This window comes from Onychomys torridus, chromosome 5 (genome assembly GCF_903995425.1).
Source record: "Onychomys torridus chromosome 5, mOncTor1.1, whole genome shotgun sequence".
In the NCBI taxonomy this organism is placed as follows: domain Eukaryota; kingdom Metazoa; phylum Chordata; class Mammalia; order Rodentia; family Cricetidae; genus Onychomys; species Onychomys torridus.
The window spans coordinates 50,219,411-50,360,493 of record NC_050447.1 but is presented as its reverse complement, the minus strand read 5'-3'; the positions used below and the strand labels follow the sequence as shown (position 1 = coordinate 50,360,493).

General features: G+C 54.3%; 2 protein-coding genes across 4 annotated transcripts; both read right to left on the bottom strand.

The window, feature by feature from the left end:
• Positions 1-20,662: 20,662 nt before the first annotated feature.
• Positions 20,663-80,584, bottom strand: Zfpm1 (zinc finger protein, FOG family member 1). Of its 3 annotated transcripts, none has more exons than XM_036188955.1 (10): positions 79,970-80,390; positions 57,236-57,358; positions 53,882-54,031; positions 35,880-36,013; positions 26,586-26,685; positions 24,707-24,913; positions 23,864-24,094; positions 23,470-23,565; positions 23,237-23,383; positions 20,663-23,069 (listed from the first exon to the last, which is right to left on the bottom strand). In XM_036188955.1, the coding sequence occupies exons 1-10, from the start codon at positions 80,094-80,096 to the stop codon at positions 21,310-21,312; spliced, it is 3,075 nt and encodes a 1,024-aa protein (XP_036044848.1). In that variant the 5' UTR covers positions 80,097-80,390; the 3' UTR covers positions 20,663-21,309. The 3 variants fall into 3 exon arrangements, with proteins under 3 accessions (XP_036044848.1, XP_036044850.1, XP_036044849.1); XM_036188957.1 differs by lacking the exon at positions 79,970-80,390 and adding an exon at positions 80,535-80,584 and having other exon boundaries at positions 20,699-23,069; XM_036188956.1 differs by having other exon boundaries at positions 20,699-23,069; positions 23,864-24,091.
• A 10,099-nt stretch (positions 80,585-90,683) lies between these two features.
• On the bottom strand, positions 90,684-103,260 carry Znf469 (zinc finger protein 469). Its single transcript, XM_036186892.1, has one exon. The coding sequence runs from the start codon at positions 103,258-103,260 to the stop codon at positions 91,879-91,881; it is 11,382 nt and encodes a 3,793-aa protein (XP_036042785.1). The 3' UTR covers positions 90,684-91,878.
• Between the last annotated feature and the right edge of the window lie 37,823 nt (positions 103,261-141,083).

The window sequence follows — 141,083 nt, the reverse complement described above, 5'->3', positions numbered from 1 at the left end:
TTTTTAACTCCTTCTTGTCCACTCTTGTCTAGCTAACCATTAATGTCACTGTGATTATGTATTTAATGTCACTGTGCATGGGGAAGGAACAGAGTTCTGATCATCTCCAAGTATGGCCAGAGCCACTGGCCATCAGTCTGTTGATACCAGAAGAGGAGGTGCCTGTTCAGCGGGACAGCCACAGAAAGAAGCTGTCTACAGATCTTGAGCTCTGCATGTTAGCAGTAAGAGCTGCTCACGGTGTACAGGACAGTAGCCACTGGGGAACCAGGTCAGTGGCCTGTGTCAGATGTGGAACTGAAGATCACATCATGACAGACACTTGATGCCACACACCTGGCAGTACTCCCTTTCCTGAGTGAACTTGGGTCTTGTAGGGCCAGCTCAGACTGTGGCTAGGCAGAGCTCTCGAGGTCAGCTCTGTGCCATCCTCCAAGACCACTGTACTTCAACTCTGCCTGGCTGTTGCCTTCCATAGCTTCTCTTTTGTAGAGCATGGCGTCAGTGACCACTCCCTCTCTTGGCTTGGAATGCTGTTTGGTAAAGTTGCTGGTTGGTTGGTGAGTGTTGCCTAGACATATGGTGTCCTATTATACTGGCTTTTCTCTGTTGAGTGGCGACCTTATTGCTCTGGTATGGGGTGAAGCAGGTCAGCAGCCCCAGGATCGCATGGGTCTTGGAAATGGCCACTGTGGACTCTGGAGAACAAAAACCATGGAGCAGACCTCAAGGGTCCCTCTGGCCCTGAATCAGGGTCTGTTTACACTTGCGGCAAGAGCTCTGTCCTGAGGAGGCAGCTGAGAACCCATGAATGGAAAGGTTGCAGAGACAGACATGGAAGACACGAACCTTCTTCAAGACTGCCTAATGACACACAGACTTTTGTAAATGCATACATTTGCTTATGGATAACATAAAGTCTTCTACATACATGCAAGCTGTGCTTGGAACAGGCTTGGGCAGACTGTCTTATGCATGCTTTCCCTAGAGGCCAGGTGATCATGGATGCCTGCTTCCAAGCTTGGGCTCTGGAACTTTCTCAGGTCACAGCATACTACAGACACCTTGTCTCTCTCTCCCATGAGACCCAGGAAGCCCCAGGTCCTCCACAGTCAGGTACAGCTACTCAGTCAGCAGTCACTCAGGGTAAACCCTGAAAGATGCTGGCCTACTCTATGACATGATGGCCTCCTCCCCTGAGGAGGCTAGGTGCTTGCTCAGGGTTTCCCACAGACAAGCAGATGCACATTGCTGTGAGGAGTGTGGTCTAGTGGCACAGTAATTAGCCTCTAAGCACAGGGCTTGGCAGCCCCATTTGTCACCCGCAGTTCATCTTAAAACCACCTAGGGAATTAGAAGGCCATCAGTGTGGGTATTATGGGATTTGTCAGTCCTTCTCACTCCCCGCAGCTGCTGGGAGCTGCAGATACTAGAAGACAAAGTACCTACCAATCTTTCTTTGAGTGTCCTAGGCCCTGTAAGGGCAAATAGGAGTCAGAAATGAAAAATAAGGAAACAGGTTAATTCTTGTTGGTAAGAGAGGGGAAGGGTTTCCATATTCATAGTTATTTTACTCTAGACAACATAATGTGTTAGTTGCTTCCTGTGCTTGGTTTGTTTTGTCTTGTCTTTTTTAAAAAGCAATTTATTTATTTTTATTTCATTTGCATTGGTGTTTTGCCTCCATGTATGTCTGTGTGAGGGTGTCAGATCTTGGAGTTACAGACAGTTGTTAGCTGCCATGTGAGTGCTGGGAATTGAACCTGGGTCCTCCAGAAGAGCAGCCAGTGCTCTTAACTGCTGAGCCATCTCTCTAGCCTCCTGTCTTTTATATTTTCAAGATATTACGCATCTATGAGGCAAGGTTTGTGTTCATGACTGCAGTGCCTGCAGAGACCAGAAGAGGGCATTGTATCTCCTGGAGCTGCAGTTAACAATGGTTGTGAGCCACCCAGTGTGGGTGCTGGGAACTGAACTCAGGTCCCCTGCAAAAGTAGCAAGTGCTCTTAACTGCTGAGCCATTTCTCCAGCCCTCTGGGTCTGTTTTGTGATGTTTTTAAAAGGCAGGGTCTTGCTATGGTAACCCAGGTTGACCTTGAACCCCAGATCCTCCTATCTACAGCTTATGAACTGAGGAGCTGCTCTTCTGAACCATGATCAAAAGCAGGGGGTTCTTTCTCACAGTGTCTGGCAAGGGGAACTCGTGAATGGAACAGGGAGGGCAGATGTTGAGGAATGGAGTCAAGCACAGGAAATACACAATAAAGCAGGGCACCCAGCCAGGTGGGCATCTGTGATCCAGTGTGCTCTCTCATGGAGGGGAACAGGAAGCCCAATGCAGCTTATGGTATAATGCTGGGACAGTTCAGGAAGGTGACAGTTAAAGGCGGCCAAGGAAGGATGCCCCAGGATGAAGCCCCTGGTACAGGCCTCACAGAGGAGAACGCAGCAGCCCTGCACCAGCCACTGAGAACAAAAGCAAGCAGTGTCATCTGGTTTGGCTCCCCTAAGACCAACTGGAACGGAAGACAGAAACAGCTGCTGTTCTGGGGAGGGGGTGATTTGATTTGGGAGGAGGCAAGGAAGGAAGAGAAGTGAATAAAATGTACAATACGGAGCCAGTCACACCTGACTTGGTCCCACTGGGGACCTTATGTACAGCTGTGGGGTTTGTCCTCCACATCCATCCTCCCAAGGACAGATGGCATTTGCCATGACCCCCATCCTCATTGGTTGATGGCTTCCCTGGGTATCAAACCTCTATTCTTGTGACCTCCATCCTGGGGCAGAGAAGAACCATGTAACTTAAATGCTGGGCACCCACACATAGCACTGAGTTGGAGTGGGGCCGAGGTAGGTGGTAGGGCACACAGAGAATCCACTATAGACATGGCATCATTGAGGCTCTCAGAGCACACTGTCCTTGATCTTGAGTGCAAGAGATAAGGAACTATGTGGACAAGACACTATGTTCAGAACAGCAACTGTGCCAGGTGGTGCCACTGTGACTGAGGATAGCTGCTCAGGGAGTGAGGCACGTAATAGGTGTCCCCTAAGTAGCTCGTGGGTGACACAGATGCATGAGAAATAGAGGCTCAGCTCCCCTAAACAGACTACAGAAAGCTGGGCTCACACAGATGAGGCCCTCCAGAGGGGACCCACTGCACCACAGATGGGCAGACCAAAGCTCCTATTTCTCTGCTGGGAAACCCAGGCCCTAGGAAGAGAGGGAACTTGCCTGTCTGTCTTAGTAATGCTGTCCTGGTTCCCATGCTTGATGCTTGTAAGAATGACAATCTATTATAGTCCAGGAAGCACAGAGGCTTCTCTTCTGGTCAAGTTAGAATTGCATGTACTGTGGCAGGTTTTGTAACTCCTAAAAAATGATCAGGGTTCCTGATATCTCTAGGTGATTAAGGGAAACATTCCATATGCTGTCCTGGCCCTGAAGGTGCCCTTGACCCAGGATGCAAAGGTCAAGGCAGGAGGAGCCAGGTTCAGCCACAGGATGCCAGCATTGCATTTCTAGTTCAAATGAAGAAAACCAGAAGTCAGACTGAGTCCGAGTTGTTTGTGCTGTCCTGCTGACTAGATTCAACACTGAAGAAGCCACCTGGCGAAAGGCACTGACCAGGGGACCCATTTCAAGATAATAAGGAGGGGATGGAAGGAGGTGGGAGGGAGGCAGATGGCCCAGGGATCTTCTAATAGGTCAGGAAGTCGGGAGAGGCAGAAGTGGCTGAGGGAGATGGAGCCCTCAGGGGTCTCTTTCAAAACCACCAGGGCTTTGGTGCTGAAAAGGCACAGGCCTGGCATGCCAGGGTCCTCAGTCCTCACTTGTGTTCAGACCAACTGCTCAAGGCACCAGCTGGCACCTCTAGACACACTGGTTTCTGTCTTTTTTCTCAAGGCCTCACCAAAGATCCCACACGGCCCAGATAAAGGACAAAAGAAAGCACTTCCCACTTCCCACTGGGTGTTTGGTCCCCACCTGCATCCAGCTCAGGCTGGAGCTTGCAGACTCCATTCTACAGACCCCCACTGACTGCCGCCTACCCTCCCCCTAAGCTAAGCTGGACAGTTTCTCTGCTCCTCGAAGCATTCCATTCCACATGCACATAAATTATCTTTTAATTGAAAGTTTATAAGCTCTTTAATCTTGCTTATTATAGCTGAGATGATATGTGTTTGTACAGTTTTATTGAATAATGAATGTCCTTGCCTCCCAAATGCCCATTTAGTTTGCTTTTCATGGCTGTGTGGGAGGTAGAGTAGGGGGTAAAAGCCCTGCCTCTGCAATGCTTAAAACTTGTGGCTTTAGGGGATAGGGGGATGGCTTAGTCGGTAAGGTGCCTACCACACAATCGTAAGGAGCTGAGTTCAGATCCTCAGCACCCGTGAAAAAGCTGGGCATGTTGGTGCATACCTGTAATCCCAGTGTTGCGGAGGGAGAGGCAGGAAGATTCCTGAAAACTCACTGGCCAGCCAGCCTAGCTGAATCTGGGAAATCCAGATCTCAGTGAGACACTTGGTCACACACACAAAAATAAGTTGGGTGGGGCTGGAGAGCTAGCCCAGAAGTTTGCTGTTCTGCAGGGGATCTGGATTCAGTTCTCAGCACTCACACAGAGGCTTGCCACCACCTGTAACTCCAGTTCCAGAGAGTCTGATGCCATCTTCTGACCTATGTGGGCATTGCACACGTGTAATGCACAGAAAAACATGTAGACAAGACATTCATACACATAAAACAAAAATAAATAAATCTGTTTTGTTTGTTTTTCAAGACAGGGTTTCTCTGTGTGGTCTGGCTATCCTGAAACTCACTTTATAGACCAGGCTGGCCTCAAACTCAGGATCCACCTGCCTCTGCTTCCCGAGTGTTAGGATTAAAGGTGTGGGCTGCCACCACCACCCAGCAAAAATAAAAACTGATCTGACACATATTCATTGGCTAGTAAGTAGCTAAACAACTGTGGTAACTCCAAGCTGTGGAATGCCATTCAGACTGGGAAAGAATAAGGCATCAGGCTGGAGAAATGGCTTAGAGGTTAAGAGCACTGACTGCTCTTCCAGAGGTCCTGAGTTCAATTCCCAGCAACCACATGGTGGCTCACAACCATCTGTAATAGGTCTGGTGCCCTCTTCTGGTCATACCTGCTGTATCCAAAATAAATAAATAAATAAATAAATAAATCTTTTTAGAGGAAGAAGGAGAAGAAGAAGGAGAAGAAGAAGGAGAAGAAGAAGGAGAAGAAGAAGAAGAAGAAGAAGAAGAAGAAGAAGAAGAAGAAGAAGAAGAAGAAGAAGAAGAAGAAGAAGAAGAAGAAGAAGGCGGCATCAAGAAGATCCCAGAGGACACACTGCTGAGAAGGAAAGCCAGAGGCTACAGGATATGAAACACCCATGACAGAAGCCTCCAGAACAGGGAGAGGTCTCCAGGTACTTAAGGGATGGAGGAAGGGATAGAGATGTGCCTGCTCATGGGCTCAGAGACCTTATGTGATGGTGGGGAGGCTCTGGAGCAAGTTAGAGGTGAAGGCTGTACAACTTTGTGAACCACTAAATATTACTCACTTGTGCATGCTAAAGAGCAGAGAGAGGTATTCTGTGAATTTTATTTCAATTAAAAACAAGGTGGACCAAGAGACGACAGCTGAGGGATGTGGGCTGTGTGATTCCCCCGTGACCTTGGCTTACCATGCAGTTCTGGGACCCAACCCTCTCTGGGATAGGCGCAGGGCTGAGGCCTGTTGTGTTTGGTGACCCTTGTTGGCACTTTGCCTCACTGAGACAAAACAGAGACATTGTGGCCAGGATTGTAGGATAGTGGGTTGAAACACTGGCAGTACAGCCAACACTTGAGTTGGTTTGTTTTATGGTACTGGGGACCCAACCCTGGGCCTTCCTAGTGCTGCTGGGCAAGCGCTCTAGCACTGAATCATATAACCCAGCCACCAACAAACTTTCCAGAGGAAACCTCAGCTCCTGAGTTTTGGACGCAGCAGGCAGGCAGTCCTCCAAAGGCCACTGCCTCGTTTAAGCTGCTCTCACTGTTGATTCCAGGTGTGGCCCAGAGTGGTCACTTGGCTGGAAGCCAGCCTCGGAGAAGTCCGGGCTTAGTATGCCAGCGCTGCTGCTCGGCTGTTCTCTTGGCTGAATTTGGTGTCACGTGACTCTGGGCTGTAAGCGAGCTAAACAAGAGAGGAGATGAATCCCAGGACCATGTCTGAAGGCTATACTGGCTCTGAGAGGCCCAGCTCAGCTTTTTGCTAAGGATCATTGTGCTCTCTTACCTTGTCCCAGGAAGGAGCCTGAGGCCCTGTCTTCTGCCTTTCAGGTAGGGTCAGAGTCCCTGGCCCTGGGCCAACCTGAGCAGCCCTAAGGCATCTTTGTCTGTGGATGTCAAGTGTGGGAGGCCAGAGGGCTCTGAGAGGCAGAGGGGAAGAAGCTGTCCACATCTGTGTCTAAGGTATATAGACACTGGGCAAGGCTGTGTCTTAAGACACAGCTGTGGTTCAGATAAGCTTGGAGTGGGGAAGGGGTCTGGCCTCCAAGGAGCCGCAGGTGAGATCCTGGCGGTCAGGTGCACTTGCTTTCCTGGTATTCTGAGATTTTGGAGAGACACATAGGGTTTTAGTAGGTATGAGCGGTCTTTGTCTTCTAAGAGTGGGGCAGGGACTAGGGATCCAGGAGCAACACCACACATTTGAGTGCACCCAGACCCTCCTTGCAGGTATATATAAGATGTAGTGGGTGAGCCTGGCCTCACCCCAGGTCCCCACTGAAGACTATCTTTGTGTCTAAAGGTGAGAGCCCTTAGCACCTTCAATATTCCTAGCTGGTGAAGGTTTCAAAGTCTTGCTATTTATTTTATTTATTTATATTTTTATTTCTCTCTCTCTCTCTCTCTCTCTCTCTCTCTCTCTCTCTCTGTGTGTGTGTGTGTGTGTGTGTGTGTGTGTGTGAGAGAGAGAGAGAGAGAGAGAGAGAGAGAGAGAGAACACACACACACACACACACACACACACACACACACACACACATATGAGCACACTCATACCCTAAGGCTAAGGACCCTCCTGTCTCTGCTTCTGTCATAGCCCATGCTGGCCTGGAACTCTTCATCCTCTGCTCTTCACCTTCCAAGTTCTGGATTACGGGTGTGGACCACCATGTATAGCTAGTGTTGTTATTTAAGTAAGTGCCCCCCCCCCCAGACTAAGTCACTGACACACATAGTAGTGACTTGCTTATTTTTCCTTGACTAAGCACTTAAGGAATCTCAGCAAAAAAGTTCAGATACTAGCTAGGTGGTGGCACACGCCTTTAATCCCAGCACTTGGGAGGCAGAGGCACGTGGAGCTCTGAGTTTGAGGCTAGTCTGATCTACAGAGTGAGTTCCAGGACAGCCAGGGCTACACAGAGAAACCTAGTTTCAAAAAAAACAAACAAAAAGTTCAGACACTGAAGTTTAAAAAAAGACAGCATGATGGTTCCTTTGCAAAATGAATGCTGAATTGGTGCCATTTTTAGACTAAGAAACACTTGGTTCTGCTTTGGTATTTCTGCTTATTTTGACACCCAGAAGTGGCCTCTCTTTGCCATGGAGGTTGTGCAGGGATTCTGGCCAAAGCAGCCCTACACTGGCCTGCAGCCCCATGGGGAGAGTTACAGCCAGAGAGAGTCCTGTCCACACACCTAACCACTGGGACCGTCTGTTTCCCTTTCTGTAACACACCACCAGTGCAGCCATACCTGTTATCATGCAGTAAAAAGTAAATAGTAAGAGTGAAGCAGATGTCATAAAAGTGCAGTTATGTCCAAGTTCATCTGTGTGTGTGTGAGAGGGGGGGGGCGCACCTGTGTGTATGTGCATCTGGTGTGCACATATATCCAAATGCAGGTGTGCATCTGTGTGCAGGTGCACAGGGAGGCCAGAGGTTGACGACAGTTGTCTTCCTCAGTCAACCTTTGCTTGTCATTGTCATCATTATTGTGTGTGTGTGTGTGTGTGTGTGGTGTGTGTAGGTGCACACAGGCCACAGCGGTAGTGTGAAGGACAGCAAACCACTGTGTGGAGTCAGTTTTATGTGTCCACTTTTATGTGGGTCCCGGGGATTGACCTCAGGTTGGCAGGCTTCATAGTGAGTGCCTTTATCACTAAGCCAGCTGGCTCATCCATTTATTTATTGAGACAGGGTCTTACGATGTAGCTCTGGCTGACCTCAGTTCACAGAAATCTGGGGACCTGCCCCCTGCCTGAGTGCTGGGATTAAAGGTGTGTGCTACCATGCTCAGACTTATTTTTCTATATATAATACTTTAAATTTTACTTAGAGAAATTCATACCTGTATACAGTACATTTTGATCATATCCATCCCTCATTTTTTATTTTGTTTTGTTTTTTCGAGACAAGGTTTTGCTGTTTGGCCCTGGCTATCCTGGAATTCCCTCTTTAGACCAGGCTGGCCTTGAACTCACAGAGATCCTCCTGCCTCTGCCTCCTGAGTGCTGGGGTCAAAGGCATGCTCCAACACCGCTTGGCCCCACCCCATTCCTTACAACAGCCTTTCACTGAGCGTGCAGATCAGAGTCCGATAGACCTGCTGACCAGCAAACCCTTTGGGCCCTGTCTCCAGCTTCTGCTCTGGGGTTATACAGTGTGTTCCTTGGGATCTGAACTCAGAGCCTCACACTGCAAGGCAAGCACTTTAGTGACTAAGTCATCTTCCCAGTCCCCAAAGACTCCTGTCTAGGGGTGGGGGTGGGCTCAACAGTTCTGTGTCTGGATGGATGGCCAGTTCTGTACAGAGAGCTGCATCCAGGCACCACTCTCCTGGAGACCAGAGATGTCTATACTGCATTTGACCAGTGAAGCTTGAGAGTCCTGGAAGTGAACTGCCCCATCTTGGGGCTTACAGAATAGATGGGGTCAAGCACACTCCTATAACTTCCAAATTTCATGACCTTTGGCTGATGTCACAAAGGCTGGTAATTCATATAAAGATAGTGAATGTCCCTCTTCATCCAAGGAAAACACAGGCCACATCACATCTGTGGGGAGGGCTGCCAGGAAAGGGCAGGTAACACAAACTGGTAAGGCTGTGGCAAGTTGGAGTCCTCACACAGCCCCACAAGAAAGGTCTCATGAGGATTCAGAGACACCACAGAATCAGAAAGTCCAATCAGGTGTACCCAAGAAAGCCGACAACACGGGACCACCCAGACACTCACAGAAAGATTCCAGAGCAGAATGCTGTTCAGTCATGAAGAGGAAGCACTGAGACCTGCCACAGCACACATGGCCCAAGCTTCTGGAGCTCAGTCACAGAACCCAGACCCAAGAGACCACTGTGTGTGTGCAGTAAGTGTCTGAACCCCCAAATTCGCAGAGCTAGAAGGCTGACTAGCAGATGTTTAGAAAGGTGTGGGGAGATAGTCAATAGCAATGTTTCTTTTGGGGGTGATGACATTGTTCTACAGTTGAACATGGGGACCCATGCACTACTGTGAGTCCACTAGTAGCCAATGAACCGTGTGCTGGCTGGATGACTGCATGTGTGAGATATGCGTACAGCTTCCTGGGATCTGAGGAGGCTGAGGCTCTGGGAAGGTTTGGGGTGCAGCCAGGTGTTTAGGGTGCAGCTTTGCTGTTCTACACATCATTGCAGAGTGAGGGACCTGTGGCCCCTGCCCTTCCCCAGGGTGCTACACCCTCCTCTACCGCACTGTGATCTGCAGGGGAGAAGGGACCCCATTTTCCTTCTCAGAGGCAGCCATCCAGCCTGCCCGCCTCCCTTCCTCCCTCCCTCCTCCTACTGAGCACAGGGGTGGCTGGCAGATAGACACAAGCTTGATTAGGTACAAGTGGAAGAAGCAGGCAGTCAGGTGACCTGTTTGCCCTGTGTAGGCAGGGGCTCTCTTTCCTCTGGGGACAGAGCTAAAAATAGTGCTCCAGGGAGCAGCTGTAATTATGTTGTGTGCACCTCTCCCTTCTCTCTCCCTGCCCCCTTCTCCACCCTCCTCTACTTTCTTCACCCCCATAGCTCCTTTCCCGTTCTTCCCCCAACTTCTTCACAGATCCTTTTTTGGAACCCTTTTCTATTTTTTTCCCTTCCAAACCTGGGAAATAGGGACTAAACAAGTCAAGGTTAATTCTAACAGAGGGTTCTGCCTGCTAGCTCTCTCCACAGTCTTGTGAGGAGGATGGGCCCACACTGTGAGGCTCATAGGGATGTGGTGTTCAGACCCTCACAGGGACAAGCCTGGATTCACTACGTAGTGACCCCTTTACCCTGTTGAGGCCAAGGACACAGGCCACAAAAAACCACCTTCTTGTCACCCCATCTCTGCACCAGTAGCCCAACAGGTCTGGCCTAGCCATTCCTTGAGTAGTTGGGGAGCACAGGTCCTGCTGAGACCTGCAGATGCCCACTATCATGGGGAGTTGACATAGTGAGGCTAATCTTGTTATTGTGGGACGGTCCCCTGAGCGGCCCCTCCCATCCCTATCCCACAGTCCATTGCACCTCCAGGGACCCTGAGCCCTCAGGGCATAGTTGAAAACCTGGTGTGATGGAAACAGTGCTCCTCCTGAGTTCTTACCACTGTTGTGGGGCTCTGTCCCATGAGGGCTCTCTGTGATAGGAGAGGAATTAGCGTCTGTGTCCCTGTTTGGGATCTTGGGCATGGAGTGGAGAATGTTCAATCCTAGCAGGTCTTGTGAGCATCCAGATCTTGGCCTGGCCATGCTGTGGGCTGGGCTGACTTGGCCCAGTGTCCATTTGCAAAGGACATGTAGTCCTGCCATGCAGAAAGTCTTGGTGCAAAGAAGGCCTTTCTTTCCCAAAGCCTGGAAAGCTGGGCAGTGTGCCCCAGGAACTGTGTTCATCATCTACATCCCTAGGCTATTGCTTTATTGACAATCAGGGCTTAGCCTGTAACTAGAGAGCAGAGGCAGAGCGAAGAGGATAGGTCCTACATCCTGAGGCTGTCAGGAGGTACCAGAGAGAGACTAGGGGGGTGGAGGCAGAATGCCAGGATGAGTTCACAGACGTGGGGCCCCAGGAGCTGGGGGTGGGGGCAGGGACAGAGTCTGTCTCAGGAATGTAGTCTCTGCAGAAGTCCTAAGGTTATGGGCAGTGCAAGGGTGAACCTACTTCAGTTGCTCATGTCCCTATAAAGAGGAGATTTGGAAATGGAAAGACGACCATGTGTGAAGGAGCCAGAGACAGCAGTGGTGTGGCCACAGACCAAAGAGACTGGGTCCTCTGGGAGCTGGGAGAGCCAGGATGGAGGCCCCACCCCCAGGGGGCACTCAGGGGCACAGCCCTGTCAACTTAGAATTTTCATTTCTGGGCTGCAGAGAAGCACCCCAGTTTTCAGTTATCGGTTATAGGTATCTCAGGAAACTCAGTGAGGGGCTGAGCCTAGAGGGACTGGTCCATGACTCCCAGCCTGTCTCATCTCCCTCAGTGTCTCTGTTGCTAACGGAGTCCCCAGCTTGTGCTCTACTCCAGCAAGCAACTTCTGTCCCAGGGGAGCAGAGTCCCTGCTGTGAGTGTCAAGGGATAACCTTTCTCCACCCAGACCCTCTGGCTTCTTGAGCGCACTACAAGTTTCCTGAATGCCAGCGACCCCTTTTGCGTTCTTCCTGGCCAGTGATTTGCTGCATGTTCACACGGAGTCCCTGGCTTGGTGGGAGAGCAAGAACGGGACACTTCAGCTAGACCCCTTCCTAGGATGACGGTTATGCCTGCCAACTTGACCGGATCCAGAGTCACGGAGGAGACAAGCCTCTCAGCATGTGTGAGTTTTGTCTGTATTAACCGAGGTGAGGACACACATCCTAACTGGGCACCATACGTAGCTGGGGTCCCAGGCTGAGCACAATGAAGAAAGGGAGCCGAGCGTCGGCGTTCATCTCTCTCTGCTTCCTAATGGTGGCTGCAACTGTGACCAGCCACCTCACACTCCCTCTTCTTCCCTGTTCCGATGGACTGAATCCCTTCTCAATTCATGACCTAACAGCTGGGCAGGATGGCTGTCCTGGTCAGCTTTGTCAACTTGCAAACAACCTAGAATTGCATGAGAGGAAAACCTCAGTTAAGGAATTGGTGGATCAGCTTGTCCTGTGGGCATGTCTGTGGGGGATTGTTTTGATTATTCATCAATGCCAGAGGGCCCGGCCCACCGTGGGGGGCACCGTTCCTAGGCAGGTGGTCTTGAACTGTTTAAGAAAGCTAGCTAAATGAGCCAGGAAGTGAGCTAGCAAGCGGTGTTCCTCCACGGTTCTGGCCTCCACATACCTGCTTTGAGTTTCTGGCCCTCATTTTCCCCACGGCTAGAAGTGTAAGCTGAATAAACCCTTTCCCCACTAAGTGGCCTTTGTTCGTGGTGTTTTTCACAGCAACTGAAAGGAAACTAGAATAATGTCACCGCCACGTGTCTGTAATCCCAGAATTTGGGAGATACAGGCAGAAGGTTTAAGAGTTCAAGGCCAGCCTTGATTACACCGTAAGTTTGAGGCTAACCTGGGCTACACAAGACCCTTCAATGCCCAACCAAAACCAAAGCTAAAACCCACCATGAGCCAAAATAAGCACTTTGTCCCTCAAGTTGCTTCCCATCAAGTATGTGGTCATAAAAATGACCAAAGTCCAAAGATCCGGGAGCTTCAGAGAGTTGTCAGCATGTGAGAGCAGACTCAGTGTTTTTAAACACATGGAGCTATGGATTTTACCGTTAGAATTATCAGTGGGAAGAGGGTGTGGGGCTGTGGCAGTAGCCACTTCTCAAAGTGCCTGCTGTGTCATGATGCTGCCCGAGAGCAAATCTTGGGTACCGGAGCCAAACTGAGTCCTTTGTACAATACTGGACTGATGTTCTCTGCTCTCTGTGAAGCTTTAGATGCTGGCTAATTTCCGGAAAATGCTAAAACTAGTATTTGAACACAACCATTGTTAGGACTTTGGAATGGTGTGTGTGTGGCAGAACTCTATCTAACAGGGAGACTAAGGCTCCCAGGACCCTGTGCAGATGGGAGACCGGTGCTCTCAGGACCCTGCGCAGATGGAAGGATGGTGCTCCTAGGCTCCATTGTAGCTGGGAGAATGGGGCTCCTAGGACCCTGAGTATCTCAGAGAATGGGGATTCCTCTGGAAGCTGCACAGTGCAACTGGAGAGTGGTGGGGGCAGATGAGGTGTGGCAGGGCTAGAGAAGCAGGAGCTGGGTGTTCATCTCCACTTGCATTGCAGTGAGGTGAGCCCCAGTCCTGAAAGAGGAGTTAGGAAGTGTGACAGGATCTCCTCCAGGAAGTATGGGTGGAACCCTGGTGATGGTGAGGGCAGGACTCTCCATGTCAATGGGGGCTCTGCTAGGAAAGAGGATTCTCAGGGCAGTCTTTCAGAGCTGGAGTGGGCGTCTGTGGTAGGCAGTGGGCGTGGCAGTGCTGGGAACCAGCTCCTGCACTATGGTACATGCCAGCTCTGACTCAGGAACAAGAGGAAGAGAAGACAGATCTGTCTCCGTAGGGTCAGGCTCTTTGCCTCCCTTTCTCACCTACCACCCATACGCATATCAGAGGCCTGTTTACCCCAGTGGGTACCCACAATGCACCCCAACAAAGAACAGAGACACAGCAGCAAACATGAGGCCCAGCCCTTACCTCAAGGGGCCATGTGCATCCACCACCCAGGCCCTGGAGCTTCAGGAAGAGGTCTGACCTTAGACACCCAGTAACTTCCTCTAGGAAGTAGGGGTCTCACGGGAGCCCCCAGCTGGCTTCTAAGTCTTAGGATTCAGTGATGACTATACTTGATTAGACCCATAGAAAAATGCAGCTGACCCCTGGGCTGTCCTCAGTGAGTGACTCTGAATACTGAGCTGCTGTTTAATGTGAGCTTCCGCCTTGCTGCCAGCACTGCCTGGATGTGCTTGGATTCTCTGTCCCCAGCTCTACTCAGGGAAGAGGGGTGCACCAGAAACACAATACAGTCCTCCACACCCTCCCTGTCCAGTGAGTATTCTTAGAGGGCAGAAGAGAGCTACAAATCTCTGTGACAGGGCAGGCTAGGGACAGCAGAGATACTCAGCTAGGTACAAAGAGCTCCACTGGTGCTGTGTCCTGAGAGCTCGGATGGAAAGCCACCTTCCACAGTAAGCCAGCCACACCACTGTCCACTCCTCTGAGGGACTTTCTGGACGATTCTGACCTAATGCCGGGTAGGACAGGAGCTGTCAGCGCATACACAGTACACATCATGCTTACCCGTAGGCTGTATTGGACACACGGGAGGGGGCACAGGGCTTGTGGAAGGGCATGGGGACTCTGTATATGTTGATTGCAATGCCTTCCAGTGGAATGGGTGTACAGTCAGTCCCATAGACTGCCTGGGCTTCACAGGGTGCCTCAGCTCAGCTCTGCTGCCCCTGTGTAGCTGGGACTGTAGCCCTGTGACGTGGCTGGGCTGGGAGTTTGTTTGTTTTCTGGTTTCTAAGACGTGACCTTTACATTGCTCAGGGGCCTATGAGTCCAGTGACAGGAGTTTGGAAGCAAATTTCTAACGTAATGAGGAAGACTCTGAAGTCATTCTCCAGGTCCCCTGCAGCAGTCCGGCTCCTGCACCTGACGGGAATGCTATTTGTCATCCAGGTACGAGGCAAGGTGGTGGTAGGCTCAGCATGAAACACATCTGTGCTCCAGAGAACAGGAGGATCATGAGCCAGCGATGGGAACCTTAGCAACAACACTGTACAGGCCATGTGGGTGCCCAACGCCCACATTGCAGGGACCCAGACACAGCAGCAAATGTGTCCAAGAGAGAGGAAGGTGTGCATGGCAGAATGACCACAAAGATGTCTATAGCCAATCTGGAGTGAGAACCGGGTCGAAGTTCCTCCTTAGCCGACATGGGGATAACCGTTCTGGACTCTTGGGTGACTGAAGTGTGGCATGCTCTTATCAGTAGGAGAGGGAGGCAGGAGAGAGAGAGAGAGAGAGAGAGAGAGAGAGAGAGAGAGAGAGAGAGCAGAGTCTTGGCTGTAAAGGGGGAGAGGCCACTAGCTAAGGAATGCAGAAGCTTCTAGAGGCTGGAGAAGTCAAAGAGAGGATTGTGCTTGGAGTCTTTGGCAGGAACTGACCCTTTTTCTTCAGCTCACTGTGACAGCATTGGGCCCCGGTACACCATGACTATGACAGAATCCACATGTGCTGTTTAAGCCACTAGCTTGGGCTCTCTGCCAAAGCACCATAGGAACCTCCCACAGAATCCCCATGTGACACCGGACAGAGGGCCTCCCGCAGCCAGGTTACAGGCACACAGGTCTACAAGGGCCATCCTGCCATGTGGTCTTTTCTGCAGCCTTGTGAACGACAGCAGTAAAAAGACGGTAAGCATTCAGAACAGGCGGAGAAAATCCACATGGGTGCTTTGCTCCTCAGTCAACTGGAGAAAAGAACAGTTAGGAAGGGAAGATGGACGAGGTCAGGGAAGTAAAGACCAATGGCAGAGGGAAAGCGGAGATGATACAGGCTCATCCGTGCAAGGCTCCACATGACACTAAAACATCCAAGGACAGCATGGGTAGCAAAGCTGCAGTGACATCGTGAGGGAGCAGTTCTGCCTGCAGGGGACATGTTCCCTGTGATAGCAAGAGGACCTGAGAGCCACCATAGTCCCACAAATAGAAAGTGTCTTCCGAGTGGGAAATACACACCAGGACAAGGATGTGCAAAGACCACTGGGGCCCAGGCAGAGCCAGGCTGAGCCAGGCTGGGCCACTCGGAGGAGGTAGCTCCATGGAGACTGAGATGGTAAAAGAGTAATAAAACATCTAACTGCAAACCCATCCCTCGGGAAGCCGAGGCAGGAGGATTGCGAGTTCCAGACCAGCCTGAACTATGAAACAGGACTCTGCCTTGTCTCAAAACAACACTAAAGCCACCAGCAACAATGAAAAAACATGCAGCTTATCCAGCCAAACCAACCACAACACCACAGTGTCGCTCATTCTGGTGATGTCAGATTCCTGTGCCCAAGCGGGCCAGGTGTTTAGACTTTAGGATATAGTATCATGCAGCAAGAGTGTTAAAATAACCACAACAGTTAAAAAACAGGACACAAAAATCCTAAATAAAGCTGGCCATGGTGGCACATGCCTTTAGACCTACCAGTAAGGAGGCAGAGGCAGGCAGGTAGATCTCTATGAATTTAAGGCCAGCCTGGTCTACATAGCAAGTTCCAAGCTAGCCAGGGCTGCATAGTTATATCCTGCCCCAAGAAAACAAAAATCAGGAGCTGGGGAGACAACTCAGTGGTTAAGAGCATTTGCTGCTCTTGCAGAGGATGTAGGTTTAGTTCCCAGCATGCACATGGTGGCTCACAACTATCCATAACTACAGTTCCAGGGGATCGGTCACCCTCTTCTGACCTCCATTGGTACCAGGCATGCATGTGGTACACATATATACATGGAGGTAAAACACTCACACACATAAAATAAATCTAAACCAACCCAAAATTAAGTAAACATTTAAAATCTAAGGAAGAAGGCCGGGGAAAAGCCCTAATGAGTACCTAGGAAAGTAAAACAGAGGTATAAGTAAAACAGGGTTTAAAACAAGATGGTGGGAGCTGGGAGGTGGTGGCAAATGTCTTTAATCCCAGCATTCCGGATGCAGAGGCAGGTGAATCTCTGAATTCGTCTACGGAACGAGTTCCAGGACAGCCAGAGCTACTCAGAGAAACTGTCTTGAAAAGCCAACCAAACAACCAAATCAACCAAACAAACTCCTTAAAGTGTATCCATAGCTGACAAGCACCTAGTCCTAAAACGGACACTGGACTCACTGACGACAGGCAGATAGACGCTGGGCCCCAATGGCACCCAGGCCTCACTGCTCACACTTATGGGACCCAAGAGGCTCCAAGGCTAAAGGAGACTATGGAGTAGAAGTGAGGGTGCAGGGAGAGCACCCCGAAATACTTGGGAGCCCCACTATGTTTGGAGGGTCCTCATACATGGGTGGGAGAGGCAGGGCTTCCACCCCAGAATGGTTGCATGTGCCCTTGTGTAGGACACTTGACCTCTTGGGGAGCCAGTTCTGCTAGTGCAGCCCAGAGTTTCAGAATGAAGTTGGGGTGCAAGGCCTGCTCCAGCCCCTAACTGACTGCTTGGGGCTTGGAGTTCAACCTGGAGCAATTGGCATGCACAGGCCATTTCTAGGACATCCTAGATTGTGGATTCCTCCCTCCCCCTAATCCCTAGTCAACACACTCTGATCAGTTCCAGGACAAACCTTGTCCAGTTGTCCACTGGTGTGCCTCAGTGGACCTGCTGCCTGGCCGCTCTGTGCAGGGTATCCCGGGCTTGGCGAGGGCAGAGGCTTCTGGTACTCATGCCCAGGATGAGTGAGTGACAGGCCAGGCCAGAGTGCAGCTGCCATGTAAGGGGCTAGGTTCCCTTGGATGACGTTCGTGTCCAGCTCCACCTCTCTCCCAGAACAGCCCCTCCCCCAGGGGCTGAGGAAGGTCTGTTCAGCAGGTGGGCCCTATACCCACTCATGAGGCTTTCAAGGAAGGTGCTAACAGTGTACACCTAGCAGCTGTCAGGACATACGAACGAGGCCCCTGAGCAGGCCTGAATCAGCCCTGTGGCATGTGTGCACTCAGGTGATCTGAGGCAGGCGATGCAGAAGTGTGCTGAGGATCTGCCCACCTCTGCCCCTCCTTCCTCTTCCTGGGGGTTGTTGGGGGCACGGCATACACTTCAGGGTGGGCAGGCAGGACTAGCTAAGCATGGTGGCGGGCCAGCCAGGTGCTTGCATGAGCCATCGCTGCCCTCTACTGTCCCGAGCTTCCACTAGTGTTGGAACCAAGAGCAGGGCTGGGGTAGGGGTGTCTGCCGGGGGGAGGGAGAAGGATCTAGACATGACCTTTCCTGGGCAGCTGGCTGAGCTTCTACAGGCCTGAGCTCCACACAGGTAATGGCTGGGCCTGGGGAGATGGTGCTTGAGATCCTCAGTGCTAGGACAGGCCAGCCCACATGGCTAGAGCCCAGTTGTCCCAGAGGTGTGCTGGTAGGGACTCGGCACCACCGAACCTTGGTGTCCCTACCCCTGGAATAATCCCAGTGCATGGGGAAGATAGTAACCTGGCAGAGATGGGAGACTGGGAATAGTTCAGTTCCCTGTGTTGTCTCACGGATGCTCGTGTGCCAATCATCATGAGGCGGTGAAGCGGTGCAAGGGCACAGGGACTCCATCAAGCCTCGGTGACAGCACAGGCCTACAGCAGCGTGGAGTGTTGTGTAGGGAGGACAGAGGTGGAGGTGGAAGTCTGTCTTGCCTGCAAGGGCACTAAGAGGCAGATCATGGTGGGGGAGGAGTGTGACAGGCAGGGCTGAAGGAAGCCATCATGGCTCAGCAAACAGGCTCCTAGGCACTCAGTGGTGATCATAGCGGTGGCTAGCATTGGTGGCACATACGACCTTGTTTATGGTGGGTAGAGATGGTGGGCTGAGAACACATCTGATAAGAGGGTGGTATGGTGTCACATAAGGAGGTGAGGGGCAGGTAGACACAGGCAGACCAACTGGGAGGCCCGATGGTGACTGACCTTGGGGTCTGTGATTGGGAACCAACTCCCGGGTAAGGAAGAAGATGGCTAGTGAGCTTGTCCAGTAGCTATGAACTCATCTCAGAAACAGGCCAGACATCTAGGGCTAGGAGGGTTAGAAAAGAGCTGGTGATCTTGAGTGAACCTCATAGTGAGGTTAATCTAGTAGGAGGCCCACTGAGAGGTGCAAAGTTCATATGGAGGGGAGTCCCTTAGAGGCACTACAGAGACCTGTAGCTAAGGAATATGGTAGACTGAGCAGGGTTGGGCTTCTGCTGGTGGGACCAGAGAAAGCCCCTGTTCCTCCTGCAGTGAACCCCTACATGGTGAAGGCTGGGGAGGGGAGTCTGCTCTGCAGGGTGGAGAAGGGGTTTACCGGGAACTGAAGCCAGAGGCCAGGCCTTGGAAGGAGGGAGTAAGGGGGGGTCTGCTGGGGAGATGTGAATGGGGCCATTAAGAGGAGACCTGGAAGAATGTTCCAGACTGGGAGTATGGGATGTAGAATGGGCCAACATGGACAAAATCGAGTTACATCTACAAAAAGTGCAGCAGGTGGAGCTGGTGCCTTCATCACTATAGCGTGAGGGGCAGAGGTTCATATGTGGGAGTGGAATATGCCCTAGGGAAACCTTGGGGGTAATCCCTGGACAGGAAGTCAAGAGTCTAAGGGAAGAGGTATGGCCAGACCCATGGCAAACTCAGGGGCATCCCAGGGCCCTACTTTCATGTAGACTACAGCCCTCCAGGGAGCAGGGACCCAACACCCAGAGGAGGTATGTGAAATGTCAGTTGGCTGTCTGGCTATGGCAACTACACCATAGGGCAGAGGACACAGAGCAGGTGCTGGCAAACCTAGGGAGAGGAGAATGGGACATAAACTTGAGGGTACACATGGATTGTTGGCATCTGTGGAAGCATGCCAGGACTGAGTGAGTTCTAAGCACAGGTGTATATCAACTGAACACAGGCCCAGGGGTGAACTGTAGGGGTAGCTATCTGTGCTTTACCCCGGAAGTACCACCTCCAATAGGCAGCAGGTAACTGCTAGGTACCTGCACCCCCTGGGGCATGGCCAAGATGGGGACCCCTTAAGACCTGGGATGAGTATGCCTCGTTCTCTCTTGGCTACCTTGTGGTCTCAGATGCTGGTGCTGCGGATCAAGGCAGAGTTCTCCAGAGAACCGTGTTGGACCGCACCCCACCCCTCCTGGATTCTGCAACCAACTCCTTTATGCTTGTTGTGAATTAATCCCGAATAAATTTCTTTGATTATCAAATAGACTCTGTGGAATTTCCCCATTAGCTGGCACCCCATGTTGGGCGCCATGGCTGCTGGTTCCTGTTCCTGGCCATAAACTGTGGGAAACTGCAGGATCCAGTACCCCACTGCAGAGGTCATAGGAAGCTCACACTTCTGCTCAAGAGGCTCCTACCAGGCCATGGTAACACCCTCTTATAGCACAAGGTGGGAACAGTGGATGGCAGGAGGGACCTCCGGGTAACAGGGTATAGCCTGACCTGCAGCTCAGCCTGGGTGAGGGTCACAGGGTCCCTTCACTGAGTTCTCAGAAGGGATCTCAATCCTATTTTACAGGCATGGAAACTGAGGCAGGCCTGGATGATATGGTGAGCCTGTGGTTCAGGGCCTTGTCCGAAGCTGTGTATGAGATGGGGCTGAAGGGGGAGGCTGAGGTGACCTTCTGTCATTCAAACATCTATTACCCACCAGCCCATCTCCCTGACGTTCCCCATCACCTTTAAACAATTTCAGGTACACACTGTATTTAAGCTGCTAGAGAGCCGTGAGTGTAGACTTGGAGGCATTAGCCTTCTACCAGGCTTTGAATGGAGACCAGAATGTAGATTCACACTGGCTAGCTTTTGTGAAAAGAGGGCCCAAGACAGAGGCTGCCTGACTTCTCAGAACCCTTTGCTAGCCAAATCCTGGGCTCTGGTTGTCCTGATGGTGTATGGCCAACTCTTACTGAAAAGGTGTAGCTTTTATGTACCCCTGTGGTAAGTAGGGCAGGACCTGTGAATGACTCTCAGGAACATTTATTTTTGTGCAAACCCAGGCCTGTTAGCAGGTCACCTTAGAGGGCTGGGTGAGAGGCAAACCATGCTCCAGGTCTCCAGAGGTATTTCCAACCTCCACAGTGGGCCAGTTACGACTTATGGAGTTGGAAAACAGGCCTGTTTGCTTTCTCAGGGGGCCAAGTAATGAAAGAGGCCAAGGCAATGGCTAGACAGAGTTTAGATGGGCTCTGCCAGGCATGGTCTACAGCCAGTCAGCAACACACTACAGGTGGTACCCCCAGTGCCAACTCAGTAGTCATAGGGACCCACCCAGGTGGTGACGGGAGGGGCCCTTTGGGACTTGGCACCCTTCCTCTCTTACTCAGCAAGTACAAGGTTTCATTCTCCCTAGTGGTCTGCAATTGGACACACATGGTGGCAGGGCTGCGGGTGAGCTAGAAGCAGAGGAGGGGCTCTGCATCAGGTGGTTGAGCCTCTGGAGTGGGCTAGGTCCTGGAGGAAACGGTGGGGTGCCCGTTGCGGGTCTGCACAGGCTGGGGTATGGAACGAAGCCCACTGGATCTAAGACAACAGGCTGGCCCATCAGCAAGCTTGTCACACCCAACATCTTTATTAAATGCCAAGGGTCCAGGCGGTGCAGCCCCGCAGGCTTACTTCACGTGCTCAGCGGCATGAGAAGAGCAGTAATACTTCTTGTGTGCGATGAAGGTGGACAGGCTGCTGAACCTGATGTTGCACAGGCGGCAGTAACGGTGGCCACCACCACCACCTGACGAAGGAGCAGACGCTGGTGGGCCCTTGGAGGGCGTCCGCACGCCTGGATCTGCGGGGTCAGAAGGCGTGTTCTCAGGAACTGGGGATGGGGAGCGTGGCGCGCGGCCGTCGGGGCTGTCACGCAGAGCACGTTCGGCGGGCGTGCGAGGCTCTGCGCCTGGGCTGGCCGCCGGCTTGGCTACCTGCAGGCCATGCGCCAGGCGCAAGTGCTCCACCAGGTCGCCGCGCACGCGCCCGTTGGGCGGGCAGTAGGGGCAGAGGGCAGCGGTGCGCAAAGGCGCAGCGGGGCACGAGTATTTCTTGTGAGCCAGGTAAGCTTCCAGGCTGTGGAAGCTTACACGACATGCAGTACACTCATGGTAGTCGGCCAGTGCGGGCAAAGCGGCAGGTGCATCTGGAGTCTGGCGTCGGGGCCGCTTGCTCAGGTCTATGGGGCCGTCGGGTACCGGGCTTGGAGAGGGCGTGGGGGTGGGGCCGGCGCTTGCGCTCGCGGGTCTCGGAGAGGAGGGCAGCTCCGCCGTGGGGGCGGGGACAACAGGCACAGGGGCGGGGCCTACAGCAGGAGGCGGAGCACCGGCTCCAGGCAGCTCATACAGTTTGCGTCGCCGGCGCGTACGCACGGGCGGGGCTGTTAGCGCCGGAGCCGCGGGTCCCGGAGCCGGCGTGGGTGCGGGTGGCCGGCGCGGTGGCGGGTCGTGGCGTGAAGCGCAGTAGTAGCGCTTGTGCACAGTGTAGGTCTCGTGGCGGCTAAACCGGATGTTGCAGGCCTCGCACAGTGTGCGGCTGGGATCGTCCTCTGCGTCGTCCACCGAGCTGCCCGGGCTCTGGCTGCCCTCGCTGCCTCGGCCAGCGACCTCGGCCTCTGGAGTGGTCGCGCCACCCGCCTCTTCCTCTCGCGGCCCGGGCCCCGGCGACGAGCGCTGCTGGTCTGCCTCTGCAGCTGTGCCTGGGGTCGCGCGGGCCGGCCCCGGGGCCGTCTTGGGTCTGCGCACAGCGGGCGTGTCCTCGGGCGCGCGGCGGCCAGAGCAATAGAGGCGCTTGTGCACGTAGAAGTTGTTGATGTTGTTGAAGGTGATCTCGCACTCAAAGCACGTGGCGCCCTTAGTCCCCGGGAAGAGGCCGGCGGGCGTTCCCCCTGCTCCGGAGCTCCCCGCACCCTGTTGCAGCCGGCTGTGCACCAACTCGGACATCTTGGCCAGGATCTCTGAGGCCTGTGGCGCTGCAGGGCCAGTAGTCGCGTCCGGACCGAACACGTATTGTGGCAGGAAAAGCGTCCCCGCCATTGCTAGCTCTCCAGGCCCTGGGCTGGAGCCTGGCGTGGGGCTGGACAGTTCTGCTTTCACCCTGACTGGAGCGGGGCTGTGCGGTGAAGGTGTCCGAGATGGAGCCTGGGGACCTGGCTCTCCCGGACCAGAAGCACGGGCCGCTTCAGGCTCCTCTGCAGCTTCCACCTTGATGGTTCTGGGAGCTGCGGGGGACTCACTGCTGCCCCCATTTTGAGGGGGCACTCTGGTCTCTCCATTGGTGACTTCGGCCAAGGCCTTATTGTCCAGTCCTGAGGATGGGGTGGGTGCCTTGTCAGCGGGAGCCAGGGGGCCGTGCATCAGCGAGTGCTGCTGGAAGCCTGCCAGGCTGTCTACAAGAACACAGGACTGCATGTCAGGCCTGGGACAGGCCCTACATAGGATGGGGTAGGCAGAAGGGATTTAGGACAAAGGCTGACAGAGACCATGTGTTGCCTATGGATAAGCCCCCTCTTTCCACTTATCAGAGGGTCAGTGAGGCCCCAGTATGTCTGCTTACCTGGAGGAAGTTTGGCTGCTGGGTGTCCAGCCCCTGGAGAGTAGATCTCACCCTTGGAGCCTGGCTGGCACACCATATGGTTTGTCACCAGGTGGCTGTAGAGGATGTCCCTTGTGGTGGATATGAAGCCACAGTTGTGACAGACACCTGCAGGCCATGCTGTTGTGGTCAGGGTCCTGGAGCTGAGGTGCGGCCCCAGAGACCCCCAACCCGACCCCTTCCAGCCCACCTACCGCTGAGTGTGTCCGTGTGCACCTTGAGGTGGCGTTCACAGTTGGCCTTGGTGGTGAAGGCTGACAGGCAGATGAGGCACACGAAGGGGCGCTCTCCTGGAACATGGAGAGGAGAGGCTGCCTTGGATGCCAGTGACAAGGAAGGGACACGGGACCCAGGCCCTTTTTAGTTTCTTATCAGCCAGCCACATGCCTCCCAGGGTCCAGGCCTATACCTAGCCCTGTATTACGTGTGCAGGTAGACACAGGTAAGCCTTGTGCTAGGCTGTGGAGAGGGACAGAAGAGCTGTATGGGCACGGGGTAGCAGAGTAAACTTTCCTAAGCACCTGTCTGGTGTGTAGTGCCTGGTTATGCCGAGAGCAGTGAGGCCAGGAGCAGGCATGCGGTGCTTACCGCTGTGGCTCCGCATGTGGATCTCCAGTGAGCTAGCGCTGGGGCAGCTCTTTCGGCACTGGGGGAAGGGGCAGACGCGCTCATTGGGGTAGGTCTCCTTGGGCTTTTCCTCAGTCGCTGAGGCAGGGGAGCCTGCACGCTGGCGGCTGGCACAGTAGTAGAGTAGGTGGGCTTGCAGGTTCCGCTCGCTTCGGTACCAGATCCCGCAGTCTTTGCAGGGGAAGACATCTTCTGGTGGGGGTGAAAGTGGATGGGGTACAGACTGATGCGGGTACCTGAGAGTAGGGACTGGCCTGTGTGAAGCCTGATTTTGATGACTCCAAGCTGGCGTGCTGGCTTTTGGTAACCCAGCTCCCCTTTCAACGTGTCCCTGATGGCTCGGGTCTTACCAGGAATGGGATCTCTGAGTAATTCCCCCAGGTCACCCTTGCCCCACAACAGTGACCTATTCATGAGTCCTCTCTTCTCACTGTAGGACTCAGGCTCGGGGAATTCTCTTGTCCCTTCTTGTCCCTGAACCGGGGACTCAGCTTCTACTTGCCTTAGGGCAAACACACCCCCCCCCCCCCCCCCCCCCCGCTTTCCACTGCTTGTTTCTCATGGGACATGTACCCAGATCCTCCGGGGGTTGAGCCCTCTCCACCTCAGCAGGCCATGTGCAAACTTGTAGGACCCAGGTCACCCTGCATTAGCTGGTTACTGTCCCTTTTCAGTTCATTGTCTTACTGGGGGCATAATTCACACCTCCTGCATGTGAATACCCAGTACCTCTGAGTTATGCCCCAGCCTTGATCTTTAACTTGAGTGCCAACCGAAGTCTGACCCAGGGTGTACCATACTTACTGTTGATGACTGCAGTGGCGAGGATGGACGCCATGCCAGCCTGCTGGGGCAGCAGCTGGATGTCTGTGTGCACTGGAGCTGGGCCTCCGGGTTCTACTGGTTCCTGCACAGGATGTCTGGGAGTACCATGGGGCTCAGTCACAAGGGACACGTGTAGTAGTCCACCCGAAGGCACCACCTTGGTGACCCTGCACCAGAGGGCATCATCTGTAGGGTACAGGCATTGATGATGCTGGGTTCACAATGGAAGTCCTTCCCTTTATCCCTCACATTGGGGCTCACTGTACTGCCAGGGATAGGTGAGGCCAGGCAAATGGCAGGAAGTGGCTGTGTTGAGGTTCACAGTTGTGGCTGGCTGGATTTGAGGGGTGCTATCTTGTGTCTGGGCAAGGATTGGGGGCTATACCATTTCCAGGAAAAGGGGTATGGAACTGGCAGCAATAACTGAGGGGATCTTAGGTGGCCACTTGGCTGGGGTGGAGGGGTTTTCTGATGCAGGGGACCCTAGAACGAATCCTGTTGGGAATTGGCCAGCTGCTGTTCCCAGAGTGACCTCTAGAGGGCAGCCTCAATCAACAAAACCCAGGAGTGCCAGGCCAGCATGCCTTCTGGTCTGGAACCCTGGGGCTGTGTTTCCCTTTGAGCTGTGAGTAGGGTCACTGTTGGCCTCAGTCCCAAGCCAGGGGCCACTCCCATCAGAAAGTGGGACAAGAACGGAGTCAGTCTGTTCTAAGGCAGCAGTTGGAGCTGAGCTGCAGTGTAGAGCCTGGGTCAGTCCCATTGTGGGAGCGATGGTGATATAGGAAAAAATCACTCATCAAAGACCATAGGATTTCTGGGGTCATTATGAACCTGTCTGCTTGGCTTGGATTTTCCAAAGCACAGGCCCTACCCAGATCATGTCACCTTTATCATCATCAGCCCTATAAGCCCTTGTCTTTTGTGGACAGCACACTTAGGCAGGACTGATATAGAAATCTATGGGCTTAGTGGGGCAAGCACATGGCTTGCTGCTTGCCAGCATCCACTCTGGTGTTGGGGCATGTTTCTTCCTAGTGCAGGTTGCCTTCTGGCAGCTCTCTCTGGGGCCTTAGACCACCCTTTGATGGGATGGGGAACATGGTCTGAAGATAGGGAAACTGAAGTGTGCGTGCGCGTGTCACACACTCACACACACACAACACACACACACACACACACACACAGAGGATGAGGTGTTGGCACAGGTCCCACGTACTTGAACTCAAACTCTTAATACCTTTGGACCTTAGGAGGGCGCTCTGTTTCCCCTGAGGGCTTACTCAGGAGTTGACTTCAAGGACAAAGCTTCCAGAATATTTTAGCTGAGGGGAGAGCTCCCTTTGCAACCTCCACTTTTAGAAGGCTGGAGAGACAGGGAGGGGGGTCAAGTAGGATGAAATCATTTGACCACAGACAGCCTTTTCCAGTTTTCTAGACGGAGCAACAACCTGGAAAGCCAGGACTTACCCAAGGTCCCACAGCTAGTAAGGGGTGGGTCTGGGTCTGAACACAGTTGGTCGAACAGAACCCAGGCTGGGCCTCAGGTTGCTGCCCTTCTGTGGCCCCCAGAATCCCTCTGCATTCAGTCTCTACCTCAACCCAGGTGGAGAAGCCACGATCTCAGTGGCCATAGAGGGGCCAGTGCAGCCCATCTAGCCCTTCTGTCAATAGAGATGATTTGTAGGACTGCAGCTACCAACACTGTCCATCATCCTCTCAGATGGGGTTCTGGGTGCTCTCTTAAGCAGTCTATCATTCTCACCCAGATAGGCTAGTGCCCCTTTAAGAGCAGGGTCAGACAGAGCCTGCCTTCTGAAAGACCTTAGAGGGGAGTGAAGCAGGCACGTGAGACACAGACCCTTCCTGTAGATCTCTGAGTTGGCTTCAGCTTCCGTCAGGGCTTGGGGTAGCATCCTTAGCCAGCAGGCCTCATCCACCAGCAGGGTCACAGCCGGGCCCTAGGGAAGACCAGGTACAGGAGAGGATCAGACTACAAAGGAGTGCCTATTGGGACTTCGCTGTGCAGTGGAGGTCAGTGGCTGGCAGTTCATATGGCTGGGACATGTGTAGTCCAAACACTATGGTATTTGGAGGCACGGCAGGGTGCTGCTCTTTCCAAGGTATTGGTCTCTCTTGGAAACAAAGGTCCAGAGAGATCAAGCAGTGTGTCCAAGGGCACACAGCTAGTGAGTCTAGAGCCTGCAGACCTGTGTTGCCTCCCTGCCACAGTGAAGGCCTGCAGGGAGCTACATGATACCAATTCCTCTTGAGGGAGGGAGAGGAGGGAGGCGGGACAACACCAACTGACCCTTGGGTCCTCCTACAGTATAGCTTTCCTCTCTAGTGCAGGGTGGAACTTTTACCCCTGTCCATTCATTGGCAACACTGTCACTTCCCTGTGGTGGGTCGTCCCAGCCCAAGACCAGCTGTGTTGGTGAGGCTGGACAAAGGGTAGGGGGTAGCTGTGGCTCTATGCCCTTTTTACCATCGTATAGGCAAGGGCACTGAGGCTGGGTAAAGGGTTGGGGGTAGAAGTTCCAGCCTAGGCCTGTGCCACACACTTCCTCTGCAGCTCGGTCTAGACCTGGAAGGGAAGAGCTCTGGGCTCAGCCCCCAGGGCCACCAAAGCTGCTTGTTTCCTGCCCCCTACACCCTGGCTCTCAGCCCAGCAGCAAAGGAAGTATACGTGGCCATGTCTCAGTGCAGTCCAGGCTGGAAGGCTGGGCTGGGATTTAGTCTCACGTGGAGGATGAGACACAGCCCGTGGCAAGCAAGCAGGGGCAGCAGAAACCCTGTCCTGTTTGTCCTTGGAGGGTGAGTGAACCTCAGTCCCTGGACCCAGCCATTTGAGCACTATGTGTAGAAGTACAGAGCATGCCCATGCACTATTACGTCAGCCACTCGCTGTTTTATTCAAATAAAGATGCCTTTTAACCAGAAACCTGTACCTCAAGAACTTTTAACTGAAGACCCAGAGCTCATTCTGTGGGTCTTAAGAACCCCTGTGGTGTTCATGGCAATTGGCTCATTGGGTAGGAAAGATAAACAACTGGCTGCTGATTGTGTGGGGCACCACCCTGCCAAGGCTGTGCTTGGCTTTCATGGGTTTCCTTGTATGTGGTGCCCATATTGACTCCAGGGCCAAACATCAGGGGCTAACTCAGGCTTGACCTTTCCCCTATGACCCCTGTGGACCAACTCTTCAGAGACCCCATTCACATGGCATATACAGAACCAGCAAGATAAGGCCTCCTAGCTGGGAACTCCCAGTGACCAGGTACCATGAAGTCAGCACAGCCCAGCCAGGTGGCTTCCACGTCACCTGCTTGCTGCCACGTGGCTTGTCATGGAGCAGAGAGTGGAGATAAGCTGGCTCTGAAGGGGAACCCTAGAGTCCCGGCAGGTAATACCTACACCTCTGGCCTCAGTTTCCTATATACCGGCAGAGTGAGGCCACATGACACAGTTGCTGGGAAGACTCCTTGTCCTACCACCAGCTCTCAGGGGGTCCCAGACATGTCATTCTCCTCTCTATAGCCCTTTCCTCCCTGGACATTGATGCGTGTAGGTAGGCAGAAGCCTATGGAGCTGCACACACTGGCCACAGCTGCCTTACGCTTTGCTTGAAGGATGACGTGAATAGAAGTTATCTCTGGGCCTAGGTATGAGCCTTAAAGGGTCCTGGACCAGGCTGGCAATTGCCAGATGTCCATTGAGGGGGTGCATTCCACCCAAGAGCCTGTTTCAGATCTACTGGTGTCAGGGGGATGGCTCATTCTTAATGGGTACCTTACTGACTCCCAGGGATGAAGGGGATAGGTATGCCTTCAGAGTCACAGATGAGTAGCCTGGAGCAAACCCAAGGGATAATGCAGCACATGGGGTGTGGCACTCACACTGGGGACCTGTGACTCTCATAGCCTAGCTATTCCAGGCCTGAGCAGAGGGCTGTCAGTGAGGTGGCTGGGTTTGGCCCTCCCTGCCTCAGCCTTCCACGTCTCTAATGAATATTAATGAGCGGAGGAGGGTGAGAAAATTAATCTGCCTGATCCTCTGATGGGTGCTGTGGTAACGATATGAAATCTAATTATTCGTCCCAATATTTCTAAACCCTCAAACTGAGACTGACAGCCTCGCGGTCGGTTTAACGCTTATCGCTCTCTGGAGCAGCATGTTCACGGCATGATAAAAACACGCGCGCGCCACTTTGCTGACGCTGCACAAGCCGCTCTTTCTGTGGAGGTCCTGGTGTAGGGAGCACCATACTGCTTCCCTCTTACCCACCCCCTGCCCCGCAGCATTGCTGCATGGGGTTCAACTTCGGGGAGCAGAGCTAGGAGGGAGCTAGGGGAGGCTATTCATAATCACATCAATCCTCCAGGGAAACAGGTCATGAGAGCCTGGCTGCCCCAAAACGGATGTCCTGGGCCTCCATCCATGGTTCTTCTCTGCTTCCAGGGGGCCTGTCATCCACTGTGTCAGGACTGTTTGCGGTCTGGGGCAGGGATTTACATTCCCTCTTCTTTCTGTCCGGATCTCTTAGGTCCTGGAGGATGGAGCACAGCTCAGTCCCACCTGACATCCCTGGATAGCTCCCTGTTTGGCTCAGAACCTCCATGTAAGCTGGAGCCACGCTTTGATCCCCTCTGGCAGTGGCTGGGGTAGTAGGACAGGTTAAGGTCCCTGTGTGTGGCTTGCTTCCTTTCTTTCCTTTACTTTCTTTTCTTGTTTCTGAGCAGTTCTGAAATAAAAGCTCCTCTCTAGTGTTGAAGGCATCAGCCAAAGCCCCACAGGGTCTTGCCCTACCCATGGGTGGTGAGGAACAGGCCTGAATGGGGTCTCTTTTATTTTTCAGAGGGGAGAGCTATGAGACAGGTTCTCCTGTAATCCAGGCTGGCCTTGAACTTGCTACACTGTCAAAGATGTCTGTGGGGCTGGAGAGATGGCTCAGAGGTTAAGAGCACTGACTGCTCTTCCAGAGGTCCTGAGTTCAATTCCCAGCAACCACTTGGTGACTCACAACCATCTGTAATGTGATCTGGCGCCCTCTTCTGTATACATAATAAATAAATCTTAAAAAAAAAAAAAAAAGATGTCTGTGAACTATCAACCTCTTAGTTTCTACCTCTTGATTCCTGGGATGACAGGTGTGTACCACCATGCCTGGTTTATGTAATACTGGGGATTGAACCCATGGCTTTTGTGCATATTAGGCAAGTGCTGTGCCAGTCAAGCTGTCTCTTCAGGACGGGGCTTGTGTTCAATCCTCACAGATGGCTCTTTGGCTAAGACCATCAGAGAGGCACGATGAGGCCATCTCTCTCACTGGTCTCAGTGCCTCACCCAGGCTCCACCCCATCTGTACAGGTGTGTCCAGGCTCAGAGCAGGGCCCTGGCATTCATCCCTCTTGTCCCTCAAGTCACCATTTGTCTCTTCCTCCTGGCTCTAACTCACCCCCGGCCCTAGCCCAAGATGATGTCAGCCGCTTTAAATTCTCCTGTGTATCTAAGCCTTCCCCTGTTCCCCCAACAAAGAGGTTAATGTCTTGACTCTGTGGGCTGATAACCATCAGAAGCCATATCTGTGCACTATCCGCTACGACAACTTTATCTGAGACTGTTCCCAAACCTTGCTGTCCAACTTATAAAGCCATTTATAGGGAAGGTAGGCCCCCTCAGCTGGGCAGCTTGGCCCAGAAATGGCATCCTACACTGCGGCCTGGACTCCAGGTTTCCATGGGCTGGAAAACCAGGGCTGAGGCCTGTGGCCATAGGGTGACTCTAATTATAACCCCTCTCCTAATCCATCGACCTGTGTTAAGAATAAACTGATTCACTCATCTTGCATATTGATGGCAGCCCAGGGCTCCTTTCTTTCCCCCAAATGTCCATTGCCCACTTCACAGGTACAGGGCTGAGGCCCACTGAGATGGCTATGCACACAAAAAGGTCTGAGAAGCTCTGCCCCATCCTAGTGGCCTTTCAGTCACACATTCACACATTCATTCATTCATTCCTCAGATAGTTCCTGAAGGCCAGCTGTGTGCCAGGTGCTAGGGACAAAATAAACAGAAAGGAGGAAGGACCAGGGCCTGTTAAGGGCCAAGGACAGTAGGAGACAAGGGACTAGCAAGAGTCAGGCCTGGGCTTGCTGCTAACTGGGCCATCACAGGCAGAGGAATGCAGATCCAGGAGAGCGACATCACCGGCCGGGAAGGTCACAGGGGTACAAATCATGCCATCCTTGCCAACCCCTCTCTCTGGAATACCCTGCTGCTCACCTCCTGGTCCCCAGCCTTTTATCTTAGGTGGCTTTGGGACCCACGGATGAGCTAGTTGCAGGTGGGCCCAAGGCTAGAGCTGCCCTGGCTCAGGAGCAGGTGGGAGAGCCTGAGGCAAGCCTGGTGCCTGGGGATTTCCTAAGCTCCTACCACACAGCACACAGGGAAACCAAAGCATGGAGAAGAAGGGTGCCTAGGCCCCCACAAGGCCAGCAGCAAGACTAGACTAGAAGTCCCCTCCACTTCCGCCTGGTGACCCAGCCAAATGACACTCCCGACTATCCCAGTCTCTGTGGAGTGGGCGGAATGGTGGCTTCACAGATGTCAGCAGAATCGTGAGAGTGATCTCACATAGAGAAAGGGTCTTTACAAGTCTGAGTTCAGAATCTCCAAATGAAAATGTGGAAGTATCTGGAGCGGGGTAGTCCTAGGCTCAATAACAAGTCACCTAAAAAGAGAAGAGGCAAAGGGAGACAGGAGCCACATGAAGTCAGTAGCAGACAGAGTGGTGGCCAAGGGTCCCGGGGCCACCAGACACCTGAGGCAGACTCTGCCTCAGAGACCCACAGGACCGGCTCGACCCCTGAGGATAGTGACCTCTGTCTTCAACCATGACAGAGTGTAACTGAGACACCAGGTTGTAGCACTCAGGGGGCATCTGTGGGAGGATCTGGCTGCTGTCAGAATACGGCAGACAGCATTTCCAGCGGAGGTTCCTGAGGCTGGCCTACCCTCTTCTAAGCACTAGATGGTAAGACGGGGGTTGAAATGCCTTAGTAGGTTAGCAAAGCAGGACTCAAACATAGGACTTCTCTGTCTGGGTAGGGCAGTGGTGGGCACAGCTGGGCTGCGTGGAAAGGGGGCCTTTCCTGGTAACCCCTTCCCTTCCAGTTACACAGAGATGTGGCTGAAAACTAAGCTTGCCCCAGCACTTCCTAAAATCCCTAGCTAGGGTGGGGCCTGAGGTGAGTCTGGACTTTGCCACGCTAGCCTTGGTTTCCTAGCTCAGTCCTCAGGTGAGAGAGCCCCAGGCCATTAGGGCTTGACCTAAAGGACATCCCACACTTCAGCGAACACTTGCCCAAAGCCATGTGGAGGCTGCCCAGATGGTCCCACTTCAGTGTCTCTAGCATCTTTTCCTGCTTAGCAGTCATGGGCCCTCCCCTGGCTTCACTGATGTTATGGTGGGCTCCCAGCCAAGGTAAGTAAGCCGAGGGAACAATGAACAGGCAGAACCAGCATGGCCAGGCGGGGGTGAATGGCTATGACTTACCATTCATCTATCCATCCACCTATGTACCCATTTCCTATCTGCTCATTCACTCTTCCGCCCATCCATTCACCTACCAACCTATCTACCCACTTACCAACCATCAACTCACTTGTCTATCCATCCATTCACCCCTTACCCTCTCTCTCTTCATCTTTCCACCCATACATATACCCATTTATGGATACATGTCTACATATCCACTTATCCATTGACCCACCCATCTATAGTCCATCTACTCACCTATCTACCCATCTAAACAACCATTTATGCATCCATATCCACCCATCCACCCACCCACTTACCACCCATCTACTCATGCATCCATCTTTATCTGTTCACCATCCATCCACCATCTACTCTCAGTTACCCATCCACTTACCCACCCATTCACTTACCCAACTTCATGTGCTCACCCACTCATCCATCCATCCACCTATCATCCATCAGTCCACCCATCCACTTAGTATCCTCATCTCATTTCCTCTCTCCTCATTAATCCATTCTGAGCATTTTGTGTGTGTGTGTGGGGCGGGGGTAGGTGCATCTTGGAGCTGGGACCTCAAGAAGCCTTTTCAATTGTCTTTTTTTTTTTTTTTTTTTTTTTTTTTTAAACAGGCAATGGAAACCATAGCAAGCCATAGATTCAAGACTACCAACTCTCCACTCAGGGCTGTGTGACTCAGTTTCCTTTCTGGATACTAACCCTGGATATCTGGTGTGGGTGAGTGTTGGGGGAAAGTTCTCTTTCAACATGTCCCCATGGTGAGCAGTCCCCAGCCTAAGAGAAGCCCGGGAAAGGGGCCCCATATCTGCCTGTGCTCCCTCCTCCTTCTCTTAGGGGAGAGGAGGAACTGCCTGGTGGCTGATAGGGCCATGGGGCAGGAGGCGACTTCTTCCTTAGGCTGCAGGGAGAACTGGGACCCATCAGCCGAACTTGATAAGGGCCCGCTGAATGTTAGCAAAAATATTTAGACAATAAACGAAGTATCGCAAAGGCGCCCATATCTTTCAGAAATCAATCATCTGTGCCGTGTGTCTGGACGCTTGGCGCCAAGGCGGAGATAGTGCCTTGCTGGGGAGATAAGGGTTAATCAAGGATTTAATTCTGTGAGATAGAGGGGAGTGAGGGAGGTGCTTCCTCCCTCTACCAGGAGCCTCAGAGGCATTGTGACTGCAATCCATCGGCCAGCATCTCACACCTGGGTGGGGAGTCTACCTTCCTGCCACCTTCCCAGGCTGAGCTATGCCAGGAGACAAACTGGGATCAAAGGGTGGCAGAGACAGAGGCTCTTGTGAGGAAGGGTGGCTTGAGATGGCCCAAGAACTTGAACACAGCTGGGCTGGGTTCTAGCTCTCCCTCAGCTCTCTGGATCCTGGTGATTTAGGTAAGAGCCTCAGTGCTTAGCTTTGTCATCTATAAAATGGGAACATCTGGGGCTAAGGAGATGGGTCAGTGGGTGAAGAGGCTTGCTTCTAAGTCTGGCAATATGAGTTCACTCCCCAAGACCCCAAAGGTAGAAAGAACAAATCAACTCCTGTAAGTTGTCCTCTGACCTCCACATGTATGTGTTGGCATGTGTGGATGGACAGATGGATGGACAGAGGCAGAAGAAGGGGAGAATAAATTTTAAAAATTGGGGACAATGGCCTGCCTCCTAGGGTTTGGGGAGGCTGCCATGTAGAATGTGCCTGGGACATACTTATTTATCTTAGCTTAGGCTGACCACCCGAAGGAACACAGAGGAGACTTGAATCAGGGCCACCAGGACTTGGGTGTCAGTTCCTGGGCAGAGCTGCCTTTGCTCCTATTGCCAGATGAGAGTTTTCCTGGCTAGAGTGTGGAGACAGGGGCTACCAGGTTCCTGCTTGCACACTGACTCCTCTTTCTGCCTAACCAGTGTTAGTGGTCTCCAAGTCACTTGCTGTCTACTGCACAGAGTGACATGCTCGCCCTGTAGAGTCACTTTGAATGCCCTGGCTTCCTTCCTACGGGACCTTAATCAGCTGTCCTGTGCATTGTGACATCCCTCCCTGGACCTTGGGCCAGTCTCCTTCCTCAGGCTGCACTCAGTGTGTACAGGGTCAAGTACCACTCTGGGCCTATCTTACGTACTCCACGCAGCCACCAGCAGGCAAGGGAATTGACTCCTACTTCAGAGCACAGCCTGACCTTATCTTCTCTGCAGGCCTAGGCCTAAAGGAAGTCTCTAGGTTCTGTGTGTCCTGCCTGCGGTCCCAAGGGCTGAGAAAACAGTGGCTCTGAGCAGGAAGGGATCTGCCTGGGACATAGCAAACAGAAGACTCCAGGTGGACCCGCTCAGTCCAGGGCCAGCTCCTGCTCTCCCTGGACAGCCTGGGACAAGTGTACCTATCCTGCTGGCTGAAAAGCTATGTGGCCAGGCCACAAGCCTCTGTAGGTGGCTTATTTGAACTCGGTGAACTTTTTCCAACATGAGAAAGGCTGTCCCAACACAGAGATTCTGAGTCACCACATATGGCTTGTGCAGAAGGGGCTGTGAGTGATGGTCCGTGCTAGGGATCTGTTTGCTGCTCTCTACCTGCCTATGGACACTGTGTCAGCAGTTTGTGCTTCTGTGATGTTTCTGAGGATGAGTCTGGGTATGCACGGGTGGGCAGCATCCTGGCCTCCAGATGCTGGGGAAGTGCAGCCCACAGTCTCAGCCTCACCTGCAAAGGGCACTAAGAAGGCAGTTCTCAGCCCAAGGAACCCAGTAGCATGTGGCACTGGTCAGCCAGTGAATATCTCTGGATCAAGCCACACACAAATGCCACATCAGGAGACAGAAGGCGTACACCACAGTGCTCTAGCATAAAGACAACGCATCCTAGGCTTGACAGGGCTAGCCTAGGAGTTGTTGGGCTTCCCAGGCCTTTGCCATCATGCCTTTGGACATTGCACAAGGCCCTCCAATTCCTGCTCATCAGCTGCCTATGCAGCTGCCCCATGTTTGTACGCAGGTCTCTGTGTCATCTTCCATCTGAAACCATTTCAAAAGGAACCCACACATCCCAGCAGGAGGAAGCCAGGCCGACTTGCCATAAACAGAAGCGGCCTCAGAAGCAAGTCCAAGACAAACGGCAGTGTAGCTGTGCGGCGGGAAGAGGGCTGCCCTAGGAAATCTCTGCCCAGGCAGGGCTGCTGGAGTGAGCAAGCTGAGCCGGTGCCGGAAAGCCACGCCCACCCCAGTACCTGTTCCTGTGTCGGAAGGACTTCTTACCTTCCTGCAGCTTCCCCTTCACTCAAGCTGCTGCCCACCCCTGGCCACCTTGCCCTCCCAACCTGATGGGCACCCTGTTCCTTGCCACTCATTCCCTTTGGACCCCCTTCCTTTCCTCTGCTGGGCTCCCGTCCTCTACGAAGTAGCCACCTGGGACCCAAAGCACAGTATAACTCCCGTCAGAGGCCTCCCAGGAAGTCCCTCCCCCTTCAGGGGCCTCCCAGGAAGTCCCTCCCCCTTCAGGGGCCTCCCAGGAAACCCCTCCCCTTTTACTCTTGCCTCTTTGGGTTCTACCAAAGTTCCCCATGGGTAAAGGCAGGAAGGAGGTTTGGTTGGTCAGTCAGGGTTCAGCTCCTTACCGGTTCTTCCCGCTCAGGGGATAAGGCTCTGGTCTGGATGCTCCCGTGGAATGGGCCCCAGGACAGGCCCTCAGTGAGGCTCAGTCGGGCCCGTACACACCTCTGCCCGTCCCGCAGTGCCAGCTCCAGCTCCTCTGAAGAAAAACATGGTGGGTGAGGTGGCTGCTTGGTGGCCCCCTCCCCCCAGCTCACTTGTGGCCCATAGCCCCCACTCCTGGCCTGGTCCTAGGGCCAGGCCTTTGCACTTTTTGAGGACATGTTGGATTGCAGAAACACCACAGAGAGGTGGACAGGCCACACCATGGCTTTGGTCACTGTCTGCAGAACCTTGTGTGCTAGGCCAAATGGTGGCCCTTCACAAGATATCACCTATAACTGTGACTGTCCCTTGCATGTGAAAAAAGGTCTGCAGGTGTGACTAATGACCATGGGATAAGATCACCCTGGATTAGCAGGTGGTTCTAAATAAAAGACAGTGTCTTTTAAGAAAGGCAGATGCAGAATGCAGGGCCAGAGGGTATGCCGCATGAGGCTTCTAGAACTTCTCATGGATCGTGGCCTGCAGGTTGGGACAGGAGACCCTGGGTTGTACTTATTGGTGTTGGCTGTGGGACACATGGACACGTGGCCAGCCATCTGCCCTACTTGAGCTTCTGTTTCTTTAAAGGAGGTGGGAGCATTGTCATTCCTCAGGCCATACACCCTCTGCCCTGTCCACCTGCTACCCAGGCTGCCAGCCTGTGGAGGCCTCACATGGCCTGGCCTGGTCCCCTGGCCTGAGTGCTGTGGCGGCCCCACTTCCTGGAGCCCCATCGGGCAGGCTGTGGCCTTAATGGGCTCGATCATCAGATAACTGGCCAGCTAATGGTGGAGATAAGGTGTAAATACGCCAGGAGGCCCCGTGGAGAGCTGTAACTGGGCCTTTGTCTTCCCCAGGGCTGATAAGATGGCAGTGGACCAGGGCTGGAGGCCAAGAAGGCCTGCACCCCTTTATCAGCCTGGGAGTGGGAGAGGGGCTGAGGGGCCAGAAGGCAGGCTCTACCCTTCATAAAAGCAACCAGTCTTCTGTAGCTCACCCAGGACACTGTCCTGGTACAGGGCTGTCCCACTGGCTCCCCCTCCCTCACCTTCCCTTGCCCCACAGGGCATGGTTCGAAGCTGACACCAGGATGGTCAGTATCATCTTCAGGAACAGGGACAAGGGCTTGGCAGCTCTGTCTTGAGAGGGATGGAGAGACTAGTTCCTGTGAAGCTTATTTGCCATGTAGATGAGGAAACTGAGGCCCTGATAGGTCCACTGCTGGCAGCAGGTGTCAGTACCCAAACCTGGACTGACTATAGGGCTGTCTATCGGTTGTTGTGACCTGTCAGCTTCCCCTGGTTTGGGTGCTTATGTCTTTGGTCCCCACATAATGGCCCTCAGGACAGAGATAGAATTAGAGAGTTCTTTTGAGAGTCTGTGCTTTAAGCTTGGCTACCCAGCATCCCATCGAGGTGTCAGGAAGGGACAGAGAAAGCTCTATCCTGAGAAGGGTGTACCTGGATCTTGAGACAGACAGCTAAGTCATCTACCCTCACATGACTTCCATTCTGTGTTTAGAACATCCCTCAGAAGATGGGGCCTGGCCCCTGTCATGATCTCCCTGTTGCAGAGACACCTTCACCTGAGGCTGTGTCCTCACAAATTGGGGCACAAGGTAAGGAGGCAGTTGATGCAGGTCCCCCTGAGGGCGTGGCATGGCCAGTCCTACAGCCACACCCATCCATGCTGCTACCTGTGGGAGCCGGGCTCTGGGCTCCAGCTTGCCTCCATCCCCCATGGGGAAGGAGGCAGTCGGTACCACCCCCTCACTCACCCACCAGCAAACGGCCCCGCACCTTAATCAGAGTTCACGGCCATGGCTCAGCCTTCCAGATAAGAACATGGCTGGCATTTCCCACGGCAGCCACCCCATCCTCTGGGTATCATGCACTGCCAGAGAGGGCTGGTTGCTGATAAGGGCTGCGGTCCCTCTCCCAGGGGGACAGCACCATCATTCTGCACTCAGGGACTGGGGGAGGCCTTGCAGAGGTGAGATGTACAACAATCACTATGGTAACACACCTCTCTGGTCCAGGGTCCAGGTCAGCCAGTCTGCCTTTTGAGGCAGATGGGGAAGGGGAAGGCTGCTGATCTCAGCCTCAGCTTACCTCAGCACCATGTACAGGGCAACCTGTGCAATTGTGCACAGCAGCTCTGGTGATAGTCAACATTCAGTTACTTAGATAACCCAGTTCCTGCCCTAATCCCTTGTGGCCAAAAATTGAGCTAATGCCCAGCAGAGATGCTCTCCTAGCAGGTAAAACAATACCAGGGGCTTGGAAAAGCTGGTCATTTTCCAAGGACCCTGAGACTGAGAGTGCAGGTGAGGGGCTGGGAAGACAGTTTTCTAGAGAACCTGGACCTCAACAGTGGTGACAGGAAACCTGGGCTGGACATGCGCACTGTCAGAGCTCTGAGGGGTATCCCAGGACAGGGATTGGGGCCACAGCTTCTATCCTGGGAATTCTAGGAACAAGGTGCTGTCCAGATGCCCTTATGGGCACAGGCAGCTCCTATGGTGAGCTTTTATGGTGGGTTCCAGCCTGGTTTAGGCCTTGGCCACCTGTTCCCTCAGTGGAGAACGGAGAATGTGCCCTTTGTCCCTTAGAACCTGCAGTCCTAACATGAACCCTGGTGCCATCTTCTGTCCCTCAGCCAGACACGACTTACCAGATTCCTCCTGGCATTCCTGGGAGAGCGAGGCTCAAAGAGGGTGGTCAACAGCCAGTGGGACTGTGTAGCAGACAGGCTGAGTATGACCCAGTCTCACTACGCAACCCCAGTACCCTTTTGAAGGATGACATAGGAGGGAGCAGCTGGCTTCTTCCAGGACTGAAATATTCTGGCTCTGGTCTCAGTTTCCCTAATGCTCTCTGGTGGGCCCTTGACAGGGACCAGGCTATCTATCACTGCAGGTCCAGCACTGGGTCAAGGGCTAATTTATTCAGGTAAACAACTGTACACATTGCTTCTAGATCACGTGCTAGGACTTAATTGCATTCCCCAGAAGCATCTTCAAGGAACCTAATGCATATTTATCTGTTTGCAATGTTAGTCATGCACGGCCCTCAGGGCACTCGCCCCCCAGGAACAGAAGCCCAGGATCCACCTCCTCAGCTGGAGCCTGGCTGGGGGTAGGGGTTGATCTGGCTATTGTTGGGGTGCCCTGGGTGGCAGAACTGTGTTCAAACCAACAGGCCAAGTCCTGACACTGCCCTAGTGGCAGCTGTTTCTGTCCTGCTGGAGCCTCAGTTTACTATGTTGTAGAAGGGGTGCTCATATGCTCATAGGTCATCTGTAAGGCTAAAGGCTGTGTTTACTACAGTGCTGAAACAGGCCTCACAGGTCTGCCCTTGGCCTGGGAGCTCCTCAGCCCTGACTTGAGGCCCCTGGGTTGAAGCTCTGTCTTGAAACCTAAGTGGCTTCCCTCAACAGCATGCACAGCACTGCCCAGTACCGGCGTTGGTCTCCTCTTTATGTAGATGACGGAGACCCAGAGATCATTTGCAAATTCCCCAAGGTCACAGGCCCACGTGTGGCTACTCCTTTTTCTTTCTTTCTTTCTTTCTTTCTTTCTTTCTTTCTTTCTTTCTTTCTTTCTTTCTTTCTTTCTCTCTTCCTTTCTCTCCCTCCCTCCCTCCCTCCCTCCCTCCCTCCCTCCCTCCCTTCCTTCCTTCCTTCCTTTTTCAATGTTTTATTTATTGTGTGTGTGTGTGTCTGTGTGTAGGTATGCCATGTGTGTATCTAGGCTCACACAGGCCAGAAGAGGGTGTCAGATCCCCTTGGAGTTGGAGCCTCCTGACACGAGGGCTGAAAACCACACTTGGATCCCTAAAAGAGCAGCAAGTGCTCTCAACCACTGCACCCTCTCTTTGGCTCTCCAAGCATGGCCACTCTTTTTGTAGGGTTTCTCTGTGTAACAGTCCTGGCTGGCCTCGAACTCACAGAGACCCGCCTGCCTCTATCTCCCAAGTGTGGAGATTAAAGGCCACCACTGCCCGGCCCAAGTTTGGTCACCCTTAAACCCTGACCTCAGAGTGCCCTTTCGATAAGACGCGGGTCACCCCTGTTTTCCCATGTGGGTCATGGCCCCATCTGCTGGCATGCAATTCTAAAACAGGAGGTTGTGGTGTGTAAGAGTGTCAGCAAGAGACTTCCTCACCTCATATGGGGCCAGACCCCTTGTGCCAATGGCCAGGACTGCTGGATCACCAAACCAACCACCCAGAGCTCCCACCATGCCCTGTGGAGTCTGTGGTTGGTATGTGGGTGCCCACCAGCTCACCACCAGTACCTACTTATCTAATCAGCCCATCGTTCCCTCCAACCCGCCCTGTGGCTCCCACAGGGCAGCTGGGGAGCGGCCCCTATCACAAGGATCACCCTGTTTGCTTTTGATAAAAGTCACAGTAAAGGAAAGAAAAAGGCACCAGCGGGGAGGGAGGGAAGCTCCAGTCCGGCGGGATCTAGAAGATTCTGCAGATGTGAATATAGAACAGGGTAGACAATCTATATGGCCCAGAGAACATCTGCTCCACCTAAAACCAAGGCCCAGAAAGGGCAAGTGACCCCCGCCCCCCAGATGAAGGAGGGGTGAGAGAGCATCTGGAACATGTTCTCTGGACCAAGCCATACTGAAAGACAAATCTGGCTGTAAAAAGGGGCCTATGTGTTGTGCCTGCCCTTGCTTGGTTGCCGAGGCCTCTGATTGTCTGCTAAACACTTTTTAGGGAAGACATGGGGGACATTGAAAGCAAGCTCAAAGAGGTCAAGGGACTTTCCCGAGGTTATATGGCCAGTAAGGCGAGTTCAGCCAGTTCCCTGTGACCCCAGACTCACGGCTCTAACTCAGGTGGTGCTGGCTCACTCATAGCAAATCCCCTGGATCAGGCCCCTGGGTATGCCGGACTTAGCCACCAGATTTCCCATTTCCGGATAGGAGTATGAGCAGTACAAGGGGTAGAAAATGATCCCGAAAGCCCAGCAGGGCCCCAGTGCTCACTCTCTGGGAACTGGGCAGGGAATCTCAAATCTGTGGTCACTGGCACAGCCAAGATGCCAGGTATTCTACAGAGGGAGATGACGGCACCAACCAGGAAAGCTGTGGAGTAACAGACACCGTGGACAAGAGCTTGAGCACTAGGAAGCAGAGGCACAGTAGGCTGGGATGATCTCCATGGGACATGGGAGGGTCTCCTGCCCTGCCCCTCAGGAGGTAAGGTCTGACCTTGCAGAGTGCCTGGAGCTGCCAGCCACCAGGGGAATGGGAATCAGTCAGTTTGTTTCATAAAGACTGGTTTCTGACACGCTTTGGTATTTCTGGCCAGGCTGGAATGACTGGGGGTCTCCAGAAAGCTGGGTTCAAGTCCTGTAAGGATGTGACCCACTCATACCAAGAAGCAGTTCTGCATGTGTGTGTGTGTGTGTGTGTGTGTGTGTGTGTGTGTGTGTGTGTGTGCCTTTAATCCCAGAACTTGGGAGGCAAAGGCAAATGGATCTCGATGAGTTTGAGGCCAGCCTGGTCTACAAAGTGAGGTCCAGGACAGTCAGGATGGTTACACAGAGAAACCCAACTACCAAAAATACAAAAAAACAAAAAAAGCAGTTCTGCTCTGAACCACATACATACACTCTTGTGAAGGTAGCAAAAGATGGTGTTGGGACATACAGGTGCAGAGCAGTGTCCACAACCAACAGGTTAGGGTAAACTGGTCCATGGGTGTTGTACCGGGATCCTAGGAAGCCTCATGTATTCCTCTCTTCTTTGTGCCCAAGTCCCCTCCCCCTCACCTCACTGTTCCCAGTGGTGCAAACCTCAGAGGAAACAGGTGTCTAGCTCCCTAGATTGCCAGCCCTCAGGGATATTCCAGGCATCATGTGTCCTGGACCGAGGAGGATATAGTGCCTGGGAGAAGGGGCAGCTGGTCCCAGGGGGTGGAAGAACACCACTGCTTCTGTTCCCTAATTCTGTGAGCTGCTTTGCCTGCCCATCCAGCCTCCTCCTCAGGTCCAGCCACCACTCTGGTGGCCCTGGGGAGGAAAAGGCCAGCCTCAAGCTTCCTGTCTACAAAAAAGGTGCAGGGTGGGGTATGTGTGTAGTCAGTTTGGCCTAGGGTCTGGGTCACTGGGAACCCCTATCACTGGTGCTGGGTTGGAGGGTTGGTCCAGAGTGCAGAAGCCCTGCCCCTTCCAGCTAGCCTATGGCCTCTCCCTGGTCTCTGGGACTATGCGTGTTGAGTATTGATTTTTTGACATGGAACAACAGCCAGCCTTTATCGGCTGAACCCTGGCCCTTGCTAATGGCAGATCTGGGTCCACCTGGGAAGAGCAGGTTATGCAGGGTGGGGCTTTTCCTTCCTGGGATCTTGGGGGCCTCTCACCACCTGGGGTAACTGAGCTTGTTCTGGTGAAGAGTTGGCTCTCACAGAAGGTACATATATGGGCTGTAATGGAGCAAGGGATGCCTTCCTCCTGAACAGTGTCCAAGTGGCTGTAACTTGCTCCTCCTAGGCCCTTGTATGGCTCAGCGCCAGGATTCTACCTCTGATCACCCCTACTGAACCTGGAGACCGGACTCCTTGGAGAGGGACACTAGTTCTTTCTCTTCAGGGCACAGCCAAAGCAGCCAGACCAGCATAGCCTGAGCCCCCATTACTCCCTCAACAGACACACAGATCCCTTAGTGGCTTGGGTGCCACCCAGGCGAGGAGCTCTTTCCTACCTACCCCACCTGCCTGAGGAGGCTGAGAGTCATGGCTTCCAGGCTGCCTTGAAGCGTGTGTGTGTGTGTGTGTGTGTGTGTGTGTGTGTGTGTGTGTGTGTGTGTCTTAACTAGGCTTCTCTAAGAGCTCCATGCTAGGTGTTTTATCATCTCCTCCCTCCATGACGGGGATAGAGGAAGCCCCATCAGCTTAGAGCCCCCACATCTTCCTGTCTACTTGTGATGGCCTGGGCACTCTGGTCCTTGCCCAGAGCCTGGCTTCCCCTGGCTCCAGCTCAGTGCACTCACTGACCTTGTCTTCATCTCTTTGCCTTCTGGTGCCACAGTTTCTGGTCTAAGTGGTCACAAGGGTGGGTATGAGGGCATGTGAAGGTCTGGAATGTGGCTGCTGTTGCCAAGGGTGAAAAGATGAGTCCTCTCCTACCTGGAGTGACAGCTGTCTGCCTTGCCTGCAGGCACTCACATCTTGGAGCCAATAGCTGATAGTAAGGCAGGTGCTGGGGAGACCAGCATGTCAGGATGCAGCTACCACCTGGAGCACAGTGGTCCTCCAGGGCCCAAGCACCTGCTGACCCTCTGCACACAGACCAGAGGTCCCTACGAAGGAGGTATATGCAAGTGGAGAGACTTAGGTCTTGGCTACAGGGTTCCCAATCTCTCTGGATGTTAGGTCTCTGCCCCAGGGTGAGTCAGGCACTGCACAAGTTGAGAGACCAGGAGGCTTAGGGGCTTGTTAGCATTTCCTCTCAGAAGAATCATCTGCAGTAGCCTTGGCCTTCAAACCCTCTGTCAACTTCATCTTGAACTTGGAGGCCAGGGGTCATGTTGGGACACTGGAAGTTCAAACCCAAGCCTCTGACCTGGCTCTGACCTTCAAGCCCCCTAATTGGAAAAGGGAAGAGGATGGCATGGTGTGAGCAGGGGCTGGTGTGGGTTCAGGAAAGGGACCTGCCCTAGATCCACATGTCTCCTACTGCAGTTCCCTGCTGACCCTGGAATCAGGCACCCAGCATGGCTGGGCCTTGGGGCTTGTGGTCCTGGGGCACCTGTCCTGCCTTTCCACTTTCTGCATGTGATCTAGAATGCATGGAGTCTTTGGGGTTGGCCTGGAGCAAAGGAAGTTTGGACAGAACTAGGCAAAGGCAGGGTTGGGAGACAGTACTCAGCTTGATGGCTCCATGTACCAGTGGAGCTGTGGTCAAGCCTGTCAGGTTCAGGGACTTCCTACCGCATTCCTATGGAGTCTGCATCTCTCAAAATGGTTCCCACTCTCTGTATATTTTTCCCCCTCAAGACAGGGTTTATCTATGTAGCCCTGGCTGTCCGAGAATTCACTCTGTAGCGATCTCTCCAATTCAGAGATCCACCTGCCTCTTCCTCCCAAGTGTTGGGATTAAAGGCATGCTCCACCACTGTTCGGCTCTTGTAGAGACTTTTTTAAGAGTCAAAATGTCCTCTGGCTTCACTACAATGGCCATCTTTGCTGTTCTTCAGTTCACACTCATGGTCTTTCTGGATAAATTCCCAGGGCTCCATCAAGTCTCTGCTTGGGCAGCAAAGGGTTGTAGCAGGCCTTGGTTACAGGGCTCCTATACACCCCACACAAGTCATATGGGGGGGGGGCACAGAGGCTCAGTGGATTGAAGGACAAATCCAAAGCCTATGGTGATTCCAGGGGACCTGGAGAGCCCAGCTGGGGGCAGGGCCGGGTGGGCAGGGCCCCCATGAGACACAATAAGGTATGATAGCATCTTGCCTCATCTCAGGCCGCGCTGGGCCCTTGCGTGCAGGATATGACCAGCCCTCAAGCCGACGGCGGCCCCTTTGTCCCATCTCTGGGGACCGATCTTATCGGCTGCGTCCACCGCCTCCATAATGGAAAAAACGCAGCGAGGAAATCAAAAGTTACGCACAGAGATAGAGGGGTAATAAATAAATAAATAAATAAGGAGCCATCGTGGCTATGGGGAAGGGGCGCCTCTCAAAGAACAGAGATAAGTCATAGGGCTGGCGGGGAGTGGGTGGGGGTTGCTTCCTGGCTCCCATCCTGGGTCTGGGTAAGTCTTGACAGTGTGCTGGGTCTCACGAGGGAGGAGGGGGGGGTCTCATAAATGCTGCTCATATAAGGGCAGTGCTGCCTACAACTAAGCAGAGCTGCCTCAGTTTCCCTTTTAGGGCAGGGTAAGACAGAGAGGGGAGGGAATATGTCCCAGTACCCATGGGTCACAGTACTGGACCCTGGACCTGTGTAGATTCCAGTTGCGGGATAGGGAAGCCCAAGCTTGCTCCCCTTTGGCCTTACCCTAGCCACCCTGTCCATATCCCAGAGAGAAAGGACAGCTTTCTGGATGAGGCCATCACTGCTCCCAGTAAAACACGAGCGGAATGAGAACATAGACCAAAGGTCACCTCATGCTCCTGTCTTATTTCCACTGGGTACTGGTGGTCATGGTAGAAATAGCTGGAGCTGATGTGGCTCTGGCCAGGACTGGGCATGACAGAGAAGAGAGAACTCACTGGCGGTCAGAGTCGGCTCTTACTCCTGTGGTGACAGCGCTAGTGATGGTCACAGTGCTTGGGTCACTGTTAGTCATGTCCCCGTGGCCAGTAAGCCAGCGACAGCACTAGAGATGGTAACAACTCTGGGCTCAGAGCAGCAGCAGTGACCACACAGGTGGCGTCATCAACATGGCACCAGTGACAACAGCCATCCCCTACCACACACACTGCTCTGTGGCCACTGTTCTGAAGAGACCATGACTTAGGGTCGAAATGACACGCAGACCTTGTAACCAGGGAGGGACAGGAGGGAACGGCTGGAAGGCAGTGGTTTGAAGCTCCCCTGGTAAGGACCAAGCGCCTAGGACCTGCCTTGCTAATGTCTAGGCCAGCTGTGGGGCTGCTAGCTGCGCAGGAAGCCGGTGGGAGGGCGGAGAAGGAAGCGACTTGATTAGCGTCGCCACCGAGATAGCTTGCCCTGGCCACAGACAGCGGGTCCGGAAGGGGGTGAGGTCAGTAGGCCACATGCAGTGGGTAGCCAGGCCTGGGGCCCCTTCTAGGGCTCCACCTGCATTCCCCACTGATGCCCTGTTGTCTGTCCACTTACCCTCTCTGCCTACAGTGTCTGGTGAGATCCCCTTGTGCTGAGACTTCATGGTAGGTAATAGACACTCCCAAGAGGTGGGTCTGCTCAGTTCTCCCCAGAACTGCCCATCTTGCTTGTCTGCCTCAGTTTCTCCATCTGTAATGGGGTACCCTGGTGCCTCCTGCTGCCTGGACAGTGTACTCTCATTTCTTCTCAAGTCTTTTTGGGGCTCTCTTTCTACCAACACAGCAGCCCTAGGATCTGTCCCTGGAGCAGACCCACCTGGTGTGTGTGTGGTCCCCTGGGGCCATTACACCAGCTGTACCTTAGGGGCCATTTATCAGGCGTCAGAAAAAGCTCTGTGAGAATCCTGGGCCCTGTAGTTCATAGCCATTGCCCTGTCCCCCATATCTCAGCCACCTTTCTGTCCCTTGGTGACTGGCTGCCACTTCAGCTGCTGCTCAGATGGAGTCCTCAACCCTGAGATCTCTAACAGGCTGGCATGTACCCAGGGCTTGGTGTATGAGAAGCAAGGAGGGGATGGGAGCCAGCATGGGGAGGGGGCAGTTTGACAGGTCACCTGGGTAGTAGTAGTGTTAGTGACAACCCCCTTCTACAGTTTCTAGGGCCCAATGCCTCAGAACAGTTGTCAAGGTGGAAGCTGACAGGACTCATGTGGGCAGGGCCAGCAGGCAGCCAGGGCGTCCATCTCCATCTGTCAGCCATCCTCCCATGGCCCATGCTGACCCGAGGCTATGACCTCTGAACCTTGTTTCCAGGACAATCACCTGCTTACCTCCACAGTCCCTCCTTGATGGGGCCTCTACCTCTCTGAGCCTCCTTTCTCCTCACCCTGCATTTAGATCTAGTTGAGTACATTTAGCTCAGGCCTTTCACCGTGGCTTCTGCCCCAACACACTAGTTTGGGTGGCTGATGATTTATTGGCTCAGAAAGCCCCACTCTGACACCATCTCGAATCATCTCTGGCCTCAGACACAGAGGTAGCAGTGTCTCCAGTACATCCCAGGAGGACAAGGCCCTCTCTGTGTCTTTCCAGCCCCGGAGAATGACTGCCTCAGGAGGTAGTCAGTGACTATCCAGGAAGAATATGCCTGACTGTAAAGATACAATTTCCTTAGGATTTTTCATCCATTTCTTAGCCTCAGATTGTTCACAGCAACCCTGGGGTCTCAGAACAACATGAGTCTTCAAAGGGACTCCAAGCCGCTGGGTTGGTCTCTGAAGCTGACCCCAGAGTGACCCTTGCCATCTACTAGTGCCCCCTCCCCCGCTGGCTAATCTAAGACAAATAGGCCTATCACCCGCCACGCCAGGCCCCATGATAACACAAAATAGCTGGAATGATTTTTCCCACCCACACATGCCAGCGAGACGGTCGTGGGGAGGGGAGCATGGTTAGCTATCGGCCCATCTCCCAGGCTGTCCATCAGGACAAGCCGTCCTGCCTCAGCCACCAGATAACAGGCCTTGAGGTTCACACAGAAACCCGGGCCTGCGAGATTAGTTAGCCGGACACAGTCTAGATAACAAGCTACCGCTCCATGGGAGGGAGGGGTCCCCATCTCCTGCTTCCTTGGGACCCTGGGCAGGAGATCTGGCTGGAGCCTCCAACAGGAAACGGTCAACAACATCTCCTGTGGCCCTTTCCACCCTAAGACTGTGGGATGCTCTAACTCTGATCTGTTCTTCCAGGCAGTTAATCAAATACCTCCCAATGCATCTTCACTGTGCAGCCAAGAATTTTGGGATTGGGTGTGGCTCAGAGGTAGAGTGCTTTCCTAGTGTGTTCGAGGGCTAGGATTTCATCCCTAGCACAATGACAAGACAAGGCTGTGAGGGCTGTCCTCAAACTCTATGGCTCATAACCCTGCCTTGTCTATGCCCAGCAATTATCTCTCCCCATGCTCACCCTATCCCTAAGGCTCCATCATGCCATGCTCCCAATGCCCTAGGCCTTTTGCATATTCTAGCTCCTTGCCTGAACACCTCCCTTCACCCTAATTTGCCTTTCAGTCATCCGCTTAGAGATGGGGTCCTTCTCTAGTGCTGCCATCTGCTCTCCCACTTGGCCTTGACACTCAGCCACCCCCTTTGCTGACTGACACTGCTCAGGGACACACTGGCCTAGTTCATGGCCACCCTTCCTGGCCCTGCCTCCGGGAGCTGGGATGGGCTGACTGGCTCTCACTCAGTTCATAGCAGCTCCTGGAAAGAGTTCTGGGCTCCAAGAAACTCCTGGGTGGAACAGAAACAGTCCTTTCTGACTTTTCTTTCCTCTACACTCTGTCTGGGCAGCTGGGCTTTGGGGTCTCAGCACACTGCTGGGCTTCCTCAGGCCAGGGCTGTGGGGTCAGCCGAGCCCCTTGATCTCAGCTGTAAGGAACCACAGGACTGCCCTTCCCCGCTCTACTTTATCTCTGGATTTGGGGTGGGTTTACAGGTCTTAATCCTTCCCAAGAACCATGTGCTCCAGGCAGAATTCTACAGTCACCCCTTTTCAAAAATGTGCATGGGAAGGTGCTGAACACAGGGTGCTGCCTCCTTCCCAGCCAGTGCTCTGCTCTTCCACATCCTCCCGGTACTCAGGATGCTGCCAGACCTTGACCTAGCACCTTGACCCTGTAAGGGGAAGCTGCCCCACTCCCACGGCATACCTGCTTATTCTCTCTGTCCCTGGCCTTCACCCCCGCTGGCCTGTCTCTCTGTAGAGATCCTCTCAGGAGGAGGTCAGGCTGGGGCCCAGCCCAACGTGAATCCTGACATGGACTCAGGGCAGTGAGCCTGAAGGGGCTCAGGTGACTCTTCTGCCACCTGTCCTTCAACCTCTGGAAACCTCCAGGGGTTTCCAGAACTGAGAACTGGGTCCTGCTTGGGGATGGTTGAAGGAGTAGTCCTGGGTCACCTAGCACATTCACATGGTGCTGGTGTGCTTGGTGAGGCTGTCTCAAGTCACCCTGAGGTCCTCTTGCCCTTCCTCTTACAGTCTGCCTCAACTTCAGGCTCTGTCCCTGGACCCTGCTCTCAAACAGTGGTGACCAGAGTAAGTTCCAGGCTCAAGACACTCAAGGGGAAGAAGAAGAACACTGCTGAAGTCCTGCTGATTCCCGACCCTCGCCGCCAGCTAGCTGTGGCTGCCCTCACAATGACAGGGAGTAGAACTCTCTGGGTCTCTCCATTCATTTTACCAGAAAGCACACCCCAGGGGATGGTTTGAGGCCCCCCTCGTGACTCAATTTGCCTCCCAGTCTAGTACCTGCTCTGGCCTCCCAGACAGGCACTGGGAGGGGGTGGGAGAGAGACACATTACAGATGGAGTGCCGCTCTGTTGGCACAGGTAGACATCACACAGCTGGTGGACTGATGGCATGCATGCAGCCTTTGGGGGACCTGGGAAGGTCATGGTCCCTTTGTGTCCCAGATCCCCCAGTTCTATGGAGTCTTGGGGAAGGAACTGGGTAGGCTATCAATCAATCCCTTTGCTGAGGCTAGCCCTGGAGGAGTCCCTAGGAAGAGGACTTCACACCAGGCTACCTGACTGACAGCAGCAGCTCGTTCATTTCTTCACTTCTGCTACTTGCTCAAGATCATGCCAGGTGGACCATGAGGGCCAGGGCGGCGGCGCGGACAGAGTTAGATGGGACTTGTGTCCTGACAGGACTGATGTGTCTGCAAGCCTCGTTCTCCTGACGTTAAGGGAAGGTGACAAGAGGAGCGTGACACTCAGGGGCACCAGGCATGGGGGACAGGTCCCCACATTCCACAGCAAGGCAGCTGGGCAAGGTTACAGATCTACTTTCAAGCCATCCGCATAGCCATCACTCCTGCAAACAAGGTCATTTCAAAGATGACAACTCAGACTCTCCTTTTCTACTCTTCTTCCCAATTAGCACTCAGCCGAGGACCAAGAGAAGCCAGGATTGGTTCTCAGCAAGGGTATCCCAAACCCTGTACACAACTTCCCAGAGTTCTGTTTCCACAGTGTGATCTGTGGCTCCCTCAGACCTGGGGTGTGTCCCTGCTATGCCTCAGGGGCACATAAGCCTTCCTGCTCCAAAAATCCTCCGTTTTCCCCTCACCCGATGGGCTCAGGCCCAAATCCACAGGGCCCTGGGCTGCAGCCCCTCTGACTCCACTCTCCCTTGGCTCATGGACTGCTAAGGCTCCAGGCACTGGGCCTTTGCAAGGCCATTCCTTTCTTGTAAGCTCCGCTCTCCGGCATCTACAAACCTCTCAGACAGCAAGACACAGCAAACCTTAGAAGGACCATCTAGGTCCCTCTCATTCTACAGAGCACCATCTGGTTGGTTCTGAGCACTGAGAGCAGGGCTACCCTGTTTTGTGCACATATGGACTTTTATCACACATGCTCTGAAGGCACTTTCCTGGCATTTTCCTTGGGGTTTATAATTTACATGGGGCAACACCATCCCCACTGCCCAGAAGAGGGTGCTGAGACCACACTGTGGGGTCAATACAAAGCAGGACTCTGGGCAGTGTGTGGCCATCAGATCTGCAACAAGACATTGCCCAATGTGTTGTTCAGGTGCAAATGTAATGCAAAATCAGCTGCTGGAGGGGTTTCTGAACCTGCTTGCACCCCTGTATGAGGGAAACCAGGTGCCTAGTAGGTGACAAGTTGGAGGGCCACAACGACTCTCCCCAACTCCATTTTACAGACTATGAAACAGAGGTTCAGAGGTCAGCAGCCCACCCACAGACACTCAGCAAAGCTGGGCTCCTGCAGCATGGAAGAACTGAGTGGTCAGTATCTGGCAAGACAGAGAACTGGTGATGATGGGTGAAAACGCCATTGTGCACTACCCCAGACTGTGGAGTGCTACAGTCATCAAATACCAGACGGGCAGAGGGAACTAGGCACAGTGTCAGAACCAGGAGAGGACAGGAATCATGACAGTGATGGTGACTGACATGACCTTGACCTTGGGGCTGCACTCTAGTGTTTATAAAGCTCTTGAGCAAGTACAACTATGCTTGCGTCTACAGCAGTCAAGTGACTGCTCCTGGGTATCACTGGCAGCATGGAAACTAGGGGGCCACATGGGCGTTTCTTGGGGGTCTTCCCTCCCCGCTTTTTCCACTTCCCCTCTGCGTGCGTGCGTGCGTGCGTGCATGCGTGCTGATGCTGGGAGTCATCCTTGATCACTCTTCCCTCTTATTCACTGAGGCAGGGTCTCGCAAACAGACAGAGGTCTCTAATGGCCAGGACTGTTAGCTAGCTTGCTCTGGGCATCGATCCTCTGTCTCTGTCGGGAACTACAAGAGGTGGGCTGCTATGTCCACTTGGCATTTATGTGAAACACCAATCTTCATGCTTATGTGGAAAACACTAATTGCTAAGCCATTTTGCCAGCTCTTCCTGGAGGACTTTTCTTCATCTGCTCTAGGCCTGGGCCATCAGGAGATGAGCTGTCTCACATATGTGCACCTGCTATGAAGAAGCACTAAGACCAGGCTCTTTGACAGCCACTTTCTGGGGCCTGTTTAAGTCCTGTCTCATCTAGAGAGGAATCTGATGGGTGCTTCGGTCCCTGATACTTATAAGCCTGGGTAGCAACATCAGATTGTGTCCAGTATGGGTAGAGCCCTCTGGACATCCCAGCCCTGGACTGTCAGCTCTGTCATGGGTCCAGGGACCACCTCACTTCAGGCAGAGCAGATGGGTACAGGCTCAGGTTCAGGCACTTCTTCTGAGCCAGACAGAGCCAGAGGGAGACTTGGAGTCCAAGCCAGCTCTATACCTTCTCTCCAGAGAGGAACAGTGGAAGACGCCTCTCAGGCAGGTTCCCTGGAACAGACAGAGTGGGTGCTGGGACCTGCTGGAGGAGGGCTACAGGCCAGAGGTCAGGAAGAGTCAAAGGCAACCAGCAAGGCAAAAGTAGACACTTGGTCTGTCACCAGACTGGGCACTGCCTTCAGGCCTTAACCCTACAACCTCATCACAGGCTCTGTCGGCCCTGGAGATAAGAGCCCCCTGGGCCTCTCCAGCAGCTTCCCCACTAGGTGATAAGCACGGCCTGTGTGGGAGCTGATAGGCAATGGCTACCACGGCGGTTGGCCAGCGGCCACTTATCAACCCCATCGCTGCCCACTGTACAGAAATTCCTATCTGTGGGAGCCGATAGGGTACCGCCTGGCCCCTAAGGATGCAAATAACTCGGGAAGCTGGGGTGCACCCTGACCCCAAACCACAGCCCATGGAACATGGCCTTCACAGGGGCAGGGCGGGCTGCAAACTACAAGGGCCTTGCTTCTCTCCATCTAAAAATGAAGTAATAACACTTATGTGGACGAGGACCGTGGGTAATGTTCAATACTGATGTTGATGGCCTGGTTTCTGGGTCTCTGTAGCAGCAGTTCCCAGCCAGTGATGCTCTGCTCTGCACTGAAGTGGGTATGACACTGTGCTGGCCCCATGGTGCTGATGTAAAGACCATCCACGTGGCCACCGAAGTCCATAGACACACATGATCCCTGCCATCCCCAGCAGGCATTGTCCACTCTATGCTTGTAGACATGGAACTGGGACACACAGGGATTCCTGTTGTGAGTCAGTACTCACAGACTCCCTTCTAGCATAGGGCTGGTTAGAAGCTGGGCAGTCTGAATATAAGACTCTGCCTAGTTCCATGGCTTTGGGCATGTGAGTGGAAAAGGCTGACCTGTGGGTAGAGAAGGCCCTGGCACCCATGTGATCAAGTGCAATTACTCCCATCATGATACTGAGATCTGGGGACACTGGCCTCAACTGAGGACAGGACCTTGGGTCAGTGCCCAACTCCCACCAGGCACCCCAGGAGGAGTGGACATCTTTGTCGTACATCTCGGCCAGGTCATCTAGATCCAAGAGGTGTGCTAAGTATCGATTACTAAGGGATGGCAAAGGGGGGTGCCCCAAGACAACTAGCCATAGGGCGTTCTGTGAGTGAATTCAATGTCCACACAGGGTGCGAGTTCCCATTCTGACCGTGGCCTTCCGGGCCAACCCTTCCTCTCTGGCCTCAGGCTGTTATTTCACTGTGGACCCTCCAGCCACACCTGCCCCTCATCTTCCTTCGCACTGGTGGCAGACATCACCAAGGGTCGCCTGCACTCCTCTAGTGCTGTAGGACCCCATCAAAACACCCACAGGTTCAGTTAAGAGTCCATTTCTACCCCTTTCCAATTTGGATCCCTAGTTCCCCAGGGGAGAAACAGGGTCTCTGCCCCGGCAAAGCCTTCTCCGATACCTCAGCAAGACAAGACCCTTGACATGCCATCTAGACACAGATAGGAATCTGGTTGTTAATACCTACATGCTCATACACAGCTGACACTCAATAACTGTGTACACATGTGCTTCCCACCCACACGCTCAGCCTCCAAACTCCTCCTTCATTGATACACCACTTATACACATACCACTTAATGCACCTCACCTACCTGCCCCGCACAGTAGCCCTCAGCCCTCAATAAGAGCCCTGGAAATCACTGACACCCCCGATGTGCTCCTGGGCCATGGTATCTATTTATCAGAAGCAAGGGTTTCATGATTACCACATTCTGAGACCTGTGAGATCTGATCCAGCTGCCAATTCTAGCTTAGCATATGACCAGCAGCACTCATTGCCTGAAGATGTGCAAAGGTACCAGCCTGCCTGGCTTGTGGGGCTGATGGTAACTAGGAACCTCAGATGGGCTGCAGCCCCCAGGAAGAGCAGGTGTTCTCCTTCTCACACAAGTCTGAGCCCACCTGGGCACCAGCCAGCTTAGAATCTCAACCATCTGCTGTTGGGAAGACCTCAGACTGGCAGCTCCACCTACATCCTCTAGACACCCCTCCAGGTTCCTGTTCCTGCTATCATCTCTCAGCCTTCATTACCAGTCATGCCAGACCCTCCAAATGCTTCTGTCTACACCACAGGCTCTGGGTGTGAGCACTCCAGAGACCAACTCAGACCACATTGCTTGGGCCAAATGCACAGACCTGGGCACCAGTGCTCTCCAAGAATCCAGGATAGCCTAGTCTCCAGCTAGCCCAGAAGGCTGCCCTGGGGTCATAGCAATGTTGTACTGGGCTAGTCAGCCTGGTTACCTGGCCCACTCCAGGGACTAGCCATGGCTGCCTCTTCTTCCTTTTCCTCTTTCTCTTCATCCTGGGGCGGCATCTCCAATTCCTGCCCCTCCATATCCTCGGGACCTTCTGGGGACTCAGAGGGTGCTGGCACTGTGGGTGTACTCACATCTGTAGAGAAGAAAACATTGTCACATTCTTGTTGGGCTAGCCTGTGACCAGGAGGGAAACGAGGCAAGGGGGCACACAGTCACCTGCCCTCCTGCCTTATCTAATACCACAGGTTTCCTTTTGGCCTTAAAAAGCCCTCAGCCCCTGCTGATCACAGCAGTAATAGTTCTTCCTTAGCTGCTGTCTGTCACAGCCCAGTGCCCACCCAGTGCACCTAGGCCTGTGGCCTCTGGCTCACTGGTCTCTGCAACAGCTGGGCCCCTCCACCAGCCCCGCACCCAATTCCAGCCCAAAGGGCATGTTTGCCTTCCTGGCTGGCCAGATAACCAGTGTGGCCCCCGATCGATGCGCTCCTGTAAAGCCCCCTGGGTGACGTCATGGGAACAGCAGATTATTAATACCACGATAAGGGCTGTGATTAACATCAAATAAATCAATCCCATGGTATAAAAGTCCTATTATTTTTGGCTATAAATCAAAGTGGCTGGCATCTGAGCTCCAGCCACTGTGAGGAGCCGCGCCGGACCCGCCTGAACGTCAGATATGCTCTTGTGCCGTTATCGAGGCCATCACTGCGTTATCACAGCCGCCGGTGCCAGGTGCAGGCCTGGCTGTTTGTCCCAGATCCTTCCCGGCCCCACCCGCCTACCCTCTCAGCAGCCCCAGCTCCCCAATCAGATAAAGACCAGCTCCCCTGGAAGCCATGGGTCAAAGTCCAGTAGCCGCCAACCACTTGCCCTTTGGCAGCTCCTGATGGTAGCACCGATGGTGAAGGAGATAAGGTGGGAGGTAGCCTATGAGCTAGGCACTTGCTGTCCGGTAGGTCACCCAGCAGAAACTGAGGCTGAGAGGTGGTCTAGGGCCAGCCATAGATAGCTTCACCCCCCAGTACTGTATGCCGGCAAAAGCAGAGCAAACAGTAACAATGAATAAGGTCCTGACTGGAGCTGGGCCTGCCACCTGCCACCTCACTCCTGGGGCAGGTGTCCCTGAGAGCTGAGCATGATGGAGTCAGGGCTTGACCCCTCAGGCCTATTGCCAAGGAAGGGCCAGAGCCTCAGGCTGGGTGCTGGGCCTGGAGGAGAAGGGAAGTGGGGGGTCCCTGGCCTGCAGCCATTCAGTCAGGGACTCTAGTACACTGGTGGGGTGCACAGTGAGGAGCCCCCAGGGATGAGGTCTACCGGAATTTCTGTTCCCCATTCAGACTCGTAAAGATCTCTCTGATGTCCCCTCTGTCCTTCCTTTTCTGTCAACTCTGTTGTTCTGCCATCATAGTCTTCCTCCTCATCTTCCTCCTTGTTCCGCTCTGCCCTCCACCTTATCCCCTACTCTGTGAGTGTGAGTGTGTGAGAGTGCGTATGTGTGTGTAAGTGTATAAGTGTGAGTGTGTGTGAGTGTGTAAGTGTATAAGTGTGAGTGTGTGTGAGTGTGTGTAAGTGTATAAGTGTGAGTGTGTGAGAGTGTATGTGTGTAAGTGTGAGTGTGTGTGTGTGAGAGTGTGTATGTGTGTGAGTGTGTGTAAATGAATAAGTGTGAGTGTGTGAGTGTATGTGTGTAAGTGTGAGTGTGTAAGTGTGTGTGTGTGTGTGTGTGTGTGTGTGTGTGTGTGTGTTGGCCAAAGAACAACCTTGGAGGTCCTTCCTCAGCTGCTCTCTACCTTGTTGTTTGAGCTAGTGTCTGTCATTGGCCTACGACTCAACCAATCTGGCTGGCTGGCTAGTGACCTCCGGGGACACACCTGCTCACCCTCCCAGGGTTGAGGTTAGCAGCACGCATCACCACACCTAGATCTTAGAGATGCTGAGGCTCAAGCCCAGTCCTCAAGCCTGTGTGGCGAGCATGTTATGCACTGAGCCCATTTCCCCAGGCCTTTTGTCCTCTGTTGTCCCGCCTCTACCCTCTCTGCTGTCCATCCTCTGCCATCCGCTCTGTCCCTGTGTCCCCTATACACTTGCCGGCACCACTGCCAGATACCAGCCCTCTTTGCATACAGCATAGGTGGTTCCTTGGGGATCTCTGCTTGAGGTCACCACCTGCCTCTCCTTCACTTCTGGTCATGTCACCAGTTGACTATCCTCCCAAGTGGCCCAATAGCTACATTGTCCAATCAGAGGCTAGGGGGAGCAAGGTTGGGGTGTGGCTCAATGGTACAGTGCTTGCCTAGCATGCTTGAAGCCCTGGGTTTAATCTCTGATGCTGGGTGGGGTTGGAAGAGGCTAGTGTGGGCTAATTCAGACTCTGCAAAGAATAGTAGGTATGGAATGGTATGCCCTTGCAGCTTGGGGCTGCAGGTGGAACAAAGGCTCATGGGTATGCAGTGAAGTGCTCCTGAAGTTCAGAGCCGCAGACAGACATGACAGGGTTTTAGACTCACAGCCAGGTAGAGCCCGGGATACCAAGTCAGGATGCAGGCATCCCTTAGGTACCTCTCTACCTATCATCCCTCCAGAACTCAGTGGCCTCCAAAATGCAAGCAAAGTGCTGATCTCTCAAGTATTCTGCCTTTGAGTTCCCTCTTCCCAGGACTTCAGGGGGCATCTGAAGTTGCACTGTCCACCATCCAGCACCTGGCCTGAACTGGCCTCCTAGAGTTTGGGTGGTGTGTGTGGGGGGGGTCTTTGGGGTTTCCTTCCATGGCCTGTCTTTGGCTTCAGAAATGTACTGACCTGATAAACTGCAACCAGGAGACCCAGTAGAGTCTGAGGAGGGCATGCAGGTGAGAAAAGGGGGCAATATGACGGTGGGATGAGTCTAAACCCAGACCTAGGTCAGATTCTTGCTGGAGTGTGGGCTGTGACCCCAGGCAAGTTTCTTAACCTCTTTAGGCCTCATCCTTTGGTACAGCATATACATTGTGTTCTTTGCCTCTCAAGAACCTCAGCTCTTCCTGGGTGCAGCTTGATACTGTGTATGGAGCCTAAGCCACGGCCCTGCAGATCCTGTGGATACCATTTCACAGGGGTAAATAGGCTGCAAGTGGCTTGGCTTTCCTCAGGTCTAGCCTTAGACTGAATGTTCCCCACCCAGGCCTCAGTTTTACCTTAGCATGAGGCTGCACCTCCATCTCATGCACTGCAGATACCCACTTCCCTGTTTTTCTTTAGGTCCTGGGGACAGCAGCTGGAGGACACTAGGCATCAGCTGCCTGCTGAGGCCCTCTGTCCTCCCATGAGCTCTAGGCAGGATGTTGATCTGCACACTCACCTTCTCTGGGTGGGCTTGGGGGCTCCTCTATGGCTGGGGCCTCAGGGGATGTGGCCTCCTCCTCCATGGGGCTGATGTCCATGGCCTGGGTTTCTTCTCTGGCCTCCATATCTCTGAGAGAACCTGTGGACATGAGCCCCAGAGAAATCATGAGATGCTTCTGGATAAGGCCACCTTGGTTTCCTAATGGCCAAACAGGCTCAGCTTTGGTGCCTGGGGAGAGTGGGCAGGACAAGGGCAGGGCCAGGCACCCATCGAGGGAGAGGCTGTGACCCTTTCTGGGTCTCCCGGAACCTAGTATACAAGCTCACCCTGTGTTTATCCCCCACACTCTGCAACAGTTCCTAAGCTTTGGTTCACTTGACGCATTTCCTATCCTTGTCCTTCATGTTGTCTTTCCCTCCTCAGGTAATGGGTCCCAACTTGCTAGGACAAGAGTCACAGCCCTTCCCAACCACACATTACCAATAGAAACACCAACACCGAGTCCTTTTGGACTCAGATGGATGCTTCAGGTCTTCCTGCCTCACAGGCTCACACACAGACTCACGGGCTCACACATAGACTCACAGGCTCACACACAGACTCACGGGGTCACACACAGACTCACGGGCTCACACACAGACTCACAGGCTCACACACAGACTCACAGGCTCACACACAGACTCACGGGCTCACACATAGACTCACAGGCTCACACACAGACTCACGGGCTCACACACAGACTCACGGGCTCACACACAGACTCACAGGCTCACACACAGACTCACAGGCTCACACACAGACTCATGGGGTCACACAACAGACATGTCTATTGTTTGCGTATGGTGTCCTGCAGAAAAACTCTCAGGCCCCATATGTCAAGCCACCCCACACTTGGGGTTTGGTCCAGAGCTCCTCAATGGCAAGTTCTTATGCTCACTACATTGGGCAAAAACATGATGGTCATAAACAAAATAGATGCATGATTGGTGAGGTGTCTGCCCTAGGGTAGAGGAGGGGACAGAAGACATGTAAGGGCCATGTTTGGTTTTGTTTTGTTTTTCAGACAGGGTCTCATGTATTCCATGTTGGCCTTGAACTTACTATGTCAATGGTTCTCAACCTGGGGGTTGCACCTAAGACCATTGGAAAACACAAGTATTTTCATTATGATTCATTGCAGTAGCAAAATTACAGTTATGAAGGAGCAATGAAATAATTTCATAGTTGGGGGGGGGTCACCACAACATGAGGAACTATATTAAAGGGTTGCAGCATTAGGAAGGTTGAGAACCCCTGTACTACATGGTAGAAGAGGCTCCTGCCTCCACCTCCTGAGTGCTGAGATTACAGGCATGCACCATCACACCTGGTATATGAGTGTGGAGGATCTAACCCAGGGCTTTGTGTATGGTAGACAAGTGCTCTACCAACTGAGCAATGGTCCTCAGCCATTTCTGGAGGCAGGCCAGTGTCTTCAGGCAGGGCGATGTCTAGGGTGTACCCCTCTGATACTTGGGGGCTCCCAGCCTTTCACGGCTAATGAGATCTGCTGCTCCCCAGAACAGTGGCTCAGGGCTGCTCCTTTTCAGGAGGAATGGGGGTCTGTGGGAGACCCACAGGCCTGTGGCAGGGCCATCAATACCAGCACATGTTAGCTCACACCCAATACTGAAGCCATTATGGGATCCATGGTACTGGTCATGTCAATGGCATGGGGACCCATGAGGATGGACTAGAGGCCAGGCTGGGACCAGGTTTAGAAATAGATCTTTCAGATGGGATGGGGGACAGATTTTTGTGTCTGAAGGACTATGACGGCTGTAATCCAGACCACACTACTGGGGTCAGTGCCATCCTGCTCACACTGGCCTCAGATAGCCAAATACCATTCTAGGATGCAGGGGCTTCAGGACATTGCCTGTGGCTCCTGGGGGCAGGAAAAACCAAAGAGCCATAGTGGTTCCTAAGGTGGTTCCAGGAACAAAGGCAAGTGCAGGGGGTGAGACCAGGAGATGTGATACGTGGGAGAAGGTAACTGCACTTGCAACAGAGTGTGGTGGGTGGGAGTGGAAGCTAACTAACAGGCAGAGCCCCACCACGCTGGCCATCTTCAGCCCGGGGTGTGGGGGCGACATCCCAAGTCCCAGGAAGGAGTAATGAGATAGGTTCCCTAGCTCAGTTCTGTGGGTGCTAGCTTTGGACCCAGCCTCTCAGAAACAGGACTAAGGTTCACAGCGGCAGACACATGCCTTGACCTGTATGACCTTGAACTAGGGCTGGAAAACAGTGTTATGGTGGGGTCCACCCTGAGCGGAGCCATCCTTTAGGACACAGGAGACTTCCCTGCCTAGGCTCATGCACCCATCCCTTTGTAGGAGCTCCAAGCCTCTCCAGGGGCTGGAAGGCACCTGGAGTCTCAGTTGCCTGTTCCAGCAATGGGATGAAGCCCATTCTCAGTAATTCTGGGACTGAAATTGAGTTGGGCCAATGAGGGGGCACAAGCAGAAACATCCTTCCCTAGTAAGGTCATGGAGCCCAACCTGGTGCCCACCCAGGTGGCTCTCCCACACCCTGGCGCCTGGAGCTGGGATGTTCCTCCATTTACAAGAACAAAGGCGAGCGCTCCTCACAGAGCCTTGTGGATGAGCGTGGAGAAAGAAGCCGAGCTGCAAGACGGCTCATTCTGATGTTGTTAATTCCGTTCCAGAACAATTAAAATGGTTATGATAATGCAGGGACACAGTCGCCCCTGGCAAACAGAGCCAGCCCACAGATGGGATGTGGCACTTCTGCCTGGAGCCGCTATGGCTTTCTGAGCCCTCAGTTGGCTGTAATGGAGCCCAGGCTGGCACCGGGCCCTCTGGTACACCTAGCCCCGTAAGGGCTGTGGAGAGTAGAAAAGAGGAAGGTGGCCCTGTACGTCGGGGGTCTCTGTGAACCATGGCTGGATACTGACCCTCCCCAAAATGCCCTATGCTAGGGTCCCTCTGGGAACCCTCACTACCCCCAACAGGCAGAGCGACAGGTAAAACTGTGTCCTTGCTCTGTGACCTTGGGCAGGCCAGCCTCCCTCTCTGGGCTCCATCTCCTCAGCCTGCGAATGGAAACTCGCACAGCTGCAGCCTCCCAGGATAGCTTGCTGGCACAATCAGAGTGCAGCCCAGGGTGCTTTGCAAACACCAGCTGTCACCGGTTACTGCTACCAATGGTCCAGCAGGACCAGGAGATGGGAAAGGTGGTTTAGCAAGCACAAACTGCCTACCAGGGGCCTTGGCTCAGCATTTCACAGATGTCCTTCCTTAACCTCTCTCGTTTACATAGCCTAGTGAGGTCATCTTCCAGTCCTCTCTCAGATGGGGAAACTAAGGCACAGAGGATTCACACTGGGCTAGCTCTTGGTATGTAGAGGGAATACAGAATATGTAATGTGAGCCAGACTGGATGCCATGGGGATGGGGGCAAAGAACAGTGAGGGTGTAGAGTGGGGAACCTAAGGCCATCTATCTACATTCCTAAGGCCATCTATCTACATTCCATTTCCATAAGGTGCCTAACACCCCCTCCCAGTGGGAAGTCTGGGTTGCACCCACTTTATGGACAGGTAAACTGAGGCCCATCCAGCTAAGGCAGAGCAGCTTGCCCGTGATCCTCAAGGAAAAGGCAAGGGGATGGTGCATGGGAAGAAAGGAACCTGGACAACATTAGGATCTGACCAGATAGGCTGCCTCCTCAGTGCTGTCTCAAACCACACCTCCCATTACCCATAGTGAGGCTCATGCTAGTCCTTTTTCTGGCTACTACCCGGGTTGGAGATGTCTGGGCACAAGACTGCACTTCTGTTCAGTGGCATCCACAGGCCACCATGGTGGTCACCCACAGCCAGGGCAGCACTGGGAGCAGCCCCCATGGTGCCCCAAGCCCCTTGGTTATCACAAGGAGCAGATGCCCAAGCGCCCATCCATCTCCTGCTCATTAAGCCGGACGCCGCTTGGGAATGGAAACATAATAGCTATTTGATTGGGGGTGAGATATTTTGCATATTGGCTCAGAGCTGATAGCGGAATTTCATCAACTCCCTTTTTCATGCTTTAAAACTGAATTATGGAGACAGGCTCTGTGTGGCAGGCTGATGTCCACTCCCTTCCAGGTCCCTGTGCATGTGAGGATGAGTACAGCCCTCTCGCAGCTTTGACGAGTTGCACTGAAGGGTGGTGGTGGTGGTCATTTTGAAATCACCACATGGAGGTCACTGCAGGTTCTGGAAGAGGGACAAAATCCCCCAGTCTATGTCCCCCAGGCAGCAAGGAGGGTTGTCATGGTCCAGGTAGGATTCTGTTCCTGGGTGAGACCCCTGCAGACCACCACATGGGGATGGAGACCACTGTAAGAACCGGAGCAGCACCCACCTCCCCAAACGCAGCAGGAGTCACAGACCGAGGCCCATTGGAGCCCGCTTGGCATAGGGTCCTTTCTTTAGGATCCCCCGGGGATTCTTTCCTCTCTTCCTATAGATGGAACACAGGTGATCTGGAATAGCTGCCTGCCCATCCTTAGGCAGCAGAGATCCCAAAGAGAAGGATCCCAGGTAACCCCCACAGAGAACAGACAGCCTCAGTCCTAATTTCATCTATTTACACACTCACTGATTCACCCATCAAACCTTTACCATGCCCTTGTGGTGCCAGATTCAGGACCAGGAGCTGGAGACAAAGCAGTGACCGAACTTCTTTCCCCAAAGGAGGAAAGGTGCCATTGAGCATGGCAGGAGTGGGAGAGGGTGTGAGGGGAGGATTCCTGGAGGAGGTGGCAAGGACCGACAAGGGAAGAGACTTCCTGCCAGGGGGCCGGCCAGGGAGGAAGGAGTGAGGTAGAGGGGCAGTGCACACCAGGCAAAGCAGGACCATTCCCTCACAGAAAATGAGGGGCAGCCTCTTGTGTGGAGTCCACACAGCCATATGGGAGAATGGCTGGGAGCATTCTGGGGCTACTGTGACAACTGCTGTTCTTTTCAGGGCTGGGGAGGGCCATCGGGAGGAACAGGAAGCCCCCCATCTTGGCTGGTAGAGGCCTAGCCTCCTCACCTCACTGGAATGGCTTGGCACTGCCAGGAGGGAGACCCTGGCCTCCAGCAGGACCCAGTGGCCAGATAAGGCCCTGATAGCAGGGAGAAAATAGCAACAGATACAGACTTTCCCACCACTGGACAGCGGGCAGCTAGGGCCATGGCGGGGACAGACAGGCGGCAAGATAGCCCTGCCCTCCCCGAGGGGCCAAATTTAGGGAGCTTAGCTTCACAGGACTCAGTCCAGTGGGGGACTACAGCCAGAGAGTCTACGGGCCTGCATCTCAAGTCTAAGGTCTAAAGCCTTACTTCCTGGCTAGCAGACACCATGGCCTGTGACAGTGGGTCCTGGTCAGCAGGACTAGGTGCAGTCCAGGCCCCATCTAGGTAGGGATTCTGATCCAGCCAATGCTGAGTCATGGAAACTGAGGCACATGGCATCCCAGAGCTACAGGCTGCTACACACTCCAAGCTCCTCAAGACAGACTTGACTTTACTTCCAGTTCTAATAGCTCGATAATACCCGTGTCGAAAAGCACCGCCGGGGCAGGTTGAGGAACCTTGGAGATGACTCTGACCCCACTGCCTCAAATCCTCAAGGTCACCTCAGGCCACATTATGTACAGAGCCATACACTTTGGACATGGCCCAAAGTTGTCTTGCCAGTTCGAAAATGCCCAGGCCCCTCAGCATGTGCCCACTTTACATGTCACCAGTACCCACACCTGCTCTTGAGTGGCTGCTGAGCTTCCTATGGCACTCCTCAGTCTATTCAAGGATTCTTCCCCTTCAGAGTCCCCACACCCAGTGGGGTGGTCTGTCTCTTCTGATACCACCAGCTTATTAGGTTGCACACCACAAGGTCAGAGATCTGTGTGGCCCTCAAGGATTGGCAGGTGTTCAGCATGCCTGGGAAGGGTGAAGGGCCACTTGAAGCTTGGTGTCTGTCTCAACCTTGACCTCAGCCTCAACTCAGGATGCCCCTGGGGAGGTGCTGAAGAGACAGTACAACTGTGGTGGCTGAGATGAGGACGCTGTTGGAGGCACACCATCATACGGAGCCCAGAGGGGGCACTGCCCACAACTAGGCTGGTCACAAAAGTGTTGGCCAGATACCATGGCTTGTTCACTTGAGTACACACCCTGCTCCAGCAAGGGGGAGCATGTCTGCCCCCTGGGGTTCCCAATGATCAGAGTCAAGCTGGGGCTGCAGCCAGAGTTCACCATTTGTTGAGCCTGCAACCTGAACTATTCACTGCATGGGTGGCATAGGGGTTGAACAGATATGGGATGGGACAGGCAGACTTTCTCACCCAGCATATCACAGAGGGTACTCCCACATACCCTGGGGTGGGGAGCTCACATCTCTTTCTGAGAAGCCTGAGCCCTAGGATCTTCTGTCTGATTCTCTCTACCCTGGCTTAGGTGGCTGACCTGCTGACTGCTTCTGTGCCTGGCTGTAAGCATCAGGAGGGCCTACCCCAATTAGCATGGACTTGGAGCTCAGGACATCCTGGAAGGTGATATATACCTCTCTTAATCCCTGGGTGGTCTTACAGAGGCACCAAATAGGGGGTCTGATGGAGAGTCAGGACCCACAAGCTAGTAAACACGGGTCCAGACAGACCTCAGCATTCAAACACTAAAAAGATCCTATCGAGATATGATTCACACACAGTAAAATACAAGCTTTCCCTGATGCTTGGCTTTTGAAGGCATAGATTTTTACTGAAAAACAAACAAACAAACAAAACAAAACAGGTGTATGGGGGTGGCACGCAGCCCAGATAAAATACAGGGCTCTATGCGACCCTGCCTCGTGAAAAGCACATTCTGGTGACCTGAGGTCAAGTTAGTTCCAAAAAGTTTAAAAGGAGTCACTGAAAATTCTGATGTCAGTCACCTTCTCTCGCCTGTCTCCATAAGACCCGGGGCTTCACGAAGCTGTGAACCCACCCAGGGCATGGCTGGCCCAGTGCTCTCCCTCCTGGAACTCTTCTATTCTTATTTCCAACTCTCACATAGAAACCACCTCTGACTTAATAGAATGTGATGGGCTTCACTACCCCAAGCCCTGGCCTGTTACTGTTTTGGCTAGTCCGTGTGGGACCCAGGCACCCCAGGCATGAACTTCAAGTGACCAGAGACAGTGCCAGCGCCTCTGGCCAGGCCCCTGGACTGAGGAAGGGCTGCTGGAGCTCTGAACATTCTAACTCCAGTGGCACTTGACTTCTTATTAGCTCTCCAATTTGCTACTACCCCGATTTTAAGTGTGGGAACTGTGGAACAGAGTAACAAGGTCTCTCTGCAGTGCTCCCCAATCCTGGTTCATAGTGAAGAGAAGCAGGGACGGCCTTGCCTAGAGTTACTGAGAAGGATTCAGATACAGGTACAGGTCCATGAGGCTCTCAGGACTGAGGTCTTGCTTCTACCCTTGCTGGGCCTCAGTTTCCCTCCTTGACCTCACATCTTCCTTCCCACCTCGGCTTCTGTCCATCCCTGCTCCCTATGTCTGTTCCTGGAACCAGAGCCTGGGCCCCGCTAGCTGCTCCTGGCACAGTCGGAGTCAGGACGCTCTGTTGTGTGGAGATGTCTCCTGCCCCTCCTTGGTTGTCTGTAATCTTTGGAAGCTTCGGCTCCATTAGCCCAGATCCCTGTAGACACACGCACACTGCCCTCACCACCTCACTTGGGTCATCAGAGCCTTGCTAGCACCACCCTGCAGGGATGTTGGTTCCATGGGCAGACGAGGAAACTGAGGCAGAAGGCAGCAATCCTAGCCACCACCAGGCCTTACGGTAGCTGCTCACAATGTTATTCGGGGACATACATAATGGAGAGCTGGCCAGGCTGCAAGGTTCAGGGGTCCACACCTTGTAGAGCTTTGGTGAGGAGTGGATGGAGAGGCTTTGGAGGGATCAGGAAGTTCCAGGAAGGTCCATCCCGGGCTGGGGACTGACTGTGTGGACAAGAAAGGACATTCAGTCTGGGATGGAGACAGGGATATAGGCCTCTGTACCTCGAAGGGCTGTTGGCCCAGTCCGCAGGGGATGTGGGGTACTGGGGTTTCTCAGAGGAGGTGGCCTTTAAGCTTCAACTGAGAACACCCCAGGGAGGGCACTCAGCAGTGTGTGCAGGAAGGCCTAGGGAGGGGAGGGGGCACAGAAAGTCCCAGCTGAGCTCCCAGGGCTAAAGGCCTGGACAGGAGCTAAGGTTTAATCTGGGTACCATGAGCCGCACCACCAGATGCCAAACTTGAGGACGCAGGGCCTGTTGGCAGTGAGGTGTGTACTGGGCCCTTGCACCCTGAGGGTCCTCAGGATCTTCCCCTTGGCCTGGTCCATCTCTCAGGCCAGATCTAACTGGCAAGTTAGTCTCCTGCCCTGTCCCCAGAGGTAGGGGCCTGGGTGGGGCAAGGCTGAGAGAAAGGGAGGCTAGGAGGAGGGAAGAGGGCCTGGGGCCTGAGAAAGCCCAGCCTGGCTGATAGAGAGAGATTGGTTTCAGCCGGAGCCTCGGGCCTGCCAAGTCCACATCCTATCTGCGGCCTGCGCTTACTCAACATTCATCACAGCTGAACTCGGAAACTTTATCAACGCTAAAGGTTGGCGCCATCTCTAGGCCCAGCCACTCCCGTCCCTCCCCTCGATGGGGCTGATAGCCACTGATAGATTACACAAGATTGTTTCACTCCAGGAACCCATGGCCTATGCTTATGGGGGAGGGGAAGCCTGGGGGAGGGCCCAGGACACCACAGGGGTTGGAGCTGTGCACCCTGAGGATGGTCAGTGAGTAGACTGGGGTCCTTGTGCCAGGATGGGACCTGGGGCTGTGGAGGCCACGTGCCAGGCAGGGGCGGCCGAGGCCATAGCTCAGAGCCTCAAGCAAAAGAGGAGGAAACAAAACGGTGGAGATGGGCGCTGAGGCCTGGAGTGATTCTCTCTCTAGATGGTGATAAGAGCTGAGCGATGTGAGCAGGTTTCACTAATGGAGCCGTCGCTGCGTGGTACGGGTCAGAGGGATGGAGGCAGATGGCTGCTTAGGAGGAGATGGCTCCTGTGTGACAAGCCGTTCACTCGACAGTCTGGGCTGGGCCCTCTCCTCTCCAAGCCCACCTTGAGCCCACAGCAGCTGTGGTAGTCAGGCAGAGCACAGTGCTCTGAGCACTTAGCCCAAACCCACTATGGGTGCTCCAACCTCTCAGTGCCCTGCTCACACATGAGACCCTGTGATATATGCCTTTCACATCCTCACCAACACCATCGGCGTCCACACACCCCTCCCCCAACCCAACTCAACTCTGCTCGGCGTCTGCCCCTCCATCTCTGATTCAAGAATGCTCTCGCCCCAGACAGTGGTGGCGCCCGCCTTTAATCCCAGCACATGGGAGGCAGAGGCAGGCGGATCTTTGTGAGTTCGAGGCCAGCCTGGTCTACAGAGCGAGATCCAGAAAAGGCACAAAGCTACACAGAGAAACCCTGTCTTGAACAACTAGAAAAGAAAAAAGAAAAAGAATGTTCTCAGCACTGTGGGGCTTCCACACCATCAGTCTCCAGTCGAGGTCCTTCCCTGTCTCTGTATCAGAGCACCTGGCTGATCCCTCTGGCTCCTCTGTCTGTGGCAATGCCAGCATCTCAGGCCGACTTGACCCCTCCTTCCTTTTCCTCCGGAGACAGACAAGGTTGATCTAGGAAGCAAGCAGGCAGCCTTTACCCAGTAATAGACACCCTGTGCTTTTGGGGGCGGGCAGAGCTGCCCATGTGAGAAGGAAGTTCTTCAGCAGAGACTGAGGCTGGTCTTGGAAGGCCTTGTGATGATGTAGTACAGTCATGTGCTTCCGACCCTCACACCCACTTTATAAAAACAGATGACAGAGACCCAGAGTGTGGGGGCCAAGACTGAGGTCATGAGGTCACTGCTCACTCTTCTTCCTGTAGGTCTCAGCCCAAGCTCTCCGGTGGACCTTATCCCACCACTATTTTGCACTTACACATTTTTTAAAAACACCACACCTATGGCTTGAGGGTGCTGTGGGAATCAATGACCCCCTGCTGTGACCATGGGTCCAACTCTGCAACACAGTATATTGAGGAGTGGAGAGGATGGAGGCAAGGTCAGGTTCCTATCTCCACCGGCTTTGAAAAATAACAGGCATGGAATGAGCAACTTTAAACATTGCTGCATTTAGAACGGCCCCATGATTTGGGTGGGGTAACCGAGGCCTGGGGCAGGGTAGGGGTCCAGAAACCAGCCTGGCAGGCTGAGGGACTAGGTTTCTTTTCCGTTTTACAGATTAGGAAGCCAAGGTGTGATCTCACCTTTGGACGCAAGATCTGTTCTCACCAGAGCCTGGGGCCACAGAGGCCTGGACATCAAGGTTCCCAGGGAGTCACTGGGGAGCAGGAGGAGATGGGGACACTAACATGAGCAGGGTCTGGAGGGAGATAGAAGGAGCTGCCAGCCTTTGCTGTCTGTCCTTACCCCACTTCTCACCTCCCCATTCTCCTCTGGCCCTGGAGCTGACGGCAATGTTTGTGGAATGCGCAGGTCCTGACGCCCAAGGGTGTGGCCTAGGCTCTGAGGTCAACAGAAGTTACTCAAAGGGCAGCCTGTCCAAGGCAAACACAAGGATCCCGAAGAAGGTTCAGAAGCCTGGGAGGGACTTCCACCCTGTGAGTCTAGGCTGGACAGGTGCACACTCGTTTTTTTTTTTTGTTTGTTTGTTTTAAGGTAAGGCCCCACCCACTCCATGGAACTTCAGCCAATGCCCGAGCCTCAAGTCTGCTCATTTGCACTCTGTTTTCATTGGCTGCTAGCAAGGGCTGGACAGTGGTGGGAGGGACCTATGCTTAGCTCTAGGGGCGGGGGCTCAGTGGTGCTGCTCTTAGGAGCCCAGGAAGTTAAGACATCTACAGGGTTTTGGAGTTTGTGGGGGCTGAAGGGGTGGGAGGCAGAGGTAGGACTGAGTCTAGGGGGTGTTGTGGGAAGTGTTAGATTCTGGGTGATCTGAGGAAGATTCAGGCAGAAAGGAACTTCATGGGGAACACTGGTTCCACTCAGGCCTTGCTGTAACTATCCTGGACAACTTAAATCCATCCTGGGTGCCTTAGAGAGAAGATCCTGATGCACGGTCACAGAGCCAACATGCAAGGCGTACTGTAGGGACCTCCCCCACCCCTAGGCGCCCACTCCTGGACAACTCCATCCCAGCTGCCATGTCTCAGAATGGGCCATTTGGATCTTCCCTTTGCAAAATGATGAGAGTGAGGAGCCTAACTTTTCCTTTAGATGTAGGGGCCATCTCTCCTGGCAGCCCCAAGTTGGGCCATGGGCTTGGCAGAATGTGTAAGTCTGCAACGCTTTTGTTCCTGGCATTTGGAGGGGTGAGATAAGGGAAAGAACCGTGAGTGAGCAGGCAGATAGATGGGGCGATAGCGGCTCCTCCACGCATGGCGCCTATCGTTCTTTTTATCAAGGTTCCTTTTCTTTCTTCTTTTTGTTGGGGGCCTGGGAGGGCGGAACACACCCACCCCAATCCCTCCCACACCCGTGGAGCTTAGGGAGGAGGCCTCTCTCTTTCAGGCACCAGCCAGAAAGGGAGACACAGGCCCCGAGGAGCACCTGGGAGGCTGGGGGTCCTAAGGTACCTGTCTGCCGGGATTTCAGGGGTCCCAAGCTCTGCCTCATCAGCTCCTCACAAGGACCTGCAAGGACACCCACTGCCTTATTTGATGGGTGAGGTAGCCAGACCCAGGGGAGTGAAGTGCCTAGGCCAAGGTCATACAGCCAGGGCAGAAGGACCTGAGAGCCCAGCTACGTCTCTCTGGCCTGGAGGCTTACAACCTGGTTAAGATCTGGTGGGCATAGCTAAGGGGCATGGTGCCCACGGGGTGACCAGCAAACATGGCTGAGGTTCTGCGGAGCAGGTCCAAGGTCTGCGGGATGCAATCTTAGTGTCCACAGCCCTGTTTACAGATATAGAAACTGAGGCTCAGAATAAGGAGATGCCTGAAGGATGATGGGTTGGTTGGTTCAGTGGGTGACTCCTGTGACACTCCAGGTATGAAGTTCTGGTGACTGGTGGCGGTGGGATCATGACCCAGGCTGACAAACATTCTAGAATCATCCAGGTGGCGGTAATCGGAAACCCTGAGCCTGACACCTCAGCACAGAGTCTTGTGGGAGCTGTTTACCCTAGAGGGCTACAGTAGGCGGCATGTCTCAGCCTGCTCAGCATGGGAGCTACAGGTGCACACTGCCAGGCCTGGCTCTTTTGTATAGGGATCTGCACTGGTCCTTGCACTTGTGTGGAGAGCCCTTACTGACCGAGCTGCCTCTCCAGGCCCTCAAACCAACTTTCTCACCGAAGGAGCCCGTGGGGGACATGAAATGAGTACAAGCAATAAGCAAGAGTATAGACACACCAATTTAGCCAGACATGGTGGTGCATGTCTTTAATCCCAGCACTCAGGAGGCAGAGACAGGAGGATCTCCAAGTTCAAGGACAGCCAGACCGATTTGCACTGATCTAGGGATAGGACTGGGTAGTGCTGAACATGGCCCTCTCTGTACCCACTCCTTCCCTTTGAAGTGGAGGGACCAGGCCCCTTTATAGAGGTGTGTCTGGGGTTTATTCTGCAAATACCCTAGAACCTTCAGATAGATGGAGACTCAGATTTAGACACAGCCTCTAGGTCAGAGTGCTGTGTGACCTTGGGCGATTTACTCAACCTCTCTGAGCCTTGAGTCATTAGAAGAGAAATGAGGGATAATCGGAGGACTCCATGTCATAGGCAGGGTAAGCCCAAGAGTGTAGACACAACTCAGTCATAGCTAGCCTCAGTATGGCCATCTTTGGGAGCATACCTGGGAAGACCCAGGACCACACGGGAAAGTTCCTGCCCTCCTCAGGCCTTCTCATCTCTGGGATTCCAGTGTCTCAGTTCTCAGGAGTGATTTTATATACACAGGACAGGGGCAGAGCTGAGTGCTCCCACCCCACTGGGCCCAGCTGGTCACTGCCCCAAGAGGTGTTGGGGCTGACAGGCCTTGGTTTCTCTTCCCACACAGCAGGTGCCTCGCTCCCCCATGGCTGCCTTACCTGTCCCTCAGCCAGAGGATTAGCCTGGCGCAGCCCTAATCTTGGCGCATCACACCATCAGCGAGAATCTCGGATCAGCTGAAGGAGGCAGCTTTATCCAGACAAGCTTGCAATGGCACCCGAGTCCCATCTGGGTGCCGCCTGTCACAAGTGGCAGCTGGGCCGAGCTGGGAGGCACGATGGCTGAAGACAGGCCCTGGAGCCAATTGGGCTTCTGAGTGCTGCAGAGCAGAGCCCTCACAGCTGGTGGGCGTGGCTTTGCATGGGCACCTTGACATTTACTGAACTATCTATGGCCTAACCAGGCACTGCAGGGCAGCAGGGCACACAGGCAAAGCTTCCTGGTGAGGTTGCAGAGGCACCATGTCTGCTGGGCAAACAAGGCCACGTTGGTATGGAGATCTGCCCAAGGCTGTGTGTGTGTGTGTGTGTGTGTGTGTGTGTGTGTGTGTGTGTATATGTGTGTGCGCACGCGCCAGGGGCTGTCATCAGTCCTGGAGGCTAGACACTATGGCCTGGGTGTCTGTGTACCAGTGTCTTCTCTGAGTGGGGCCTGATGGACCTAACTGGGTCTGGTTTGGCCACAGTTTCAGTGGCTGGACATTTGGTGGCTTCCCAGCCTGGCCTAGAGGCTGGGAGAGCCATCTCCTCAGAGTCGGCCAAGGGCTCCCCTCTAGGGCCCCTTTCTCTCCTCCCTCCTCCCTACCTTCCTTTTCAAAAACATAATTTATCTGTGTATTATCAAGAAATCCAGACACTTTAATCAGTGAGCTATGAAGTCAGAATTTCCATTCTTATCTGCGGGAGGAGTGGAAGGAGAGGAGATAGCGCGGATCGCTGGTGGGGAATGTTAATGGGCGGGAGCCCAGGCCGCTGGCCACCGAGACGTGGGTATCTCCTCCATTATCGAGCCGTATCTTGCCAACCATCTCAGTGCAGTAATGGGGCCAGTTCAACTTTCCGAGTTATCACAGGAGCTGAAACCTGCGCCGGAGAAAGCTGGGACCAGAGACAGTAAAGGGAGGACCCGGTTGCGGCTGCTCCAGGAGAGGGCTGGCTGGCCAGCTGGGTGAAGGCCTGGTGTCCATGGACTGTCCAGGCTGCCAGGCGAGTGTTGGGGTGCCCTTGTCCCTGGGAAACTGTACTTGGTCAAGCTGGGTGTGGGACTCAATAGGGAAGACCAAGCCAAGAGGTGCTGTGGCGGCCCAGGAAGTGGAAAGGGGCAAGAGGTATAAAGGGAGCAGAGGAGTGAGACCCAGTGAGTCTATACAGCTCTGATCTTTGCTAGAACCGTGACCCAAAGTCACCCAGTGGGGAACAATGTGGAGACCAGAGCTGGCTGTGGTTGAGACCCACTTGAGAGCCTCGGACTCTGGGTTTGAGCCCCCCTCCCCCGCCAGCAATCAGTGGCCATTGCTCTTTCCCAAACATCCAGACAGTGGCTCTCCCAGGGATCTATCTGATCCTCGAACTTTCTAAGCCTTGGTTTCCCCATCTGGGCCTTGAGTCCAGGCCTATTCAGGCTGGTGGGAGCAGACACAAAGCTGGGCTGGGTCACACTCAGCATGTGCTCACAGTGATACCTGTGATAGCTGAGTGTGGGTCACCCACACCACTGGTACCCAGGGTTTTGAGCCTCAGTTTCCCCTCCCATCACAAATTTCTGTGTACCAGAAACCAGAGGGGTTCTAGAGGGGTAGCTGTAGGCCCTGGCCCTCACTGGGGGCCAGTCCAGAGAGGTAGGGATGGATACCTTGTCCCTAATCAGCAAAGGAAGTTGTGCAGGAAAGAGCCAGCTGAGACCCCTAGCCCTGGCCTCCTTCTTCCCTCCTGGGGTGAGAGAATAGGGAACTGAGGCAGGTATAAGCCTAAGGGCAGATGGGAAGCTATAGGGCTTGAAGTCAGACGTCAGGAGGAACTGGCAAGAAGATGTCTTGGGGAGAGAGAATTACAGACACGTGGGGACCGGCCATCAGCAGTAGAAGGAGGGGACAATGGCTCCTTTTCTCTCTTCACTGGCTCTTGCTGGCCAGTGTAGTAGGGAAACTGAGGCTCAGAAGGATGGGATTCACACGAGGGCCCCAAAGGTGCATCCACCTGTAGGGTAGGAGCAGACAGGACTGTGCATAACCATCCCAGGCAGGCTCTCTTTCCATAGTGAGAACATGAATAGCTGTGAGACCCTGAGGCAGCATCTCTGATCCTCCATTTCTTAAGGACCAAAAAAAAAAGCACTCCAATATCTCTTCTGGGTGAAAGGGAGAACCCCAACCAAAAGAAGTACCTAGAGAGACGCTTAGAGATGTGGAGAAAGTACTGAGTACACAGGAGCACTCAGGGATGGGTGACACCAGCTGGGTCTACTGCAGCCTTGGTCAAGGCATGGGGACCTGTCTATACCTCACTGTCTCAGAGAGGCTGCAGAACACTCATTTCACAGATGGGAGTGCCAAGGCTTAGAGGTCACTGCCAGCTGAAGCAGGCAAAGGACAAGGGGGTACTTGAGACATGGGAGGCGGGAGCTGCTGATGTGTCTACCCAATTCTGCATAACATCAGTGCCACATTCTTGCCCAGAGGGCTGCTGAGGAGGGAGAAGGGAAAAGCCAGCCTGCAGAGGCCCCAGAGACATGCAAGATGGTGCGGTTGACACTGTGGGTTACAGATCTCTGCTCAGAGAATCTCCATCCTGGCCACAGATCCAGCTTCTGTATTGGTTGGCCTTGGGCAAGGCCTTGATGTTCTCACTCATAACAGGGGTGGGAAAAGGCCACCAGGGTGGTGTGTAACACATGACACTTAGGCTTTTGGCATATGCCAACACCAAAGCCAGCAGGACTGGCAGTGTCCATCTGGTAACGAGCCACCTGGCACTTCAGTGTGCACCTCCAAGCTCCCCCTATGGCCACAACAAAGAGATACTTTTATTGCTCTCTCTGCAAGTAGAAACTGAGGCAGGAGAGGCCACTTAACGCATAGGTCTCCTGAGAAGCCAGGCTGAGCCTCCCTCCACGGGCTGTCTGGCTTTAGGCAAGGGCTTGCTTGTAGCCTAGAGTTCACAGGTGATGGGAGTCATGCTACCAAGGGTCCCTCTGATTGAGTCTACTCCGAACAGCACTGTTCCTTAAGTTTCTACTGTATACTGCCCCTGCCAAAGTGGTGAACACCACTGGACAGGGTAGGACCTGCTCTTTCCATTTTCCAGGTGAGAGAATCCAGGCTGGCTGAGTACTGGGAAGACACTGAATGAGGCCCCTGGGAAGAAGCTGGGGCTGGGAGCTGAGTATCCTAAAGTTAGTGCCATATACGAAGGATGAACGCACAACTGGAATGGGAAGGGTGGAGAAGGGTAGTCACCGGCTTCTTGGGCACAGCCCTAGCCAGCACTGCATGCATCACCAGACACCAGTATGGGCTACTTCTGTTTGCCTAGGCTCTCAACAGCCCGTGTGGTTTGTTGGGCCCTGGTCAGGGCAGGTCAGAGCTCCTGGGCCTAGACATCCTCATGTGAAGTTGAACAGGGGCATTTTCCTGTTAGGCCACGTGACCTTGGCAAGCCCCATCCCTGTGGGGCTCACCATGCTCACATGGGTCATTAGTTGGGGAGCCAGCCCATAGGTAAGAAAGAGCTCAGCTGCCTGCAGGTTACAAGTGTGTACATGGCCCCTCAGTGGGGTAGAGGCAGCCAGCTGAGACATAGCGGGGCTCCGTTCAGGCAGTTCTACACTCCATGGACAGCTTCTTGACCTTCCGGTGGCCCCTTACTCCCCCATTCTGCCCATGCCTTCTCTCCCTCACCGGACTACCAGCTCCTCTGTAGATGGGCTCTAACCTGGGAGATCCAGGGGTTTCCACTTGGCTGCCTGGATCTGCACACTGCAGAGCACAGAGGGGAGAGAGGTGTGTGAAGGAAGATCACGGAAAGCTCTACTCTTTTCCTCTCTGTCAAGGAATGCTAGCTCACAGAAGGCAAGCTGCACACCAAGGCTGCACAGTTCAGGTGCTCCCATGACAAATCAGTGCCAATATGCAGGAGGGAGAGGCTGGCCAGTAATAGGGAAGATACCAGGACCCACATCTATTCCATATCTGTGGGCCATAGTGCAGGGTCCCTGTATGCAACATGCTGAGATCTCATGGGAAAGAGCTTGGGAACAGGGATGTCCCATCTCAGTTAGCCTGGAAACCAGACCTGACCTGCTCATGAAGAGATGGAGGGGAGAGGGGAGGTAAGGGAAGGGGCAGTAGGGAGAGGCTACAGCTGCTTTGGGAGACAGGCACTGTCACCGTCACATCATGGATGGGAAAGCAAAGCTCCTGCTCTCCTAACAGGCCTTTCCCACAGTCCTAGGGGCAATAAGAGGAGCAGAACCTCCTAGCAAACATCTGGCTTTGGTGGGCCCAAGGAATGGTACACAGCTGAGACAGGCCCCTCCTCGGGAGCCTGAGGAGCTGAGTGGCAGCAAAGAAATCCCGGAGTGTGAGAGGGTGGGTGTGGGAGCAGCCCTGAGGCTGAAGATGCCTGAACGGGGGCCCCCATGACTGCTGGAGCACAAGCCCCCACTAAGCTGCCTCTACCCCACTGAGGGGCCATGTACACACAGCTGAGTTCTTACCCATGGGCTGGTTCCCCCACTAATGACCCATGTGAGCATGGTGACCCCATAGGGATGGGGCTTGCCAAGGTAACATAGCCTGACAGATGGGAGGGGGTGGGGTATGACATGATTCCTGAAGACCAGTGATGCTGCTGTCCCTCACTTTGCCACACCTTCAGCAAGAAGAGGTCTGTAAGGCAATGTGTGTGTGTGTGTGTGTGTGTGTGTGTGTGTGTGCGCGCGTGCGTGCGCGTCCGTCCCTGTGGTCTCAGTTTCCCCATCTGTGAAATGGGAACAGGGACCATAGGCACCTCCAGGCAGCCTCAGTGGGATGGTGGGCAGGTGGGCAAGAACCAGCCAGGGCCTGAGTATGGCCAGGCAGCTCCATGTGGGCTGGGTCCATGGGTTTTGTGATACCAATCGGGAGGCAACAGCTGCCTCCGTGAGGCCTGTCGATGGCAGATAGGCTGGCCTAGAGTATTATTCACGAGCCGTCAAGCCCCGGGACCGTCTGGTTGGCATAGAAACAGGAGATAAGGGGCACAATTAATGGCATCACATTCCTCCTCCTTTCTCCCCAACTGACCCACTTAAATCGGTGCCATACTGGGTTCCTGTGACCTCCAGGGGGGGCTGGGCCAGAGGGACTGGGTCCAGGGCTCAGGCCAGGCTAGGGCTGGGTGAGGCTTCCGAAGGGGCTGCCCTTGAGTTGAAGCGTCTCAGAGAGGAGCACCAGAATGGTAAGAGCAGCTGCAAAAGACCGCAGAGGCCTCCATTCCTCCCACAGGCCCACTGTACAGATGTGAAAATTAAGGACTGTGACTGAGGGCAGGCAAAAGTCAGAGGATGGTGAGACACCTTGATGGAGTTCCTGGTCCCAACAGCAAGTGGCAGTGTCCACTTCATACTTCCAACTCTGGCTTCATTACTTTCTGGGACACAAAGCTAATTTTTTAGCACTCAATTTCCCCAGAGGTACGATGTGAGCATGGGGCCTACATAAGTTCTTTCAGGCCTGGTACAGGGTAAACACTTAGTTGCCGTCCATGACCAGTGATGCTGCCCTCTCACGCTCCAGGAAGGCAGGAAAGCCACAGGCAGGTGGGATCAGAAGGCCCAACATGAACTGGAGACCTCATGTGGGCTCTGGAAAGTCAGGAAAGGGTTCCCCACAGAGTGTCTCCTGCCTTGGACCGCTCTGCATAGGCGCCATGCTTGAGCTTTAGTACTTTAGAGGACCATCAAGTACCAGGCCAGTGCTGATGACCAGGGCTTGGGACAGCAGGGTCAAAACCGGAGTGGGGAGCTCACATTCACTGAGCCCTGGATGACAGACACTGCCACAAAGGGAAGACATGGAGGCAGAGGAATCTCCAGGAAGTGTCATGGGCCACCAAAGCCCTCGAGGAGCCTGACCAGAGGCACCACCTATACTTACAGTGGGGTGGGAAATGCTCTGTGTAAACAGTCCCTCTATGCCCATAAAATACAGCTAAATCCAAGCCTCCTACTGGGGGGCTTCACTCTGGCTCTCCTGGGAAAGGGGCTGTCCCCTGCTGTCAGCACCACTGGCCCTGTGGGTGGGTGTTAGGTGTTAGAAGGAGTTGGCAGATGGCTTCTGAGCTTGGAGCAAATTAGTCATCCTGTGGCTACCAATAATTTGCTTAACTGAACTGTAAGAATGTGTGAAAACACCTCCTCAGAGACAGAGGGCTGCTGCACTAGGCGGGACTCCTCCTCCAAGCCTGTGTGTGCCCAATGACCTAGGTCTTTCAGCATCTGGGATCACTAACTCCTGCCTGACCTGGGGACTCCCTGTACTCCTGAGTGCTTATTTCAGCCCTATTTTTCAAAGAGGGAAACTGAGGCCAGCACTACATGTCAGTACCTTCCTGACTTCATTCTCACAGGCATCTTGCCTTTCAGCTCTTCACATCCCCAAACAGCCCAAAGCAGAAAACTGAGGCCAGGTTACTAGTCACTGAAGTGCAAACCATGGCTGGCCTATTCTTGGCACTCCAGACCCCAGACTTCTTCCCCCCTGCTTGGGCCTCCCCACTCCTCTCCCTTCCTCATACTATGGATAGGGCTGAGTCAGTGCTTGCATACAGCAGGTACTCAATAACACAAAACTGCATACAGCAGGAGAACAAAAAACCACTCCACTGCACACAGCACACAACGAGCGAGCTCTCAATAAACACTGGTCTGCTCAGGCAGATCTATACAGATCTCTCCGGATGTGTACCTGCTGGGCTTCCCAAAAGCAGTCAGGTCAGTGGAAACCACCTCGAGTTTTTCTTCAATAAAACTCCACGGGAGTCACACCTAAGACTTGCCAGGAACCAAGAGCAACCCAGCATGATTCAGGGGAAATCACCCTTCGCAGGTGACAAACCGCCTCTGGCCTCGGAGTGCAACCTAATTGGAATGAGGGGAGGAGTGTCCTCTCTCTTTCTCCCCTCCCCGCAGGCCGCACGACGTCAGTTTTCTTTCTTTTTGATGGACTGTACCACTGGCCGCAGGGGGAAGATCAACTTCTTGCAGATTAAGGGTGTTTGGGAAAGTGTCCCAGATGGACGCCCCCCGTTGTTCCCTCTTTTGCTGCCCAGGCCCCCTGCTGCCGCCGGACGCCTCCACACTGCTGTTGCCTCGAACCCGGCGGGGCCTGGTGGCCGTAGATAAGGCCTCTTATCAGTCTTGGCAATCGCCATTGGGCGGACTGGCCCGCGTTTAGGCCCCCACTTATCAGAGCTTACATCGACTGGGCAAGGAGGAGAGCTGGCGGGCCGGGGCACCAAGGGTCCCGAGCTACACCCTACCCCTCGCCCCCTCCAGGGGCCCGGCCTATCGTGTCAGCCATCTGGCCGGCTAGGGCCGCGCTCCTGCCTCGCCCTCCCCCCTCTCCCACGTTTGAAGTTAATAAATGGAAGCGCTATCGCGGCTGCCATCGGTTGCAAGCCTTATCAGCGCGGCACATCTATCTTTGCGCAGAACAAAAGGCACACGGAGGCGCGGGCAGCTGCAACCCTGCTTTGGTGGGGGCGTGGAGGGCGGCGGCCCCTAGAGCTCAGCCTGCTTCCCCTCCGGCACCCTGAGACCCGCCACAGGTGAGGCCAGCGCAGCCGGCGCGCAGCTGCGAGGGCCTCACGCACGGCCTTGGGCAGAGAGCGGGCGGGCAGGCGCCGCCGCTTGGTGACAATCAACGTTCGCATCTTAACGCGTTTAGATCTGCTAGGGGAGGAGGAGCCCAGGCCACGAGTTGCACTGAGAGAGCTCCCGGCCCCGCCCTCCCGCAGGCTTGCTCTCCTCCTCTGCTCCAGTCTTGGGGTACTGTGAGGGGGTCGGAGGGGCTCTCCTGCACAGTCCCGGTCCCGGTTCCCAGAGTGCGGGGTTTCGCTGACCCAAGTGGGTTGGGCTCTGCTGGGCTCCCGCGGCCTTATCAGGGCTGGCGATCCGTTCCCAACCTGAGATCTCCCTGCCCTAGCTATCTGCATTTCTCATCAGGCTGAAACACACACACGCTCACGCACACACACATACACGCGAGAACAGAACCCGGCAGAGGCGCACAGGGGAGGAGGGGAAAAAGAAACCAGAGAACCAGCACAGATCGGGACCTGTGGGTGGCTTTAATACTTGAGTTGACATGATAGAAGGAGACTTTCGGAAAACAGGTCCGGCTCGAATTTGGGGAGTCGGGTTACCAGAACCCAGATTCCTGCCTCCGTCCCCCTCTCCCGAGACCTCAGTGGTAGGGACACCCTCACAGGCTAGAATGCACATTGGGTCCCGGTGGCAGCGTCATGTGGGCAGAGGAGTCAGCCAGGCGTCTGGAGCTGGGAAGCCGGATGCCCCCCTCCCTTGTCACCTCGTGGGCAGCCCAAATGACTTGTTTCTCCCGCCAGGGGGAAGCTCCAGGGAGGAAGCCCCGCGCCCTGCCGGGAGAAGCGCGAAGTTATTATTGGTGTGGCGTGGGGAGGAGCTCTTCCTGTATGCTTACTCGTTACTAGTGCAGCCAAGTGACCCCGCAACCTAGTGGCCCAGAGAGCACAAGAAGCTCCTATTGCGGGGGGCATGGGTGATTTAGGAGTACAGGGCCTGCCCTACTCGGGAAAGTGCCCACGGAAGGACCTGCGAGAAACTTGGACGCACGCAGGAACAACGCTCGAGTCCCTGAGGTCCCTGGCTGGTTCAGAAAAGCCCCTCGGATGCGGGGGGTGGAAGGAGAGGTGCCCATGGGCACACAAGGGCACTATTTGCCCGCGTAGCATTGTTAGGGGCAGTTGGTGGGTCAGACCTCCATATATCCCCAAGCAGGCAGAGGTCAGATCGAAAACTCCAGAGTTGGGGCGGATAAAGGGGGTTTGGTCAGCCAGTGCCGAGCGCCTGGGCTGCAGCAGCCTCCAACTACCTCACTCCCCGCAGCCACGCCGCTCTGCGGCCACAGCGCTGCGGTGGGCGCCGGCCCGCCCCGCAGCCCTAGGTACCCCTTATTCCCAGGTCTTTCTCCTTCTCTGCCTCTAGATACAAAGCCTGGGAGAGTCAAGCGCGCCAGATAAGATCACAATTTCAGCCCGTCCCGACAGAGCGATCTTATCAGGATGGGACTTGCAGAATGGAATATTTTAAACTTTATCTGAGCCCAGATCAGGGCCGCCCTATCGCCGCACCATCTCTGAGATGCGGGGGAGGTGCAGGCCGCGAGGTGGCCGGGCTCTGCCGGAGCCGCGCCCCCAGTCACTCTCCTTCCGGATCTCGGGACCCGCCACCCTCTCGGGGCCCGGACCCCCTGGGTGCCCATGACGAGACGCGGGGGCCCTGCCCGCCGGCAGAGATTAGATTACCGCGCGCTTGGCACTCCGCGCGGGGGGCGCGGCGCGGGGTGAAGGTCGCGGGCGCAGCGGGGCTGGGCGGCCGCACAGGGGCGGCGCGGGGAGGCTAGGCGCGAGCTGGGGGTCCGGCGGGCACCGCGGGCAAAGTTTGACTCACGCTTGATCTGCCGAGGATTGCTCTGTTTCCTCCTGGACATGTCTCCGGCGCCGCGCGCCCTCGCGGCGGCCGCCTCTTGCCCCTGACCGGCGGCGGCGGGCGGCAGGGGCGCGGCGGGGCGGCTCATGCCCCCGGCCCGTGGGCTCCACCGCTGCCTCGGCCCGCGCCCCCAGCCCGCCGCGCCGCGCGTGGGCTGCCGGCGCCGCCGCGGAGGCCCGAGGCCACGGCCCTGCGCTCGGGCGCGCGGACTGCCCGGCGGGCGGCGGGCTGGTGGCGGCTTCTCTGCTCCGGCGCAGACGCCGCCGCCGTTCGGCTTTTCTCAATGGAACCTGCGAGCCGCGAGCGGCGATCCCGCGGCCGCCGCCAGGGCGCTCCCGGCAGGCTGGCCAGGCGGGAGGGGCCTTCGCGTAGCGGGCGGCCGCCCCGCCTCTCGCCACGCCCCTGACCATCCGCGGTCACGCCTTCCCGCTTCGGCTGGCCCCGCCCCCAGACCGTCCTTCCCGCTGGCCCCGCCCCAAACTATTGCTCATGCCTTTTCTGCTTGCCTCGGCTTCCGTGTACTCACCCAGCCTCTGCCTGGCTGTCTTTCCTCGCGCTGGCTCCACCACTCATCCGTCCTCCTCCCACTGACCCCGACCCTCAGCCAATTCTTCATTGATCCCACCCCCTCAGCCCGGCCTCCTCACATTGACCCCGCCCCCAGCCCATCCTCCTCACATTCACCCTGTCCCTCAGCCGCTGTATCGCACTGACCCTGCCCATCAGTCGTCCTCCTCACATTGACCCTGCCTCTGATCCTGTCCTCATAACGCTCTTGCCCCTCAGCTGTTCGGCTCACATAGACCCCGCTCCTTAGGCCGTCCTCCTCAGATTGACCCTGTCCCTCATTCTGATCTCTTCTCATTGACCCCGCCCCTCAGCTACTCACATTGACCCCGCCCCTCAGCTCGTCCTCCTCACAAGAACACAGCCTCCGCTGTCCTCGACCTGACCCCGCCCCTTTGTTCGTCTTTCTCGCAGGCCCCGCCCCTGTATTCCCCTCCGCCCCCCGCCCCTGGGCTGTCCCTGCCCCAGCCGGTCCTTCCCGGTGCTAGCTCCGCCCATGCCTCGTCCTTCCTCGGCCTCGCCCCGCCTCCGCAGACCCGCCCTTCTCCTTAGCCCCGCCCCTGCCCTGTAGTCCTTTGCTGAAGTCCGGCCCTTCCCCGCCCCCCACTCCAGCCTTACCCACGTCTGCCCAGTCCTCAGCCCTGTCCTCACCTCCTGCGGGCTGGCTCCAGGCCGCGCTGGACCTGTCCAGAATTCCCACCCTCGGTTCTTGGTGGACCTCTAGCCTCCTTCGCTAGTTCCAGTTTCCTGAGGCTATGTCCGCGGGCCTGGTTAGGACTTGGAGACCTGTTCTGTCCTGCAGCCCTGCAGCCCCGTAGCACAGTCCCCTGGCTTGTCTGGCCCTGCCTCTCCGCTCTGGAGCTCCGCCCCCATGGCCTAAGTTCTGTTGTCCCTTGCGGCTCTGCGTTCCAGGCAGCCAGCAGTGGGGTCCCATTGACCGAGGCCTGGACACAGAATTTGTGTTGTTCAGGACTTGGCATGTGACAGAGGTTCTGGTCTGGAAGGAGGCTTCAGTATGAGACTCCTGGAAGCGGCAACCCTGTGTTCTGCAGCTTCTGATGGTTGTGGCCTCTAGTGGTTCAGTCTTAGGCCTAATGGGCTAAACCTCAGGTTTTTCCCTCTTGAACTCAGACCTGTCTGGAAATCTGGGAGGAGTCAGGGGTCCCTTGGCCTTTTTGCAAAACTACCGCCGAGGCCACAGTGAACATCTGCCAAGGAGGTGTTGTGCCCGGTCCCCCAGCCTTCCCTGTTCATCCAGCCCCAAGCAGGCAGGTTTACAGTGCCCACACAGTCAAGAATGTACCTCGTGTTCTTTGAGGACACTGAGAGGCGAGACATGCTCAGGATGGCACAGCTGGAGATGGGAGTCATGTCCTCATCCAAATGGAAAGTTCAAATGGCTGTCATTGATGTCTGCCGTGCTTCTTCATAGCACACAGGGAAACAGAAAGGTCTCCACAGAGAACACATCTGGCCCTCACCTAGTAGACAGTCTTCAGTTGGTACAACTGTCCCCTGGAAGTTTGCCAGATGCCAGATATCAGGTGTTCTAGGTGTGAGAGCTGTTTCTTTGCAGTTTCTGTTACTTAGGCCCTTGCAAAGAAGAGGAGAGGGGTGTCTACCTCTTCCCTGACACCACTCTCACTCAGTGAAGGCCACTGTGTGGGACTGTCCAGTGGGACAGGATGCTGCCCCTCTCCGCTGGTCATTCAGGAACACCAAGGCTAAGACCCAAGATCTGCACAGAGTTGCCCAGCTTCCTGCTTCTTCCCAAAAGGACCCCACATCTACTGGGTCTCCTCAGTCTAGGGACCCCTAGATGTTTCAGCACTGGAGAAGGCGTACCTCTAGTCTGTTTCTTTGGGTACTGCCTCTTCTCAAGGGAAGGGTGCTTTACAGGAAGGGGCTTAGGAGCTGGGAGTCCTGGGAGGTGGCTAGGGGCTGGCATGTAGGGATGTGGTGAGAAGTTGGGTGCCCAGTAAGTAGCACCTAGGCTATAGCTGCTGGACGAGATCTGTGTTGAGTTGGAACCTGAGAGTCGTGAGAGGAAACTGTGGTTTTCGATTAGTAATGTCTGCCTGGGATGCAGTAGAGTGAGACAGCATCCCTTTGGGCCCTTCTTTGCCTGATGTGATTTACTTGTATGATGTATACAGAGTCCAGGCTGGAAGAGAAGGACACCACTTAGTAACACAGACCCTGTCTACCAGGACAAGCTGCATCCTTTGCAGGACCAAAAGAAAAATGAAAATATGGAACTCCTGTTTATAAAACAAAGAGGCCCAGCATGGTGATAGCAGAATGCTGAACCATACAGCCTCCCATCAGTGGCTGTGTGTCTCCAAGTTTCTGTGTGTGCCTAGTAGAAAGTCCTGCCTAAGCTTACAGCTTCCTAAGCGCCTTCTTCCCCTCTAACTTCCCCAGGCACCCACTGCAGGCCCCAATTTCCCCTGCTTCTGAGTGTCCACTGGGAGCGGCAAGTTCACAGCCAGAGTCGGCAGGGAAACAGGATTGCTTCATCAAAGGACCTTGTGGTCAACTCCATGTGTAGAGCAGGGGGAATCAGTTCTGAGCAAGGAAATCCTGCTGTGGTTGTAGGGACTCCTGCTCTCCCGGGGACCCAAGGCTTAGTAGTAGGTCCCCAGAAGCTTTGCTGAGCGGTGCCAAGGGTGCCAGCACCCACTGTGGGCACACAGGACGGGGTGAAGGTTTTGTTATTCTCAGCATTCTCTGAGCCCCCTTCAGAGTTGGCTTGGGTTTTCTCCTGGGACCCTGTGTAGGTCTCAAAGGGTTATGCCGTGGAGGAGGTATCTTCCAGGCAGAAAGCAGCAGGGTGGTTCTAGGACATATAATGCTGCTGTCTTGGTGATGGCCCAGAGATGTCATGGTTGCAGAAACGGAGGCTTGCACAGGCCCAGATCCTTTCTAAGAACCCAGCTCAAGAGACAGAGATCTGGGATGTTGCCTCAGGAAGCAACCCCAGATTTGAACATAGATCCAACTGCCTTGCATCCTCTTCTGTTTGTTGTTTTGAAGGGTTGGACCCTGGAAAGGACACTGGTTTCCTCCTGGTTCTGGAAGTGGTCACAATTGCCTAGGGCTCCTCAGACCTCAGTCTCCAGCCCCCAACCCTGGCCACAGTCCTCTACCCTATGGCCGGCTCCTCTGACTGGTGGCCATATTCTGTGCTGATTCACCCCTGCACTGGCTTTTGGACTATAACCAAGAGACTCGGAGCACGTTTTAGAAACTTATGCTAGACCTCAAAGGATAAAGAGGATGCTCAGAATAGATAATGGGAGGGCCACTGACACAGAAGCTGGGAGGCATGAGCATGCGGCTGACTATATGAGGCCAAAATGGATGTGGGAAATAAGGCCTTGGGCCAGAGGTCAGGCTGCAAGATAACAGTTTGCACTGGTTTCTCAGTCCTTCCCAAACCCTACTTGCTACTGCAGTCATCCAGTCTCTGTGGCTTCTTCATCTTCTGGTGGCTCAGATGCTCTAAGACTTGGCTTTCTTCCCATCTCCTCTAGACCTCCTTTACAATCATCCTGACCACTGTCTCTAGCTCCAGCTGGTCCAACATTCACTCATATCCCCCATTAGAGGCTGAAGGTAATGGGAGTCATGATGTCAACTACACAAGCATTGTCTTAGCTGAGTGTGGTGATACATGCATGTCTCTAGTCTCATTACTAGAGAGGCTGAGGCAGGAGGATTGCCATGAGCGCCACTATTGCCTTGAGTGAGACCCTGTTTGTTTTCCCCCCTGCCTTAACTACTAAAGGTCCTAATGTGGGTCCCAAAGTCCTGTGGCTACAGGGCCTTTGCCTTAGGTGTCTGGGTTCTATGTACACCCTTCTCTTCCATTGCCTGGTCCACTCTGCTCACCTTTCCAGAGGGAATCCCTGTTCCTCTCTGTTCAGCACTAGGCACTTAGTTATCTCTAACTAGCAGTGGCAAGGAGGGGTATCATGGTACCAGCCTCCATGCTGAGCATCCCATGCTGAGCACTGCCTTGTCCTTGTATTGACCATAGCAGCTTTCTGAAGGAGGAACTGATAGAATTACCATTTGCCAGGTGGGTAAATGGAGGCTCAGCAAGGTGGTCACTTGCCTGAGTCACACAGCAGGTAAGGGCAGAGCTGGATTCCTCCTGGAAAATGCCCATACTCTGCCTTAGAATGGTTGCTGAATGCTGCTTCAGGGGAGAGGTCTAGACCTTTCCCCTATCCCTTACCTAGGTCAGGCCTCTTTTCCTCTACTGCCAGTCATCCTGGGCCCTGGAGACACCAGGCAGCCGTGCTAAGGGCCCATCCCGACATTTGTCAGCGCCAGCTCTGTGAAGGGCTTAATTAACTTCCTGTTTCAATGGAGGATAATGAGTTTTAAACACCACGTGACTCCCTAAGGAGGTCAAAAGGCAGCCGGGATGTCAAAATAAATTAAGTTAGGAACTGGGAGGGTGCTGAAGGAGGTAGTCTAGTGGTGCTGGCTCCCCATCCGGCTGGCTGTCTAGGCAGTGCGGGACGTCAGTCTGTTTCCCCTGGCTCAGGCAGTCCTTGTCCCTTTTCATGGCCACTACAGAGGTCAGAAGACACAGAAGGAGAAAGGGCTGGCTTGGGCCACCTGGCCTCCAGGGTCATGTACACAGCTGAGGTCCCTAACAAGCCATGCTCTCTGACAGCAAGGGACCACAGGCCTATGCCTAGATGCTGTCACTGGATATTGTGAGCGTAAGCCAAGATCCACTCTTCATGGTGCTCCTCATGTGACTTCTATTCCCCCTCCAGGCAGGGTTGTGGACAGAAATACAGCCTTCCCTGGACATCCCCAACGTCTGAGCTGGAGGTCAGGAGAACATGTATGTCACCGGCAGGACCTGCTTCCCTCTCACGTTTACCCTTCCTGCCTCGTCCCGCCTTCCTCTCTCACACTCTCACTTCCATCCTCCCTTCCTTCTTTAGTTCCTTCTCTCCATGAAGACGATGGGCCAAGTCTGGGTTACAAAGTGAACCACAGACACCCCTGCCTCAAGGGTGCCGGTTTAGAGAAAGAGGGAGACGGCAGACAGAAATACTGGGTGGTCTGGACCACACGGGCAGGTTAGGTGCAGTGGGTGGCAGAGGAGAGCAAGGAAACACTGTAACATGGTAACGGAAGTGGACAGTGCTGGAGGGTCAGACACTCAAGTTCTGTGAGAGCTCTGGAAGGCTAAACACAATGGGTAGCTGTAGAAGAATCCACTGGAAGGGTATGTGTCTTTCTGGGAAGCCAAAAAGGGAGACACTGTAGCTGGGGGTGATAGGGGGTGATAGGGGGTGCTGGGATGCTGAGTCTCCCTCCAATGCCTACGTTGGAGTTTTTCTTGTGTGGCAATGTTTGGGGGTGCTGAGACCTTACAAACTGTGGTTCAGTAGAGGTCCTTAGGTTCCTGGGATCTGCACTCAGGAGGACAGGGAGTTCCAATCCTCTCTTGGTCTCTCTTTGCTCCTAATCAACATGTGACTTTTATTTCTCCTGTGATCTCTGGCCATGGATGCCCCCAACCCACTACCCTCTAGAAATGCCTGGATGCTGGTGCTTGCCCTGAACCTCGGGAGCTATGAGCAAATTGGAGTCTTTCTTTTTTTAGCTGCATGGTTGCCTCAGGTATTTTGTTGTATGCAATGCAAAGCTGACTCACAGGCTTTCCTCAGTGTAGCTGTGGCTAGGGGAGGTTAGTGATAAACGGCCGGAGTAAGGACAGGAGGCAAAGGAGGAGTTGGCTACCTGCAGGAGGCCAGGTGTAAGCTGAGCAGGCCACACCCACCAGCCCTCCTACTCTCAGCCACGTTCTGGCCAGAAGACCTGCCTCAGCCAATGGGAAGTCAGCAAGGATGATGCCTGTATAGGCCTTTTACACACCCCCGCCCCGCCCCCCGCCCCTGGGCAATGGCCTGGCCTGAGGCAGATGTCACTAGGAAGCCAGCTTCAGCTTTCAGCCACCTCAGCTGACTGCAGCTGCTGGAGAAAGGCCAGGGGATGCAAAAGCAGGACCTGCTCAGTCAGCACCCAGAACGAGCACCTACATTGAATCCTTCTTCAGCATTGACTACTGGGGTGTTAGTTATAGGGCAGCAGTCATGTATGGGGTGGGGTACTCAGCACCAGCTGTGGGAGCAGCTGCAGATGAAGGCTCTGAAGTGGTCTGTCTGGACAGCCAGGGTCATCAACCATACTCTAGGCACGGGGACCTGTGGGATACAAGGTGCTAAGGAACTCAGATCATGGCCAGCTATAGCCATGGATAGCCATCCAGCTATAGGTTGGATGTATATGTACAGTGGCTCCCATCATTGCTTATGACAAGATTCTGGGGAATAAACTGTTGTTTTCAAGCAGAACTAAGGTAATAGACAAGATCCCCAATATGCTAGGTGGAAGAACGGACCATGACCTATTGCCAGGGGCCAGAAAAAGCCCCTTAGAGAGTTAGCTTCACACTAGTGTGTGTCCATGATGTGGTCATGAGGTCCTTTGAGCAGCCTTTGGTGCAAATGAGAGCTGAGATTCTTGGGGTGGCTGCAGGCATGGACAGAGACCCTGTGTCCTCAGGGACTCTTCCAACACTCCGCTGTGCGCAGGTAGAGGGGAGGGAGGTCTGTCTGGCAGTCACAGCTATCTTAGGGAAGCAGTGGACAGTCTGTTTGGAACATGACCTCAAGAACAAAGCTAGACCCACAGTCACTCTCATGGGACTCAGTAGGGTTGGAACAAAGAGACCAGCATCACCTGGCTGGGTCTCAAAACTGCTCTTGGCCTGCAGCTGCTGTGTGCCACTTGCCCCTGCTCTCCACAGAGGTGCATCAGTGGCCTCTGTCTTATGTCCCGTTCTACTCCATGGGAGGAGCCCCATCCCGGCCTGCTGGGGACTGTGGAAGCTACTGTGAGGACACTCCGAGGACTGCAATAGGACCAGTGTGAACCACCCCAGCTGTCAGTGAGTGCTTGTCATGGAGGCAAGCCCAGAGACTCACAAACACCATTTCCTCCCATCCCACAGCCTCTCATGAGATTTTACAGAGCCCATTGAAGCCCCAGGTTTGGTCGTGAAATCCAGATGTTCTGTGCCAGCCAGCCTTCCATCTGGAGTTGGGGGCTGAGGAGAGAGCTGCTGAGTGCCAGGGTGGGAGGATGTGGGTTGAACATGATATCCATTTAGGGTTGGAGCAAACAGCTAAATCCTGCCGTTCTCATCACCGTGGCAAAGCCATATGCTCTCCTTCTGGGGCCCCAGAAATAGCACTGGGGGTCTTGGGCCATAGAGACTGGGGAGGCTGTTTACCCATTTCCAGCCAAACCCTGGGCCTAGGTGGATTACTCCTGCCTCTCCTCCCTGCCTTCACAGGGCTGGAGACCAGGGGCCTTGAGTTTCTACCCTCAAGGCCATGCCAGCAGCCAGGGAGGCACAGTGTTCTGTGTGAAAGTGGTCTGTGACCTTGGGTTCCCTTGTACACTGAGAGGACAACAGTATAGGTCTCACTGTGTCTGCCTGACTGTGATGCCCCACCCCCAGGGTATTGGGGACTGTGGCTTGGGGAAGGTCCTGTTTCATTCACCTTAGCTTCTGGAAGTTGGAAGAATCTGTGGGTAGAAACTGGGTCTGCCTGGCCCAAATGGACAAATGTGGACTTCTGTGGCCCCTGGAATCTATAAGCCCCAATGCCTCATGGGAACACCACAAAGAACCCAGCCATGGGCACCTAGCATTATACTGTATCCTCTCATACCATAGCTTCTGTTCTCCAAAAGGTGCCTTTCTGGATCCTGTCCCTTCCTTCCTTCCTTCCTTCCTTCCTTCCTTCCTTCCTTCCTTCCTTCCTTCCCTCCCTTCCTCCCTTCCTCCCTCCTTCCTTCCTTCCTGTTGTGTGTGATAGTGCATGTATGTGTGGAGATCAGATAATATCAGAGTCTGCTCTCTCTCCCCACCTTTCTGTGGGTTCTGAGGATTGAACACAGGTCACCAGGCTTGCATAGTAAGTGCCTTTACCCACAGAGCCACCTTGCCAGCCCAAAACTATCCTTTCAATTCTTCCCACACCGGGCACACTTTCCTAGACCCTGGAGCACAGATTCCGAAAGGTATGACAAGCTAAGGCAGTATCCAAAGCAGCCTGTTGGGGAGCAGAAGAAGCCCTGAGCATGTGAGATCCTGAGTGAATGTGTCTTATCGATAATGGACACAGCCATGCAAGGACACTAGCCTCAGAACCTGAGGGAAATGGCAAAGCCTTCTCTTCTGGTCCCCATGTGGACAGTGACAGTGTGTGCAGAAAATGGCCACCATAACTTTCTCCCCTTGGACGTTCACAGCCTGAAGACCGCTTCCCCTCAGAGACTGCTCCTATTGAGACTATCCAAACCTGCCTCCTCCATCCAGCTGTACACCATAAACCCTGCCCCCTTGTTCAGCTGTGTGCTCTGTTCGACTCTATATAACAAGACACCATGTGCTTCCAGGGTGCTGAGTTTCTCCATCAGAGAACCTAGGCCACCCGAAACCAGTTCTTTCTGTGTGTCTTTCTGGATCTGCCTTTTCTTCATTTCCTGACTTCCCCAGTCAGGTCCATCCCTGGAGCCATGATGGACATGGTAGCAGACATTTCCATGAACCTCCAGCCTCAGTTCCCCAGAGACAATGGGCTCCACCCACAGAAATGCCAAGTGTGGCTGTCTACGCTACCAGTGGCTCTCTTGACCGTCTTGTGGTTCGGCCCCCAGTTGGAACTCACAGTTTCTGCCTGTCACCTGTCCTCCATCTGAACCTGGGCACAGTCATCTCTCCTCCCCTCCTCCCTAGGCAGGCTGAGATAGACTTGGGGACTTACAATGGATGCCGTGGACATCTATAGCCTGTATACTCCTCCCACCGAGGCAGATCTTGAGGGTAAATGACAGTCAGAAGGGGCCTCGGAGCCTGTGAAGTGGCCCTGCTTAAGGACAAGGGAAATGTTTGTGTCATAGTAGCCCTGATGATTCCCGGGGTTGGTTCTCTCTGCAGTCCCCCTTCTGGGGAACTCACTGTTTCTTGGCTCTCATTTCAATGTAGTCTTCAGAGATGCCTACCCAGGGCTTCCCTAGAGCCAGGCCCCTGACTGCCAGATGCATTCCAAATCACAGCTATCAGTATTTGCCCAGGCAGGCAGTGGGCACCTGGATGTGTCCTGGAGACTGAGCAGGTGTGATTTCAGAGAGTGGCTATGTGTGCAAGGTGTGTCTGCTGGTGCAGACAGGGTACCTGCCTATCAGATGCACCAGTGTTTGGAAATCCCTATCTGTCCACAGAACTTTGAAGCCCACTAGGTTCCTGAGGGCTGCCTTTGTGCTCAGGTGGCAAGCCAGGCTCCCTGGTTGGGTGGATGCTGCCACCTGGTGGTCAGGCTGGGGTTATGCCCTCTGTGTGTCTAGGGGTGTCACAGGATGGCATGCATGGACAGGGTTAGGCTTGCTCATGTCAAGCCTATGTCTCCAGGAATCTGTCCTCAAAGTCAGGCCCTAAGGGTGTGTGAGAGAGCAGAGTTCCACCAGTCTGTGACATCTGACCAGTAACTCAACCTCGTCCTAGGTGAACCCTGCTGAGATGAAGGTCAGGGCAGAACAGTGGATCTTGTTGGTTCCCTGGGTCTCCATTCTGGAGCCCTTCAAACCTTTTCTAAGACTCAGACCATGCAAGCCACTCCGCTGAGCATCACCAGCCCAAACACTACTAGTGAGGGCCCTGTATGGTCAAACCCCTTCCCTGCCCCTCCCTGCTTCTGTTTATACCACCCTATCCACACTTCTCTGTTTTCCTAAATCCATCTTAGAGGATTCCTATCCCCCCTCAGTCCCTCTTGGGTCCTGCTTTACGTGTCCCCACAACTTTGGTTTGGTCCATAGTGTACAGTGGCCCTGGGAAATGACCATCAAAGCAAATGCTTCCCGAGCCACATATGGGCTCCAGGGAGAAGCAGGAGCAAGGACAGATACCACAGAGACAAGAGGTTTCTGCGAAAATAGTGGGAATATATTTGAAAAGACGAATTAGCTGTGACTTTAACAGTACGACCTCAGGGGCCCCCTGCCCACGTCTTTATCCATTGGAAAGAGGCATTCTGAAAGACCCCAGCACCTTTTACGGAGGCCGTTCGGGCCTGGTTTGGTCTTGTTTAAAATGCCAAAATAAAACCTTTTGACACTCACATTGCACCCAAGCTAAAAACTACACAACCAAACAAGCCAGGAATCTCTAAGACTCCCTAGGAGAAAGGGGAAGCGTCTCCTCCTGCCCATTTTGATACACAACGCTATATTGGCAGGTGTGTAGTAGGCAGGCTCATGCCAGTGCACAAACCACACCCACAGCCCAGCCTCGAGGGTCCCTTCACTGCTGGGACCCTGGGACCGGAGCTCAACAAGGGAGACCTGTGAGGCTCAATACCTGGGCTGTAGCCTCCCTGGCTAGGTCTCCCCACCTTAATTATCCCGTGTTTCAAATAAGACTAGGGAGCTTGTATTCACATTACAGCAAGGGAATAGCACCAGAACCTTTGGATCAGGCTTTCTGGGACCTAGAGACAGAGCCCCATAGGGGAGGAAGGCACTCAGAAGGGGCCATACGGCTGAGGGATCCATTGGGCACTGGCCAAGGTGCTGCTTTCTCTGCATTCCCTCTTGGAGCCCAGTCCCTGGGGGCAAGGTGCTGGAAACATCTGCAGTGCAGTTGGAGGCCAGCATGACTTTGTGGTTGGGAGGATGGTCCTGTCGCGCTCTCAAGGACCAGGTGGCTCAGAAATGGCCCAAGTAGAGAACATGGTCCTCTCCCATGTGACTTCTAAGGTCACTTTGGAATCTTAGCAACAGCAGCAAGACAATGCAGCTGTCACTGTTTGGCTGACTGCCTCACTGTGCTTTCCTGCTAGGCGATGGGGGACCTTGTGCAAACCTTCAAATACGAGTTTGACAGCCCAAGGCACCTGGCCAACAGGACATGGTGGCAGTGATGGGTTGTGAGCTGCTTTCTTCAAGTACTTGGTACCAAGAAAGCAGGTGCGTGATGTCCGGGGGAGTGGGGTGGGTGAGTCTGGTCCTTCCCTCAACCTTCGCCTTCCAGCACAAAGCCCTGTTTGCAACAGCACAATGAGCTCTCTAATCTGGTGGAGAATCTGTGGGAAGTCGGGGGCAGAGAAGCAGACAGAGTGGTCTCAAACTGGCTGCCTCTCACTCCGAAGGCCAGACAGGAGCCCATCAGCTGGGCTCCCAGGCATCCGCTCTTGTAGTTACTGGGAATTGTCTTTCTTTAGAGGGATTTTGAAGCTGGTCAGTTTCTGCCCAAACAGCTGGCTGAGGAGGTCGCTCTGGGCCTCTGCAGTCCGGTGGTCTCGGGGCTCCATGTGTTCAACACCATAGACAGCTCTGACCCTTTTGTAGGGTCTGGACAGGGGTCTTGCCTGGGGGAATGGGTCCTTTTCAGAAGTGTGGCCCAGGTCCCCTTTCTTCTGTGATGGCGGCTGTGGCCTTGTCCTGCCGCTCTGGTTACCGGGTCTGGGCTTATCAGGGAGAACTTGACTGGGAGTTGCTTGCTTCCGAGGGGCCCTGGATGACTTGTCAGGGGCTGAGGGGGCTCTCCCCATGCTTCCCAGGCTTCCATGCCTGGCCAGTCCCAGGGCCTGACCCATTCTCTTTTTCTCATTGTTTTCTCTTTTCTCCCTGGGACTTGAATGCACTTGGACCCCCTGATGATCAGCTTCTCTGGGGCCCCTGGCACTGCCCTTGGTGTGGGTTTGAGGTGGGGGCTGCTCAGGGGTGGAGCTCCCCCAGCTAGGACAGCTGGGCTCAGTGGGGGTCGAGGCCATCTCGCTCTGGAGCTGCCCACTGGTTGGCTGGGGCTGGCTGCCACCCCCTGTCTGAGTACCAGACTGTAGACCCTCAGTGCCCTGAGAGTTGGGTCTCAGTTTAGCTTTAGAAGTGCTGGGTTTTACCTTATCCTCAGGACTCTGGGCCAGCTCTCCAGATGCTGGGGTCCCCATCCCTATAGGTTTTCTTGGTGGTGCTGATAGCTTCAGTGCTTTGCTGGGGGGCGCTGCTGATCTGTGCTTGGAAGAACTCAAGCAGGCCCCTGGTTTGGTGGCATTTCCCTTCTGGGAGGGAACCTCTATTCTCCCCTCAGGTACTATGTGGTGCGTGATCATTAGCCTCTCCTTCTGGAGCTTGGAGGGGTCTCCCGGGGAATAGCCAGGGGCACACTTGCCTCGGGTGCCTGGGCTCCTGTGTTTTCCCGAGAACAGGTGAAGGGCTTTCTTTTCGCTTGGGGGAGTTTGCCATTTACGTGGCTCAATGCTGCCTAAGGAAGCCTCATTTTCTACTTTCTCCGGGGCTCCGTCCAGCTTACAGCCACCTGCACCTTCTGCTGAGGCAGCCGAGAAAGGAGACAGAGACGGAGGTGGAAGGTCCTGGCCATTCAATGGTGGGTTGTTCCCCTTCAGTGAGTGGTCTGCCTGGTCCACAGGCCTCTCTTGAGAACTGGGCTGGTCCAGGCTGGGGCTAGGTGCTGTCTCTGAACAGATCAGGGGTAGTGCAGGGAGGCAGCCATCACTTGGAGTAGGGCTGCTTGTGGATAGGACTCTGTCAGTGCTGGGCTTAGAGGGGCTGGAGGACGCCACCACCCTGTGCTGCTTGCTGGGTAGCACATCCTGGGGGACCTGGGTCTTCCTCCCAGGAACCCCTGGCCGCCTAACACTTCTGAGTGCAAAGGGGGGCTGGCCGCTCCTCAGGTGCTTGTCCATGTGTCTGTCAAACTGCTCCTTCTTGGCAAAGGTGTAGTTGCAGGAGCTGCAGACAAAGGACCTCCTGATGACGTGCATGACATTGGCGCAGAGCTCACAGGCATAGAGAGGCATGTGTGGTAGTTCCCTCTCCTCTTTCACCCCGTGGGTCAGGCCCAGGTGCACCCTCAGCTCCCAGTGCTCAGGGTAGACCTGTGGGCACTGGGGACACAGGTAGACGCGCTGTAGGCTGTGCACCGCCAGGTGGCGCTGCAGCTTGAAGGGCTTGGGGAATTGCTTTCCACAGTGGTGGCAGTCCCGGGATAGGTCCTTGCAGTCCTCATGCACTGGGACCGCTTGGAGCAGAGACTCACTGTGGGACCAAGGGTCTGGGGATGGGGTTGGGGGCGTCTTGGCAGAGCCAGAGCAGATGATAGAGCTGCCGGTCAGAGCGGATGGCAAGGCACCATCTTGGCTGGGAGTGACTGAGGCGGGCACCTTGTGCTTCACCCTCCTCCTTGGGATTTTCTTCCCTGCTTCTCCTTCCTGCTCAGATGCCTCCCTGCTGGCCTTGCCAATTGAGTGCTTGGTCCTCTGGGCTTTAGGTGTTTGCTCCACAATGCTGTTCAGGAAGTGTGTGAGAGTGCTCTCCTCTTCCAAGCACCCTGGCAGGTCTCCCAGGGCTCGCCGTGCCTGTCCATTTCGGGCGAAGCGGGCTGCATGCTCCCGCAGGTGCTGGTTGTACATCCAGACATCGGCCACTTCCTTCAGGCACATGCCGCAGGCCCATGGCCCTGCCTTGCCCTGCACATGCTTCTCCCACAGGTGCTCCCGAAGAAGCTCCCGGGAGCTGAACCTGCGCTCCACGCACATGTAGCAAGTGGGGGGTGGGGAGGGGCTGTGTGCCAGCTTGTGTAGATCCAGCTCACCCAGGCTGTGGAAGCGCTGGAAACATACCTTGCACTTGTGAGAGGCCCTCCTGCCCTTCACTGGCCGGTCTCTACCTTTGGCTCCTCTGGCCCTGGCAGCTTCCTCCATTCTTTTGTTTGGAGGCCCCTGTGAATTTGCTGTGCCCTGGAAATCTAAGATACCTGGGTTGGGGAGGTCAGCAAGGTCATCACAGGGTCCTAGAAAGCACAGATCTTGTAAGTCTAGCTGGGTGCCAAGCACCTCAAAGTCTTTAATGTAAAGCGGGGGCAGGCTGGCATTTCCGGGAAGCCTAACATCATGTTCTCTTTCTAGGTTAGGGGGCTCCGGGCTCATGTCTCCAAGGGAAGAGGGTGTTTCACAGGCAGGGCTACACAGCTCCAGGTCTCGCCAGGCTGCTGGGACCATGTGCAGCTGGGGGATGGCCTCGGACCACTCATCCAGGTTCTCGTTGAAGCAGGAAGGCGCCTCCTCCATATAGCCGGCCTCCCTGTTGGACTCCAGGGCCCACAGGCTGAAGCTGGGGGTCCAGGGGTCAAGGCCAGGTGCCTTACTACTCAGGAGCCCATCTAGGAGGAGAGACTCAGGCAAACTCATGGCTTCATCATCCCACAGGTCCTCTTCCTCACGGGACAGGCAGAGAGAGCCTGAGTCACTGAGATCTGTGGGCAGGCGTGTGGAGAAGAGTGAGGCATTGGCTACCACCTCAGTGCTGGGCTCCTTTGGTGGTGGGTGCTTTGGTCCTTTGCAACGCTTCCCGTAGACACGTAGGTTCTTCTTTTGAGTAAGGCGGCCATCCATGGGGAAGAGCTGAGAGAAGGATGTCTCATCATCAAACAAGTTTGGAGGCTCCCTTTGACCTGGGCTGGGGGCTTCAGGAGTGGTGCCCTTGGACTCCAGAACTCCACTCTGGGTTTCTGGGCCACTGATAGGACCCCGGGGGCAGTTGCTGATGGCGCTGTCCACTTCAAGACTGTGTGTGCTGTCAGGCAAATCGGATGTCCCCTTCCCAATGCCTCCATCTGACCTACCTTCGGCTCCACTGCTGTCCTCTGCAGGCTGGCTCTCAACAGCCTGGGATGGTTCTCCACTAATAGCCAGTGCCCCGGCCTCTCCTGGTCCCCAGAACCATTGTGCCCAGGCTGCCTTCTGTTCCACTGGATGTTCCCCCTCTATCAAGCCTTGACAGATTCGCCACTCTTGGGGGGTCTTCTGTACTGGCATCTCTTCTGTACACAGGGGCCCTGTGTCCATGTCTGCAGCATCTCCCAGAACTCTGGGCCCTACTGTGGGGGATTCTCCCTTAGGCGAGAAGCTCAGAGGGATGAGATGATCACCACAGGAGGCTGATGGATCTGAGAAGTCCCTGTCTGAAGTCACCTGGGCAGTATCTCCAGGACCGCGCTTCTCCCTCCTCATTCTCAGCTTTCCCCCTTTCCTGTTGGATTTTCTCTCTGAATGGCTGGGGGAATCAGCAGGCTCTCTACCTCGTCTCTGGCCTCTCATTTCTCCCTGGTTGGGAAGGAGCTGGTCTTCTTGCCACCCATCCTGTCTTCTAGGCTTTGAGGCTGGAATCTTTGTACCCTTTCCTTGTTCAGTCAGGCCTGGGGTGTGTGGCTGCTGGTTGAGAGGACTGTCTGTTGTCCTGGGTCCCTCAGATTTCTCACTAGTCACCTTCAACCTCTCAGGACCCATGGTGGCCTCTGGTGTTGTAGAAGCCTGGAGGGAAGGTGGCCCAGAAGAGTGGCCAGGACCCAGGGGTGAGTGACTTGGTCTCCCTTTCCCAAGCGCCTTGCAGGTTTTCTTCCCAGGGGTCTGGCATACTTGGGTCACGGAATCTGGAGGCTGGCAAGCTGGCGGGATCATGGGGCTCAGCTGGGAGCTAGCCTCCTTTTGTGGCCGGTGCTTCCTGGCTTTGTGCCGGCTTAGGCCTGCTCTGGAGAGGAAAGAAGCTGAACAGAGTTCGCAGGTCATGGGTAGCCCAGCTGGGGTCTTCTCTGTAGGCACTGGCTTCTTCTTCAAGCCTCGGGGCCTCCGTTTCGACTCTTGGGGACTGAAGGGGCCTTTCTGAGGAGAACGATGAGAGGCACCAATGCAGTGTTGAGATTTGGACCTGAAGTCAGTGGCTGTGCAGCTCAGAGAGGCTGCCAGGGTCAAGTGGAGTCCTATAGGCACTCTTCGGGCACTGGCTCTGGGTACCTTGGTCACATCACAGCGTCTTGCTCTGGGTGTTCTTGGGTTGTCCTGATCCTCCATACTGGCTGCTGCCTCATCTTCTTGGCAGATCTGAGAGTCTGGTTCTGTAGTCCCCAGGATGGCGAGGTCTGTGGGCACAGCTATAATGCTGTGGCTTTCCCTGTGGCCAGGGCAGGGTGTGCTGCTCTGGGGCCCTAAGAAAGGGTCCTCGAAATATGTCCTTTCTGGGCTGCTGAGAGGTGGGATTCCCATGCAGTGGGGGTCTGGCACCTCCGGTCTCTCATCTGAATCTAGGTCATCTTTGGTGGGAATGCTGGTCAGGGGGGCAGCTTTGATGGTTATTTTGGGGGAGCTGGGACCCCCTGGGGGAGGAGCAGTGGCATGGGCAGGAGATGTCCTCAGCTCCTCTTTTCCAGACTCTTCTAATGTTCTTACTGTGATGCCTTTGGGGCTGTCCCTGTCAAGCATTACAGGGTCTGAGAAACCGATGGGGCCAAGTGTGCCCGAGGGAGGGTCTTTGGGACTGCTGGTTCCCAAAAGTGAGTGGTGGGATAAAGCCTCTTCAGAGCCACAGTGGCTTGTTGTCAGTGATGTAGGAGTTAGGGGCCCAACATCTTTGGTGGCTTGGCCATGACTACCCTGTCCCAGAGGTGCCAAGACAGGATAGGCTGGCTGATGGTAGGGGCTGGGTAGGTCTCTATAGGAGGAATTTGCTGGTGGCCCAACAGGCTTGACTTTGGCCCCAGGATCTTCCTGGGGTAGGGGCTTAAGGTCATCGGGAGTAGGTGTGGCTAGGGAGATGGCTGAGAGGGCACAAGTAGCCAGGTCCCTATTGGAAGGGGCTGGACTCTCCTGGCTAAACAGCAGCTGGGGGCTGGATGCCCTCTCTGGGCTTCTCTGTGCAGGCCCCATCTGGAGAGGGAATGCAGTCAGGATGGAAACCGAGGCTGTGCCATCAGGGTGGGTGGGGCTTGTGGAGGGCAGTGCTTGCCTCCTAAAGCCCCGGGCTGCTCTGTTCCCCTGACGTGCCCCTCTGCTCCTGGCCGGCCTAACTTCCAAATGGGCCCTGACCTTGGTGAGTGTGTCTGGGTTCCCCAGGCTCCTCCGGTTATTTGGCCGACGTCTGTTAGCTTGACCTCGGCCCTTGGTCTTTTCAGATTGACCTGGTGAGCCCAGATGTCCATCTGCCTTGGACCTCAGCTGCTTTCGGATGTCTGTAGCTAGAGCTGACATCTTTATAGCCCCTGATGAGTCCCTTTTCACACTGGCCTCCAAGGGGTCCCCAGGCTGAAGGCCTTGGGTATTGTCTTCACTTTTGGCTCTAGCATCCAGGACCTGGAGCAGAGGAAAGGAGCAGCAGGCTGGTTCCTGGGGCCTCTGTCCAAGGGGGGCACTGGCCACCCAAGAAGGATCTGGCATGGAATGGGACCAAGCCTTGTCACTCTGGAAGGTGGATAGTGGAGAGGCCCCTGCAAGTACAGACTCACCCGTGAAGCCAGGATCCTTTGCAATGGGGTTGGTAAGCATAGTTCCTATGGGACTCCCTGCTTGGCCCTCAAGGTGTTCCTTAGAGTCGTGGCTGGGACTAGCACTTGGAGGGGAGGGGACACCCTCATCACTTTTAAGCATCGAGTTGGGCTCTAGGGCCAGATAGGCATTGGGGCTGTTGAATCCTTCTGGTGCAGAGGAACCTGGGCAGGGCTCTTGGGTCTCACATGGGTCTGGAGAATGCCCTCTTGTATGTTCACTGGGAAGCAGCAGTGAGACATTCTCCTGTGTCCCAGAAGCTTCACTATTTTTAGAAAACAAAAGCTCATGGTTTGGACTATACTTGGCTAAACTCTCAGCATGTAGCAAGAGTGCCTGTTGCTTGCTGGAGTCAGGCAGATGGTCACTTAGGGGGTCCTGCCTGTCTGGGTTGGAGATGTGGGCCTCTGGCACTGTCTGAAAACTGAGGCTGAAACCTGCAGGACAGAGAGGAGCCCCAGGACCAGGGTCTTCTTGGGTACCCGGGGGAGATGCTGCTTTGCTTGTGTGGCAGGAGGCTATGTAGGACCACTGTTTTGGGGGGTTCCCAAGGGCCCCTTCCTGCTGTGAACTTGATCCTTCAAGACCTGTAAGGTTGGCTGCTGAGAGGATGTCTCTGTGGGGTGAGGTGGCCTGAGGTGTGGGCAGCAGGGAGGCCTGCCTTGGGCTTGAGTCCATCCTACCTTCATGTGCAGCTTCCTCAGGCCCTCCCAAGGCCCCCTGTGTACTCCCTTGCCCCTGTAGTTGGCTTTCTAATTCAGTTACCAACCTCTTGATCTCTAGTTCATCCTCGCACAGATTGCTCATAGGGGTAACACTACAGTCGCTTCCCTTTTCAGGCACAGGAGGAGGGCTGGGAGGTACCGTCGTCGTCTGTTCAAAGGGACACTTCTTGCTGAGTGCTTTTCCCTTGGAGAGGCCAGGAAAGGGGCCAGGCAGCACTGGAGACACTTCCTCCAGCAGCAAGAATGAGGGGTACAGGGGGTCTGTCAGAGGTTTCTTAGGGAGAGGGTCAGCACACACCAGTGGTACGTGGGTGACCCTGTTTGCAGACAAGCTGTCGTAGAGCGGTGGGTCAAATCCATCCTCAGGCAGCCCTGCAAACAGGGATGTGGACTCCAAGGTCAGTGGTGAATGCACCTTGCCTGGGTCTGTTTCAACTGGGTAGGGTGGATTCTTTGGTGGTGTTGACTCAAGAGTCTCCATACTATCCTGGCCAAGGTAGCAGCTGGGGGCAGGCAATGTGTCCGTAGTTAAAGGCTTAGAGCACAAATCTTCAGGGAAGCAGTTAGCTAGCTCCTTGGATCCAAGGAACAGTTCACAGGGGGTGTCACTGTTAGGCAGGGGTCCTCCTTCGGCAGCTGGACACTCTATAGAGTGTTTGTCACAGTGGTCAGGGTCACAACCAGAACCAGAGTTCTTGAAGGCCGGGATTCTAGATTCAGTGTGGAAAGCATCTGCCACCTTATCAATGGGTGCCAGGCACCCTCCAGGCTGGGAAGAAGAGGAGTCTTCTCTAGTGTGCAAACTGGGGCACTGCATGTACCCAGAAGTATCCAGCAGAGAGCCTGCATCTGGTGCTGGCATGCTCTTTCCTGATAGTGTTTCAGGGTGGCTTCCCGATGGCCAGGGGCTGCCAGCCTGTGGTGGGACTGAAGCGGTGGGTCTGGGGCTCTCCCCACCACAGCTAGCTAGAGAACTGGACCTCTCTTTGAGTTCTGTGGTGTCACGGTGTAACTCAGCAGCAACATTGACCTCCTCAGGGAAGCCCAGAACTGCATGATTTTCCTTTTGAGTCTTGGTGGTGATGAGGACCTGTGGAGGATGCTTTGGGGATACTGTGGGGTGATCAGTCTGCTCAGGGCCTCTTTCCACAGGGACTTCTCTGGCATCCAAGCTCTGCAAGAGGCTGGGTGTTCTCTTTGGAGTCAGGGAGCCCTCATTTTCACCAGCCTCCTGCCTCACAACCTTTCTTGGGTCCTGGGCCAAATCTTCTTTCTTTCTCTTCTTGCCTTGGCGCCACCGGTGGCGGCTGTGGCGGGAACAGTCTTGGATGGGAACCCCCGCATCCTGCTGTTGCGCATCACCCTCTTCCTCAGATTCAGAGGCACAGTCTTGCCCCTTAAGCCTGCCCTTCTGGGTGCTAGGTGGTCTTGCAGGTAACAGAGAGTCATGGGAGACCTGGCCACGTGGTGTCTGCCGCCTGTGGCACCTGTTTTTCTGCTGTACTATCTTGTGGATGAGCTCCTTGCTCCAGGAGCCGCCTCGCCCCCTCCTTTTCCTGGGGTCCTTCCCAGAAGGCAGTTGCAAGTGCTTGGAGCTCCTGGTCTCTTTAGAGGTGGCTCTAGGGATGCTGTGGTCTGCATGAGCATAGACCTTGCGAGCCTGGCTTCTACGGTCCTGGGGCCGGGGCCGCTCAGCACTGTGGCCCTTCTTCCTTGGCCTTAGGCAGATGGCTCTGGCAGAGTTGTTAGTACCCTTGGTCACACCTGGCTCTTTCCGAAACAACTTGAATTGCTTCCCTCTCCTCTGCTGCCTGACCAGGGTGGTTGCATCTGCTTCTGCAGATGCCAAGCCCAGGGAGCGGGTTTTGGGCCTGTTTCGGGCTGGGCAGCCCCTGTCTCCAGTGCAGGGAGCTTGGGGTTCTGATATGACAACTCTGGATGGGAGTTGGGGCTGGATAGCATTCTTGGGAGTTGCTCCCACCTGTGTGTTGAGAGAATGCCCAGCACTGGGCCCCCTGGAGCCTGAAGGCTCCTCATCAGCAAAGACATCAATGAAGCTGCTGTCTATCTCAGGGTTGTCTGACTGGTACTCCATGCCATTGAGTGCCTCGGTGATAAGCCTGTCCAGCTTGGCATCATCTTCCATGTCAAGGTCTGAGGTGGGGAGTGGGAAGGGGGTAACAGCCAGGCCGGTGGGCAGGAAGCTTGTTCTCAGGGAGTCATCCTTGCTGTCCCCCTGATCATCTCTGGTTAGCAGGAAGGGGGCAGCCTGGTTGTGTTCAAGCAAGCCTGAGTGTGCATCGGTGGGTGCCTTTGAGGTGGTGGTGGGTGTGGAGAGCCCTGGGGGCTGTACTGAGCCATCCTTGGTCTTGGCTAGCAGCAGGCTGCAGAATGGTCGGTGTTCCAGGAAGGCTGCCAGGCTGCTATAGTTCCGATCACACTGTCTGCAGGTCAGCAGTACATCTAGCTGGTCCAGGCTGGCGCTGCTCAGGGAAAAGTGCTGGGCAGAGTATGGTGGTGGCTCTGGAGGAAATCCCTGCAACCTGTCTCTGCCCAGTGAGGGGCTCTTGTGGGGAAATGGGGCTCCCTCCAGGCTCTTGAAGGCATCCTCAGCTCCTGGCCCCTCTGTGGGGAGAGGGAAGACTTTGGCCGACTCTGACTGGTAACATGTGGGGATGGTGTGTGTGGGCTCTGGGGAAGGGAAGGGGCTGCTGGTCTCCTGGGAGTGGGTGGGGGGCAGGAAGAAGGCTGAGGACCTGAGGGGTCCAGGTTGCTGGCTGTCCTCAGAGCTGGGGTTGGCTGGGCTACTGGATGGTGGTGACAGGGATGAACAGGTACTGCTGCTGGCTGTGTTGGTGGCAGGGGAGGGAAGAGGGGACTCACTAGGAGAGGCTCCCATCACCCTGGGTGGGGGCAGGCTGAGGGCCCCTTGAGGTGACACCTGGGATTGGGTTCCCCCAAAGAACAGGGGCTGGGTCCCAGGGTCCTTTAGCCCACCATAGGCTAGCAACCTCGGGGAACTGCTTGGCTGACCTGGGCTGCTCCTGAGAGCTGACAGCGTCTCCCCAGGCCTGGGGATTGTATTCAAAGCACCCAGGGCTCCCTGGCTGTCCCCCTGCCACTCAGAAGACCCCCTGGGGAATGTCAGTCGGCTCAGCACCCCCATTTGGTGGGAATTTGGCCCAGGGGTTGTAAGCACCGGGGACCAGGGCAGGGGGGGACTTTGGGGAAGGCAGAGCTGCTGGCCTTCAAAGAAGGCAGGTCTGGCAGCAACTGCCGGGTTTAGGGTGGATGTGGGGTAAGAAGCTGCTGAGGAATCCCACAACTGGGGCAGATGGGTGGGTAGTGGCCCAGGGGCAGGCAGCTCTGTGTCCAGAGGCATTGGGCTGGTACCCACCCCATTAACTCCATACCCTTGCCCCGGAAAGTGCCTCTGAGGTGGAGGATTTGGGGGACCCTGGGGACTCCCCAGCCCATCATGAATTGGAGAGGGCCCTTCAGGAAGGCCTTTGGTCAGGCTCTTGTGCAAACTGTCATGGAAGGGACTAGGGACCAAGTGAGCAGCACCGGGTGGGGAGAGGGCACCTCCAAGATCACTGGGAGTGTTGACTCCCCCCGACTGGCCTGGGTTGCATGGCAGGGATGGGTAGGCAGGGTTCGTATCCAGGGCCTCCTCAGTCCATGCTGCCAGGGGCTGGTGGAAGGTGTACAACACTGTCTCAGCTGCTTGTTCATGTTGGGCCATTTCTATGGGGAAGGGGTAGGGAACAGAGACCCCCTGGGGGCTGCTAGGCCGGTTGCCTTCAGGGAAGGGCTTGGGCTCTGCAGAGGGGACCCCAAAATTAGCACCTGGGAAGCTGTTTTCAGCAGCAGGAGGCCAGGAGTTGGTCCCAATGGCCTGGACGTTAGGGCCAGAAGCAGGCCTATGGGGGCTGGTGCCACTTCTCTGGGGGGCCCTCTGGGGCAAGGGCCCAGGGGTGGCACTTGGTGAGGTACAGTTGGTGGAGGTAAAGCTGGAAGGGGCCTCCTGAAAGCACCTTTGGGAGCCATTCTCTTCTGGGGAGGGCAGGGCCTCGGCCCTTGGGATGCTGGGCCTGCGGCGGGCTCTGGTCTTTTGGACCCGAGAAGCCTTGGTCTCCGACACCTGGGGGCCTTCATGCTGTAGGTCCTTAGGTGGCTCATCCAGGATGCATCTGATCCTTGAAGTGCTTAGGTCGTGGAGCTGTGGGCGACTGCTCTCCATCCTGCTGGCCAGCCATGAGTAAGCTTGTACAGAGCTCTGTCCTGCTGGGGCCTGTGTTCTCAGTAGCTGGTCCTCTGGCTTCACCTCTTTGGCCAGACTTAGCCGGGCTTCAAGGGAACACTGGGCCTGGGCCTTGTTGCTTTCATCTCTCATGTCCTGGGTGGTCCTGCTGGCAGAGCTGTGGTCCTTGAGCGGGTGCTGAGAGGGGCACCCCAGGCCGCTGGCAACTTGGCAGGGCTGCAAGTCTCTGGGCAGAGTTGGGGGCCGCTCTCCTGGCATGGCCCCACTGTCCCGGGTGCTAGGAGGAGGCAGTGGTTGGCGGAGGATCCCAGGTAATGGGCTGGGAGGCCATCCTCACCCCCTGGTGGGGCTCAGGGAAGCCTATGCTCATGTTCCTGTGTGGAGCCTGCAAGGAAAGGACACAAATGAGTTCATGGTGGCTGGATCTTGGTGGGGAGACAGGGAGCCCATGCTGGACTTGGAAGCCTCCTATGGAGACTGCGTCTAGGTCAGAAGCAGCAATCACTTGTGTGGCTGTCACAGAAGCCCCTGTCTTAGAAAAGAGGGTGACAGGCTCAGAGAGCAGGGTCCCTGACAAATGGAGCCTGACAAATGGGGTATTAGGGAGGTATGGTGGAAAGTGGAGGGAGAAATGGGAAAGGGAGAGGGGTCTGAATATCAGAGAAGACCACTTGCCTCTGCAGAGGAGTCCCAATAGCTACCTGCTGGGCAGGAAAAGCCCCACTAATTTAGAACATGGCCTGTCCCACATTTTCAGGGTAGATGGAGTTCCAGTGTCCACCAGCAGTGGGCAGTATACCACTCATGTCGGGAAGCAACCACAGAAGACCAGAGAGCAGGGTAGATTTGGTTGGGGTTGGGGGAACAGGATGGGACAACACAGGACTTCATCTACCACATCTAGGTTCCTCTCCAGCCTACCTACCTGGAGGAAGGCCTCCTTCCCTTTTCTGGTCTTCACTGTGATGGGCAACTGGGTCTTTGGGAAAGAATTGTTCATTGACTGGTTATGCAATGGGGCTGATGGTGTTAAAACCAGCACCTCAAGGCTGGGCGGTGGTGGCGCACGCCTTTAATCCCAGCACTCAGGAGGCAGAGACAGGAGGATCTCTGTGAGTTCGAGGCCAGCCTGGTCTCCAAGGAAAGGTGCACAGCTACACAGAGAAACCCTGTCTCAAAAAACCAAACCAAACCAAACCAAACCAAACCAAAACAAAACAAAAAACCAAAACCAAAACCAAAAAAAACAAAAACAACAACAACAACAACAAAAAACCCCACCACCACCACCAACAACAACAACCAAAACAAAACCCAGCACCTCACTGCTGAATGTGACTCCTTAGTCCTCACAGGGGCTCAGACAGAATTGCTTCTGTCACCTCTGACTATGGGTGAGGAACCCAGGCAACTTTCCCAAGGCCTCACCACTAGTGAAGGGAGTGGACCCTCCAAAGGGGTACCTCCCAGTCTTTTCCAGAACTCAACCATATCACTGGGGTCCAGAAACTCCCAGGGACTAGGTGGCAGGGGACATAAGCAGCCATAAGCTTCAGGGTCCTCCATGAAGCCCCTACCTGATGAGTGGCACTCCCATCTAAGAACAGGAGTCCTTGTTGGGGGCTGAGGAGGAGGTGGGGCTCCTAGTGAACCTCTTGGCTTCAGGAAGGCATCCTAGGGCATAACTGAGTCAATTGGTGGGTAGGTGGTGCGGGCCAGTCTACCACAGCTGTGCCCTAGCCACTACATACTCCAGGAGCTGTCAGAGCTGGTCTGCTAGGTCCAGGGGTCCCAGGTGATGCTGCCATCTACCCTGCTCAGAGCTATGGTTTCACACTGCCTGTCAGATGGCCTGGCTCAGGAGAAGGCCAGCCAGGTGGCATCCTCAATGATTGTCTGGGCAGGAGACAAGAGTGGTGTGCTGGGGTGGAGGGAGCCTCAGGGACAAGGCACCTCCTCCAGTCGGGGATATGGTTCCCCATATGCACTATAGCTAGGCTCATCACATACCTGGGGATCTGGAGCCCCTCACTGGGTTTCTGAACAACTGCCTGAGGAACAGGACCTTCTTGGCTGCAAAGAGAGGGGACAGTGTGTTAGAATTTGGGGTGCTCTGTCTCCTCCAGAGGATCCTTGCTTGTTCCTACGTGGCAGGGGAGCCCTAAGGGAGCTTACTGCTTCTCTCCAATGTGTCTTGAAGCAGAGAGAGCAAATGACAGCCCCACTGGTGGTGAGGGTGCTCCAAGCCATTCTGGCACAGCTACACTCTCGCTACTGTGCATCCCCAGAGCTGTCAGACCTGAGGCTTCTAGCCTGACCAAGGCCATGGCTGCAAACCACTTGTCAGCCCCCAAGAGCAGGTCTCGAAATGAGCATTCCCACCAGCATGCTCTGCTCCTGAGCATGCCTCCGCCCCTCGCTTGCTGTCACTGCATGTGAGCCCTGGTGCTCACCTACCCCAGGGCACTCCACAGAAAGATCTCATTAGTTTCCCCCCACCTGCCTGCCTCCAGGTCCAGATCCCTCAGAGATGCTGAGCAGCCTCTTACTTTGGCCTCTGCAGGTAGTCAAGGAGACCTGAAGGGGCAGCTTGCGGGACTCCTAATTTGGAGAGATGCTGCCCGTGTCGTCTTGAATATAGACAGGTGCTGCCAAGATGGCTGATCAAGTCATGGCACTTGCCACCATGCCTGATAACTCAAGTTTGATTCCTGTGACCCACATGGTGGAAGGAGAGAACTTCTACAAAAGTTGTCCCCTGACCTTCACACGTGTACTGTGGCATGTGCTCCTCCCCCCAAATAACAAACGAAATACATAAATGTAAAAAAAAGTAATAGTCAGGTGTCCTTTGACCTCATCCCTGTAGCCTAAACATAGCAACTTACTAAGGGACAGATCCTGGTGGCAGTGACGGTACTGGACTCTCCTATGCAGGCCACGCCCCAGCTCTCTGACTGCACACTTGGGGAATGACATAGAGTCTGGAAAGAAACCATGGCAAAGAGCTGAGGCCTTCCATGTGAGGAACCACCTAGGTAGTGGGCCTGGCTTCAGCCGAGGTCTCTAATGAGACTGTGACCACCAAGAGCACTGGGTTTCAACCTTGTGGGACACCAGCTGCACATACATTCCTGGTCCTAGAGATGCCCAGGCCCTAAGAACCTCTCTCAGACTGCTGTTGCTGAAGTGCCAACCGAGAGCTGCATGGTGGTACATGTTTAAGAGGGACACATGCTTCCTCACAGCTCCTCAGTTCCTCTATGGGCTTGACTGAGGCCTTTTTCTAAGCAGCAGAGGCTGGGAGAGGTGGAGGCTGGCTGGGGGGCCACACAGAACTCTATCCACTCACCCACCATCCATCAGCTATCATCCATCCACCCACCATCGATCCACCCATTCACCATCATCCATCCACCCACCATCCATCATCCATCCATCCATCCATCTGCCCACCCATCCATCATCCATCCATCCATCCATCCATCCATCCATCCATCCATCCATCCACCATCCATCATCCATCTACCCACCCATCTATCCATCATCTGATTCATCCATCCATCCATCCATCATCCATCTACCCACCCATCTATCCATCATCTGATTCATCCATCCATCCATCCATCCATCATCTATGCATCTACCATCCATCTACCCATCATCCATCCATCCATCCATCAGTCCATCATCTATCTGTTCATCCTTCATCCACTAGTCTATACCTGCACCAGATGCTGTGCCAGGCAGGCATGAGGTGTGGTTGATTCATGGCTTCCAGGTTACTGTAAAGATAGACAACAAACAGCTATAGATGACAGAAATAAGGGTTCACAGAGGTCTGTGACTTGCCCAAGATGACACAGTGGGAACATTGGGGCCTTCCTTGCCTCTCTTACACCCAACAAAGCCTGGAGTCCTTGTCTCAGCACTTGCTTCTCATCCTTTCCATCCTGACTGGTCCTAGGTATTTGAACAGCTCTGTCTCCACTTGTTCAGCCTGTGGCAAAGCTCAATCTACCCTGTCCTTGGTCTTTGTACCCATATTCTGCCATCGGCACCCTGGGGCTAGAGTGCCAGACCCTGGCTCCTTGTCCATGTGCAAGGACCACAGGCAGCATGAGCAGGGTTCTCCCCTGCCTGGGCTCCTGGCAAAGCCTCTCGGTGCTGTTGTGTTGGTATGGGTTTCAGCAGGCCAGGACCCCTTTGAACTAGAGGAGAGATCCGAGCCCCAGATCCCTGGCTGGCCCCAGCATCCCTGGAGGGGTGGGGCATCCCTTTTCTCTCAGCTGCCGGGCTGCCCAGCGACCCAGGGAGGGGCTGTAGTAGCCTTGCCTTGATGTTTCTTTCAGTGATTCCCCTTTCCTGTTTCTTCAAACGCTGCCGCTTTCCTTACAAACTGTTACCCGAGCACTCAGATAAACCTCTGCAGGTAAAATTATATCTGAGATGTGGCCCAGAGGGTGTGCTTAAGAATACGGCGCACATTATCAGCTGCATTTATCTTAATTACTCTGGGGAAAGTAGAGGCGGGCATTGGGAAGGAGCTGGGAAGCAAGGCCTGCGCTGCCTTATCGGGGTGCATATTTGAGATCCTTTAGCAGGAGGGAGATAAGAGAGTGTGTGTGGGGGACACAATAATGTTGTCCATGATGACAAGGAGGTAGCAGTGGGGAAGGCAAGATTCCTGCCTGAAGGCAGGACCACACTGCTGCCTAAATAGCTGAGAGCTGGTACAGGGCAAGGCCAGGTACCGGCCAACCTCTCCTCATCCCTTTGTGCTACAGGGGCACGATGCTGGTCCCAAGAGGGGACACTTTGCTTGCCCAGACTCCACACATTAGCTGAGCACAAGCCTGCTGGAACCTTACTCAGTGATTCTGCATCCAGGCTCCTCAGCCAACCACACAGCTTCCCAGGAGCAGTCTTCAGTTCAGGCGCCAACTCCTCTATGAAGCCCCGCCTGACCAGGGTGAGTGCCGCAAGAGCCCAAGGTCATGAGCTGACTTACCAAGGCCCATGCTAGTCACCTACACTTCTTAGGCACCAAGGAGCAGAGGGTTAACCCTGTGTCTAGAGGTGCACAATGGCAAGGGGGCATGTGCTTTGGCACACACAGCTAGCTCACTTCTCACTGTCAATACCAAGCTTGACCCCATGCCATTTCCCACTTCCATCTTGAAGATCCTCTGCCATGCAGAGGTGAGGTTGGGCTCAGTGGTCCTGGGAACTCCAAGTGAGGAGCCCATTTGGACTCTGCTCTAGAACAACTACAGATGGGGTCTGGAGTACATCTGTTCACCGAGGAGGCTGCACCTGCCTTCCACAGCTCCAGCACCTGGGGTGACAGTCAAGGGTGCCTTCCATGACCATACTGGCTGTCCTGCCTGGCCCTCAGTGGTCTTATCTGTGGTGATGAGACTAGAGCCCTTGCTGGGCCTGGGCATGCAGTGGGAAGCCTGCATGATGTCACACACACAGTCTCAGGATTTGGTGTGAGACACGGTGAGAGAGTAGGCATGAGGCTGGGCTGTCTTCCCACCTTCCTGAAGGCTTGTGGCTTTATCCAAGACAGGCCACTGATGGGGAAGTTGAGGGTGCCTGTGGTAAATAACAAGGAACAGTATTTTTAGTCCCTAAGAGTCACCCCTCTGGAACAATGTGACCTTCTGATCACCTGCGCTTGTCTCCTTCTTGAGGTTCACACTGGCAGGGTAGGGGCAAGGAAATGCGTCCCAAGGAATGAGGTTGACACGCTCCCTGGGGGTTACCTATGGTTCTCTGCGGCATCTCATTCCTAATCCTATCTACTTTTCCCACTAAAAGTGATGATAATTTTGTTGCCTGAGGATACAAGGGTCAGCAGGTTGAGTGGAGGCCAGGTGGGAGGGTTAGCAGTACTTAGGGCTCCACACTTGCCCCAGCTCCAGGAAGGTGTGAGGGCAAGGCCTCTCCAGGGAACAGGTGCTGGGAGATTTCATGGAGTCCCTGTTGCAGCCACACTCCTGGAAGCAGGTGCCCATTCCTCAAGTACAGTTACGGAACTGAAGCTCAGAGAGGGTGGGCACCAGGTCACGCGGCTATCACATGGGCTGTACTCTCTCTCAGGCTCCGTCCACCCTTACTGTTTCCTGCTAGCTCCCAGACAAGCTGGTCTCAGTGGCTACCTGGACTGTGGCTGTAATCCCAGAGACTGTCTGCAGAGTGAGACTGGGGGACTAGATGCCCTGCTACTGGGTTGGGGAACATGAGGAAGGTCCTAATCTCCCAAGGAAGGTACATCTGCACCCCTCCCCACAGCAGTATCCCAGCTAGCTCTGTGGTGCAGGCCCAGCTTAGGGGTCTTGGCCTCAGTGTGCTCAGTTCTAAAATGAATGTGGTTGCCTCCCATGGCACAGGGCCCTCTGGATAGAATGCTCTGAGACACACCCAGCTGCTGTCCCTCTGTTCTCTGGGACTAGCCCTGGCTGAGGTTTGAGAGGCCAAAGGAGGGCAGTGGGTGGGCCTAGGCTTGATGCCAACAGGAATGGTCCCAGTTCTTGGTCAAGGCTCCCACCCAGCTGTAGCCAGCAATGGCCCCAAGGCCCAGGATATCTCTAGATAGCTACCACATCCATCTTCTCGAAGATTCTGCTGTTCTTCACTACTCAGGTGAGGAACAGGCTCAGGGCAAGTGACTCTTCCTAGGCCATAAGACAGAGTGAAGGCATCTGGGGACATGAACTTCCTCGTGGCTCAGAGCAGTAGCCTTCTCGATGGTAGCTGTCTTTCTCAAGGTTGGGTGGTATCACTCAACCAGCTGGAGTCTAGAGGCCTGGATTGCTCCTCTAGACTGGCTGACCAATGACCAATGGGGACATCTAAGAGTGTCATCCTCCACTGGGCGGTGGTGGCGCACACCTTTAATCCCAGCACTCGGGAGGCAGAGGCAGGTGGATCTCTGTGAGTTCAAGGCTGGCCTGGTCTACAGAGTTCTAGGACAACCAGAGCTACATAGTGAGACCCTGTCTCCAAACAACAAAACAAAACAAAAATGGTCTAGAAAGACCACTCAAGTGGATGGAGGATGGTCAGAGGTAGCCTAGGCTTGGTCCCTGCCCTTTGCCAAGGCTCCTGCTCAGCTGTAACCAGCACTGGTCTCAAGGCCGAGGATGTCACACGTGTCCTCTGACAACAGTAGCCTGGGGAGAGGTGGCCCAGCACACCCTGGCTCTGAAGCACCTGTTCAGAATGTCCTCCCCATATGGCTCACAACAGTGCCAGGAAGCCCCAGCCTGGGAGCGCAAAGGAAGCCTTGCAGGCTCCCATATGGCTTCCTGTTGCAGGGCCTGCCCACTGTCCTCTCCCAGTGGCCTCCCTGGCTTCTGATCCTGCTGAGTCACATGGGTTTGTCCCTCATACCATAGGTGCTCCTGCCTACTGGCTATCAGCCCCTCCTCTTCACTGTGTTCTTCCTGGTTCCCCTGGCTGCTCTGCTCTCTTGGATGGCTCACATTCATCGAAAAGGAGCCATGTGCTCTTTCGGACATGCCTGCTGGGGGTTGAGGGCTTAGGGGCTGCTAGGACTCTGAGGTAGTCCTCATAGTCAGGGGTCCTAACTGCACAACAAATCAGGCTGCCCTCTGCTCCCAGATAGACTCCTCGGCTGGGTCACTGACTCTGAACCCTTTCCTTACCCCAAATCCCCTCCACATCAAGTGCCTGTTACCATGACCCCAGCCCTGAGACTGACTACTCTTAATGCCATAGCCTGTTGGATTGACCAAATGCATAAATGCCTACAAATCCACCCCACCACTTCAGGATACCCCAAGACCTTGCCCCGATACATGCATGATTTTGCAGAGGCCTGGGCCTACAGGTGGATAGGGTGAGTTGTGACATTTCTCCCAGGCCTAAGCAGCCTTCCTCTGCAAGCTCTTCCAGTCTACCACAGCTGTTTCCAAGACCCCACCCACCCTGTAATTTGCTGTCCGCTTGGCTCCTCAGCAACCTGGGGCTGGGAACCCTGGGCAGGCGAGATATCTGGGCCACCAAAGCTTGTAATGCCGAGAGCCATTGAGGGGCTGCAATGCGAGGGATAGAGAGGTGACATTGGGTCTGTGTGGCTGCAGGCATACCCTACCTCTTCCCATCCTTTCGGTCCCTATGTGAAAGTCACCTACTGAGCCCACCCATCTCCAGGGACCCTCACCTCCCTGGCCCTGACCTTTTTCCAGGTGACTGACCTTAACAGCCCTTTCTTGCTCACACAGAACTGCTGGCCTTGCTGCCTGTTCTCCCATTGCATTCTGAGGACTGACATTTCTGTGTAGTATGCACAGCTGTGTCCTCTATTGCCAGGGACACTGCTTGGGACAAGGGACATGGCAAGCATCTGCTGGAGGGAAGGAGTGTGAAGGATGTCCCACCTACCACTGGGGCTGTGGATGCCCAGGGTAGGCTCTCTGCCCCCCCCCTTCCCAGGCCCCACTTGCCAGTGGGTGCTGTGGCAGCCAGGCCACTGGGAGTTGTCAGGAACCTAAGAACAAGGCAGGCGTCCTGATTTTTCAGGAAAAGTCTGAAATCCAAGCTTTAAAGTGAAATCTCCCCATTTTAAAACCTGGCAACAAATTCACCTAAAACAAAATAACTACTGTGTGGGCTGAAGCTGTCGGCTGCATTCAGCCTGTGGTTTGCTGACTGTGACCTTCCTTTGGGCACACAGGTCCAGCTGTCCTCACCAGAGCCGATTCATACACTCATATCCTTACTCACTCATGTATTCACACACTCACCTACCCATTCACTTGTTCATATACTCACTCATTTAGTTTTCACTCACTCACTTGTCCACATACTCACTTTTTCACTCACTCATGTATTCACACACGCAATACTCACCCTTTCATTTACACACTCACATACTCACTCATTCATTCACATACTCACTCATTCATTCACTCACATACTCACCCATTCACTCACATACTCACATACTCACCCTTTCATTCACACACTCACATACTCACCCATTCATTTACATACATACTCATTCATTCACATACTCACATACTCACTCATTTGCTTTCTCATTTATTCCTTCACTCATGCACTCATTAATTCACTCATTCATTTATTCACCCACACAATGCACCCTGCCTCAGTCATGGGACATTGCTGTGGCTGAGATTGACTGGTCCCACTGACCCAGTAGGGATATCCTTAGAGGTCTCCTGGGTTTAAAAGGGATGCCATATCCTAGAAAGTTCTAGTGACTTTCACAACCACTATTGGGGCAGGAAGTTCTTTACTGGAGAACCACTTTGTAGGCTGCCCATGCAGCAGAACTCAGTGCCCAATGTGCCTAAGTATATAAGAAGGCTGTGGAAACGGCCCTGTGATGGTGAGCTCTGAGGATGTAGTGGGGACTGGGGATAGAGGGGCTGTGAAGACTTACAAGCCTGGGCCTGGTGAAGCTGCCAGCAGCCAGTCAGTCAGCAGCAAAGTCCCCTGACTGCAGCCACACAACCTGCGCATACTCTTCCTGTTTCAACCAGCTCTGTCTCTCTCTCTCTGTACCCAGGGATCACATGCAAAACATGTGCACATGACACATGCACACGGCACACAGAAACCTACAGCTCATCGTCTCCTGCACTCTGCTACAGTCTCCTGCATGCTAAGCAGGTCTACTCATCCACACCTGTGAGTTCCCCCTCCACACTGTGGGGCTTCCCCATTCCTTCTGCAGGGTCTCCATTTCCCTTCCCATGGGGTCTTCCTATTCCTATCACAAGGCCGCTCCTCTCCATTGGGGTCTCCAGCCTGCATCCCCGCCACGGGTCCTGCCAAAATCACAGATTGTACAACCGAGCCCTGGTCCCACAAGCCCACTCTGGCTCTGTCACCACCCTACTTTTTCAGGTAAAGAAACTGAGGCACAATGAAGCCAGGAATCTCCTCACCCAGCACACTGACCTGAGTCTGGGTCCCCAGCTCCAGGCCACATCTCTGTGGTCATGGGCCATGTGACCCTCTCATTGCAGAGGAGCCTAGCAAGGATGCCGTCACTGGGCTCAGCCCCAGTTCCCAGCAGCCGGCTACAGAGGGGCCCATTCGAGGGAAATGGGGTGCTGCTGAATAAGGCTAACATTCATGTCACAGGCAGCTCCGTGGCCTGCAGGCTTGTGTTGGCTGGGACCAGCACAGCTCTTCCTCCCTCCTCCCTTCCCCCTCCTCCCTTCCCCCCTTCCCCCTCCTCCCTTCCTCCCTCCTCCCTTCTTCCTCTCTCCTGTTCTGGCCCCTTTCTTCTCTGTGGTATTTTCCTCCTCCAGTTCCCACCTTCCCAGGAGAGTGTTTGCTGGGCTGGGGTGCATAGAGGCCCGGGAGTTGGGTGACAAGGGTGAGGCCCAGCTTGAGCCACACATGGAAGGACCCAGGTAAGAGGACAGGGCAGTCTTAGAAGCCCATGAGAACAGGAGTAAGCAAGAAAGAGACAGTGGGTTCTGGAAGGAGTGAGTGATTGTTTAGTTCCATGCACACACCGGTGCTTTATAAGGAACTGCAGGACGGATTTCTAGTCAGCTGGCCATTTTGAGGCTTGTCTCCAGTGGCCCGTTGTGGCAGCTTTCCCCCATATTCCTTAATCCCCCCACCCCACCTCCATTTCTTCAAAACATGCACTCTCTCTGCTCAAAAAGCACCACAGCAAGTCTAGTGAAAATGATCATCACAAGGTGCTCACAACACAAACCGGAAGAATAAGCCTTATGGGAGGAGCTTCCTGATGACCAGGGCACAAAGGGAGGAAGTCCCAGTGAGTGTCTCTCCCGTTTTCTGTCCAAAAGGAAGTGAGTATAGGAGGGTGGCAGAGTGTCCTCTGAGAACTCTTCTGAACCAATCTGCTCCTCACTTGTGGTGAACACCAAGTGGAGACGCTCAGTGGATTCTCACATCACAGGTTCAGTAACAAACAGCCTGAGCCCCTTTGTCATTCCACGGTGCTGCCACATCTGACTAGATGCCTGTACCGAGCTGCCCATGAGTCAAGGCATGACAAGTTCCTTATCACTCATCTCAGACCCCTCAACAAACCAAGTGGGGTAACTGTAGGGCTGTGGGCATGGGCCCATAGGAGGTCTCACCAGTCTAGACCCCTGGGGACATCATACCCCAAGGCATGGGAGTCTAATGTAGGCAGTGGGGTAGCCACCTTGGGTAAAGGTGATGGGAGGGATTTCAGTGTGGTCTGTGCACCTACAGCCTGCAGGCTTGCTGCTTTGGAGATCCAGAGCCTATCATGCTAGAGGGGCCAAAATGGTAGCCCTGGTGGCACATGTTCACAGACCCAGTCTCCCCGGACAGTCTGGGATGAGATTTGTGACACAGACAAGGGACCTGATTGCAGTTGACAGTCCATGACGTGTGGCCTGATTCCTGGACTCGATCAGCTAGGGCACTGAGTATAGGATAACCCAGAGATTAATAGCACAAGTGCCATTAATCCTTCTTGGTAGGTGTTGGTTAAAGAGCAGGCTCTGTACTTCCTTGCTGTGTGACCACAGACAACTGACTCAGCCTCTCTGAGCTTCGTGTGCTACCTGCAAACAGGTCTGAAAACTGTCCTGCCTCTTAGAGTTTGTGGGAACACATTGTCCAGCAGGTGACACTTCTCAGCAATACCGGCGGTGGCTTCACCAGTGTATACTTATCTGTTCCAATCTGCATTAGGGTGGCAGAGATGGGCCATTTAAAAAGTGGATGTGGCTACCTAAAAAGTGATTTGTGGGCCAGGGTGTAGCTAGAGAGTAGAGTGTTTGCCTTGCATGAGTGAGGACCTGGGTTCCATGCCCACCAGCACTAGAGGGAAATAAAGGGTTAATTTAAAAAACAGCTGAGGGCTGGGGCTATAGCTCAGTTGGTAGAATGCTTGCCTTGGGTGCATGAAGCCCTGAGTATGAGTCTCAAAACCACATTAAAACAAAACAAAACAAAAAAGCAAATCCCATGTGTGGTGGTGCACACCTGTGATCACAGCACTCAATGGGAGCAGCTGGATCTGAAGTTCAAGGTCATTCTCAGACACATGAAATTCTCTGTCTCTGTCTCTGTCTTCCCCCCTCTGTCTCTCTCTCTCTCTCTGTCTCTCTCTCTGTCTCTGTCTCTCTCTCTCTCTGTCTCTCTCTGTCTCTGTCTCTCTCTGTCTCTCTCTCTCTCTCTCTGTCTCTCTGTCTCTCTGTCTCTCTCTCTCTCTCTCTCTCTCACACACACACACACACACACACACACACACCCCCCAGAGTTCTCACTAAGAACTCCCTCAGCCTCCCGAGTGCTGGGATTGTAGGTGTGTGCTTCCAAATTCAGCTCAGATGAAAACATCCTTTCAAGACTCCACTTTCTCATCAGGAAAAATGGGTATGACAGACAGACTTCTCTGGTCCTGGCCAGCCTGGACCTGGCTGTGAAGCTGAGGCCTGCTTAGCATTGGCTTTCTTATACCTGGGCCTCTGGGGAGGCAGCCATAGTCTCCTCTTGGCTCGATGGGGGATACTACATTGCCCTAGGGAAAGGGGGAGACCCAGCTGGGTTGATACCAAGGAAAGCTGCTGTGGTTAGGATCTGAAATGCCACCATAGACTCATGCTTTGCTCCAGCTATTTTGGGAGGCTCTAGAAACTCCAAGAGGTGGGGCCTGGCTGGTGGAAGTAGATCACTGATGCAGGCCATGCAAGGCTGTACCCGCTACTGGTTCCTAGTGTGCTCTCTGCTTCCTGGTCCATGATGATGTGAGCAGCCTCTGCCACACATTCCCATTGCCATGGATGGAGCTGCCTGCCAGGCTCTCCCCACCATGGTGGAAAGGAGCCAACCATTTGCAAGTGTGAGTCAAAATAAGCCCATCCATCCTTCCTCCTTTCCCTTCCCTTCCCTTCCCTTCCCTTCCCTTCCCTTCCCTTCCCTTCCTTTCCTTTCCTCTCTTTTCTCTTCCCTTCCCTTCCCTTCCTTTCCTTTCCTTTCCTTTCCTTTCCTTTCCTTTCCTTTCCTTTCCTTCCCTTCCCTCCCCTTCCCCTTCCTTCCTTCCTCCTTCCCTCCCCACCCCTCCCCACCCCTTCCTTTCCCTTACCTCCCCTTCCCACCCCTCCCCACCCCTTCCCTCACTTCCCCTTCCTTCCCACCCCTCCCCACCCCTTCCCCTCCACTCACTTCCCCTTCCTTCCTTCCTCCTTCCCTCCCCTCCCCACCCCTTCCCCTCCCCTCACTTCCCCTTCCTTCCTTCCTCCTTCCCTCCCCTCCCCACCCCTTCCCCTCCCCTCACTTCCCCTTCCTTCCTTCCTCTTTCCCTCCCCACCCCTTCCCCTCCCCTCACTCCCCCTTCCTTCCTCCTTCCCTCCCCTCCCCACCCCTTCCCTCACTTCCCCTTCCTTCCTTCCTCCTTCCCTCCCCTCCCTACCCCTTCCCCTCCCCTCACTTCTCCTTCCTTCCTTCCTTTTTCCTGTCAGATACTGTGGTCAGTGAAATGGAAAAGTAACCAACACAGACATCACTTCTGACCTCACGAAAACCAAGCAGAGCCCTCTGCTGCCCAGGTATGCACAGTTAGAGGCGACAGTGCCCGTAGAGGTGGAGACTGGGGGTCTTCTTCCCACCTTACCCTCTCTGGACATCAGGCATACAGTGAGAGATGCTTTAATAATATAAAGACCAAGGGCCAAGTCTTCCACAGAGTCCTGCATCTTCTGCTGAACACCATGCCGACTAACCAAGCCGAATGGTCTGCAGGCAGCTCCTTCCAGGAAGGAGGTCAGAACCCAACTGAGCAAATGCTGCAGAGCACCCTTGGATAGAGGGTAAACTGAGGCACGCACACAGAACCACTCTGAGAGTCACACACCCCAGGAGTACACTTATAAACAGTCACATGAGTGCACACACATGCACACATGGACCCTAAAACATACCACACTGCTGTCCATTTCCTGTACTCAGGCCCCTACCTCAGAGCAGGGCAATCCCTGCCAGTTTCGCCTCTAGCTAGGCTGAGGTGGACTGGGTGGGTCGTCAGCCCAGCAAGGCTCCCTGGCTACAGCATAGAGGCAGTGGGCCACTACGAGGGCCTCTGTACCCTCCACATCCTGTGGAAAGTGCCCCTGGCTCCCCACCTCCCAGTTCCCACATCTCAGCTGGTTTTAATTAGTTTCCTTCAAAGTCCCCCAAAGCCATTCAGCCACGTTAGCGCTCTCCAGCTGCCAAGAGCTCTGGGGTGTGTCAGGGCGGGGGTCGGGGAACACAGGGCCACATGGAGCTGCAGGGCTTTTCTGCTTCTGGGGCCAATAGCAAAGGGCAGGTCTGGCCTGGGCAGTGGCAGGGGTGGGGAAAGGTCTTGAAAGGAAGGGTCTGGGACAGGTCAGATGAGGCAGACCCCACCATGGAGGTTCAGAGGGATTGGCTTTGGGGTCTGGAGACCTCAAGATCTGTTGGCATTTCCTGGTGAGGGGGGATCTAAATTCCAGTTGAGTCTGCAGGCCCAGCTGTGCCTTGGTCATGGTCAACAGTCTCATGTGTCTCAGTGCAGACCTGCATCAACTCCCTGGAAGCCTTCTCTAGCAAGGTCCACTGGGCCAGGATCTCTCCGTGCTGGGTGAGAGGTTCAATGAGGTCAGTGGGAAAGGGGCAGCTGGGGACCCAGGACGATGTGAGAACTGACAGCCACCCACAGGCATCAGTGTCTCGCCCCACCCCATATTTGCTCCCAGGCTCAGCCTGGACACGTCTCTCCTGCTTCTACAAAAGCTTGGACAGGTTTGTAGGATGCAAACATGTGCTGGGTGGGTGTGGCCCAGGCTGCCAGGCTGCAGTTGGGGGGTCTGGGCTGGGGTCTCCCTACTCTGCCTTCTTTCCTCCCTGGCCCTTTGTTGTGTCCATCTATTCCTTGTCCCCTCTCCCATCTTCTTGCTGCTGGCAGCAACACTTCAAGTGTCCTCCGGGGAGTTGCCCCGTCCCTCCTCTCGGTCCATGTCTGAGCACCTGGATTTAGCTACACCCAAAGGACCCCTCCATAGCCAGGCTGTTTGAGCCCATGGTGCACTTTCTGCTAAGCCTACTTTGAGTTGGATTTTTTTCCTCTGTGTTTAACTAACCTGAACCCACGTGGGGGACTCACAGGTGGTCCTTCTGGGTACTCGCTGCTGTGTCATGGGTCTGTCACACATCCACATGGCTGTCATGGGAAGTAAGCCTCACAAGCATACTCATTTAACACCTGCTTACCCCACCTTGGTTGTCTGAACCTCCTTTCTATAGTGTCCCTCTGCTCACATTTACAAGACCAGAAGGCTTAAGCCTTCGGTTATACGCTGGCTTACGTGTGAGTGTTCAGGAACTCCTGTCTCAGAAGATTCCAGGTAGCCCCAGGGCCTGCCTTGTAGCTGGGGTAAGGTCTCCTTGTGCTCCTCCCTCTCTCCAAGAGGCTGAGGAAAGGACACCAGGACACAGTCACCATGACACTGTGCTAGGTGAAATTGCATAGATGACCAACACACTGGTAGTTTGTCAGCACACCGTGTGGATGCCAGCCCTGTCTCTCATGCCTGTCACACCCTGAAGGGTACCTGCTGTCTGGGCAGAAGTTGCTACAGTGATATGGCCTCCCTACAACAGTATAGCTTGGCATCTCTGATGTCCTTTGACAATACAGAATGAGTGAGGCACACAAGCTGATGAAGCCAGATGCCCAGGGTTGTACCACCTCTCTGTCTGGTGGCTGGGGGTGGGGAATATGGCATCTCTATGGCTGCTTTTGTGAAAGTTTAAAAGTGATCTATAGTAAACACATGAGAGCAACCATCACTAGGGAAGTTCTGGCTGTTTCTGGAAGCATTCAGAATTGGCCCAATCAAGTCCCACTGCCATGAAGCTGTTGTAGCACAGAGGGCAGAATCCCCCTGTCTCCCACTGCTCTGGAGACAGCAGCAGGTCACAGTGTGGGGGACAGTGGTCACCATAACCAGTTTGTCTGATTTCACCTCAGTTAAGACATTCTTGTGCATCTCCAGGGACATGTCTAAGACATGCCAGGGCCAGGCACCAACCCAGAGGGTTTTAGAGGCCACTGAACTGAGTTAAAACAGGAAAGACTTGGCCAGCTAGGATGGGGCCTCAGGAACTATTCTAGGGAAACCATGACACGCGGTCACCCTGCTGGACATACAGAGGAAGGGAGCATCCACTTCACATACAGGAGTGAATCCTCGATTTACCATAGTCCAGGGTGAATCTATACCAGCAGCTCGGGTCACCTTGTACAGGGTCAACAGCTTGGCCTGATTCCTCACTGGTCTCCTTTGCCCTGTTTTCCTACCTTGCCCTCCCCTCTGTCTTCTCACTCAGCTCTTGGGGACTCTCTTATACCCACGGCTTTGCATTCTGATGTCTGTGGCTGGTAGTTTCTGCTGCCATCTCCCTGGAGGGTACCGCAACCTGTTCTCAGCAGAGCCCTGGGATTGCCTAACAGAATCAGTGTCCTCCAGCCTCAGTGTCTCCTCTGGTAAAATGAAGTGGTGAAGGGAGCCAGCTCATGGAGAGATGAGGTCAGCTTGGTGCAAGCACAGATCCATCGACCACAAAGGAGTCCAAGCCAGGGTAAATACAAACTTATGTAGGGTAAACTGAGGCGGGGACATAGCTATCTCTGTGGGGCTCTTCAGATGCAACATGGCCATGTAAGCACCCTCTCCCCACAGGCACCCCAGGCCTCTCCTCCTCCAAAGTTCTCTCCTGTACATCTGTGAATTTGTGGTCTGGCTGCAGTGTCTGCTCAGAACGCAAAGACCTCAGCATTGATAGGAGCAAGTCCTCAGCCCAAGAAGACAGGGTGAATTTGCATCAGCAGGAAGCTCCAGGAAGCAGGGACAGGGTCACTGCTGTGTTTCTTGTGTTTGGCACAATATCTGGCAGATGGTACTGACCTACCCACCTACCCACCTACCCACCTACCCACCTACCCACCTGCCTACCTACCTACCTACCTACCTACCTACCTGCGCGCACGTGTGCACGAGCGCGCGCGCACACACACACACACACACACACACACACACACACCACAACACACGTACACTTTTTTTTTTTTTTTCTTTTTAAGGAGGCTGTGTGGAGCTGATGTGGACTGTCCTCCTGATGTCAATGCTGTTTTCACAGCTGAGAGAAGGGACTCAGGCTCCAAGGCGATCACCTGGCCTGGAGGTTCCATGACCCACAACAGCCCAGATGGGGTTCCTTCCTGGCCTAGCCGGCAGGCAGGAAGATGATCCCAGGGAGGCAGAGGCTGAACATGGGCCTGGCCTGTCTGTGGGCCTGTCCATCTCAATCTTCCATTGGGAAGAGCAGCTGCTGTCGCTGTTGTCTAGTCCCTCAGCCAGGCTGTGAGCTGCTGTCCTGGGTGTGTGCATCTCTTCTTCTGAACTCCTGGTGGTGGGGCCATATGGATGCTAGGCCCCAGAGGCTATGTCTCAGGGCCACCCATCCATTATCCATCCACCCTATCAAGGGATGGAAATTCAGGGTCACCCCTTGGGTTGATGTAGAACTAGGATCCAACTTAGGCCTGCAATCCCGGAAGGCTTTCTGTGGACTCTGGGCCTCAGCAATGGCTCTGGAACAAAGTGACGAAGAGCCCCCCTAGATGCTACCTGACCCCACAGTAAGGATGGCTCCCTGATGCCACCTTGACCCCAAGATCTACTGCCACATCTGGGCTGACTCTTGTATTAATCCCTGCCAGGGCAGCAATGCCATAATCCCTGGGTTCCTGGACAAGAATCCAGGTCCAGAGAAGGATAGGAGTGGGTCACACAGTGCACAGCTCCCTGGGGCAGGGCCACCATGCTTCCACCACCTGAAGCCAGAGCTGACACTGTCCCAGAGTCCTGTTCATCTACGGAGTCCAGCATGGCAGAGCCCTGGGGAGGGGAAAGGGTGAAGAGGGAGGGGCTGGGGCCCAGGGTCCTGGCTCCAGCTTACCCATCCTGAGACTTCAGTGAGCGGAAAGGTAAGGGCCGCTGCTATAGTCACCCCCTCCCTCAAAGGCACCGGCTGTTAAGATGTATAGATACAGAGCAGTGCAGACATCAAGGATGGTTTTGGACACCAGGTCATCAGGTTCCTGTGTCCATGGGGCTCACTGGAGGGTGACTATCTCTGTCCTTCCACTGTCCCCTCACACAGGCTCATGTTTGCTGTATTCTCTGGCCATCTGTGGCTCCCAGACCGCCCACCATAGAGAGCCCCTCACCCAAGCTTGTTTCAACATCTAGTGTAGCCAAGGGACACCACAGTGAACATCATGTGGCCACCAAGGGTGTGTGGCACCTCACGTCAGGACAGGGACTATGTCCCCTTCCCAGGGCCCAGGCTGGTCCCTGGCCTGTTTTGATCAACATAAACAGGAGGAAGTGACATCCTGAAAGTCGGGGCAATGGAGCTTTGCTGTTTCTGATCTCATCTAGAGAAAGGGGAATAGAGGGTCCTGGCACTCCCCAAAATGCCTCCCAGGGGTTGAACTCAGAAGCCAGGTGCCAACTGAAAGCAGCCCCATGAGTGGCTAGGCAAGAGCAGAGAACCCCAAACTGCAGAGAATGAGAAGCCGCAGATGGCTCAACTTTCTCTCTGTGGCAGCTTCCTGCCTGACATCTCTGATGGCAAAGGACAGTTCCTGGAAGAGTCTACAGCAGGGGCTCAGTGCCCAAGTCTGGCCCACTCCGAGAGCTAGTCCTAAGGAGGACTCAGTGCTCATCGCTACCTTAAAGAGCTTGAGGCTCACAGAGCTAGGCCCCTGAGTGCAGGTGTCGGGATCAAAGGCCAATTTGAGCACAGTACCCTCTTCCTGTATGTTCGCTTCATAGACAGAAAGCCTCCGGCTCCTATTTTGACTTTTCTAACAGACTTTGTGTAGCTGCCTACTGAAGGCCTCTGCCCACTCAGCTGCTGAGCACCCTGTGGCCCCTGCAACAGCCTCTGGCAGGGTCCTTGGGGGCAGGTACAGCATTCTGATCTCCAGGCCCAGTGGGAGGTGGACACAGGCACTTATACCACTGTTGAGTATGGTGCCCATGCCCACACACAGCTCCAGCTGGTCTGTGGTACAGAGTCCCAGGCCTCTCCAGTGGGGACCCTCAACTCTCAGGCCGTGAAATCTTTGCTCAAATCTCCTCGGTGTCACAGAGGAGTATCCACCACTAAATGATTTTTTTTTTTTTATCATCTATCCCTCTGTCATCAATGCATCTATCAATTCTCTCTCCATTCATTCTTGATCATCTGTGTAATGTACACCCTCATATGTATCCCCATCACCTGTCTTCCCATTCTGCCCTTCAATTTGTCTACCTCACATACTGAAGACACACATTCCCGTGTGCATTAACACCAAATTCGTGTTCACAGGATGGCCAATATTGCTAATTTAGCAGAGTCGTGCCCTTGCCCTCCTGCCCTGAGAGCTTGAAAGTCACCACCCAGCCTCTCTTCCCTACCACTGCGTCTTCCCTGGCAGCCATCTTAGTCAAGATGACAGCCTCAGAGATCTGAGGACAAAGGGATGCAGGGTGGGGAGGAAGGGCACTCCCACCCCAGAGCCCTGAGAGGGGCTGATCATACTGCTGGTCTCAGGATAGATGTGACCTAGAGCTGTCCATCACAGATTAGGGAAATTGCTTGAGGTGAGTGGTCTCTGAAGAGGGTCTCTGGAGACTGGAGCTGGAATGGGCCAAGGGATGTGGCTGATTCTGATGGCGCTGCCAGGGAATCTGGCTATACCTCTGTCTGAAACCCACTCTGTGCATGTATCTTGGCTCATAAGACAGTAACTTCCCTTCTGTGATGTCTGAATTGTATTTCCATTGTTAATTCTTAAGTCTGGAGTACAAGGATGGCCAACTAAAGGGCAGGGTCATGGAGAGAAAGGGAGACAGGGTCAAACGTGCAGCAGGACCTAGAAATGACAGATGAGCTTGGCACTTTCTGGGACCCTCTGCTTGCTGAATGTGGAACCTGAGTCCACGCAGCAAATGCCCTCACTCTTCTCTGCCATTTGGACACTCACTGTCAGCAGAGGGCCTCACTCTGCCCTGCCAAGGGCACCTGCACAGCCAGGGCCACAGCATTTGGGCACAGGTGCTGAAGACAAAGCAAGAGCTCTCTGGATGTGGCACCTGTTTCTAACTGATCCAGGCCAGAGATGCCCGCTGACACATGCTGTTGCTCTGCCCCAGGTGCCATGTGCCTGTAGCTTCCCTGGGTTGTAGACGACCCAGGGCAGAGTGCAGGAGACTGGCTTTAGAGTTTATGCATTGGTAGTCATCCTGCCTGCCTGTGGGGTCATGCAATCTCACTTCAGCCTCTGATTCCCTAGTAGGAGGTGGCATAGTATTGTCACCTGCCATAGGGTGACTATGAGGGGACCATCACCAAAAATCAGAGCAAAGTCCCACACAATGTTTGATATAGTCAAGAATGGCACACTCAGACTCAATAACCAAGTAATATATAAAAATATATAGCACACACCCGGGACAATACATACATGTATATATAGTTACATGTCACTTATGTAATAACAGGCATAACATATAGTGACATAAGTATAGGTGTTCACAAGGATTATGAAATGTATGTATCTGCCTGCCCATGGTGCTCTCCAATGGGCTCACCACAGTCGTAAGAGAAACTTTCTCTTGTTTGAAACTCTCTCTAGGTGAAAGGTTGCTAGAGATAACTCATTCCCAGGGGAACCATGGGAGGGATCCCAAAGCTACAGGAGGAAAGCTGGCAGTGAAGTCTGGATCTCAGAATAGAGAAGCTGGTGCTGGTAAAGCTGCCACAGAGGATGAGGCATAGTAAAGGCATCTGTAGAATGGGAGGGAGGACAGGCTGCTGAGAGGGTCATGGGTGCAGTAGACATGGGGTATCTGCAGTGACCACAGATCTCAAGAGGAGACACACTGAACTGACTCTAGCGTGCTCAGTGCTCTTGATACCACAGTCACTCTCTGGGAGACTTAGAATCCTCCGACTTGGAACACCTGATGTCCCCTGGTCTTTAGAACCAAGTCAATGACAATTCACAGCTAGTGTCTGGAAGAAACCACCCAAAGACAACTCTAGAAATGGCTCAAAGGGAGAGGGTTGGGATATCTGTCCTGTGTCCCCCAGATCTACCCCTCATTGCTCCTTGTATGGCTCCCAAGATGCAGCACACACAAACAGATCCTTGCCTTTGAAGTCGAGAGTTAAAAATAGGAAAACATATCTCAGATACTTAAAAATACAGAGTTCCTGTGGAATATAAGTGGTTTGTTATAAATCACACCCGTCAAGGCCTGGCCACCCATTTCTTCATGTGGCCACTGCAACTTCTGAAAGGACACTGGATGTCACACTCATCTTGCACAGCAGGTGCAGGTGAGGATGTGGCCCCTTCTGCCTGAAGCCAGCATGCTCATGTTTTGAGAGCCCTGGTGACCTTGGCTAGACACATGTACCTAAGATACCTCTAAGTGAGAGTCTGGTGACATAGTACCAACTCTACTTTTTGTGGGAACAATAAGGGGGCGGGGGCACCAGGGCCAGCCCACAGTGTGCAGAGGCTTTCAGATCAGCTGCCAGCCTCACCCTGTTCAAAAAAGGCTGAGCCTGTGATCTCTGGATAAATGTGGCAATCAGAGGCTCCAAGAGGTAACATACTTCAACACAGCTCACTGCTTTAGGGCTGATCCCACTCCAAATCCCCATCTGCCGAACGCTGTCTGCTTAGCCTTGGCCAAACCCACCTTTCCCCTTTCCCCTTTCCCCAAGAGGGGCCCTGGCTCTGACAGCACCGGTGCCCAGACCCTGGCCACCCAGGGCAGGCAGGCCCCTTGGAGACTCTAATTACTCCCCAGGCTCCAGCCTGGCATAAACACAGCTTAGACATCCAAGAAAAGCAGGCTGCCGGCACGGGAGCCTTTCCCCAAGCTAAATGCAGACGCCGGTGCTGGGCAGGCTGCGGGTACTCAGATAACAATCGGATGCTGTGAGCCCTGAGCTGACCCCAGGGTGGACATATTCCCACTCACCAGGAGTGACTGCCTGGCCAGGCACAAGGCCCCTGGCGGCCTGTCTTCCGCTGGGAGGGCACTTGGGGTGCGGAGGCAGGAATGCAATTGGGCTGGTCCAGTTCAGAATATATTTATAGAGTGGTCACAGCTGCCAGCTGAGTGGTGCCCACAAGGTCAGGTTCCTGCTGGGCCATGTGGCCAGATGTTTACTGAGATTGTAGGGGCCAACTTATCCACCCACATCCCGACTCATCCCACATCCACACCCAGAGGCCCCTCTGCACTGTGGCTCTGTTGGCCCTTAACTTTGAATGGAGACAGCCCTCAACTGGTGTCATGGTCCAGGAACGAGAGTTAGTTAGCTAGTGTGAAAATCAAAAGGATTAAAGACATCAGGCTACTCCTGTCATGTCCATATGTTACCCACAGCTTCTGCTTTTCAGTCACCTTAGTATATGATCCTGTGTTTTGAGCAGCTCTGGCCAGAGCCTATACAGTGTTTAGACATTCTCAGAATTCCCAGATCAGCTACCCATGGTCCAAAGTAAGAAATTTCTCAGGAAAGCCTCAGAGGTGGCTGTGATGAGCCCCTCCATTAGGCAAGGCTTGTGGATGCAGATTCTTGGTTCTCTGCAGGCCCAGAAGCCTTCTCTCCAGTAAGAAGTGTGGGTCAGCCTGAGAAATGGATCCTGGCCTCCTTCATATGTTAGGGTGACCCTGAGGCTGGTCATGATGTTCCTAGAAGAGCCCTGCAGACAACACAATCTGGGAGGCTTCTCTTGGACCACAGATGTCTGGGCATGCTGTTCCAAGGGCTTTACCCAGAGGTAGACCCAGACCAGGGATGCCAGAGCTAAGAGACATGGTCGACCACATTCATAGCACATAAATAAATCTAATACACCCTAAATTCCCCTGGAATGACTTGGTGACTTTGACCTACAACACTTCTGAGCCCCGTCCATTGGTGCCAGTGCTGTCCCCTTGGGACTCAGTTCTCCCAGAGTTGCTACATCCTGTCTCTCTATTGGGAAGTCGAGGAAATAGATTCTCAACAAGTATGGCTTTGCTGGGGCTTCACAGATGATGGGTAACATGGGGGTCCACAGCTACATTCCATTTGCTAATTCATAACAGCAACATAGAGGCCAGCTGTTGTGGACTAAGTTCTTGGGCAGTGGTGGGTGGTACAGACAGGAGCTGTGCATAAATAGCTGTGGACAAGAAACATGGGGGTTCAGGATACGCCATAGGGACATGTCTCTGGGCCTTTGCACATGCCACCTCCTTTGTGCAGATTCCTGTGTCTTATTATGAGTGCTTGACAAACTTTTGTTATCCTTCAAAAGCCAGCTCACAGACCTATACCTCTAGGGAGCCTTTCCTGGTCCTCAGGCCCTGAGTTCTCTTCGTGGTCTCTGTTAGCTACCTACTCCAAAGGGAATGGCAGGGTAACACCTCACCCTGTAGCTGGACAACCAGCCGTGCAGGCGATTCCTGAGCAAAAGCATGGAGAGGCAGAACACTATGGCTGTTAGTCAGTGGGTGAAGGCATTGGAAACTCTCAGTGCAAAGCCATGAGCCAAGTGGGTATAACGACAAGGGAAATCACAGATTTAGAAGGAGAATGTACCACCCAGCACCAACACACAGCAAAGCAAAACTATTTATAACTATGTTCTATATACAGCATCCAACATGAATGGCCAGGGCCGGAAGTTGACTCAGTCAAAAAGGCGCTCGCAAGTGAGTATGAGACCCTGACTTCCATCCTCAGGACTCACAAGAAAAGTCAGGCATGGTGGTGCGTACTTGTGAGCACTGGTGAGGTGGGGACAGGTGGGGTCCCTGCCAGCAAGCCTAGCTGGACTGGCCAATTCTAGACCAGTGAAAGACCCTGTCTCAAAAAGAGTAAGGTGGATGATAGTTGAGGAATAATACCTGAGGTTGACCACACACACACACACACACACACACACACACACACACACACACACCCCAAAACAAAACATCAACCAAACCAAACAAAAACCAATCACATTCATGATTTTTTTTTTTTGATGAAGTGTGTCCTGGCCACATGTGTTCTGTTCTCAGGCTGGGACTGTACAGGTACAATGGGCCTGGCCTGATATCCACAGAACAAGCCCTGGGTGACAAACCATAGCATGGCCCTGGTAGCCTCACACTGGGCCAGTACCCACTGGAGCAGCACTTTACAGAGAAACTTTCCATGCGAGCTTCTGCTAGCACCTGGGCCCTCCAGCTGTGCACACATGTACAGGTCCCGGGCTCCTAGTGGCAAGCATCATAAGTCTTTCCTGGCAAGTCACTTCACTTTCTGTTCTTCCATTTCCTCACCTATAAAACAGGGGAAGAGCAGCCTGCTCCTGGGGAGATGAAATCTCAGGTAGAGTCCCCCTCCCTCTGCAGACCCTGGCCTCAGCACCTCCCCTCGGCCACACTCTGGGCCCTAAAGGTGGGGAAGTCCCTGGGCTATGGCTCTGCACTGGCTCCAAGGCAGGCTGTCCACGTTCTCCCTGCATTTCCTAGAACTACCTTGGAGTCTCTTTCCTCAGCTTCCCCACTGAGGTGCTGGCTCCATGTCCCCTCCTCCCCCAACCTGCGTTCCTGGCACAGTTAACTGTTACAGCACTTGTCCCTGAAGTGCATCCTGGCTTCTAGACTCTCTCTGGATGGGTGCTTAGTGCCAGCATCAGGGCCCTGTCATGTAAGCCCCAGCCTTCTCCCTATCAAGTCCATCTCCACCTGACGCGGTTGCCCTGGCTATATCAGCAGAAACACATGGTGTAGTGGCAAGTTCCTGTCCAGGGCCCACAGGGATTTAGGTGGCCTGGCCTAGTCCCCCTGGCCATCATTACGTATCACTGGGTAGTTTGGGGCACGTGCCTCACCAAGAGCTGTGTGTATCCTGTCCACTTGGTTGCCTCTCTTGAGTGCATTCCAGGGCCAAGTCAAGACCTGCAAGATGGGATCATGGACCCACCAGGATGGAAACAGGTTTGAATGGTCCACCTGAGCTCCAAAAGCCCCTTTTAAGATGCAGTACAAGAAGCTCTCCCACACTCAATGGCTGTTCGGAGCCATTATCAAGTGGCTCCCCAAGGGTCTGATAGCCCACTGTCTTTGACTCCCAGTGACCCTAGTCCGATGCCAGAAGGATTGACAGGATGTGGTTTTGATCATGTTCTAGGATCCCTCCCCAAGGCCCAGTCTCCTGCAGGAGTCTGGGTAGCTTGGGTCTCATGAGGAAGACACAGCATGCTTTGCACAGAGGCTGGAGCACAGCCCAGTGTAGGGTGAGAAAGTGGAGGCTCTAGCATCTTAGGAGGGACAGCATAGAGCCTCCTACAGGGACAGAACTGTCCCCTAGATATGGCTGAGTCCTGACCACTGCTCTCTTTGCCTTGCTCAGTGGGAATCTGACCCTGAACAATGCATTATCCACGAGAGTCCATGGCCCTCATCCTCAGAAAGGAGTAAATGGCTCCTATTGTTCACTGACTTGTGGGGATGTGACAAGGCACAGGCATGGTGGGAAACAAAGTTTGATGGCTCTTCATGAGCAACCATGGGCCCTGTACATCCACGAGGGATTACCCAAGAGAAAGGAAAACACAAACACCTGAACACAAATGTCTATAGCAGCAGGGTGCATAATGACCACACATCTGCTGCAGTGACGGGTACATGGTGCCCAAAGCAGGCCACTGTCCAGCCGTACACAGGCCAAAGATCTGACGGAGGCAGCCTCTCAAGTTCTGAACACATGACATCCAGTGAGAGAAGCCAGACACAGAAAGCCACAGAGCATGAGTGTATGTACACGAAATGTCCAGAATAAGCAAATCCATAGAGGTAAAGAGGAGATTAGCGGTTGCTGGAGGCTGGGAGGAGTTGGGGGGAGGGGATGGAATGTTCTAGAACTAGATCGTGATGGCGCAGCTCTGTGAGCATACTAAAGCCCACAGAACTTTACACTTTGAAAGGGTGCTGTGTGGTAAGTGAGGGGGAGAAAAAGCCCCTGGCTTGTAGGCTGCCATGGACAGTGATGGTACCCACCACAGCCTGCACCCCAGCCTCTGCCAAAAGAGCTGTTTCTTCCAGGACCAGACCAGCAGGCTGGCTCCTGGCCTGGACAGCCATAGTCTCAGCACTCCATGCTCCTGCTCCCGTGTGCCCAGTGGCCACATCCAGGTCCTGCAGAGCAGCCTGTTTACACACAGCCAAGGCCAGATTGGCCGGGTGGCCCCCGAGGAATGTGGAAAATGCCGCTCAGGGGCGCTCCTAATGGTCACATTCTGCAGGCACTGCAGTGCCCCAGCCTGTTGGGGCCTTGACTGCTGCTCATGAATGTTGACTCTGTTAGGTGGCTGGCTGAGATGCCAGCCCTGGAGCAGCCAAAGACAGGACAGACACTGTGAGAGGCAGCCAGGGGACAGAATGTCCTCCATTCTGCCACTGGCACCGGCACTAGCAGGAGGAGCTGGGATGGGAGGGAAGCTTCCTCAGCCTGTCTCCTGGGCATCGTCTCCAGCAACTCACATGGGAGGCCATTTACCAAAGCTCTCACCTGTCTCTGCTCTCTCACAGTCAGATGAAGAGTCTGTTCAGGAACCTAGGGTCCTAGGTCAGGGAGGGGTCAGGCAGGGTGGCCTCCCATTTCTGGCCACTTTTTGCAGACCATGGCTCCAAGCCCGCCCTGGTCTTGTATACTGCAGGGGCCAGGAGAAAAGAAACTAGGCCTGGAGCTCAGAGGCTTACATTCTTCTCACCCATGGGGCTCACCCCTCTGATCTGGAAGAAGCAGGACTGAGTGGAGGCAGGGTGTGGGATGAGAGTCACCTAGAGGAAAGGAGAACTTGGTCCCCGGCTCTCAGCAGATAATGCAGCCCTCTTTCTTTAAGCGCTGGGTGATGGAAAGGACTGGATAGGGGAGGTCTAGAATGGCTGGGTGTTGGGTGCATGGCCAGTGTCCTCAGACAAGCCTCCCTGTAGCCTCTCCATGCTCAGAAGCAGAGCTTAGCTTGGGCGTTGCCTCCCTAGAGCAGGCTCCATTTAAACAACAGTGTAATTCCCAGAGACCACTTCAATCCTGCCAGGCTGGACATAGAAGCATATGGTTTAAAGACAGGTCACGGGCCCCAGCTCTGCTCTGCCAGGCACACGTGCTCCAGTTTGGACTCAGTATGAGCAGCAGTAGCAGCAGCAGCAGCAGCAGCAGCAGCAGCAGCAGCGAGAGAGGGGCAGAGATCAGCTCTGAAGAACATCTGGAGGCAGGAACTCATTGTTGACCACAGGCAAGCCAGGCCTGCAGCACCTCTGGGTGGGTCCCAGTTAGCTTCACCACCAGCTCCTTACCCTTTCCCACACCATAGGGGAGAGATGTGCACGTGAAGACAACACCTGAGGAGGGGATCCCAAGTCAGAAATGATGGCTGCCTTGGCTCTTTGGGTCTCTGGGAAGGGAGGTCAATTTCCAGTATGCACAACTGACTAGGTTGAGCGCAGTCCTTGGAAGCAAAAACAGCCCCTCACATACAGCACAGACATCATGGGGCCAATGTGGGGGCTTTCCTACATAAGATGAAGTGTTCCTCTGCAAACGAGGAAACAGCCCCAGAGTGTGTGGAGTCTTGGTGAGCAAAGCACCCTAGTGCAGTGAACATCTATCTAACCACCTGTACTGACCTACTTTCCTGCCTTTGGAAATGGTGGACTGTTGGCAGACTTCATGACGGGACTGGAAGATAACACTAGACAGCTTCCACTGCCCCAGCCCCAGCCCCCAGGGTGAATGGCATGCATAAATGTAAAGGGGGAGGCCAAAGAAACCTTTCCAGGTAATGGTCAGGCCACCTCACCTCAACACAAAGCCCAGAGCCCACTTGGTATCGCTCTCTTGCCATGCTCCGGTCAGCTCCATAGAGAATGGGGCTGAGGGTGTCAGTCAGAGTCAGAGGAAGCAGAATGCTGTTTAGGAATGGGCTGGACCATATTGGGAGCCTTGTTCCTTTGGGGGAGGGACACCACTTCACCTGCTCTGGTGATGGCCAATGAGGACAGGGACAGAATGGGAGGTGTCCCAGGAAAGAAGGGAAATGAGTGTCTTGGGCATGGTCCCCCCCCCGGGGGGGGGGGGGGTGAGGCTGCACTGCGGGTGATCTCACTCTTCATCCTTCTCTTTCACTCAGGAGTTCCAGGAGGAAATGAGGTGAAGGGGAGCAGATGGAAGGCTGCTGAGGAAAAGAAGTAGATGGTGTCGTGTGCCCCCGCTACCTGCCCTGTGTTGACCATCAGCTGGAACCTTACACCCTCACAGGTCTTTCCCATCTTTCTGCTACCCAGGCCCCGAGAGCTTTGGTGACTTGCCCAAGCCACACAACTTACCTGCCCTAAATGTTCCCACCCCGGGTACCTTTTCGAAGCTATGCCCTACCCTCACACTCAGTTACAGTTCTAGAGGAGGAAGCAGGCACAGAAATGGAATTTTCAAGAGGGGTGGGAGGGCTGGCCCAGAAGCCAAGCTGCAGAGCGTGTCAAGTGTGTAGCTTGGCCTCTGCTTCCAGGCCACCCTGGTGTTTAGCAAGGGTGAGGGGCATGCAGAGACCTAGGGCATGTCTCCCAAGGGTGGTGGCAGGATGCTTCCTGGCCTGCGGTGCCAAGTCAGAAAAGTTACACACTCCAAAGACTTGGTAGGAAGTGGCATATTATTAACTTCACCAAGGGCAGCTGCATGAGTTAGCTTAATGTGCTGCCTGTCACTCCAGATGACTGACAGCTAGGAGCTCTGGGCCAAACTTAATCAGATCCCCTACTACTGGCAGGACAGTAGGCTCAGGCTGTCATGAAGGGGTGAGATCCCATCACAGGAGGCCTGCAGGCAGCTAATGACTCCGGAGGGTGGGGTCTTTTGGAGACCAGAACATTGATGAGGGCTCTGAAATCCTGGAACTTGCTGACCTTCACAATGTCCGCGATATTGCCAGTCAGGAGTCCACTCACTGGCTCTCACCTGTATCTCCCAAGCTGCACCTCACAGCGACTCTGGGCTCTCCTTTTATTTACAGTTAGGAAGACACACTTTGTTGGCTCTGCCCAGCTGTCTCGGACCTGTCAGACCAAGCTTGTGGCAGAAGAAGGCTGTCATCTTAAAGGGAACCCCCTGTCCAGTTCCTGCTCTCCCCAACTAGCCCTGTCAACATGCCCAGGCATTTCACTTGCTTGTCTTGTTATTTTCCGGACTTGGGTGTTGGCTGAGTCAAGACAGTTGGGACAGTGCAGGACATAGAGGCCTCAACACACCTTTGTCCCGCTAACAGGCAGAACTCGACCAGAGTCAACTGGCAGTGTGAGTAGGCACTGTCAGCTCCTCGGTTGCTTTCCAGCTGTGCATCACAGGCCACTCTGACCCCCACTTTCTTCATCTAGAGCATGGGGTCCCACCCATCTCACGACTGAAGATTAAATGCAGTAGTAACACGTGGCACAGTCCCCACACAGTCCGGTCAGCCCAGCCGGCAGAGAAACAGTCAACTGCCTCAGCTGGAGTCCGAGCCCTACTCGGCAGCCCAGCTGCCCGGTTTTCACCGTCTCCTGTGTGCATCGCTGTCTCCACCCTGAGGTCCGGGGTGCAGGACAGGGGTCTGGGCGGCCACTGAAATCGGGACGAATCCCCATACTCTCCCCTTCCCGCCATCGCCACGAGGGGCGCAGTGTCCCCGCGGTCTGCTTAACTTAACTCTGTGGACTTCTGCAGCGGAGCTGCCCCAAAGCAAAGGGTTGGTGGGGGCGCGATGGGCCTCCAGGCGGAAGCAACAGCGTGGCGACCCTCCAGTCCCCTAGCAGAACCCCATCCCGCCCGCGGCATCGGACCTTAGAATGTCCCGAGCGGGCGGCGGTGGGATCGCAGACGAACGGCTCCAGGGCGCAATGAATGAGCCACCGCACCACCTCCGGCAGCCCCGTGGCTCCAACTCCCCAGGGCGCTGGCGACGCCGGCTCTGCGCTTCGCAATACGCCGGCGACATCGCCAACCGCTCTCCCAGGGCCCTCGCCAGGCCGCCCCGTGTTCGGTGCTCGGCGCACGCAACTCGTCTCACTGCGAGTGGGGACCCGAGGCCGGCCGTGCGCCTTGAGCGCAGCGCGGTGACCGCGCCCGTCCCCGCACACTCCAACGCCGCGCACTCACCTCCGCCCTGGCCACGCGCAGTTCCAGCTCCCGGGACGCGCGGGGCGCCCGCGCCCGGCCCGCGCAGCCCCTGCGCTCATCCCCGCCCGCAGCGCCCCGGCCGCCCGCCCGCCGGGCACCGAGCCGCCGCGCTGCGCCTGGGGCGGGGTGCGAGCAGAGGGCCGCCTCCCGGGCCGGTCCGCGGGCAGCGCTCGCGCGGAAGCCGGACGCGCAGCCCGACAGCAGCGCCCCGGCTTGGGTTACACGCTTGCCCCCCGCCCCGCCCCGACTATTTTTAGCACGGCTTTTCCTAGGTGTTGGTTTCATGGGATCCACCTAGCCACGCCGGCCTGGTGGGAAACTCTCTCCCCGGCCACCAACCCCCTCTACTCTCCTTGGCCAGTTCTACAGCTGGCACGCCGCTGGGCGGAAAGCCTGGCTTCAGCGCAACTTTGGAAACAGCTGCCACCATTCCACCGTGTGGCTTCCAGTCGCAGTTTCTGTCCGTCCCTCTGTCCTCCCAGTCCCTGGGCCACCAAAAGCAACTAAACCTCTTCCTCTGGCTTCTGGCCTGGAAGGTCAGGAGGCCGGATCACAACTGGCACCTGTTTAAGGGAAACTTCAGCTTGAGCAACACCCCCCTCCCCCAAGTCTGGCACTCCAAGGAGCTATGGTAGTAGATGTCTAGGGGGCTCTTGTCATCAAAGTGGAGTATGCAGTCCCCAACCCTGGTGGCTTCCTGCCGGGCCCTCATCCAGCCTGGGACTGGGCACATTGACACACAGAAGGAGAAAAGGAGTCTCATTTAGGTCCCTAGAGAGGGAGGGGCCCTTTAAGATCATCTGACTGAATGCTACATCCAACACATGAACCTAAGCTTCACAGATCAGGGACCTGACAGAGGCCACAAAGCTGGAAGAGGTTATTTTAAGAGGTTGAGCTCAGCATGAGGACGTAAGTTCGATGCCCAGCACTCCCGTAAAAAGCAAAGTGTGGTGCATGTTTATAATCCCAGCGCAGGGGAAGCAGAGCCCCGCCGACCACTGGGGCTTGCTGGCTAGGCAGCCTAGTTTAATTGGTGAGCTCCAGGGCAACGAGAGACCCTATTTTCCAAAACAAAGTGGACAACACTTGATAAATGACACCTGAGGCTGACCTCTGGTTTCCATACTCATGCACACTCATACCAGATGTGAGCTCACAAACCAAGTGCAGAGAGACAGAACCACTGAGGTCACTCCCCAGTTTAGATGAACCAGGTCACTGGCCACGGGTTTGTGTGTGGGCTTCTCCATGGTAAATGACCAGGTGAAGGCCCTTCACAGACAGAGACCCTGTTGGAGTGAGTCTTCAACAGCCCCCCACCCCACCCCCACAGTGGGTCTAGCTGCCACTCAGAAGTTCTGGTTTCACTCCTCCTGGGAACACCTTTATCATGCAAAGCAAGGCTCGCCGGCGCAGGCTTCTAGGCTGCTTCCTGGGAAACTCCTGGCCTTGGGCAGGCCCCAAGGCCTGCAGGGGACAACTCACCTCTGGTTTGCTATGAGCTCTAGTGAACTGCAAAGTTGATCTTCCTGGGACTTTGCAGCATGGCACGTGACAGGGAGCCAGAAATGGCTGCAAATGTGAATGGAACCTGGGCAGGGGCTGAGAGGCCCCCACCCTGCCCTGTACCCCAGGACTGGGACTCAGATCACATTTCTGCAGCATCATTCTGGGCCTGTGGACCCAGGATCTCCTGCTCCTCAGAGAACACCCAGGAAAGGTCTGAGCAACTGTGAGTGCAGGCACGCCTCAGCAACAGGGCTTCCTAGTTTCTATTGCTGGAGTCTCCACCTCAGAGACCTTGGAAGACATTAGCTTCTTTTCCTCTTGGTGTCTGCTTTGACTTTAAGAAAGGCCAGGATTTCAAAATACACCAATGTGTTTGTGTGTGCATGTGTATTCATACATAATATGCATGTATATGTGTAAACATATACATGTGTGTGCATATGTGCACATGTATTTGTGCATGCATGCAGTGTATGTACATGTTTCTCTAGCTCTGTGCCCCTGGACACTGCCCAGGGTACAGACACAATAGACATGGTCACTGGTGCCCACATCTGTTGCCACAGCCTTAACAGTGGGTGGACCCTGTGCTTCCTGGGGCCAGGCAGGTGTGAAGTCTATAACCCAGACATCAGTCATGTGAGCATGAGAATACTGTTATGTGGCTTTTCTGGGTGACAGGGTCTTCATGGATGCCTTGGGCCTATCTGCCTGTAGCCTTACCTCCTCTGAGTCCTGAACATGGGCCAGAGTTACTGACAGAGTGACCTGTTGACCCTGGGTGGAGCCGCTGGGGGGGGGGGGGGGGGTGGCAAGCCATGGTGGCTTTGGGAGGAGAAGGGGTTCCTGGGAAGCATGGGCCTCTCTGCTCCTGCCTTTCACCCCAGCATGAACTGTTTGGGAAGAACTGAGAGTTCTGAACCTCCATTCTCCAGGGGAATCAGGACCCACCCAGAGTGGCTAACTTGATTTATCCAGCCACTTCGGCAGAGTCCAGGTCTCTAGACCTGACCAAGGCCCTCTCAACCCAGCACTCAAGGCGGGCACTGGCCACTCTCTGGCAGAGGCTTCCAGGGAGCCAGCAGTGCTCCTGAGTCATCGCCATAACTTCTGCCTGAAGCAGAAACAAACCACAACACCATCACCAGAGCAGGCTGGGAGGAGCAGAAGCCGCTGGCAGAGTCCAGATTCCCGGACCACATTGTCACACTCCAGCAAGCTTGACTCCAGCTACCTTAGCCTTAGCCTGTGGTCACAAGTCATACACACACACACACACACACACACACACACACACACACACACACTTTGAAGGCCAGGTCTCACCCTGCCACAGATGCCTGCACCAGAAACATTTGGGGGTATCAGGACATTCACCCCAATAAGTGATGAGAGGTGATGCTCCACCCCATAGACCAGCCTCAATTAGAGCCTGAGCAACTGTGTGCCACTTGGATTCTTCTGGGCATTTTAAAATCAGTTGCTAGAGTGGAGAAATGGAGGCTGGATGAGGCTGGCAGACCACAGAAGCCCACCAGACAGGCTGGTGGAGCACACCAGGCACAACCATCACACTATTCTGCCTGTCTTGCCTCCTCACTGAGGCTAGGGTAGAGTGGGAACAGCCTGGGCCCCAGGCTTAGGGTCAAGCTCCCCTTCCCTGGCCAGTTCAGCATCTCTCATGTAAAAGCATTTCACAAGAAGCCAAAGGGACTGTGGTGCTCCCACATCATGGATGTGTGCTTAGGTAGATCCATACTCTCTGTCCTGGGGCCTGGGGCCTATGGAGGCAAGCAGACTTGGAGGGTCCTATGCCTGTTCCTCATCAAGATGCTCTGACAGCTCCAGAGACCGCCACTAGGCCAGTGCAGAGAGTGGAACATCTGTGGGGCTGGTGGGAAGTGCAGCCATGTGCTCCACTAGGAGCTTGGCCAGTGTCTGTGGATCCCACTGGTCAGTTCAGAAGTTCAGGTCTGTAACCATCCAAAGAGTTCACTAGACACTTTGGCTCCACCCACTCCCGTGCTTCCTGCCAGCTCTGCGTCCTTGGGTAAGTGAGCAACCTCTCTGAGTTTCCACTTGCTCTGGTTGGCAGCCATCTCAACATCCCCTGGTCAGGAGGGCAGAGCTGCCAGAGGCCTTGGTGCCTCTCTGTCCTCACACGCCCTTGCCACAGGGGGGATCAAGATCAGTTATACCGAGCAACTGCTGTCCAAGGCAAGAGGAGCGTGCGGGTCTTCTGAAGATGTAGGGGTGCTGGCCCTGGGAACAGCTTTCTGAGATCCCCAGGTTACCCTGCTCCTGAGTGTCTGGTCAGAACCAGGGCCAAGTTTTTCCTCTGGCATCAGAAAACAAAATACAGGCTCTGGGGTAGAGGAAGGAAATCACACAGGAATGAATAAAGCTCAATGCTCCTCTCAGCTCATCTCTTTACTCCACACATTATAAGGGGCCTGTTGTACCTCAAGCAGGGGAAAAGGAGGGAGGGAGGAGAAAAGAGGATGGAGGGAGGGAGGGAAGGAGAGGGAGAGGACAGATAGTGGTGGGAAGGTCGGAGGGAAGGGAAGAAGGAGGGAGGGAGGGATGGGGAGAGAAGACAGAAAGGAGGGGTCTGTGGCCAAACCACCCTGACCTCATCTGATTCGGGAAGCTTCACTGGTCAGGCCCAGTTAGGGCGGGCTGAGTGTTGAGTGAATAACTGTAGGGCCAGGAGACATTCCAGACAGACGGTGGCGCGTGACTCAGAGCCCTGAGCAAGACTTTTTTCTGCTTAGCTTCCAAGTGGTCCCATTTTTTTTTTTTTTTTTTAAGAGGGGTCAGGCAAAGATGTCCTTCCTGAGATCTTCACACATCAGTGATGCTCACCCACCCACATTCACTTAGCACGTGGCTGGTCAAGGCCACTGACCTTCACTGGCAGAGGGTCTTCTGTGTGACGACAGCCTTTGTACCTCAACTAGGCTGACACTTCCTTCATGAAGCTCTTTGGTCCCACAGGGCTTCGCATGAGCACTGCCTGGGGTCCGAGTCCTGCCTCCACCAAGGGAGCTTGGGAAGACTTGAGAGAAGCATGGGTGTAAGGGTCCTGAACACCTGTCTGAGCCCCTGGAAAGTCCTTCTTAGGAGTGGCTGAAGCTATATTGCTGGGAGGCAGGCCTGTGCCAGGCCCTCCATTCTCCCAGCCCTGGTAAACACCACTCCTCCCGTGTGTAGGATAGGAAGCTGGATTCCTAGAGGCTCTGGGCATGTCTGAAAGGAACCCTGTTGCCTGTAAGCACTCATCTATTCAGTGCTCTCTGCCTTCTGGTTGCCTCTGAGTCCCTTTGAGTGTCTGAGGTGCCATAGCAGCTGGTGGCTTAAGCCCAAACCACTCCTACACTCCGAGCATCGTGGCCTCAGTTTCCCCATCTGCCATTCAGTGAATGTGCTGGGGCCTGCGGGTGGCTCTGTCGAGACATCCTCTCTGGAGCGTCCCTGACTCAGCCAAGCACGGACCTTCAGGACGGGAGTTCTAATGAAAAGAAAACAGAGGCTGTGGAGAGCAGCAGCGGCTGCAGTAACCCAAGCCAGCAGCCAGGGCATGAATGGGCCCTTTCATGAGTCACAACCAGAGTGAGGCCAGGCTGAGGCACCAGGCCGGGTCCAAGGAGTGGCAGTTCCTTGGGCATGGAGGAGAGGGACAGCAGCCCAGGGCCAGCCTCCATCCTTTCTCTGCATCCCAACCTGGCTTGCAAAGGAACTTAGATGTCCTCCATCCAAATCTTTAAGCCTTTATTTTTCTATAATTCTGTGGCTCTGCACATCCTGGTCCATCACTCACTCAGGGTGCCAGGGAAGGATTGCAAGAAAGGTTTGTGTAAAAGGCACTTTGAGGAGTGTTTTTGTTCATCTGCAGGGTGCCCACTGAGTGTGCAGACAACTGGCCCTTTGAGGGTCTGTGGTGAACAGCAGCGTCCTTCTCTCTGCCACCTGGGTCTGCGTCAGCACCCTCAATGGCCTCAGTGTGCCCAAGCTGTCTTTTCCATACCTGGCCACTGAGACTTCCAACATTCTTTTGGAAAAAAATGTGGCAAGGCTCCTGGGATCTTTCTCCAGATAACTTACCATCTCAGGCCAGCCAGGCTCAAGCCAGCGCCTCTTTCCTTTGGCGACACTAAAGAAAAACCACGCTTCCGTTTTGCCACCTGCTGCTATGGCCTGAACAATGGTCCCCTCTGACTTTACATGGGCAGGATAGCAGTCAGCAGACTTCCTTCTGTGCGACAGTGAAGGCTGATGGCCCCAGTCCAGCCAGCGGCAGTGACTCCAGGGCCCTGAGCATGCCTGGCGTGTAGAATAGTTTGTATTTGTTGAGTGAATACAGGAACAGAAACACAAAGACAGGCAGAAGGAAACCCATGAGGAACAAGCTGAGTCCTTGGATAGGCGGCATGGACCCCACTGTGGTAATGGTGGGATAGGGCCCCTGGTGGGCCTCCGCTCTGGTAACAGTGTAATATGGCCCCTGGAGGGCTTTCAAAGACCTGGACTTGGAAACTTGTCCACCTCACTACCAAAGGATCACGAGCCTGAGAGAGACTCCAGGTTCAAGTTTCAACACTACCTTGCCTCCCTTTGCCTCAGTTTCCCCAACCCTATCTGCAGGGACTAAGAGCAATGTGCTTTGAGAATTCAGAGATGCCCACAATGGGTTCTCAGGGATAACTCTTACTAGTCCTGGTGGCTTTCTGTGTATGTTATATGTGTGCATGTGTACATGAGTTTGTCTGGGTGTGGGTGGAGGCCAGAGGTTGACATTGTGTGTCCTCTACCACTTTCAGTTTTTCGGCAAGGCTTTTCACTGATCGTGGGACTTGCCAGTTGAGCTAGACAGTCTGGCTCCTGAGTTGCAGGGATTCTTTTGTCTCTGGAGCCCCAGGACTGAGAGGACCTGCACTGTACCAGCATTTTTACATGGGTGCTGGAGATCCAAATTCACATCCTCAGCTTACTCAGCCAGCATTTCACTGACTGAGACATCTCCCTAGTTCCTTGGGTGACTTTTTAGGTGACTTGTTTTCATATCCACTGTCCCATACATTTCTACACTGGCCACAAATTCTACTTTCCTATCAAGAAGAAGTCTAATAATGTCAATCACCCACCACACTTCAGAGCCTGTTACAACACCAAGCCTGTCTTCACCACACCGCCTGTCTGTGCACATAGCCCTGTTACTGTGGCAGACACAAGGCTCGGTACGTGAGGCCATTCTTGCATCCGTGATGTCAGGGTGTGACTGCAGGTGTCACTTGAGTGGTGTGAACCTCATGCTGAAGCAGCCAGGTGCCCAGCAGCTCTTGGCCCCCACGGGTGCCCAGCAGTCACCCTGTCAACATCCTAGCCATGCTTTAATTGCTAATGGAGGTTACCGTCCACCAGACATTTGCATAAATGTTCATGGACTCCGTGGACAAGCCTTCTATACAGACTGAGGTGCCGTGTCCCCTCTCAGAAGTACCCTGTGGCTTCCTGGCCCCCATAGGAAAGATTCATACTCAGCTACAGCCTTGTGCCTTTAAAGCAGTCTCAGGGCCACTTTCCTCACCCCAGCTCAAGCTGTATGAGCTGCTGTCTGTCATGTCAGCACTCCTCAGCCCCTTACTCCTCGATGACTCTGTATGTGATGTTCTTCTTTCTTGGAAAATTCCTTCATCCTGCAACCTCTGCTAGCTGGGAAAACTCTGACTTACTCTTCAAGACCCACAAGGGGCACCTCCTCCTGCTATGGCCTGTAGCTGTCTGTGCACCCTCCTCCTCTGCTGGACCCCAGGTGGTGGGACCTACTGTCAACTCCACTGCAGAGGCTTGGGCCTGAGCTGTGCTCTGTCCATCCATGACAGACAGGATCCATCCCTCCATCACACCACACTCACTCCCCAATGTGGAATGCTCTCACCTTTACACTAGAAGCTCTGTCTGTCCTTTAAAACCTTCTCAGCAAACTTGCACCTCCAGGAAGTCCTCCATGCTTAACTTAGTGTGGACACATCATGGGTGTCCTCATGAGGAGACCAGGCCCAGAAGCCACGGGGACACAGCTTGTTCTAGGCTTTTCGTATCACAGACACAGAAACTGAGGCCTAGGGAAGAAGAGATGCCATGGGGGCATAGGCAGGGTCCAGTCCCTGAAGAGGGCTTTATGTGCTCTTTAGGGCAGAAGTTCAAAACTGTCATCTGCATGTCACCCTGTCTGCTCCATAGAGGTAGTTCAGCATCCT

What these genes read in the sequence shown, in the direction of transcription:
- Zfpm1 (XM_036188955.1), bottom strand. Translation starts at nt 80,096, where the DNA reads ATGAGCCGCCCCGCCGCGCCCCTGCCGCCCGCCGCCGCCGGTCAGGGG. An exon ending in CAATCCTCGGCAGATCAAGC is followed by an intron (nt 57,359 to 79,969) that starts GTGAGTCAAACT and finishes TCATGTCCACAG; the next exon opens with GTTCTCTCAGAGATATGGAG. An exon ending in CGCCACTGCAGTCATCAACA is followed by an intron (nt 24,095 to 24,706) that starts GTAAGTATGGTA and finishes CACCCCCACCAG; the next exon opens with AAGATGTCTTCCCCTGCAAA.
- Znf469 (XM_036186892.1), bottom strand. Translation starts at nt 103,260, where the DNA reads ATGCCAGGAGAGCGGCCCCCAACTCTGCCCAGAGACTTGCAGCCCTGC.